We start from the raw sequence: 144,179 nt of genomic DNA on the forward strand, positions 1-144,179 counted from the left end.
TTCCACCAAGAACTTAACTGTTGTTAAGAGCTCTGCCAAGTTTCAGAAATTTCAAGCGTTCCCATCGCAATAAAGATATACACAAACGAAAGTTTTTTTTAACAACAGATGGCTACAAGAGCTGCCTCTTTTTTATGTAGGGAGGGTTATCTCCCAATGATGGAAATAAGTTTACGCGAAAACTAAAGTAGAAAATTTCTGTATGAAAAATGTGCCACACAAAGCTTAATAAATCCTTTTTTGCTGACATAACGATTTCTGTTAGGCCATGAGTAGTTCCGGTTCTGAAAGCGAGTTTACAAGCCTTGACATACCAAAAATGACATGGGAATTTAGGGATTTAAATGTGGGTCCAAGATTGGGCCCATCACAGAGGCGTGACGTCACCGGCAATTGGTTCTCAGCGAATTTAACACAATCAGCTGATAAGTTATGAATCGGTTTGTTTACGAAAAAAACTGAGATTGTGTTGGTGATATGCGAAAAAAATTATCATGGTCTTCGCTCATGTGTCTTCATTGCCGTCTGAACAACGACTGATTGCACGAGTATGTCAATACGTGTGAAGTGAGCGGACAGAATTCCCCGTTGACGTAGGAGTCGAATTTATTCTCACAACATTCTTTTTCATCATAGTTATTGACCAAACCCGGTAAATGTACCATTCTTGCCACGATCGGCGCCACCTTATTATTCTCTCCATTGTTGTTAGAATCAAAGTCATGAAGATAAAAATTTCATTAAACTACGTATTATAGAAAAAAAGTGCCTTTACATTCAATTTAATAAAAGAAATTCGATTTCAATGATCAGGAAACACAGAAGTACATAAAAAATAATACAATAATAATCTCGTGAATAACGGAAAATGCTTATTTCACCATTTGTATTGAATATCACTGTAATGAGAAAACCAAATTAAAATAAACAAAGTCTTAAAGTTTTCTATTTTTACAAATATATAATATATTATATAAATAAAAATGTCAGTAGAGCGGTTTTAGATGTCACTTGTTCTTGTTTTCTTCTTTACTTAACTTTCGTTAATTATAATTTATAATTATGTATAAAATGCTAATTATAATTAAGTTGTATGCAGTTAGAATGACGTAGTCTTACAAAAATTGTCTCAGTTTCTCTGTTAAATGTATGTTTCTTGTATGTATTTATTTGTTCTCATGTTAAAGTACTAACAACAATAATTAATCAAATAAAGAGTAATTAAAATAAAATAAAAACTTACTTAAAATGGCATTTACAACGCCTCTCTAAATTGTTTGGAGATGAAATCTTAAACGTATGAAAAATTAATTTCTTCCAATAAATTTACGCGAATTGAGTTATATTTCGATTGAAAATACATATGGTGCCTTGCGAAGTGTAAGAAATGTGTGAGAGTCGGCAATTGTATCAATTCAATTATTTTTCACTCTCAACAAAATGATCAAGTTTTGTATATGAAATTAAAAACAAAGATGGATTCCTGAAAATGTTCAACACTGGCACTTTGCCAGAGAAGCGTTAATTTTTGAAAAGTTTATTTAAGCTCTCTAACTGTGTTTTAAAACATTAAGCAATATTAAATGACAATAATAATTACGATTCCGCATATTTATAATTTTTAATCCTCCTCTTTCTTGTAACCCTTTTTTCCAATTTCGCTTTCGCATTTTCACCTTGCTTTTGTTTTTCATTTTTCTGTGTACCACTCGATCACTTTATGTTTAGATATAGGTATAGTATAATTTAATGGGCTTCCTGCTCTCTTTTCACGCCTTATAAAACGTTTAAATACATAATTAATATATATATGTATATAAATATAATATGTATGTATAAACTGCAGCTTTGCAAGTGTGTATGTGTTGGTCTACTCGTGTTGCCTTGTGTGTTTGTGTTTTGTGTATTACAATTTTTTTTCATTCCTAGTAGTAGTGGTTGTTTTTATATTTATATGTATATTATTATTTTTTATTCAAGTGTTTAAGTTCTAATTTCATCACTTTCGCGTAAATTAAATTAATTCTTCTTTAATCAGTTTCCTTTAGCGGCTTCTTTGGCAGCCATAATTAGAGGCGTTAGGCTAGCCAATGGACGTGCTAATTTCAGGAAAGGATGCTGTAGCGAAAGTAACAAAAATATATTTTTGATTAATGAAAGAGACAAGGAACAATTTAAGCACGCATTACCTTCAACAAATCGTGCGCACTCGCACGTCTCTCGACATCAACCTCCAAACACTGATCTAGAAAATCTTGAAATACTGTCGATAATTTCTCTTTCTCCTTAATTTCCGGCTTGCCATTTGTGGCAATGAGGTACAGGGCTTTCAATGGGTTCTCGTTCAAATAGGGCGGCTCACCCTCAACCATCTCAATTGCCATAATACCGAGTGACCACAAGTCAACCTGCGTAGAGAATAACACAAATTAGTTTTAAAAGTTTAAAAGCTTTAAAAGCTAACAAGTAGGCCAAAGTTATTCAGTACAAGTTTAACTGCTGTGACTTTTTATACTAAGGACATTTAAATGAAGCTTTCAAAAATGTACTGGAAAATGTGGTCCTTAATACGCATTGGGGAATATCTGAGGCTAAATATCAATCGTTTGCTGCAAGAATGTCATAATTCAAAAAACAATTTATTTGTTGAGAAAAATGGATACAAAACCTCATCTCTTCTTTTCTGTCGTGTGTGAAATTCTTAGCGATTTCTATTAAAATTGGGTATTTATTTTTATTCAGGCGCCAATAGTAAATTTAAAACTTTAAATCCGGCTTTCTCTATATTTTGGTTTTTTGGTTTACGACACTCTTCCAATAATGCTGGATGTATGCAATTCCGCGCCTAAAAGTATGCAATTTCACTTACCTTTGGGCCGTATTGTTTGCGTGTTACCACTTCTGGCGCCATCCAGTACGGTGTACCCACCATGGTTGTGCGTTTCGACTGTTCCGGCGAGATTTGCGCGCAGAAACCAAAATCAGTTAGCTTCACCGAACCGTCGAGGCCGAGCAGTATGTTATCACTTTTGATGTCACGGTGTATCACCTGGTTGGAGTGAAGAAACTCCAATGCCTGCAGCACTTCACGACATACTGCTGCTATTTGACCTTCATCCATGCACGTTTCCGTGACGACATCGGTCAATGAACCACCAGGCAGATATTCCATCACCACCCACAACTCCTCGGACACCAAATAGCTGTCCAAATAGTTCACCACATTCGGATGTTTATTCTCTCGCATCACAAGAATTTCGTTGATGATCAGTTCCTTCTTCGGCTGTTGCGATAAGTTCATCTGCTTGATGGCTACCTCCATGCCGGTTGAGGATTCAATCGCTGTATACACAGTGCCCGAAGCCCCCTGTCCAATCTTTTCCATTTTTGTGTATTTGCGATTCGGGTCGCCTACCGAAACGATGGTTCGCAGCTTCTCCAATATTTCCTCATCAGACATTTTCTTTTTCTTGGCGGTGCCGGAACGTGGCTGTGTGGCCGCCGCTGTGTTCGGTGCCACCGTGGATGGAGTCACCAATTGTGCCGTTGCCGTTGTGGTGCCTTGTTGCTGTTGCGCCACTGCTGCATTGATCGGTGCAGCTGGTGAAGCGGTCAAGCGTTTGGTTGTTGGGTCGGTAGAATATATGTCTGCAGTTGATGCGTCGCCATCCGCCGTAGCGAATGTGTGCACATTAGCGGCAGCAGCAGTAATATCACCAATGACGGGTGTGGCCGGTGTGATTGTAGTTGTTGTGACAGTTGTTGGCGTTGGAAGAGGTGGTGGTGGCGTTGGCATTGCCACAGATTCACAGATCGAGGAAGACACCGAGGGACAATAGATGGGTGGCAGCAGCAATGCATCGTCGTTAAATGATGGAAACGATGAAAAGGAGGAAGCAGAAGAATCGTGATTAGTCGTCGTTGCATTACAATCGATAAATTGCAAATGAGTGCTAGCAGTGGAGTTAGTACTTGTTGTATTTGTGTCAACTGTTGCAATGTTAGTAGTAGTAGTAGTAGTGGTAGAAGTAGAACAAGAACCAATGACACCAATAATACTCGTATTACTACTGAGATTACTGGCAATGGTCGTCGACGTAGTCAACGTTGTGGTTATAGTACAAATGCAAGTCGATGCATGCGTTGCGACAGGCTCAACATATTGCTGTGGCAGAGACGGCGCAGTCACAACGCACTCTGATGTTGCTGTTGCTGACTTTGCTGCTGCTGCTGCAAGCGAAACAGAAACAGAAAACAAAAACAAAACAGACGAAACAACGAACGAAACAGAAGCAGACGATATGCAACATTCAAGTCAGTTATTTGTTATTTGTTAATTTTTTGTTTTGTTAATTGGTTTGTAGTGATACAGAAAAATTACAAGTGTTAAAGCGTATGAAGTTATAAATGCATACAGCGACCACGAAAATATGCGAAAGGTGATTGAATTTATTGAAAATCAGCTTGACGCAGCCGATAATTCATCATTCTAAAACACCAACGCGCACATTTTCGCCGGCAATAATATTCCCGTATATATACATATGTATGTATGCTGGTGTTAAGCATGTGAAAACGAGGATGTGCGAGCTTGAGTATGCAGATTACACACGTGCCAACAAATGTGTAGTTATTTTCTAACAAATACAATTTTTAAGTAAATTTTTAATTGTAAATTTATGCAAAATATACCACTCTGCGTTCTGTTGGAAGGCGTGTAACTCGCTAAATGTAATGTTTACTACTAACTACTAACAATATTATTAACAAAAAAATCTTAATGTTATGCTGTAATTACTTTCGTTATTTTTGTTCTTATCCAATGTTGTTGTCACAGTTGTTACTGCTGTTGCGGCGGCGGCGGCTGCGGTGGCCGTAATTGCGTTATTCGGCGTGCGGTATTGTTGCTGTTGCGGTTGCGCCACATTATTCTGATGTTGGTGTTGATGCTGATGCTGCTGTATTTGTTGATGCAACGGTGTAGTTGGTGTGGCCGCTCGAAAATGGTCGATACCCTCCGACACTCCACTCACTCCCTCAATCGGACGCGTATAGATTGATTTCGTACGTTCAGGTCGCGACGCAATCGGCGGTGGCGCCGGTTGTGGTGCACCAAGTATGTCATCTTCATTGGCGGACGAATGTTGCGAAGATGAGGAGGCAGTATTGCCACCAAAGTTATACGAATGCGACTGACTCAAAACGCCGCCATGCGTCTGATGGTGATTCCCATGCACAGTCGGTACACCAATACCACCACCAACGCTGCCCCCCAATTGACCTATCAATCCCACCGTATTCGCATTAGAATTGGCATTTGGACCGCCAAGGCTTAGATTACTCAGGTTAACGCCAATCAAATTACCGCCACTGTTCGAGGCGTGCAACTCAGAGTCAGTTGGTGTGCTGCTGGGACTGCTGCTGCTAACACGACTTAACGAGGAGCCTGCAAAATAAACATTTACGATTAACAACGCTGAATTTATACAAATTATGTGTACATATCTACACATGTGCAGAAGTAAGTGCTGTATTCTTTTGTATTTCATTTACCTGAATGCGTCGTGATGGCATTTGTCATGTACTTGGAACTTGGCCGCTGCTTTGTTGTATTGTCAAACCACTTGAGCACATCCAGCACAGCTTGTGGATTATTCTTTTGTTCTTGCTTGCTGATGTTCGAGTTCATCAGCAGGCGTGCCCACGCCTCCGGCATGCCCTGTAAACATAGAGAAAAGTTTGAAATTAATAAGTAAGTAAATCCAGACCCGTAGCGATACTCGATATTTGCTGTGCTTCGGATATAGTAGTCAAATGAGCGTGCTAGCTAGCCAAACTAAATTCGGTTAATTTGAGTTGCTTGTGCATATGATTTACAGTAGCAATACAAAGATAGAGTGTAAGAAACGAAAGGTAGGTAGTAATTTGCGCAGAGGAATAAAAAACTATAATCACACAAAAAATTGGCTACTATGCGCGGGCCATTGTAGTATTGAGTATAAAGCGTATATGTATTTTGCTAGCCATTGCCAACTGCTAAGTAGCGCTGCAAAAAACAGTTTTTGGCAATTCGATAATGAATTGCGTTGCGAATATGAAATATTTAAACTTAATTTGCATCGAGGAGTCACAGATATGGCTAACGTGAAAATGTGAGGACGGGTTGAAAAATTTACAATTAAGCGGATATACCGTCGTGGTAAAAAAAATAGCAGTGTGCTTAATGAGTAGGCATTTAACAATTTTTTTTTTTTTTTTTTTCATTTTAATATGAGATCGTTACGAGAACAATTTAACATTAAATCAACTTCCAATAGTAAAAGTAAAGTAAAATGGTGCCAGGTCTACATTACCGGAATGAGCCGGATATGTCGTCGACCAAGGACGGTATTATTAGCAAGCAGCATTAAGGCGACGAGAAGTACACGCAATCGCCAAATCTTATTCCGATTGCCAATTTGTCGTGTGGCATTAAAAACAGCTACATATTACAAATTAACAAATTGTGGCTGGTAAAGGGTGTTTCAAATGCCGACCTTCGTTGATTTGTAATGACGGTATGGCAACTATCATTATCGAGTATTAGAAAATGTTAAAATACATTAAAGTATTTACACAGATTGTACCAATTTAGTTCACATTTTATTTCTGAATTAAATCAAACAACAATTCATAGATACTTTTTAACCCCTAATTGTTATAATTTTTTAGCTAAAAATGAGATACGTTACCAGAACGACCCGGATTTATATCGGGTCAAGGATTGTCACTCCAGCAGCATTCCCCGTTCTGGTATGGGGAATGTTTATGCTGTTACAACAACAAGTGACTCTGTTATGGTAGAAGTACGCATACGCCATGCTGGCTTTTGGCCAGCCAAGTTAAAGTGCTGCAAAAGAGAAGCTAACAGAAGACTCCCAATACTGTTTTGAAGAGTTGAGAATTCTCATGAAGAATTGAAGGAGTAGAGGAGGGTGAATATTGAAGATGACAATAAATTAACACGTTCCCTGTCCGCTGAGCCACATATGGTTCAGGAAACGTGCGCCTGATAAGCACTGATACGTTCCTGAGCCATATGTGTGTCAGCATAGAAAAAGTTCCCTGAACCACATGTGTTTCATGAACATGCAGAAGCAAAAATGTCCCTCTACGCTCATGGACCATATGTGTTTCAGGTAGAAATACCCTACATCCGTTTTTTTTAGTTATTATTATTACTAAAGCTATCCTATGACTACAAAAAAACAAATTTTTTAAAAAACCTTGTTGGACTTGTCGGTCAATTTTGCATTTTTGTATTGGGACAGGGAACGTGTTAAATAGATATGAAATCGAAATAAAATGTTTTATAGCGTCGTTTTTCATTATTTAATAGTCGCCCCTCATATATGGAAAGTATGTAGCAGCTAATGATAATTTTATTTCCACTAGGTAAAAATACTGTTATGCATTTGATCATGTATGGGAATTAAGAAAATATTTTAATGGGCTTTAACCCATTTTCCTGCTAAATATGCTTAACAAAAATTATAAACTGTGAATTAAGAAAAAAATATATACAGTTTGTCAAGAATATCTTTGCATAGTGAAGAGAAATTTAAAATTTTAGCTTTGATCGAGAATTCCAACAACACATAAAAAAGCAAACAAAAATGTATGTATGTACATATTCCATTACTGTATTTGTCTACGACTATTAGGCGCCAACAGTTATTAAGTAAAACACACATTATAAAAACAACAACAAAAAAGATGTTTACTTTATTTAAAAAGTGTCAAAAAAATCTTTGCATAACTGATGAAAACAACAAAAAATGCAGTCTTTCGGGGTTAATATTTTGTATGTCCTTCTAGGGCATCAATTACCGCTTGAAGACGACTTCGCATTGATTTAATTAGTTTCGGAATATCATATTCCAATGGTATTTTTTCTCACTCTTCTCTGATGAATCTTATTAATTCAGTTTTATTAGTTGGCGATTTTTATCCTACCTTTCTTTTTAAATGAACCCACAAATTTTCGATTGGGTTAATGTCGGAACTTTGGGCAGGAGTATCAATAACTTTGGTGCAGTTGTAGAGTAACCAGGACCTTCATAAATAACATTTATGTTTGGGATCATTATCTGGATAGTATTTGTATTTAAATTTGTTCGAATTTTTTCGGGTCAACAAAGCCGAATTTTCTAATACTGGAAGTAAATTCGTTTTTTAAAATATCAAGATATACTTCCTTGGTCAATATTTCATCCAAAATTTTAATTTCACCCACTCCCATTATTGATATACAACTCCAAACCATTACTGACAGTTTTCCAAACTTTACGGTAGGGATAATATTTTTGTTTTGTAGTGCTGTGAGAGGCTTACGCCAAACTTTCTGGGGTCCATCAAGGTAGTAGAGCATTATTTTCGTCTCATCTGAGAAAATAACGTCATCCCAGTACTCTGTGGGAAGTGCTCGGTGGCAAATCGCAACCTTTTATCAACGTTTTGTGCTGATAACAGGGTTTTTTTCCTAACCACTCTTGAAGAATATTTGTGTTTTTGCAACACTTTTCGAACAGTTTCATGAGAAACTCTTAACCCGTAGTCTTTTTCCACTTGAAGAGCTAATCCTCTTGTACTGCTTTGCGTCACTTTTTTTGGTCTGCCTGTAGATCCTTTCAACTCGAGTCTTTCTTCATTTTCAGCACGGTCTATTATAGGTATTATACACAGTTCTAATTTTGAGGGAAAACATATCGGCGATTTTTCTGGCTGATTTGCCTTTGTAGTGATTGAAATACACTAATTGAATAATATTTTTTGAAACTCGTTTGCCTGGCATTTTTTTATTCAAATCTGAGATCACTTGAAGACAATCACTTAATAACTAAATAATTTCTTACACCTTTCACATTCCATTTGCAAAAAAAACCCAAATGAATGAAATTGCATGAAATGAATGAATATGCAAAGATTTTTTTGACACTTTTTAAATAGAGTACACATCTTTTTTGTTGTTGTTTTTGTAATGTGTGTGTTTATTTAATGACTATTGGCCCTTAATAGTCGTAGACAAGTACAGTAATGGAATGTGTACATGTGAATTCTCGATCAAAGCTAAAATTTATAATTTTTCTTCACTATGCAAAGATATTCCTGACAAACTGTATATATTTGTTTGCCATTTCCGGTGCAAGCAAAATGAGTGACTATTGAAGAGACTATTTTGTCGATAAATTTTACAATCTCTAGTTACGTTACCTTATGATGGTAGTCGGTTTGTACGACCAACCCACTTAGACCTTATGGGACCGTTGTGATACCACTGTGCGATACGGTAACCTCATTAATTTTCCTTCGTGGAACCATTTCGTAGCTCTTATGAAGCGCAAGATTGGTCCCATATCCACGCCAGACAGTTCTCGAAGAGGTCTTATTAGTATATTGAATAAGAAGAAGTTATATGGGCGAATATACTTGATGAACTTGTAAATCTGACTAGACCAGATAATAACAGTATCTATATGTATATCGCGAAGTTAAAATTAGAAATTAACCTTTCAACTTGACCGTAAGGCTCCATGTGAAATTGCATTTGAATGAAAATATTATTTGCTTAAACCTTAGCTTACTTTAGGCCCGCATTTGTTTTAAAAACTTACATTATTTTTTATTATACAATTTTTATGTTACCGATTCAAACTTTTACCTACAGGTCTGACGAGCCTTAAAAACAATAAAGGCTTCTTCAGTTTAGAATCGGTCAATCAATAATTTTAGTTACGGGTGGTAACAAAGACAACTATAAATACCAAGGTTTAGTAAAATCTCTTTAAATATAGACAGTCTATTGAAGACGAAGTTGAAAAATTTGTTCTAGATACACGTTTGAAAATGAAATTAATCGCAGAAATCGTTGGAGTATGAACTATAAAGGTTTTAAACTTCTTTATATGTTCACGGTCAGCGCAAGTTGGAGGCAATGTTCAAGCGAGTTTTTGAATTTCAGTTAGAATTCTCTCTTCTGTCCCTCAATCCATCATGGGATATAGGGCATCAACCACGCCTAGGCGCCATCTTGTGCGATTCTTGGCAATGTACTTTAATTCTCTCCAGCTCTTCCCGATGCTTCTAGCTTCCTTTCCGACTTAAGATTCAAGAAATTACAATTAAACATTTATTTTTATTGGAGACGAGCCTTGGATTCATCACCAAGAATCTGAGTCAAAAACAGCAGTCGATGCAGTGGTACAAAATAGGTGCACCGCTGTTTAAGGAGTTATCGGTATCACAACGGGCTGGAGAAATGAGATCAACAGGTTTTCCGAATCAGATGGTATCTTATTGGTCGATTACATCGTGCGATAAAAATGAACTTATTTTGTTGCCCAGGAAAAATTTCATGTGTACGTGAAGCTATAGATTTTATATAGTAATACTGCAAAATTAGTAATTCATTTTCTCATCATTTTAAACGTAAATAAAGGCATCCATTGCATATATTTTCTTTCATAGAAGGGAGTTCAACTATTGTTTTGTTTTTGTTTAAGTCATTAGAAAATTTAAAAGATATTCAAGAACTCATGTTCTAAAGTGCGAAAAGTAAACAAACATTTCTTTAACAACTAGATTTGTCCTCTTTTATTTTAGTGTGTATAAATACTTCAAACAATTTTTTTTTTAATTTAATCTTTGGAAACTTTAAGGACCTTTAAATGAAAAACTGAGTATGCAGCGCTATTATATAAAATCAATAGCTTCACGTAATTATGAAATTTTTCCGGATACCTTTTTTTGTTGCACGGTGCTATAAAGAAAAAGGGAGAACGCTACGCTACATTAGACCAAAAAAGGAAAGGAAAGAGCACAGAAACAGAGGAATAAGAAGAGGAAAATGGATGCGAGGTGAGCTTCTTTTGCATGACAATGTGCTCGGTCGCAAGAGTCAGGAAGCGAAGAATGGTCCGCGCACAAGCATGGTTTCGAAACATTTAATCCTCCGCGGATTATGAAGTCTAGAGTGTGCTATAAATAGTGGGAAATAGGAAAAACTAAGATTTTTTAGTGACAAATGAGAGTGGTGGCGCGGCCTGGGGGCTGTGGGAAGGGAGTTCCATCATAAAAACATGTCTATAACCTTCATTGGGTGAAAATATGAATGTATAAAAATTTTTACGCCATTTGGTGTTGTCGTTTCGTACTGATGCGCGGACAACGTACAGACATTCACCTTTATAGTATAGATATACGTTTGACTTTCGCCCTTATTTTTTTTTACTATAAACTAATTTATAGTTCTTCTCACAAATATTTGTGCTTTAAAAATATTGATGCATTGATGCAGACAAACAGATGCTACTACACGCAATATCTAATATTATCAAGCGGCTGTCGTCAGAATACCGACATATTTGTAATACTAGAATTTCGAAACTAAATAATTTATAAATTAATAATTGTAGTATTTTAAATAATTGTCAATACTAAAATAAAACTAAATACAAATGTAAGCAAAGGTCGTATACCAACTTCAATATTTGCATAACGGTAAGTTGAGAGAGCTGGTTGTAGAAGCAATGGCTATAACTATTATTATAATGCATACATACATATGTATATATAAATACATTTAAATACACACTGAATGAAATAACAACTAACTGCAAGTAGAAAAAGCGGCAAAGCATTAATCAGAAAGGAAATTTCGTGTGAAAGTATGTATGGGTGTTGAACATGTATGGGTTAGTGTGGAAGTGAAAAAGTGTAAAGAACTTTTCTAAAAAAACATAAAAAACAATTGGCACAAAATTAAATGTAGCACTTTTCTGCGCGCATTTGGGATGCGAGGCGAGGTTTTTATAAAGGCCCTCAAGTGTGCATAGCTATTGCCATTTTCCTTGTGATTTTCTCTTACTGGCACTAATGTCATTTATATTGCATTCACTGTCCAAGTCGATACTTACTTTTATCGGCAGCTGGTATGTTAATGCAAACACGCACGCGCAAAGTTCCAAAAAAAATTATAACAATAAATATGAAGTAGTAAGGAAGAAAGAAAGAAAGAAGAAAAAGACCACAAATAAAGTAACCACCAAAAATACAACTAAACACAGCCTCAATTTGAATATTAATTTTTTTTGTTTATGTTTTTGAGATGCACATTTATTGTGTGTGAACTTTTTGTTGTTGTGGCTGTGCTGAAATTTGTTTAAAGTAATTTTTGCATTTGTTTAAATGAGTTTTGCTTGTTGCAGTTTGTTTTTGACATCGTATGCAACTGAAAAAAGCAGCGAAGAAGCAAGAAAGCAAAATTGTCTCGTACTACGTTTACACAGACGTTTTAAAATACATTCCTTCGAAGTTTTAGAAAAGCATTTTTCTTTTAATTTTAAATTCAAAGGGTAAGTAAAATAAATAGTGTTCGTATACCTTCTATTCAAACAAAAAAGTGGTAATTGTTTACCCCGTATGCGATATTACGAATGGCACAAGCGAATTTTTTCATGTAAAGAAACGCCCAGGCTCAGTTTTTCAAAGTTTGTTTAAGTGTGATGAATTTTTAAACTGAGTTTAACACCGTAAAACTGGAAAGCAAATTTAAACTTGCACTGCAGATTGGAGGGACCTATACTTTTATGCCGCCTCCGAACGATGAAAGGTTTTTATGAGAAGCAGAAATACACTCAGAAGTTTATCGTTGCCTGCTGAAGGGTGGGCACTATTTGAACTGATGTCTATAATTTGGTGGTTTCAAACTCGGGACAATGACGTGGTAGGCATGAAGAAATCTAATCGGTTGTGACGGTGGCATGATTTCATTAACAGCTTGATGATTTTGAACGTACAGCGTTTGAAAGGGGAAATGAGAATTATTGGCCGATAAGATTCCCCTTGGTTGACGGGTTTTCCAGGTTTCAGTAGTGTAACTACTCTCCCTACTTTCTACTTGTCAGGGATAATGAGAGTGGCTAAGGACAGATTGAAAACCCTACTCTCAATGGACCCAGGTGTTTCAGCATTAGCATATTTAGTCCGTCAAGGTCAATGGATTTTGATGACTTGGTTTTGTTGATGTCCGCCTGAACCTCATCACAAGAGAAAGTAAGTGGCGTACTGTTGTGCGTTAGTTTGTGCAGTCGTCTGATGGCACGACGCTTGGATCTGTCGGCCGGAGAATGCAGTATGAATTGCCGGCTAAAATAGCACGCGCATTTCTTCGAGTCTGACGAAGTGCAACCGTTGAAGGTGATGACCACCTTATCGTTGTGCTTCGTCAGGGACCTTACGGTGGACCAGAACTTACTCACACCAGTGGTGAAGTTACAGGTCTTCAGGGCTCAACCAGTTTGGTCCGATTGTTTTGAATTACCAGTTGCCGAATCTCCGAATTGAGATCCCTTATGCGGGTATAGCCGAGATCAACCTGGCACAGGTGGTCACGCTCATTTGCTAAAACGGCTGCTTCGGCTGAGAAATTAGGACGTATGTCCCTGATCCTTCCAGCAGGGATGAAGCGAGCCGCAGCAGCTGTGAATACCTTGGGGATGCGTGTTCGCCTACACGCACATCAGTGGGGATGGGAATAGCGGCGAAGGTGTCCTCAGTGAATTCCGCGAAGCCGGCCCAATTAGCTTTGTTGAAGTTAATATAGACCGATGATTCGCGGAAACGAAGTCGGCAGGTCTCTCAATCGAGACGACAATGGAAAAGTGGTCTGATGCAAGTTTGGCAGGCTTGATGGCAAATATCGTGATGCGCGATGGACTATGAACGCTAGGCCACCACCATTGTCTGTGGACGTTATAGCTATCCTGGTTATCAGGGAAGAGCTAGCATGCAGCTTGGTTTCTTGGACCGCAGCTATTGAGATTTCGTGTCGGCTCATAAAGTCGACTATCTCATCTATCTTGCTAGTTAGTCCGTTACAGTTGAATTGCAGAAGCTTGAAGCTTCTCGGTGGGACTGTTGTAACTCGGGGTGTGAGGGGCACGTGTGGCTGTCTACGGCGGGCTTGCTGTGCGTTCCGATGTTGTTGTTGCGGTCATAAGTTCATAAGGCAGGTACGAGAAGCATTCATGTACATGTGCATGTATTCTATTGTGACCAACGAGGTATTTTGATCTTTTGATGACCGTTTTCTCAACTAACCACTAACCCTACGTGCATTTTATAGTGGCGTTAACGTATTTTCGTTCTCTCAAGAGCTTATTAAACTCTCAAGCCGATATATTTTTAATTTCCTAGCTAGATTCAAAGTGTTTGAGTGCGAATTGTAACTTTCAAATAAATAACTCGTGAGCTGCCGTAGTTTCGACATTTTAAGACATTTGTTTGACGGATTGCTGAGCGAACAAAAATAGTCAAAAGGCACTTTAAAGTGAAGAACAGTTTATCGTTTCGCGTACTCTAGTTATTTATAAGATGAGAAAACGACTGATTAATCTTGGGACCTTTAAAGTAATTTTACTTTTACACTTTACAAAATACACTTTACCCATACTGTTCAATACTCTAAACTCGCTTTTCAGTCCACGTAGTGATTTACATTGGATATCTTCTATGAACTCGATCCGGTTTCCCCAAGAATACCCTTTGTTGTTGTAGCGCTATTAAACATTCCCCATAAATTCCTGGACTGTTATCCTTTCTTCGCAGAATATTTTAAGCTATTACAAAAACAATAATCGTTATTTGAATATTCTAAGCAGGCTCTCTATCCATTGACACGCTTAGGGTCACTAATTAAATAATTTGGACTTTATGTGGGCTGAAATTCTCATTGGTCTCTGAATGCGTAGATAAACTAAATGCCATAGCTACAAAAATAGTATCAAACTTCTTTAGACGTAAAGAAAAAAGTGGAAATTGATACATAACTTGTCAATGACAAATAGTAGCAAAAAAAAAAATCTATACATACTATATACCACATTCTAAATCCTCCTATGAAGTGGGGCTATACACTACCAAAGGGGCGCTCAAGAGAGAATATGGACTACTGAGAGATCTGCAATGGAAATAAAGAACAGGACCACAATCTACTGGCAGAGTACATTAGGAAAAGATTTTGAAAACTCATTAACTTCTCCATGAATAATTTAAGGTTTCTGACTGGTATTCACTGGTTTCAGAAAGTGCAACTTGAATACTGATCTTGAGACATGATGTATGTACAATATATCACCTCTTACTGTCAATCTCCCAACTTGAATCCTTCTAGCGGTGAAACTGTTAACCCCGACCATAGATTTGGTATCTCACAAAGTGGGAAACTCCAGTGGAAGGAAAGGGAACGTAGTAAATGGGTAATCTAACTCTCCTAGAGGGGCGAACCAACATTGTGGCAGCAATAGACTGCACCAGACTGTAGTGCTAATGATGATGATGCTGACTGGTATTCACTGTATAAACGATTCACATAGCCTCGCCATACGAGTATGGTCGAATAACTCATTCCGCTTGCTTCACATGATCCCGATTTCTGAGCGAGAAGTTTTCGAATCATCTTTTTTATTTGGTAAGATTTAGTTGAAATACTTTTAAGAGTAGAGTACGGAATTGAATCCTTTCCATCTATCTACCGTTGGTAACAAAGCTGTAATAAGCACAAAACAGCTGATGTTCATTCACTTTTTTGAAAGAGTGAAGTAGCTCATACGGGGTATAGTAAAGCGTCAATTGTTGGTTCAAAGCACATTTTACATAAGTTGCAATCTATACTCTAAAAGTACTTCTATTAATATATATTGGGCCCAAAAATATGCAACGTCAGTATTTCGGCTCGATTTAGCTATTGATGCATTCGAATTAGGTACTGACGCATTAATGATGTTTCACGCTGGCATGTGGAAAGAATACCTGCTACTAAAAACCGTTACCATATTTGGTAAATAAATCTGCTGGAAATAAAATATCCGTTAACGTGCAGAATGTACCTGCAAGAGGAATGTTATGTTACTCTCACAAAAGCGATCAGAGTTAGAAGTTTTTCAAGTACAGCATATGAAACTGTCAGTTTCGTAAGGAAGTTTCCAAAAAGTTTATTTTAACATTTCTAATAGTCTCACTCCGACAAAATATAAAAATATGGTCATTTATTGAAGAATTTTCACGATATTTCTAATTGAATAAAACACAAATCTATTTTGAATCTTTTTAATGCTTTTGCTTTCTTCTATTACTTTTACAATGGTGTTAAAATTTCCACACCGCCTAAATTTTTTGATAAGAAGATATGAAAAATTAGAAGTACTCGATTCGCTAACGAAAGTGACTCGCCTATGCATTCGGATTCACGAGCTATCGTCTCGATAGTTATATCAGAGAAAACGAGTTCGTCTCGAGTTTGAGCTAAAATCGCTGTGCTTATTAGGTATGGATATCAAGTGCTTTTGGGATGAGTAGCGTATGTAATTAGTTATGCCAGTCCAATAAATAAGACCATGAGAAATGAGAGAGTTTATTATTATATTACATTTGATGTATAGACATTTTTTCTTGAAATTACAGACTACTAACGAATACAGGAATCAATGTATTACATTCTACTATTACCTCAAACTTTCGTAACATATTCTTGTCATTGTTTTAATTAAAACCTTACAAGCGAATAGTTTATAGAAGTAATCCATAACACACATACATATTTAATGCATTTCCTCTGACTTACACTTTCATTTTCTTCTTCACGTTCTATTGCTCTCATTTTAATTTATGTTCATTTGTTTTTGCTTTTAGTTTTCTGCATAAACGCACGGTACTGCAATCTTAATGAATCTGCGCAATCATAGGCACTTTCGACTTAATTTTTCGCCAGTAATATGTTATTAAAAACGATACACTTACTAAATTATTACAGTTAGCGCAATTTAACTTCAGCAGACAAAATATATGCAACCAAATAAGATTGGCGGAAATTAGACAAGAACAATTTGAATTTGTGAATAAACACTGTTATCTATGTGTGTTTACCAGTTAACTTTATCGGAAAGAATGCTTATTCTGCTGCACTTGAAAGTGTGAGAGTCATGATTGCGGTGAGTCAGCAGAGCGCGCCCAGGCCCATAAATTCAGAACGCTACATATTTTCCATATTACAGAATTTTCAAGAATCTTTTTGCTTTTCTATTTTTGTTAAATTATTGAAATAAACGCTGTCACCAAGTGAATATGCAGATTGATTTTATAAGAGAGCATTTTGAAATGCTACGGTAAGGTGAGAATAAAAATAACGCATTTTCTATTTTTCTCGTTTTTACTGACACTTTGAGTATTAAACAAAAAGTAGAAACCAATAATGCAGGAAAAACTCAAATTTATAGTGGCGTTCACGATACGAACATGAAGTATGCATATAAGCAGCAGAAATATATATGCAAAATTGCAATGTGTGCATATTAAGAGGCGATTCGAAAAAACAAACAAAAAAGGAAAATAAAACCAAAATAACCACTGCTGTATAAGTCAACATGAATGAATATGGCAACTTACCGTAAATTCCCCGGTGACCGCATCGAAACCCACATGCACAGTATGCTCGAAATTCGTGGGATATGATATATTTGGCTTAGAGTCTGTATGCGAGGGCTTTGAGCCTTTTATCTTATTCTTCAATGTCTTTTTTTTGCGATCAGGATCATCGGGTTCTGCGCGAGCGAATGATTGAAAAGTAATTGAATATAAATCCATTTTTTCTACAAAACATTCACACTTACCTTTAGGCAATGGACGCATATCGACGGGTGGCCCATCGCCGCCACCACCACCGCCGCCTACACCACTACCCGTGTTTAGGGAACCACCACCGACTCGATCACCACCTCGGTTGCTCGTCAAACGTACAGGCGGAGCTGGCGGTTTGTCCTCTTCGCTGGACATTTTCCGTTGCTGTAGAGTGTGGTTGTCGAGGAGGTGATGATGTTGTTGTAGTTCAATTTGTAGCGCTTCAAATGGATATTGGTATACCGAACAGTTGCAAACGGTCGGGCGTGCGATAGCAAACTGAGGAGCGTCGGTGACCGGTAAGCGCTCAACTGCGGCGGCTGAAAAGAAGAACATATGGGTGAGAATGGGAATATATAAGAATTAGGAAGTAGAGCACGTTGTTTTTGTTGCTGTATAACGATTGTTTTTATTTACTACATTTAGGCTTTAAAATTTACCACCTATAAGCTTTCCGACTAAATGGCTTTTGTTTTGCTCCTTGCAGAATTTACTTCGGTTCTATTTATCTTTTTAGCATTTCGCGGCCAGCAATCGTCAAGCTTTGGTTAGGACGCTGATAGTAGTGACCGCATTGGTGATCGCGTCACGTCATTGAAATTCGCACTTAAAAGCATTTGTCATATTTTTTTGCAAACAAGGCAATCAAATGAGAGCAACAACAATGCGAAGTCACAAGTTAAAGAGAATGCCACAAGGCGAGGGCGAGCGCGCAAAACGATATTGAAGACGAATGAAAACGAAGAACGTTGACGAAAATATTAAATAATAACATATATGGCACTCATATTAGAGAATATGGGCACGACACACACACACATATGTACATATATACGAACACAACAGGAATATGATATTATACAATAATATTTTTTGTTATCTGCCTTCACAGTTTGTTTGCCAAGTTTGTTGCTTGCTTATTTATGTTTCTGTACCAACGTTGTTGTAAAAAAGTCTTGCTGGAAATTGGAGCAACTTCGTTTGGCCCATTCCTGGTATCAGCAAGTGATAAAGAACACAATGGCAACTAAATAGAACAGCAATAACAGCATCGAGTAAATGAAGATATGGAAAAAGTTTAGTACAATAGAAAGCTAGATTCGAATAAACTCGTAACCACCATGGACGCGTCAGCAACAAGAACAACAATAATAAAAAACGAACTAGAGTACTCGCAGTGGCGGCATCGACAGCAGCAAAAAATGTCAATAACTTTGCAGTCACAAGACATTCCTCGAAGTTACTCTTCCGGTTGGCTTTGAAAATCACGGGAAATGCACGACAGTGCAGTGTGGGCGGAATGAATAAAGTAAAATGTATGATATAAACACGCACTCAGGCACATAGATGCATATATATGTATGTAAGCACAAGTAAACAGCGACACACGCACGCGTGCATAAATAAATGCACAAACAAACGAGGAAAAAAAAACGAATAATAAGAAATTTGAATGCGCGCAACGCAATGACAAACAACTGCTGGGCTATGCAACCGGCGGGTGGCGTAGGCCAGAAGATCAACAGCGGCAACCGCGTAGGTGACAAGAGCGAGTGCCCCATAAATTCTTTGAGAAAATTGTATTTACTTGATAACTACAATATTTTGTGCGTACGCGCAGCATTCAAGCGCCTAGCGGATAGAGATGTAAGTAAGAGAACAGAAGTGTCAATGATTTTGCGGCGGTAGAAATTCAGCAGATTCGGCAGCCAAGAAAATCCAAAAATCAAAAACTCGACAACCCACACGGCTAAAAATAAGCGCGCGCAAAAAATAAAAAAAAATTCAACTACGACAGAAGTATAGAGTGATTGAAAACAGCGGCAGTGGCAGCAGAAATGGAAGAACATTGAGTTGGCTCGTAGCGGAGGTAGCGAAGGTAACGATGACGGTGACAGGAGCGAATAAGAAAAATAAATAAAAATCATAGTGTCGAAAATACAATCACAACATAGAAAACTGTCTGTAAATTGATGTGCTACAGAAAAACAAAAAAAAAAAAATAACACTCAAACATAGCGATTGTGTAGGCGTACAAATGCTGAATTGACTAAATATCAAATGAATTAGAATCTGTATTGTTTAATGTGTAGCTCAAGCATTTTCAATCTGAGAGGTCATTTGTAGATAATTATGTAATAAGATCACATTAACAGAGCTGAAATGGAATTCCAAAATTAGCTGTCTTTAAATTTTACCTGTTAAGAAACTCTTTATCTTTCTTACGTGTCTCTAATTGTACTATCGTTTGTTGACTGAGTGAAAGTAATATTCAGCGGTTCTTCTGTTTTTTGTAAAGTGTTCGCCGTGTTTGCCCTTGTTCCTACCCATTAAAAGCTTTATCTCCGTTTGAGTTAAAATTTTCAAAAGCTTTGGATTGTATAGAGAGGCAAAACCTACGCAATCGTCTTATTAGGACGATAAAATCTTAAAAGGTTTCAACCTATATACCAATAAATCTTTCTGAGAACAAACTGAGGATTCAGTCACTGCGCACCGCGAAGCTATTTGAATAGGCTCGGGATTTGATCGAATGGCTCTTGTAGAATGTGCGATTCATCTCCATCTTGCTTCTCGAATACAATGCCATATGTATGAAGAAACTGTAAGTATCTCGGCCTAGAGTTGCACTTATGTACGCTTATCTCAGCCTAGTATCATCTTAGATTTATTGAAAAAAACCGAGTCTAAATGAAACAAACCTGAAAATGACATCCTTAAGGTCGAGGTGCATATCTATATTTCAAATTTCTACCGGGGATGCATACAAATTATATGCATATGACAAGATCAGTCTTTGTATATTTGTTTCCCTCCCCATTAAACTTTCCCATGTTGTTCAACGTATTTTCGGCTTGATCTCTTGGCTTTCGGGGTGCGTGCCAGTTTCTAAGCAGATCAAGTTTTCACTAACTCGCAGTTATAAAAGTCAATATCTAAATTTTGCCACAAATAAATTTTCTACACCACAGGACTGGTTGTTGTTGTTGTTCAGTTCACTATGCCTCGTCAGTACGTCATACATCACCCTGATGTAAGCTAACAGACAGCGCGCTCAGAGTAGCATGAGCGTACTGAACAGTATCTGATGATGCCATCTGCGTTATAGCGAGTAAAGTTCCTTTCGATATACGAGCAGAGTAAAGCGGATGCGACGCCCAAAGAAGCCATTTTGTAACAGATCTCCCGTAGGGAGAACTAACGACAAGCATGAAAGCGTGAAAGTCTCAAGACGAACGCAAACAGAGGAAAAGTCGATATCGAGTAACGATGTTGCAATTTCCCGATGCCTCATTGGTATAAACCAATGGATGCTTTCGATAGCGTATAACCCCAATACGCAATTAAGAGAGCAACCTGAACGAAGGTACCTGGTGTGTCTAAAAGGCATAAGCACGGCTCCACAAAAAAAAATACATCACTCTGAGCTTTGGTCTAGAAAAAGTACACCGATTGACGTCCGCACAGATAGTTCGCGGATCACCTCTTCAGTCCCGGCGGGAGGGTCGACTGTTCAATATCATCTAGTAGCATTGCATGGTTAATTTTCGAAAGCCTTGAATGGACCCAACACTACTAGGACAGCTCTCTCGCAGGGGCGGTACAGGTTAAGCCCATGATTAATCTGTAAGTTTATGACATTAAGTGCTGTGGAGATACAGTTCACTTTACGGAAGACATGCTGATGTGTACCTGGGATCAGGTGTTTCGTAAAGAACGGGAGTACAAGGGTCTCAAGTGTCTTCACTATGGAGGAAAGGAGTTATCGGACGATAGGACTCTCCTTGGTTGGCGGGTTTCCCAGGTTTTCATGGTAAGACCATTCTCCCAGCTTTCCACTATTCAGAAATTATGAGAGTGGCCATGGACGAGTTGAAGATCTTTGTGAGATATCCTAGTCACATACTGGTCTATTACTACTACCGTTCTAATTTGAAGCTGGTTTCGCTAAAGCCCCTTTGATGAGTTCAACGAAAAAAATGTCGTTTAGGTGCCCAAAGGAATCAAATTTAAAGAATCGTACGAAATTTCTTTCGATTCGAACTGCTAGGAAAGATACCTCTTAGCCTTGATGAACTTGAATAGCAGTGCAATTTAATTGCGCTCTGCTTCTTCATTTTCGATATAGGAACCCCTTAGCACAGTTCAAAAGCTTTTCAGAAAATCTTTCGCTAATTTTATTAACAATTTAAACGCTTTTTTCTCGAAAATACTTTTAGAGGCTGTCGGAAACATACCCCATATAAACATTTACAGATTTTCTTAAAAATTAAACTGTACCTTCGAAATAGCATTATGAAGAAATTTATAAGCATTCCAAGACTTTTTCAAATGTTCACCATTTTTGTAAAACCTGATATAAAGTAATTTCCGTACGTCCCTCTTTCGTTTTTGTTCTAAGATGAAAATTTTATTACAGTGCTTTCCGGTGGCGGATCATTGGGTTCCCGAGAGCAAGGTTTCAAATGCAATCATAACATTTTCTTGGACTGCCATTCCTCGAATGTCGTTTGGCGACATTGATTTGTGAGAGATATTGGCGTAATTTCGTTTTGGATCTTTGATAACCCAGCACTTTCAGAGCAAGTGACTAGATAAACTCTAAAGCAAAATCACTATACTTGCAGACAAATCCGATAAATTATATTAAACAGAGCGTTAATTGAAAAAATTAAGGAAGTATTAGATTACCATATATGTCTGACAGATTGAAAAAACCTTCCGTTTACATGACGCCTATGAGAACCATCCGAATGTAATATTTGGCCAAGGATTGACACTCGAACATTATCATTCAAAGTGGCGGTTTTTTATGCAGTAACAGCAACAGCAACAACAAATACCGCCCTACAATTCTTACCGCCCGCGCTCGGACTAAAAAAAACTGTTGCTTTTGTGGTGACGATTGCCACTGTCATTCATTGTCGACAAAAGGCAATGCATGCATGCGCATATGTAGGTATGTATGTAACTATGTAGGTATGTGAGTATATATGTATGTAAGTATACATGGACGCATGCAGTGGCGTCTAGTTTGAATTTTCAACAATGACGCTGGCGGCAAAACTACACTGAAAAAACGAGAAAATACGATAAATGCTGGAATCAGGAATCGAAAACATAAAAAAAATAAAAACAACAGAAACTTGAATGTTGAAACTGTGGCGGCAAAACTAATCCAATGAGATGGGACTAAAAAGCAACAGGAACAGCGGCGTAGAGCAATGGCACCAACATCAACTACGGAAGGACATACGAACATTCATACTCTTTGCATACAGTAACAAAGGGCGTTTCAATAGGGTCATAACAATTTGTTTAGTTGTTTAGTTGTTAAGTATGTAAATAGTAGAATAATTACGATCTGGTTAAATCTTATTCTAGGTGTTGCATACATGTTAGATTAAATATGTAGGTCGATGCGTCGCGAGCAACTTTGTGGCGTGCGGTTCTTTGGCACCAATTTTGGTGTTGCTGGCTTGATGGCACAAAAATCGACCCAACGTAACTCCATAAAAACTAATGCGAGGTGTTAAATCGCTTGAGTGATTGACCATTCGACCGACAAATTTCTCGAAATTACACAACTACCGACCATCCATAACTAAACTGTGCATTTGGTATTATCTTGTAGGATTTTCAAATAATACTCCAAAATGGTATGATAACGTGCACCAGTCAAGGTAACATGGCGATCATTTTCATCGATGAAGATTGTTCAATTAAATTCAGAATTTCTTCAAACTTTTGCAGAGCCAAATTGGAGAAGTTCGACCAGAAGGTTTCATTTTTTGAGTTAATTTGATTTTGTAAGTGGATACAAGCTGTTCAATCCAAATTCGCTTAGAGAGCGAGGATAATTTTCAGTTGAAAAACGCAGAATTCTGATAATAATTGTTAAAAATTTCAAAATATAATTTGTTCGTAAATTTCACCAGAAAAAAATTAACCCCTGACTTACGATTGATAGAAGAAAAAAATAGTAACGAGTTTGAATTTATATACAAAATTCGTACGTTCCGATTGTGGAACCCGATACATACACTAGGTATATGTGTGTTTATTTGCATACCAACGGTCGGTGCGTGTGAGCCTCACCATATTTTGTCGGCCATAATTTCAATTTCAATAAATTTGCTGCGACGTTGATAAAAATAAAATCCACTGAAGCTATTCAAACGTGGAAGCCAAATCTACTCAAAATATTTGTTGCAGCAACACAAAAGCGTCAGAGACAATAACAAAAAATCCAAAGACCTAAAAATGAAAGAAACCCATTTTAACCGAGCATAGTGTGCTATCTTATAGGCAGTGCCGGCGGCAGGTTACAGAAGCCAGGAGACAGCTGCGCGCCCGATAAGAAGGGCAGATCACGAGTGAACAAGTATGAAATAGTGCTATAGTGCTCAGTCGCTTTGGATGTGGCTGCTTTGGAAAAAATACTTATATAGTACATAGAAGCTGTCACATTTGTGAGATGCCACTGAAAGGCGTGAAGCGAAAGGGGCAATGTACCATACATAAGAAATATAATCAAAATACTGATTAAAAATCCCTTGGGAATGAAATGTTTGTGTTTATAATGTTAATGATATACTTGCAGTAAATTAAATCAAGAATTCAATAACAAAATAAAATAAGTAAAATAAAATCAAAAAACAAGGAAACTACTCATATCAAACAGCATAAGAGTCATTCATGCAATCAAAGCAAGTGATGATTAATAATATTATAAATATATGGTGAGAACAGAAGCAAAGTGTCGCGCTTAAATTATCAGCGAAAATTACCAAGTATGGTAGTAAAATACACAAAAAAAAACAAAACTACACATAATATTATAGCGTGGTAAATGATATGTACTGATTATGAGCGACCGGCGACGGCAGTAACAACGAAAAACCCCCGCAGGAAGAATTTGAACTGCTGAAATAAATTTATGGTTCAGAGTTAGTTCTAATATTACTGTAAATGCAAACTAGTCTGGTAATGCTTAGATTTTCAGCAGTTGAAAAGAGAGATGGAAGAGAGATTCGTTGCTTGAAATTAAATGAAAGTTTAGTAACTTAAAGCATGTATTAGGATTTCGTTTGTAGTAGCCTATTCCTCATTAAAAACCCAATTACAGTTAAGGGCTCTGTTAAGTTTCAGAAATATTAATCATTTTCGCTACAATCGAGTTAACTCAAACAGCTGAATTTTGCTTAAATTTGAGATCCGCTGACAAGAGGTTGACTGTATTTTTATGTAAATAGAGCATTCGGCAAGTTTCATATTTTTGGGTCGCATTTAAGCATTCGGGATTATTTACTTCGTCTATTAGAGATATTATACATATTTAGGCTAAAAATAAATTACTAATAAATTTTCAGTATTAAAATTCTGTCTTATAAAACTTAATCAATGATCCCTTTTTGTTTGCAGATCTCTTTTCTAGCTGCGCCTGAACGTATGTTGCAAAAAAAATTTTTATTTGTAGTACGGGCAACACTTTTGGCATAAAATTAACTTGAGTTAAATTCGCCGTTAAAGATTTAACGAACTTTAATATAATAACAATTGCATGGGAATTAATGCTTTTAATCAGATGTTTAACTGTAGGTGAGCATAAACTGAAGTGGAAATGAAATTAATTATATTTTTTGTGAGAAGTATTCAAGTTTTGTCACATAATTTTCTGCTTCACCCAAGGATGATTTTATTGGCGTTGTTTTTGTTGTTGTAGCAGCATAAACATTCCCCTTACTACTAAGTCCTTGCAAAATTGACGATGTCGTTAATTGATGTTACCGAGCTCACCTAACAAAACGCCTAGAATCCACGCTGTTTTCAAGTTTTCTGACCTAAAAGAAAAGGGTTTCATATATAATTGGCATGCACATCCATTGTTGGATGTTTGGCCGAGCGTCCTACAAATGGGGATACCTACAGTTTTATGCCGCCCTATGGCGTGTTTCAAAGCCGAGGCAATTGAATGTTATCCATTGGTCTAGAACTTCCGTACAATGATCCTCATATGGCTTCCAAAAAGGGAATCGGACCTATAACAGGAAAGTCTGCAACAATGAAGGCTAGAAGATGGAGTGGGGAATTTGAGTGGGTCTTTATTAAGAGCACCTGAAGATCAGACAGTCACATTGTCTACAACATTGTTGCTGTGCCACAAACACGGCACTCTCTGCTGCGTTCCCGGATATAATAATACTAAAGATTAGATATTGAAAAAGCGAATGAGATGGTTGGGAGAGAAATGCCAATCCCTCAGGGAGACAACTTTTTACAACCTCCGTTTTGTCACGAAGCAAAATATGTTAAGGTAAGTAAGTGGAATTACCACCGATGCATACGCCTTCAGTCAAACGCTCCAAACTCAATATTAGGAGGTCTTTATTGTCTCCTGGTGTTCAAGTATGTCGTTTAAGGAATGTAAATATATACATACATATTGAGCATTTAAAACCATCAACTCCTTAAGCGAATTCTTTTTTAAGACTCAATTGACTCAAAACGTGTTCACATGTAACATGTTGATGATATGTAACATCCGACGAACGACACCAGTACAATGGCCCAACGCCTTATTCTGACTATGACTTGGTGATTGTTCGTTTCGTCTAAAATTTTTTCGAAAGAGAAATCCGATCGCAGACGATCATTTATGAGATTGTTCTTTAGTCATATAGAATTAGACCATGTATTTATTGGGCCCGTCTTTTCATAGCCAAAGTTACGAATTATTTAAACAATTAAATAATACATGATATTATGTGAAGTATGTGCCATTGGAAGCTACAACTTTACTTCATCTTTCAGGCAGCAAACGGATTCCTCTGACGAAAAAATCGAGTTCTTTTGACTTGATCCATTCATTGAACCAGTTTGCGATGCTGTCGTAAGAAGTGAACAGCTCTCCAATAAGGCCTGACTGCATTGATCAGAACAGATGGTAATCCGAAGATACAATGTCTGGGGAATACGGCGGGTGGGGCAAGATTTCCCAATTCAGCCCCTCTAAATATTTCTGGACCAATTTAGCAACGTGTGGCCTGGCGTTGTCATGCAGCAAAATCAGTTTATCGCGTCTACCGTCCCATTCCGGCCGCTTTTCTTTGAGAGCCCGATTTTAGGGAGGTCATAATAGATGACACTCTTCTGATCCCACCAGATGCACAACATAACCTTTGCAGCATGAATATATATATATATTTTTTTTTTGCTGTCGATGGACCTGGTTGACTTGGCAGGCTCCAACATTTTCGGCGCTTTTGGTTATCTTAATAGATCAAATTTTCATCGCCAGTGACGATGCGATGCAGAAAACCTTTTATTTTTGGCCGCTCAAGAAGCATCTCCCACGTCACCAAACGTCTCTTAAAATCCCTCTCCTTCAATTGATGTGGCACCCAGTTATCTGCTTTCTGGACCATTCCCATCGCGTGCAAACGTTTATCGTCGGTTGATCTGTCAACATCCAGCTCTTTAGATGTATCATCAACGGTTCGAGATGCGCCTTCATCCAATAATTGTTGTAGTTGAGTATCTTCGAATTTTTTCGGTGCCCCTTCGCGATCTTTATCACTCACGTCGAAATTGTCACTTTGGGAGCGTCGAAACCACTTTTTACTAGTTGTATTTGGTGGAGCGTGATTACCGTAAATATTGATAAATATACGACACGTTTCAGCTGCACTTTTCTATAAAAGGTAATAATGAAGCATGACTTCCCGCAAATGCTGTTCTTTTCGGGACGAACGTAGACATTTCTGACGTCAAATAAAAAAGGATCTTTACGCTTTAAACGAATGTCAACTTCTGCGATCGAGACCTCACCTTCAAATCACGAGTTTATTACTAGAGCAAACACAAAAATAGTATCAGAAGCGACACCTCTTTTACCAGGGCGAAAACTTATTCCCTTACTCAATATTAAAAAAGAAAACACACTGAAGGCCCTTGTATACCTTTCCCCCTGCGTATAATAAGAAGCTATTCACTGACGCTGACACAAAAGCCACATAAAAAGTGGGCCAAATCTCATATCAGTTTATGCAAATAAATAAAGCTCTTTGCGACTGTAAACTTTCGTAAATTGCAGGTGGGTATGCATTTAATAAATATTGTACAATAGCATACCCCCCAATGTTCAATTGTGATCTAGTTTATGTTCGTATTTATATTTATTTAGTTCAAAATCATATCGAATTTGAATTTGTACAAAATAAAAGGAATGGGAACTTCCATGGCCACGAAATCACTAGTTCACAAGTTTTCGAACTAGTAAATTTTCTTGCTGGTGAATGGTACTCGTACTATACAAATGTATGTACGACCAGCGATGACAACAAATGAATGGGGGAATGACTGAGTGCTGCTGCAGTGGAAATTCTCGATTAAAGTGTGGTAACAGGGACAGCGCAGTAGGGTTCAGCAACATATGTAAGTAAAACAGCAATAGCTCCGGCATGTTGACGCACGCAGCAGTAGCGACAGCGAGTGTGATTCATTTTTATCAGACTGTCGACGGCCGTTGGTCGACAGCAAAGGGCAGAAAGCAAGGCTGCAGCCAAGTGAGTCTAACTCACACTGACTCTGACTCTGGCTTTGGTCGAGACCAGCGTGTTGTTATGCCATGCCGCCAATATTTGACTAGAGATATCACTACAAAAGTGCGGGAGAGTTGCAGGGATAGCCACTTGTATAGCAAATGTGTGTGAAACTAAGAACATTGTCAGTAATGTAAGTATTACTATAGAATTGCTATAACAGGGGATTTTGCAATTTACTCGTGTGCCATGAGCAGCGAGAGTATTGCTGCAAATACACCAAACAACTTATGTTGGTACAGATTGAAAGGTGTGAACATGTAATTAATGCGTAAAAGAGGAAATTATGAGTAAATTTAAAACTTGACCGCAAATGTAAATTTGGTTCGCAATAAAACGGGTGTGAAAGCAAATTGGATTGAGACTTATTTTGTAGAAATGGTTCAAACATTCATTAATATGAAAACAGAATAAGACGGAATGAAATGGAAACCACTAGATGGTAGAGGAAAGCATTGGAGGACTTCTCGAGGCCTAGAAAGAAATTTCCTAGTTTCTCGACAACTTTATTAGTTGAATGATCACAAATACTATACACATGTTCCTGTTGTTTTAGCAGCAATGATCAGTCCATGTGGTTTCAAAAGCTTAAAGCATTTTTCATAAACTTTCGAAAAGGTATACTCGAGGGGTCCAATAAACCCCATGAGGAAAATCAATCATTACACCTTTTTGTAAAAGTGCAAGTAAAATGAAGTTCGTAATTATAAGCCAATTTCCAAGCTATCAATTATCTCTAAACTGTTTGAATGCATTGTAAAGGACAAAATTTATTTTGCGGTTAAGTCTTTAATTAACCCAAACCAACATGGTTTTGTAACTAGCAGTTCTACAGCTACTAATCTCGCTGTTTTTAGCGAGTTTTTTATTTCATCGTTTTATAAAGGGCTCCAAGTTGATTGCGTATATACTGACTTTTCTAAGGCATTTGACAAAGTGTCGCACGAGACACGAGTAAACAAGTTGGTTTGCTTGGGCTTTCACTCCACCTTTCTGCAATGGCTTAAATCATATTTGACGGACAGACGGTGTGTGGTAAAAATTGATGGAGTTTTATTGAACCACTTTGTTGCTACTGCAGGTGTCCCCCAAGGGAGCATCTTAGGGCCACTTCTTTTTGTGTGACACCAGTTTAAGGTTCTTGGAGCATTATTCGATACGAAGTTTTCCTTCAGTGCCAACATTAATTTTATTCTTTCAAGATTGTATTCGGTTCTAGGCTTCATCTGTCGCAATACAACTGAATTTTCTGATCCGTATACCTATAAACTTCTGTTTACGTCATTTGTTCGTTCTCACCTAGAGTACGCTGTTATCACCTGGAGACCTTACGACCAACTCTCGATTAATAGAATAGAACGCGTTCAAAAAAAATTTTTTAAGCAAGCATTACGTTCCCACCGATTTGAGTCCCCTGTTCCATCCTATAATTCTCAGCTAAAGCTAATTAATCTAGAATCTCCCTAAGAAGAGAAGGGCAGTCCTTTCACTTTCGTTTATTTTCAGTATTGTTAATGGCATTGTAGACTTCCCAAATATACTTGAGCGGATAATGTTCCCCAAAGAAGTCTTCACATTTTTTACCCCTTTTATGAATAACAATTTTAAGACTAAATTTGCGAGTAATGCACCCATTGCTCACTCACTTCGAGACTATAATTCATTATGTAATACCTGTCTGCTTGATTTTGCATTATCCAGATCTAATTTTGTAAAAAATTTAAATTTGGTTATTTAACATTATATTTATACTGATTGCTAATATTATAGTTGCTTTTTTTTGCATTTGTGTCTAGTCTGTATGGTAATTTGTACCGTAGATTATTAAAATAAATAAATAAAGATTCGAGAGCAGTAGAGGAGCAATAAACTGAATGTGAACGGCTACGATTTAAGACCTGAGACCAAGAAACCAATTTCGAGCGCTGTTCAAAGAGATGCCATTTGCAGGTTTCCAAGAACGTGAGCATTAACTGTGTGCGTGTTAGGTATAACTCCAATTTAATCCCAAAGCAATGTGTTTAATGAACTCATCACTCCGGCACGAACCCGCCATTACTTCTTCTAGCCAACCTCTGCCATACACTATTGGACCTCGCTGATCTTATAGCTAACATTGTTTATTTTTCACGTAAGAGTATTGCATTTCCGCTGCCCTTCGCCAGGGCTATACAATTTTCTACTTCTATGACACCGTGACGATGTTCCTATCAGTTTGGGGATGTGGAAATTGTATATCTTATTACAACAACAAAAACATGGAATATAAGAATTTTCCGAACTAAGTCAATAATGGAATTCTATTGGTAAGTAGCGAATTAGATAGTTCTTTTAATAACTAATAATTAATATGAATTTCTTTCAAAGATGGGTCGCCCGCAGCATGAGCGGAGGATTGTTGCCAATCTTCGAAAACAAAAAAAAATAGTACATATTTATCGTTGAGTCACTTGGACGGTCCAAAACTTTTGTTGTAAAGTCCAAAAAATCCACTGAACGACGTGGTGGTAGAAAGAAAACGACTTGCACTACTGATAATTTAATTACGACTCTTCAGAAATCTGCCGTAGGATCATCAATTCTATGCCAAATCAAGAATACAAAAAGTCAGTGACAATCATGATGGACATAGTGTTAAACTGGGATAATTTAAACAGCATGCATTTTTAATAAAATCACTAAGTGTTTTTGTATCGTATTTATTTCTATTTCGAACCTGTTTTAATGACCACATGAATATTTCTTGTTTGTTGTTATAGGTTTTAAAAGATTATTGAATTATTATTTACATTTGCTTTTGTAAACCAAGATATAGAAGCACATGCAATTTAAAATCTTATTTATTTTTCAATATATTTACTAATCAAAGTTTTAATTTCCGATTGTATTATTATAATAGTTGGAGAATGAAAATGCTCACACAGCAAAGCAGTAAAAACAAATATTAGCAAGGCCCGAAGTTATGAAAACACACGCAGATTTTTCTTCTTTACTCTTAGCACAAGCAGGTACGTATGTATGTTTGAAATATCAAACATCAAAATGAAGCATACACATACGCCCCTGCAAACCCCTTAACGATAGAAGCAGTCAGACGTTCGTTACTCGTATTAACCACCTAACATGCTTGAAAAATATGCACACGTGCACGGAATTCGCAAAAACATAGACAGTGGAAGAAATAGATAACATGGCAGCAAGCAGCGATAGCGGCAGCGAAGATGAGCCCAAGTCACAGGCGCAGTTAGAAAACAAAAGAGGCAAGAACGCAAGCACTTGCAGAATGAATGCACGAAAACATCGCACTTGTGCATTACCTACTGCCGCTTGCCACCAGTCACCATCTAGCAATAGTTGGCGAGCACGCCGAAGTAACTAAGTATAGGCTGGAAGAAGTGAATACGGAACAAAGGTGTCACACATACAAGGTTTGCCATATAGAAAAACAACAACAAAACATATTTAAAAAAAGTACAGCAGAACATCAAGAATAGTTAGTGGGCTGGCTGGCTATTCGGCTTCTTTAGCTTTTGGCTGACTGGCTATACGACTCGGTTGTTTGGATGTCTGGCTGACTGCCGGCCTGCTTAACGCAGTCAAGCGCAGTGGCATTACCGCATATGCAGATATTAATGCAGTTGCAACAAAGGTGCAACACACTAGAGCGATATGCTGCGGTTCCGTCGTCGTTGAGATACCAACAACACTATCTATGCAGTACTGTGAGTTATACTATTGGGGCCATTGCCTGGTAGGTGCATTCTTTGGTGTCCTCTCTACACCACTTCAAGGAACATCTTTAGCATGTAACGCTCAGTTGTATTTGGGGTTAGCCACTACTCTGCTGCTGCAACAGCAACCCACTTGGCGATGAGCTGGTGATTATGATATATTTATATGTATGTACAGATACATATGTATGTAGGTATATTGGAGTGGCAGAAGTGGCTAGAACGGTGCCGGTTGCGGTGTTGTGGTGGTATTAGCGATTTGTACAACTACGTACATGGAGTTTATGGCGCATTGCAAATGTAAAAATAACAGATATGAATATGCCTATAAATACACGTACCCAAGTTAATTTTTTTACAAATGCACATTTGCATAGGCACATACATACGTACATATGTATGTACATTTAGAGATATCCACATGTAAATATGTATGTATGCATCTGACAACATTTAGTTTTTCTTTTTCGTACACATTTTTATCACAAAAATAAATCTTTTTAATAATATAGCGAACGCAAAGACGAAAACAACAACAATCGAGTTTTAACTGCAAACAAGCGTGTAAAGCTGCTCCAAAATAAGCTAACCAACCAAGACAACACATTTTCCAATCCGTCACCGTCCGCCACCATCCTTCTATGCGCGGACTTTTAGGGCACACTTGAAGGCGGAAATGTTTTCATTTCAACTTTTTATTCAAATTTTTTCATTTTTCTACCTTTTCTCTCAACTACTATGTACAAATATAGCAAAAACAAACATGTCATGCGTAAATAATTTTGTATAGTTGGTTGTTTGCAAAATGCTGACGACAAAATCGTCGGTTTGTTATTGTCGTTGTTGCCGTGTGGTAGTGGCTGTATTGCGCTTCTTTAGGTGCCGCCGGAACTGTACAACGGAAATGTGAAACCCGCAAAAGGAAAACTAACACCAACAACCACAACTAATATATATCTATGTATGTATGTAAGAACATGCCAACAACTACTTATAGTTGTTAAATATTAACAATAGACCACAGTCGCTATAATAATAAAAACAACATCAGCTTACAGTGGCTGCAGTTAGAGCACATAAGCGAGTGTGACAAAGCCAGCATTTCAAAGTGTGTTCAAGTGAGTGGACGGGTTGCAACAACATTAGTAAGGTGAGTGCACATACAAACAAGCATGAAATATTGTATGTAAATCATAAGTGGCTGAACAACTAAGGGCCTAGAATAAGTAAGTGGCTAAACGTCTCAACTGAATGTCTAAACTTCCAATAACTCAAGCAACGTCCAAAACACTTCATCTTTATTCCGATAAATAGTCGAAGCGGGTGCTAAGTCATTAGGCGGAAGAGCCGTTGGACTTTGCAAATCTGATATGCCTATGCACATCCAGCGGAAGGTTGCCTTATTTACAAGGCGACATACATACCTACATACATAAGTATAAGGTATACATATGTATATACTTATGTATACATAAATAAACATTTATTTAAAAATGCGGTTAACACAAGAACCATTGATTAAGCGGGCCGAACCATAAGTGCGTTCATGAATTTGGTGTCACACTTTGTTTTTACTAAATGAGCAATCTTGCAGAGAAAATTGTCAAGCTTACAAATATGCACTGCTGGCACCATTATTCACCACAATTCATAGGGATATCACATGTATATAATAAAATAATTGTATGCCATATATATGTATGTATAAATAAAATTTGTATATAATAAAACGTTTTTATATGACAATGAAAAAGGTAATTTTGGGAGTTATCCTTCGGCTAAGTATATTTCGTGCACTTTTCCTATGCTGATTTGTTGTTATTTAAAAATTTCCTTAACAGATGTTTCAAGACTCAGTTTTTTATTTGTTTATTGTATGAGCACAAAATTGTAAACAGCTGTATCTCTTGCTGGCAAACTGACACAAGTAAAAATTCATTCACTAAAAATTTGTAACTGGTCCCCAAAATTAAAAAGTTTTTGGGATACCCGATCCGTAAGTAGAAAAAGGGTTAAAATTCAAAGCTTAAACAAAATGAATTAGAAAACTAACAAGTTCTGAAGTTTTTAATTTATTATACTTGTTGGAATGCCACAGAGCGAATCATTCCAAGATCAATATATTGAACAGAGCTACATAAACCATTGCACAACATAAGAGACTTCCGTCAAATGGAGGAAGAGATTGTGCTGTGAGGTTCAGCGAAGTAGAAAGGGCTAGTTTACTGGGATTAAGTTGTGAGCAATCCCGCTGAACCTATTTCGAGGGAATAAGAAATACTTAGCGCTGACACTTACGCCCGCTGTTGGTTGTTTGGTGAAAGTCCTCCTTGGAGGAATTCGTCTACATTATTAAAACGATTGAAACATTTTACAAAACTGTATGTGTGCCACTCCGACACCTATTATACTTTAAATACATGAAAAAACTGCCAATTTTCTCAAACTTAGATTGGAGGAATTAGGCGAGAGGACAATATTATTTTTCAGGCCTAACAATCGAGAAGATTCACTCAAAATATACTCATTTCAATTCAAACACAAAACTGTTCCGCTTATACCATATTCTATAATATTAATATTTTGATTAAAAATACGAATTATCACTGTTGTTAGATAAAAATCATTGTTTTCAATTACTACATCATTTTTTCCGATGCCCATCATGTCATGCATCATTGACATTTGTCTGCTGTATGCAGCATCACAGGTTTTCAACAATTTGTATAGGTAGTTATAAATAGCTTGAACATCATGTCCTTAACATGGAATTTGAATTAACAATGACCAAACATTCAAACAAATTAACACAAACAAATTAACATTAACAATGGATCTAATAGTTTAAGGTTGAAAAATCAATTTAAAAGTTTGACTTGCGATGTGGTCAGCAATTAGCGGCAGTTCGCTTTAGAGATTTAATTGTTTTTTATCCAAATAGGCAAAATTATGGAGGTATGGAGAAAGGTAAAGTTTAATATTGAATGCGACGTTTTAATTACACAATTTTACTCACCTATCAAAATTAATGCAGAGGTTGGGTAAAACACTTGATTCCGTACTTGTTGGGCTATATGTGGGTGTAGGAGGTAAACTTCAGCATGGCTTTAACGCTGGCGGCTTCAGAATCCGGAATGTCACCAACAAGGTGTCCCACAAGCGCTCCAGCACAAAGCACAAGCGGCAGAGCGAGCGCAGTTGGCGGAAGCAAATTTGTAACAACAGCAGCTGGTGACAATTGCAGTTCAACTCTCCGTTGCTCACTTTTACCCTTTTTTATGATACGCCGCTTTTAGCACTTCACAATTTTTTCCACATTTCAACCGAACTTCTTTTTCTCTTTTAAGAAAATAGTATTTTTTTTTCATTCAACTTTTTGTGGAGCTAGAAATGCGTCCACTTGCTTTTCGGTCGGTTGATTAGTAGTCAATTCTCGCTTATTCTTTTACTTCAGTTTCGTTTTCCACTATAATTTTTTCAGCTCTGCACTTTTGAACATACCATTATGGTAAAAAAATTAATAGGCGAATAAAGAATTGAAAAGGTAACGAAAAAATTAAGAATCGCACATTCACCGATGAACAGGATGGAAAGATGTTTAAAAGGACGTTAAATTTGTCTATAGTGAACGCGGCGTTTAAGTGATTTCATAAAAATTTTAAGAATTTTACATACATTTTACTTCTTCACTAGTATTAATAAAAAATTAATTTTGCTTATACATTCGCGGAGCAGTTTTTCAGCGAAGCTTAGACGTTTATTGGAGCACACAAACACACCGTGGAAAAAATGAAATGCAGTCAGTTGCCGTCACAATTGGAAAAGGTTGCATTTAGCGTGGGTGATAATGAAAGGAAATTTCTAATGTCCCCGAACGCTGCACACTCAAGTATTGGATGTAATGTCAACAAATCAAGGTTATTTGGTAATGTTAAAAACTAATTGTATCTGTTTCACAATCAAATTTAATGTAAAGAAATATTAGCTGCTTATTTGAGCAATTCACAAAGCAACACCGCAACCAGGCAACACTTGCTTAGGCCAATTTAGCGTTTTCCTTTTGATCACATATTTCGTAGCGATTGTCAAATTTTTATTTATGTGTTTATATCTCGCTCGCACCTTTCAAAAAATGTCGCTTGCAAGAATGAAATGCATGTATTGTTCCAATTGGATTGCTGCAGGGTTGCATAGCGATTCTGTCGCCACGTTCAGTGGCATTCAAACAGTAATACGAACAATAAGTTTATGATATGTAAAAGTACATTCACATATGCATTAATTACCAATAAAACCACAAAATTAATCTACCCGTTTGACCTGCAAAATTGATAATCAGCTGTCAATACTGTTGTGAAAGGTTTTTCTTCATAGAAATTATTTTGGTGGAATATTTCGGTGTTTTCGGTTTGTTTAATTATTAACGATATGAAGAAAAGACAAGGAGAAGTAATAGCTAATTTAATTGCGTAATTGGCAGCTAATAATAAACAGTTGGAGGAAATCCGTAAACGACGTTCACTGAAGTTTCGAAAATTATGGCAGCAATACGCATTCGAAATTCGATATTACATTTTTGTAATAAGTAATAAGAGGACACACGTTCTTTTTCTGTAATATGAATGCATAGTTAATAATAACTAACAAACATTTTATTAGAATTATGTCTACAAACCTTTTTTCTTTGCCGACATTCATCTTATTTAGTTTTTACTTTGACGTTCTTCTTTACCCTCGTAAAAATTATGATCTATTACACAGAAAACACAGGGTTGTATGGCAAAAAGTATGGTTATTATCTAGAATTATATTATAATCTAAGATTTTGGGAGAGAAATTATGTACGGGAAATCTCGCTTTTTAATTACGGATTTGGAGTTAAGCACGAAAAAGTAGATCATCATGAACGTATTATAAGGAAACCTTTTACCTGCTTTAACAATCACTATGGAACTTTTATAACTACGTGTGCAGCGAATATCTTTTAATGGAGAAGATTGAACAGACCCTAAGTGGAAGCAATTTTTTGCCTACCTTTAGGCGCACGTAAAATAAAAACTAGGAATATTAAGGATAGAGAACGTATGTATATTCTACGCCCTATTCTATTTTATTTAATAAGTGTTTAATATTGTTGTATAGTTAAAAATAACAAAAAATTTATTTGAAAAAATTAAAAATCAGCAGGCGCAATCGAAAAACTACTGACGCATACTAGCTAAGCTATTAAATTCAACTTTGAGTGTTTTCTTCAATTATATTTGCACAAAGTAAAATAAAATATTTTTTTACTTGCTACAGCCGAGCAATTATTGTTATTGCATGCATATTTTTTTCTTAAATGATATGTGAATTTTCAGTACCTCAAATCCGATAGTTTTGCTTGTTAGCATATCGGTTATCATCGTATATCTTACTTTATTTTTTTAAATTTATTTTATTCAAATAAATATACATATATACATATACACACATAAAGATATATGTATACTAGGGCGGGTCGATTTAAAAATCGCTCATTGCTCTGTGAAAATCGTATTCTAGGGATCAAAATAAGAAACTTTGCCAAAGGAGCCATACCTCTAAAACGAATTCTGATGTCCCCCAATTTGGGTCGAACGAAAACTCCCACTTTGACCCATTTAGAGTGCTCCAATCGAGTCCAAATGTATGACCGACCTCCACTAACTTTGGACGGCCGATCCACCCATGCCAGTGGCACACCCCCTGGAACTCCCTGGGGGGTTCCCCATACAATCATTTCAAAATATCACCATTTTTGGCCTTTACATGAGAAAAGAAACTAAAAAGTTCGACCCAAATTGGGGGACATCAGAATTCGTTTTAGAGGTATGGTTCCTTTGGCAAAGTTTCTTATTTTAATCCCTACAATATGATTTTCACAGAGCAATGGGCGATTTTTTTGCCTCCCCACAAATCGACCCGGCCTAATGTATACTCATACCTGCCATAATATTTTAATGCATGAAGGCTGAATTGTAATACACTATTACAAAGTATTAAATGTTCCTATTCAAACGATTTTAAATAATTTGGAAAATAGTATTTATTTCGTACGCAATTTCTTCTGGGTACTTCACCATAACTTAAAAATTCCTTAGCATCTTCGGCAGTTGAAGACCCATCAAAGTCCAAATTACTTTCATTAGCACATGAACGAACTATCAATAAGAGGTCATGACACTTTGGCGACCGAAATTTGTATACAAAAAACAGCTGACTGATGAGCAGAAAATCATATAATAAATGTTTGCTTTTGTTCGTGTTCTGTTGAATGCTGAGAAAAAATTGTGAAAAGTACCCAATTAAGTACTTTAAATTAATAAAATATGTACAATATATGTAATTCAGTGATCTATAATTAATTTAAATAATGTAAAACTTCCTCCGTATAAAAATTAAGTGCGTGCAGCCTCCGTGAAAACGGTATTTGCATGTCCCATACAAAACAAAAAAACCATTTAATATTATATGATTTATGAGTTGATTGAATCGTGTAAACTTATTATTAGTATTTTTCATTTCAATTAAAATTAATTATTTCGCTTTTGCGCGTTGTTTGCAGTTGCAATTCGTCATTCGGAGACTTTCGTTATGCCTGGAGTGGGTTTTGGTAAACCATCCTCCGTGAGATGATTTGTCCATCAAAATCGCTCCTCCTCACTTGTATCTTACCCCCTGATGTTGGGAATCCGAGAGTGCAACTTATGGCGGATATAATCTGCTAAGTTCCCCAAACCGTCGTGCTGCAGTAGAAAAAAATGAGACAACTAAATCAAATCTGAAAAAAGTTTTTTCTGGCTAAAACTTTCACAGCGCACTATTTCCTCGCAAATTTTTCGAGTAAAGGAAAGCGGTTTGATTAAATTTTGTGCTAACTTGTACTAGCTTGATCAGGCTTGCTTGCCGTGCGAACACTTTTAAGGGGTTAGGGGTAGTCAGAATTTTCAAAAAATCGATTTTTTTTTTGCATTTTCTTAAAGTATAATATTTTAAAAATATTGTGTAAAAATTTGAAGTGAATCCGACAAATAATTTTCAAGTTATTCAACAATTAACAAAGGGCGCTCGGCCGCTCTGGAGCCGATAGCAAAACTTTAAATGCGTTTTTCTCAAAACTATGTTTTTCAAACTGGTGAACACTGTAACTTAAAAACCGCTACGTAGATTTCAATAAAATTTATACAGCTTTTGAGAAACATAAAAAACTTGTGCCTGATCGAAGGATTTTTTTTTCAAAAATTTCGATTTTTTTTAACAATTAACTGTTGGTTTTTTTTTCTAAAATCTGGAAAAAATTTTCTGAGGCCGCCATTTTGTTCATTTTGAAAAAAAAGCTTCGATCAGGCACAAGATTATCTATTAATAAAACTAATTTTTCTTGTCCGATTGGTTTTAGATGAATCTGCAAGGACTTGTGATGTTCACCGCAAGGGACTTCTGGAGAAACGGGCTTCACACAAACAGCGATAACTTTTGCAATTATTAATTTTTTTTTTGAAATTTTGGTGAAGTCAAGTTAAAACATGATGTTTTTATGCTATGTTTTTATTTTTGTTAAATAAATTAATTAAGTAGCAAAAAAAAATTCGTGAAAATCATCATTCTTTCGGGCCTCTGACTACCCCTAACCCCTTAAGAAATTCTTTTCATAAAATATGCATTGGTATTTGTAAAATAGTTTATAAATATTTTTTAACTTTGCACTCTTTTTTTCAACAACAATAACATGTAGGGCGGGTGTATTTTGGTTATACCCCTTGGATGGGGTGATGAACACACATGTAATTTTCCATCCGAAAAAGTTTGTTTATATTCGTTTCAACCGAAAAAGTGAACTCTCGTTGTTTTAAAAAGCCGTGACAGAATCTCCTTGCGGACTGTAGTAATTTTTTGTGAATTCTTTTTAAGAAAGTAGAGGTTTCTTCTGAAACAAATTCCACTGATGGTGAGGCAGTGTTTTTGGAATTAAACGCCATTATTTAGTCTTCACCTGAGCGTATCTTAAAGAAGTGTAAATTTATACATTTTCAGAATGATTCCTCTCGATTCAGCCATGCTTGAGACTCGATACCTCGAGTGCAAGATCAAAATGAAACTTGGTACATATGTTGCCTTTCGTCCAAATAGGCTGTTATTAAAAAAGAGGTTGTCTGTAAAGTCGGTTTACTGACGATAGTTTAACGTGATAACGTCATAAGAAAATACTAATTGAATGGTTGCATTTTTCAAAAGAAAATTTTAATTTTATTTGTTTGATAGATATTTTGTATGGATTTAGAGAATGAGTTAACATTAACATAGCATAATATACTTTAACATAACATAACATAACATAACATAACATAACACAACATAACATAACATAACATAACATAACATAACATAACATAACATAACATAACATAACATAACATAACATAACATAACATAACATAACATAACATAACATAACATAACATAACATAACATAACATAACATAACATAACATAACATAACATAACATAACATAACATAACATAACATAACATAACATAACATAACATAACATAACATAACATAACATAACATAACATAACATAACATAACATAACATAACATAACAAAACATAACATAACATAACATAACATAACATAACATAACATAACATAACATAACATAACATAACATAACATAACATAACATAACATAACATAACATAACATAACATAACATAACATAACATAACATAACATAACATAACATAACATAACATAACATAACATAACATAACATAACATAACATAACATAACATAACATAACATAACATAACATAACATAACATAACATAACATAACATAACATAACATAACATAACATAACATAACATAACATAACATAACATAACATAACATAACATAACATAACATAACATAACATAACATAACATAACATAACATAACATAACATAACATAACATAACATAACATAACATAACATAACATAACATAACATAACATAACATAACATAACATAACATAACATAACATAACATAACATAACATAACATAACATAACATAACATAACATAACATAACATAACATAACATAACATAACATAACATAACATAACATAACATAACATAACATAACATAACATAACATAACATAACATAACATAACATAACATAACATAACATAACATAACATAACATAACATAACATAGCAAGGTAACGACGCATGAGCAAGATAACGACGCATGTTTTGGTGCGTGCAGCTGGCTACATAGAATTATAAGACGTTTTCACGTCAAAAAATAATAATAACATTAAAACAACAGATATTATTAACAAACTTGGTTTTATTTTAAATTCTTCAAGTAAATCAAATTAATAATAATCAATAAGAAGGCATATGCAAATACAAATAAGTGAATTTATATATGTACATATGCGCATATACATGCACATATACGCTCACTTAAGTAGGAGAGAGCAAGATGTCGAACGTTGCCGTTCGTTTGCTTTGTTTGCTTTGTCGTTCGTTCCGCGCTTTCGCTTGCAGTTCATTCAAGGTAACGGCAATGAGCAAGGTAACGACATATGAGCAAGGTAACGACACATTTTTTCGTGCGTGCAGCCTGTTAAATCGAATTATAAGACGTTATCACGTCAAAATTAATCCAATCGAGCATTAACCAAGTCCAATGAAATAAATATGAAAAATGTAGGATTATTCTTACGAATTTCATTAGTAATCGTCATATGAATGACAAAATAATATTTTTATCAGAGCAAGAATCTACCCATTTGGGCAAACCAGTAAGCCTACACTCTATTTCATTCCGCACATGTTAAAATGTGGTTTCGCCCGAACTTACACTCTTCTATACTTGTTTTGAATAGAGCGATCAAAGTACTTTGGACATGGTCTGAATTTTTTCTAAATATTTTTTTTTTTTGCACACTTGAGCATAATAAGAAGCAAACTGAAAAATGTTTCAAGCAAATTTATTAATTTAGAGATTTCCTCAATGTTGAAAATTTCAGTATGGAGTTTTTAAAATCACTTCATTTTAATATTTTTAAACAAATTTTGTTTGACAATTTTTGGATATAAAATGCAACTGAAAAAAAAAATTCGGGAATTAAAAAATTTATTGTTCAAAATTTTTGGAAAACAGTTTTTGTTTTTGTCAACATGGGCTTATGCCGGGTAGATCTATGTTAACTAATTTAGCTGCTTTTCAAATGTTCAAATCTTCTAAGGCTTTTGATAGGGTGTCTCACACAAAATGAAACCCTCAAGTTCAGCTATCACTATCAATTTCTAAAGTGGATAACTTCGTATCTTTATAGATATAATAGACACTGTGTCGTTCGACCATACATTGTATTCTTTTGTTGCTTCCTTTGGTGTCCTCCAGGGTAGAGTCCTAAGTCCGTTACTATTTGTCCTCTTCATTAACGATTCATCCATTCTCCAGCGTTAGTAAATGTTTAAGAAGAGGAAAGTCAAGAGGCGGAAGGCGGAAATGCCTGCATCCTCGACCCAATACAAGGCAGACAAACCTTTACCTCACAAGGCAAAGGCTAAGGGACCTCAAATGTCGAATGACACTCTTCCGTCAACGTCTGGCGAATCATTCGCGAGAATGGCAGCAAAGGCAATGACGGTAGAGATACATACTGACAAACAAGACGGTCTACTGTCCAAAGGGCAACAAGACTATCTTCACAGCTATCTTTCGAAAGCTATCGGTGAGTTGAAAGACGCGCCGACTTTCGAGGGTAAAAGCGTGGTGGACAGCATCGTAAAGGTGCACTGTTCCAATGCTTTTTCCCGAGAATGGCTGGAAAAAGAGATAGCAAAAATTCCAGCCCGCGAAAACAGCATGTTCATTCTTGTTGAGAGTGGCAAAGAAAGGCTGGTACGAGCGAGTGTTTGGATTCTGGGTCCTCCCTGTAGTTCAGCAGAACTTCTTATACGCATCTGTGTTCAGAACAGAGATCTTGACACGACTCTCTGGAGAGTATACTCGTGCACCAGTCAGAAATCCGCTACCACTTCGGAGGCGGGTTCCCACCTGGTACTGGGTATCGATCTTGGGTCTTTCAAGGGGCTGAAGTCGAAGTACATGTGCCGTCCTCTCCTACATCGAATCCATTTCCGTGTCCAGGATAAGGTGGAGGACAAAGCGTAAATATACTCAGTCTCTTGACTGAAGTAATATTTACACAGATAAATCTGCAGCATAGCAAAGCGTCTACGGCTCTCCTGTGCCGTAGGCATGCAAAACTGCAAACAAACCCACACATAATACTAATACAAGAACCATGGGTATGTCACAAGCGTATCTGTGGTCTAGGTGCTATGTCGTGGGGACAAATACTTCATTGTGAAGGGAATGTGAGTACGCGAGCATGTATTATCATGCCGAGGTTGATCGAACACACGATGTTAAAAGAGCTATGCTCCGGATATATCGATGTTGCAAAAATAAAGTACTGGAAGAGTGGCAACAGTGTCGAAGCTATCATAGTTTCGGCCTACCTACCCTACGACTCTTTACAGCCACCTCCTTCGAGGAAGCTAAGCGAAGTAGTCAAGTATGCAGCATCCAATAATCTGGTGCTAATAGTGAGCTGTGATGCAAATTCACAAAACATTGTATCGAAAAGCAGCAAATGCAACTCCAGAGGCCTCAAGTTACTGGATTTTATCCGGTCATCTGATTTGGCCATTCAAAACACTGGTAACAAACCAACTTTTGTGACCAAAAGTAGGCAAGAGGTGATTGATTTAACACTTACCAATATGTCAGTTGGAAATCCAATCAACCGACGGCGAGTTTTGGAAGAGGACTCTCTTTCTGATCATCGTCTTATCGAATTCCGACTGGGAATTGATATAATATCAATACCTTCCGGTAGGAATCCTCTAAATGTGGACTGGAACAGGTATAGTGAGCTTGTAATAGAGCGATTACCAAACCTGAAAAAACTCAAATCAATAGAAATAATTGAAGATGCTGCTGAGAAATTAGAAGGTACTTTAATCAATTGCTTTGATGAACTGTGCCCACTCAGGCAAAGTAGACAGAGAAAGCGGTTCCTTGGTGGAACCCTGAACTGTCGAAGCTTCGTGTACAGTCCAAAAAACTTCTTCATAAGGCCTTAAAAACCTAAACAGAAGAGGACTGGGCTAATCATCGACTTACACAGAGAGAATATAAAAAAAAGTACGGAAAGCCAAACTTCAATCCTAAAGAAATTTCTGCAGTCACGTTGAATAAATGAGGGAAACAGCGAGACTTTGTAAGATCCTTCATCTAGACCGCTCAGTAAGGCTAGATTCCATTCGAAAACCTGATGGTTCATACACTATTTCCATATCCGAAACGTTTAATGCTCTACTCGAAACCCATTTTTCGGGTAGTAGAACTCTATCTGAAGTAGAGAGTGGCACGAACAATAACGGAGCAAGGGTGGAACCTCTAGGTAGATCTGATATATTGCTAGTCGGATAGTGACAAAAGAATCGATAAGGTTTTCCTTGTCTTCCTTTCAGAACTTTAGGTCCCCTGGACCTGACGGAATATATCCAGCAATGCTTAAAAAAGAAGGAGACAGGCTGATTAAGGCCCTGAAAAGGATCTTCACAGCCTGTCCTGCACTTGGTTATATACCATCCCAATGGTGACGCGTGAGAGTAGTATTTATTCCGAAACCAGGAAAAGACAATTATTCACTAGCAAAAAGTTTTAGACTAATCAGTTTGACATCGCTCATGTTGAAAAGTCTGAAACGCGTGGCGGAGAAACATATTTGAGTGGGGGTATTGTCGAGAAGTCCACTTAGTAGAAATCGACACGCTTACCAGAGTGGAAAATCATGTGAATCAGCCTTAAACGATCTTGTTAGCAAGATTGAAGTCGGGCTGGAAGCTGACAAATACACAATGGGCGTGTTCGTGGACATTGGGGAGGCTTTTGATAATGCCACTTTCGGCTCAATATGTTCTTCTGCCGAACGACACGAAGTTAATCAAACCATTGTAAAATGACGAACTAATCACCGTCAGGGCCAAGCAAGGATGTCCCCAAGGGGATGTTCTTCCTCCGCTGCTGTGGTGCTTGGTCGTAGACTCTACTAGCGGAGATGCAGGAACTCGGTGTTCATGTCCAAGTATATGCTGACGATGTCTGTGCACTAACATCGGATAAATCCTTAAGGAGGCTTTGAACGAAAGTGCAGAGGATTCTTGACAAAATCGATGACTGGTGCATGAGACAAGGTCTTTCCGTTAATCCGAACAAAACAACCATAGTCTTGTTTACGAAAAAACGGAAATTGGATGGACTCAGTCTTCCAACACTGAAAGGTGTGACACTTGGTCTTTCCGATGAAGTTAAATATCTAGAAGTAATCTTGGATAAGAAGCTGACTTGGGAGACACACGTTTCACTGAAGGTGAATCGCGCATTAAGGATTTTTCAGCAATGCCGTAGAGCCTTTGGCAAAATCTATACACAGCACTTATCAGATCAATCATCACTTACGCGTCTGTGGTCTGGTGGCGGCGGAGCATGGTTAAGTCCACAATCTGGGAACTATACAGGCTGCAAAGAAGTGTATGTTTATGCATCACGGGTGCCATGTGTACAGAATGCATGCAGGGAAGTTTGATGGATATTTTCTTTACCGATGGGTCCAAGAATGAAATAGGGTCTGGAGCCGGATGGTACTTAAACGATAGTAATAAGTATCGTTTTGCTATGGGGGAAATGGCAACTGTTTTCCAAACAAAAGTTTTTGCCATCCTGAAAGTAGCCGAATGGATAATCGAGAGGAGATGAAGCGGGAAACAGATTGGAGTTTTCAGTGACAGTCAGGCTGCACTGTGACCCTGGAGAACGCGAAGCAAACCTCAAAGATTGTTCAAGAATGTAAGAAGAAGCTTAATTCTGTCGCAAAACAAAACAGGCTTGTACTTATATGGGTTCCAGGACACTTCGGTGTTCAAGAAAACGAAATTGCCGCTGAATTGGCCAACCGTGGATATGGCTCCCACAAGGGCCAAAGCCAATAATCGGAATAAGTTCCGCAAGAATCATGAATTGGATCAGCTATTATGTAGACAATCTACATAAAGAGCGATGGTCCGGTCTAGAAGGTTGCAGAACTGCAAAGTGTTTTGTGACAAGTCCGAACAGCAAACTATCATACTTTCTACTAAAACTTGGAAGGAAAGACGTTCGGTTGATTGTCCGTATTATTGCAGGACACAAACCATGGGGTCAGCATATGACCACCATTGGAATCATTGAGGACCCAATGTGCCTGTCGTGCTTGGAGGAGCTAGATAGCACTGAGCACTTTCTCTGTGAGTGTCCTGCCTTTGCTAGAGCACGGTTAAGAGTTTTGGGTTCCGATGTTGTGAGAATGAGTAATAGTCGTTCTCTAAAACTGGAGGATATTTACAGATTTGCCAAAGAATCTGGAAAATTCTCACAGGACTAACTATCTCTATGTCTGTCTTTATTCTTTCCCATCTCTTTCTCTGATACTTTTCTCCTTCCCTCCTTGACTATCTACCTTCTTTCCAGAGCTTTAAATACAATGGGCTTTTTAGCCTGAGTGTTTTAGGAGCCACCAAATCTCCTTTTGCTCCTTGGCTGGACCTTTTCAAATTTCAATTTATTCTGACTCTAAGCTCAACTTTAGCACTCACATAAATTATGTTCTTTCCTAATATTGTTCTTCGTTCTTCGTTCTTCATTTTCTGATCTCTATACTCTCAAACATTTGTACTCGTCTTTAGTTCGGTCTTGGTTAGAATACGCGGTATTCGTTTGAAGTCCGTTTCATGCAGTCTATACCTATTAATACTTGTAGATTAGAGTCTGTTCAGAGAGTTTTTGGGCGTTTTGCTTTGCGGTCGATGAAATTCGTTGATCCCATTACGTCGTATCGATCTCGTTGCTTACTATTAAGTCTCATGTCTTCAGAGTCTAGGCGTGTTCTGTTGTCGATGAGTGCAGGCTCAATAGATTGGCCGTATCTCCTCAATAAAATTTATTTTAAAGCTTCTTCACGCATTTTTCGTTGTAATGAATTGCTTTATATGGGTATGGCTGAAACTGTTTATACGATGAATGCTCCTTTTAGGTGGACATTACCCCAATTCCATGTCTACTCTGAGTCTACTTTTAAGGAGTTACTCATACGACTCTTGTCATAAGGTCCCTATTTGTATGTATCTGACACATCTGTCTGTAAGCATCTTGTTTGTTCAATAAGTTTTGCGGTTTGATAAAAAAATACAATTTTATGGTTTGAAATACACTTTATTTTTCAGTATAGTCTCCCTGAACATTAATCCACTTGTTCCAATTCATGAACGCCATCCCTGAAGTGAGAAAGTGGAAGGGCTACAAAATACGCTTCCGCAAATGTTATGACCTTATTATTTGATGAAAAACACTTTCCAAGCATGCATTTTTTAAGTCTGAAGCAGACGGAACTCACTAGGGGCCAAATCTGGCTAATACGGTTGATGCTCCAACAACTTGGACTTTAATTCAAGTATTTTAATCATTGTCAAAACGCTCTTGTGACACGCTCTACTGTACTAATTGATGGCGAAAAGTCCTTATATACTTTCTACGCCTTCCAAAAATAAAATTTAAATCGCAGCACGATATTTGATTTTTTCCCTTGTAGTGTGGCACGCTGATACTAATATTATAACGAAACACATTTAGGCTAGTAGCAACGCCCTCTCTTATCGCACCGCAAAACTTATTGAACAACGTAATATATGGTATGGTATTTTTCACTGGTCCGTCGTATTTGAATGTAAATTGAGTTGAACTTTCGTACGTAGTATCAGCTATTAATGAAAAAGATAAGAAAAAAATTGAGGCAGGCTGTTTTTCACAAGGTTAGGTTGGGAAGCGCCGGCTGATCTATAAAAAGATGTCACTTATACCTCTAGGGCACATTGTTTTGCAAGTGCTGTGTATTTGGAGTCGAAGATATTATTTTATGCAATTCTTAATGTACGCCTTCGAGAGTTTTAACAAGCCGTTCAGCCTTTTGTCAACAATACCCTTCAAGGATAAAAATATGTTGATCCTGGCACATAGCCCTACAAAGAGTAGGGTAGCGGTAAAGTAGAGATTCCATACACCCCAAGCATTCGCTTCGTTGCATATTTTACACCAATCGGTTTGGACTAATTCCATTTTGGCTGCATGATGTGGGGTGAGACAATGTTCCGTCAGTACTCCAACCAATATATTGCGGGTTTTCCAAGACAGCGATAAAAGAAAATTCGCAGTTTTCGTATTCCAAGTCCTTAGCATAATTTTGGCAGTTTTGTATGAGTGTCCCCATATCGGCTGCGTTTCCAGAGCTAGTTCCTCATTTAGTTCCATTTTCAGAAGAGTGATGGGTATATATCTGACGTACTCAATCTTGGCAAGCGAATACCTGCCTCAGCGAGCTCTTCCGCTCTCTCATTTCCTTCTATTCTTTTGTGTCTTGGTATTTAGTAAATTGTGACCTGCCAATTTCCGCAGAGTTCATACATTTTGCATCTGCACTCTTGAACACATTCCGAATTAGTGCAAGGAGCCATAATTGTTTAATAGCCGCATGGCTATCAAGGAAAATGTTTGTCCGAGTATTAAGAGAATTAAGAGCATAGATTTCATATGGAAGGGAGGCTGAAAGGCTGTTTGAGATCAAATTGCAGACAATAGACAGGCGCTCTTACTCCTTCCGCCATTTTGGACTCATTTGTAAAGAAATTTTATGAATGGTATGTGAATTCTAGACCTTTCTGCCTTCCATTTTGCTCTATAATGACTAGCGTCATTTGACTTTTTGCCAAATTTAACTCATGGAATTACGTAGCTTGACCTTCCGTTCGAATCCAGAATTTTGCTGTGACCAGAAAGCCTCTGTGAGAATTGTGATGCATCTTCAGTCTTAGAGCAGTTCTTTTGGCTGAGTTTCTTACTACTAAAGGGTTTTCCAATAAGAGGTGTTCTTTTGATGATCAAAGAAAAATCCTATTTTTTTAATATAAATGATCGGATGTTCATATCATTATAAAGAGGAATGTATGCCGTTAATAGTGGAAAATAACATCAGGGCAAATGACCTCCACGACCAAGCATACAGGACAATATATTTTTCATGAAATTTTCCATAACCGAAATGCAAAGTGTCGTCTATAGCCTCACGAACTCCATCTTTGAGGTCTTGAATCGACCCTGGGCTGTTGACGTAGACCTTCTCTTTCACGTGGCCCCAAAGAAAAAAGTCACAAGGTGTTAAATCACAAAATCTCAGTGGCTAATTGTGAACGCACTTTCGAGAGATAACACGGTCCGGAAACTTTTCCCGTAAAAGATGAATGGTTTCGTTGCTTGTGTGGCACGTAGCGCCATCTTGTTGAAAATAAACGTTGTCCAGATCAATACCACCCAATTTCGGCCATAAAAAATCGTTAATCATCTCTCGATAGCGCAATCCATTCATTCATAACACCTGTTATTGGAAAACCCCTTTTAACAAAAAATTAAAATTTTTTCCAAAAAAAGTTTTTAAAAAGTTTACTTCTTATTATACTCAAGTCTACAAAGATACAAATTTTCTGAAAACTTCAAGACTATGCCGAAAATATTTGGATCACTTAATGTGGAATCGCTCAATAAATTAAAAAAAAAAAAAACGTGTTATCTTTCCTCCGTGAAAAAGAGGGATTAGGTTGTCGTTAATAATTTGTTATAATTTTCATACATTTTTTTCGCATTTATTTTAGTACATTTTTAACCTTTGTTAATTTGTTTACTATAATAAAACGTAGTTATTTAACTGAACTAAATTCCAAGGCGCTTTCATGACTAAAAACGAAAAGATACCTACGCCTTTTAACGTCATATTTGCAGCACGTTACCTTCATTTGCATAGGTTTTATATTCACATTTCGCCAAATTTTTACACGCATACGCCCATTATAGAGCCATAAAATGTATTTAAAAAATCCACAAGAGCTCATTTGATTGTCATTAAAAACGCTGTGACGGAGTCATTAATTTCGTTATCTTATGGGCTTACTAGTATTTTTTTTAATTTGACTTATACGTTTTATTTTCGGCTTGAATGAAATTTATGCATTTATGGTAATTTAAAAATAATATTTACATTCAATTTAGGTGACCTGAGTAAATGTATACCTACATATCTATGCGTGCTTATGTCTGCGTGTATGTGTAAGTCCTAAATCGAGTTTATCATATGTAAATTCTGTCGATAGACCGCAGCAAGTATGAAACAACAATAAAATGTAATGGGAAGCAATGAAATTCAGATTCAAAATATTTTTATAAAATTAAACAACCCAGCCGCGATGTGTAAAACACGCACACACATAGACACTTGCATACATACCAACTTAAATTTAATATTCCTATGTGGAATACTTTACCATTAAATCTACAAAATTTTCATCTTCACTCCCCACAAACGATGCTGCACTTTTTCACCCTCAAAGCGGGCGTAAAAGCGGCTAAAAATAAGGTGCTGCATATACGTAAGTAGAATACATACATACATATATGTACATACATAAATAAGTTGGTCAGCGTGGTGACAGGAGAGGAAAGGATGGGGGGAGATTGCTGTCTTGAGTGGCAGCAGCCGCCTCAACTCGTTTGTCTGCTTACATCTACGCTGAATGCGCACGCACGATTCAACAAACATACACACACATTCATATATATGTACATATACAAGCCCAGACGCATAACCAACCAAGTCGAGATTGCGTCCCACTGACTCGACGCTGCTTCAATTCAGCGGCATTAGCATCAAAATTAACATCAACTACAGCTGCAGCTCCTCATACATACATACATGCATACATACATCAGCAACTGCAAGCTTCAGCTGCTCCGTAGCTCCACTGTCATGGCGTCAGTTTCAGTCTTAGTCGCAGCTTTGGCTTCGACATCTTTAGCCACAATAAGCAAAGCCAGCTACCAGCTAACAGCCAATAGCCAACAAAACGCCAGCCAAACCAGCAACTCGCTCACTATTCACAGCATAAGTTGACTTGTCTGCTTTACTGATTGTATTTTTTCTTGTTGTAATTACGTTGACCTACTTTTGCACGTTTCATTTCTTTTTCATTTCTTCGTCTTTCTTTTTCAAAAGCTACGTGTTTGTGTTGGTCATTCGTATATAATTGAGTATTTATAGTACGAATGTATTGGTAGATATTCCGACACAAGTATGTAAGTATGGGTGTGTTGTGAGTGTGTAATTGTTCAAGTTGCCGGTTGTGAGTCTGTTCACTTATACCCGCATTTCAAAGTGGCTTTTTGGCACGCACAGTGGGTTGAGTTGCACTACTCATAGCAAATTTATTACTTTGTTAGTAAATCTGGACTTTTACCATTTGCTCGGTTTTGTATGTAACAGCATGTCGCATACAAAAGTATTTCGGCATAGGAGTTGTGTGAAGTTAATACACATAGTTCTGCGATACAACAATGTTGTCTATACTTGTAATAAAATAGTTACAGGCAAAATTTATGGGCTAAACTCCATCACTTACCGAGTTATAGTAAATTACAGATGGACTTGTGAGGTAAGGCACACAATATCGATAGACAAGTTAATAGTGCTACATATCAATTCATACTACGAGGGTCGTTTGAAAAGTCCGTGCAAAGCCAGAGAGATGATTATGTATACTTAGTAGCATCTCTTACACTAAGACTATCTCAAAAAATAAAAAAAAATTTACCCCAAACAATTAAGTAGTTTTTATTTTTGCACGGGCTCTTCAAATACCCTCGTACACTTGAACGAAATGACCCAGAATCGATTACGAAGTATACAGTACATAGAGTACTCGTCTATGAAAAAAAATTATTTACATACGGCAAGCGTCAAGAGAAAGTGTACAATGTAAATATGCGATTGATAAGCCTTCAGTATTTTTAAATTTCCCGTATGACTTTTTTTTATTGAGCAGGCTGATAAGACCGCATACTTTGCGGAATTTTTTATTTCATGATGTTTTTTATTCCATGGAAATACAAAATTCGTAAAAATTCGCCACATAATTCCTCTTGGCATAGTTCGGGCTGTATATTATTTATTTCGAGTACGATTTCATTCATTACGAGGGGTGCCTTTCATACTTCGGGATTTGGCAACCCTGGTGTTGCAATCTAGCAACTGACAGCTGTATCGCCAAGTTTGACATTTTTTGGCTTTTACGTACTCAGAACGTGTTTTAAATACCAGCGCTATTTGTGTTGTTTACAGTAACTTAAAAGATTCATCTCGGTCCAAAAATGGAATTAAATCGTGAACATTTTCGTGCGATTATTTTTTACAACTTTCGACGTGGATTAACTCAGCAGCATTGCATGGATGAACTTAATTCATTTTTTGGCGATGAAGCTCCATCAAGGACCAGTGTTTATCGATGGTATGGTGAATTCAATCGCGGTCGTAGTTCACTCCAAGACGAATTTCGTGAAGGTCGTCCAAAATCAGTTGTTGTTCCGAAAACCATTGAAGCTGTGCGCGAACTGATATTGCAAGATCGTCATGTGACCTATCGTGAAATTGAGACAATCTTAGGCATTAGTGGAACCAGCATACATTCAATATTGCATAAACATTTGACTGTCAAAAAAATTTGTTCGCGTTGGATCCCACACAATTTGTCAATCGCTCAAAAAAAGGCTCGTGTCGATTGGTCGAAGGAAATGCTCAAAAAATACGATCGCGGGGCTTCGAAACACGTCTATGACATCGTGACAGGTGATGAATCATGGATTTACGCGTATGAGCCCGAAAGTAAACGGCAGTCGACTGTATGGGTGTTTCAAGATGAGTCAAATCCAACAAAAGTTGTTCGCGCACGAAGCACTTCCTAGCAAATGGTCACCTGTTTTTCAGAAAAACTGGACATGTCGCAACCGTACCACTAGAACAATGCAGAACAGTAAATTCTGAGTGGTACACAACCATTTTTTTGCCAGTTGCCTTCCAAGAAATTAGGAAAACCAATCGCTAAAGGCGGATCACTCTTCACCACGACAGTGCGAGCTCTTACACATCGGCTCAAACAACTGCATTTTTGAGCACCCAAAACATCGAATTAATGGGTCATCCGCCGTATAGTCCTGACTTGGCACCGAATGACTTCTTTTTATTCCCGTACGTAAAAAACAAACTGAGAGGTGAACGTTTTTCCACACCTGAAGAAGCGGTTGCGGCATTCAGAATGCATGTTTTGGAGGTATCTCATTCAGAGTGGCAAAAGTGCTTCGACAATTGGTTCAAACGCATGCAAAAGTGTATAGATCTTGATGGAGAATATTTTGAAAAACAATAAAGTGATTTTCGATGATTAAAATTTGTTTTTGTTTTCTAATCCCGAAATATAAAAGGCACCCCTCGTAGCTCTGAAATCATCTCGGGCTTATTGGCATAGGCCACAGTTTTCATATAGCCTTAGGCAAGATCTCGGCGCCCATTTGACCTCGTTGTTTCTTCTTCACAATATAGCCATTGTCCTATTGAAACCACATATTGCCCAAGCCCATGCCATCTAATATCTATTAGTCTAACAGTGCAACTTTTCCGCACTATTAGAATTCGATCCTAAAAAAATTTTTTTTCGGCCCACTCTAGTGAGCATGTTTGTTTTGGAAAAAAAGAAACAGCGGAGGATATGGCGGAACTACTTACAGATTGTTTCGCTTGAAACGCCAGACAGACTTCGGTTTAGATTTCATTTTTGATTCAATAATTCTGTAAAAAATATTCCTAAACAATAAAATTGCTTTTGAAATTTCTTATATTAACTAAGAAGATCTGCTTTCCTTTTTTTCTATATTTTTTATTTTTGTTTAATCGTAAACTATACCATGGAAGCTTATATGGTATTTTCGTAATAACAGGAATATTATTAACGCAAAACTCAAATAATAGCTTAAAGAATAAAGTAAGATCTACAGACATGAATAGGAACCAAAATTTGGTGGCAATCAATTTCAGAAATGAAGTAATTTAAGTTAGAAAAAAATTATTATTTCGGAGGTGGGAGAGTTTGATTGAATTAAAGAAATCAAATTTGAGAACTAAAGACACATGTTGCTTACTAGAAAGAGACATAGGAGAATAATATTCTTCAATTGATGTTATCATTTACAGAGACAAGTTCGAGAATTCCATTTAATTTATTATAATAATTACTAATTTGCATTAAGTTAAGACATGAAATACTATCAAGGAAATAAAACTCATGGTACGCCGTAATTTTAGTGGATATGTGGTCCAAATTTGAGAAATACCCGAAGACACGCTGCAAAGGTTAAAACCACCCAAAATGCGTAAAATATTACCTGCTAACCTCTTCGAAAACAAGGATCCAATATTATCAGCAAGCCGGCGATAAAGAAAAGAAATGCTTTAGAAGAGGACTAACCATATAAAGCAACATATATGAACGCAACTTCCTTCGAACTGCAATAAGAACTCCACCACCTCTTACACAGCCAGTTTTTTCACATTTCTATCCTTTCGGTACACGTCATGCAACTTAGAGTCGAAAACGTCATCCAGGAAATTATTATAGCTTTATACCAAAGCTCAACAATGACGAAAATGGCATAATCAAGTTTAGGGCTAAGAGTATGAACACGTTCAGACTTAGCTCAAAGACTGGAAATATTTAGCAAATATACCTATGGACTACGAATAAGGTACTTTTAAACTAATCCCTGTTGATTTTTTTTTCGAAAAAGCGAAAAGGGCGCAGATTAACGAGAGCAGGCCAAATATCAGGAGAAAGAAACTTTTCATAAAGTGCCACGACAAGATAACTTAAAATTAATCCTATTAGGTACAGGCGGATTCCGTTTTTTAACTACAGCGTAACAAGAAATATGTTCTTATGTGAAGCAATGGTTGCGGTGTTTGGCACAAGTGATAAAGAAGGCGAACAGAGGAGAGTTTAAATATGATGAATTATTGGCTGAGTTACTCTAACTTGGATAACTTTACAAACAACAATTTTTACAATTATGCCGAAAATTATGCTCAAACGAACCAATTTGCAAACGACATGAAGAAGTGACAACGTTCGTCCATAATTTGCGAAAGTAGTGAAAGAAACTCTCTTCAATGAGGTGTATGTCCTGCCCCAAGCTTTATTCTCTAGATATTACGCATTATATCATGGCTTGAGCGATCAGGACTCCAAAAATTATGTTGATGCTTGGATCGTCCCAAATGACGAAAAATATTTTCAGCGCAGGATGTGTAATCGCCAGAAAGATGGGTGATAGTCGTTGTTAAGCCAATGGACAACACTTTTAATAAAATAAATCCTGTACAAATTTCTCTCTAAGTTATGAATGGTTCTTATGCTATTTTTGAACACATAATTTGACATGAAATGCAAAATGATGTAATTTTAAAATTTTGCACGGTTTGAAATCGAAATTAGCCAAAAAGGCAAATGTTTTCACTAGAATGTCACTTTTTGTTATAAAAAAAGAGGTTGTCTGCAAAGTCGGTTTACTGACGATAGTTTAACGTGATAACGTCATAAGAAAATACTGATTGAATGGTTGCATTTTTCAAAAGAAAATTTTAATTTTATTTGTTTGATACATATTTTGTATGGATATAGAGAATGAGTTAACATTAACATAACATATACTTTAACATAACATAACATAACATAACATAACATAACATGACATAACACAACACAACACAACACAACACAACATAACATAACATAACATAACATAACATAACATAACATAACATAACATAACATAACATAACATAACATAACATAACATAACATAACATAACATAACATAACATAACATAACATAACATAACATAACATAACATAACATAACATAACATAACATAACATAACATAACATAACATAACATAACATAACATAACATAACATAACATAACATAACATAACATAACATAACATAACATAACATAACATAACATAACATAACATAACATAACATAACATAACATAACATAACATAACATAACATAACATAACATAACATAACATAACATAACATAACATAACATAACATAACATAACATAACATAACATAACATAACATAACATAACATAACATAACATAACATAACATAACATAACATAACATAACATAACATAACATAACATAACATAACATAACATAACATAACATAACATAACATAACATAACATAACATAACATAACATAACATAACATAACATAACATAACATAACATAACATAACATAACATAACATAACATAACATAACATAACATAACATAACATAACATAACATAACATAACATAACATAACATAACATAACATAACATAACATAACATAACATAACATAACATAACACAACATAACATAACATAACATAACGTAACATAACATAACAAATTACCCCGTATTAAAGCACTTATCAACAGCTTTCATTTGATACCCATATTGTACATACACAACCAAAGGTTACCCGGGTCCACGTTTTGACCTATATCTCGAGACCCCAGTCACGGAGCGGCATGAAAAATACTCTGTACTAAAGCATTCACCAACAGCTTCCATTTGATACCCATATTGTACATACACATCCGAAGGTTACCCGGGTCAACGTTTTGACCTATATCTCGAGACCCTATCTACCAATAGGTATTCAAACTATACGGAAATCATCTACAATACCTACTTAACAATGTGCGTAAGTTTGGTTTAATTCGGTTCAAAGACACGGCGGGTCCACGTTTTGGCATATATTTCGAGACCCTAGTCATCAATAGGTATGAAAATTACCCCGTATTAAAGCACTTATCAACAGCTTTCATTTGATATCCATATTGTATAAACACATTCTAGGGTCCACGTTTTGGTCTCTATCTCGAGACCCTAGTCACGGAACGGATGGAAATACTCTGAACTAAAGCATTCACCAACAGCTTCCATTTGATACCCATATTGTACATACACATCTGAAGGTTACCCGGGTCCACGTTTTGACCTATATCTCGAGACCATATCTACCAATATGTACCCAAACAATACGGAAACCATCTTCAATACCTCCTTAACAATGTGTGTAAGTTTGGTTTAATTCGGTGCAAAGACACGGCGGGTCCACGTTTTGGCATATATTTCCAGACCCTAGTCATCAATAGGTATGAAAATTACCCCCTATTAAAGCACTTATCAACAGCTTTCATTTGATATCCATATTGTACAAACACATTCTAGGGTCCACGTTTTGGTCTCTATCTCGAGACCCTAGTCACGGAGCGGATGGAAATACTCTGAACTAAAGCATTCACCAACAGCTTCCATTTGATACCCATATTGTACATACACATCCGAAGGTTACCCGGGTCCACGTTTTGACCTATATCTCGAGCCCTATTTCCAAAATAAAATATAATCCTTGTTACTCGTGATGTAGCTTTCGAATGGTGAAAGAATTTTTAAAATCGGTCCAGTAGTTTTTGAGCCTATTCATTACAACCAAACAAACAAAGTTTTCCTCTTTATAATATTAGTATAGATATGGTAAATATTACCATACATTTTTTCCTTCAGATATAATAAAAAAATAATAATAATAACATTAAAACAACAGGTATTATTAACAAACTTGGTTTTATTTGAAATTCTTCAAGTAAATCAAAATAATAATAATCAATAAGAAGGCATATGCCAATACAAATACGTGAATTTATATATGTACATATGCGCATATACATATAAACATATATACGCTCACTTAAGTAGGGGAGAGCAAGATGTCGAACGTTGCCGTTCGTTTGGTTTGTTTGCTTTGTCGTTCCTTCCGCTCTTTCGCTTGCAGTTCATTCAATGCAATGAGCAAGGTAACTACATATGAGCAAGGTAACACTAATATGAGCAAGGTAACACTAATATGAGCAAGGTAACTACATATGAACAGTAATGAGCAAGGTAACACTAATATGAGCAAGGTAACTACATATGAACAGTAATGAGCAAGGTAACGACACATTTTTTCGTGCGTGCAGCCTGTTAAATCGAATTATAAGACGTTATCACGTCAAAAACGTTATTATGAAAAGGAGGTATTACAAAAAACTTCGTAACGTTTATATGTCCACCTAAATATTATTATAAAATATCCCCGCATTTTCACAAGATGTGCCAGTTACGCCCACTGTGCAAGCAAGTAGACCTTTTATGTTTAAGCTATGAGAAGAAAAAACATCTCTTAAACTAAATTTCCAACAGGTTATACATATAAAGCCAGAACATACATACACAGATGTGGCGCAAATCACATTCACACTAATACACCTTCCGCCATAATGCGATCGCAGATCAGAAAATCGGTATTACACGAACAACACGAATACCGCCAATGTACGAAGGCTCGATCGTATATACCAGTACTTCGTGTTGGTATTGGATATCGGTGCCAACAAGAAGCACAATAACAACACGATAGACATAACAGCAATCGCCGAACTGTTCAAAGTCAATGCAGTGAAAAGGGCCATGACAGTGACACTTTAAGGCTAAAGTTGAAGTTTGAGGTTGCAGCTATCAAGTTAAATGTTGTTGGCTGTTGGCTGTTGCCTGTTGAATTTTGTTGCTATTGTTTGTTTACTTTGCATGCATTGTTAAGCAGCGCTTTTTTAAATGATTTCATACTTGAGGAAATAAATACAGTCCTACATGAATGTGTGGGTGTGCGCTCGCGCGTTTGTGAGCGATAATGCGTCGTTACTGCTTGCAGTGGTGTAACCGTTGATGTTGACGTTTGTTTTCGTTGTCCAACTATTCATTTATGTAGATACTTTGTTACAGCGGACTATTTATATGAACATAAGCTGTATAGTGGCTACCAAAAGCATTAAGGCGATTAAATGCAAAGTTAGTTTTGCATTTAAAGGTTACAGTTTTTGGGTGCCTATATTTTAAGTAGCTGTGTATGTGTGATTTATTTTTCTTCTTTTCATAAAAAGTTGCAGTCTATTTCTTCACTTTTTTGTATTTACTTCCTCCACTTTTACAGTCATTCAACTGTTCATTTCATACCTTTTATGCATTGCCAAAATTTTGTATGCTTTTTATGTGGTATGCATGAATTACATCCTATTAGCTTGCTTGATTAGCTAAATTTGATTCGGCATCATTCAACCAATGGTCATGACCATCGTCGAGGAACAAGGTCACTAAAACAATTTACCAATGTAATGGGATGGAGTTTTAAACTTTTTTCTTTTGAAGTCATTTAAAAATATAATTGAGCGGAAAAATTAAAGTGATTGTTTGGAAGTGCAGCATATACATATTAACAAACACATACACACATATGTGTATGCACAAAAAGCTTGCATTTATGGTTGATGATGGAAGGTGTAGTGAATAGCTCGCTTTAAGGGCATATTTACTAATTACTTTCTGGCTAATCTTAAGGAAAGCATTTAAGTAATTTAGTTGAACTAAGGCGGATTGATGACTGTGTAGAAATTTTATGTCATGAAGTTTTTCTGAAAGTTTTTATTCTGGGATAATATAATATGCAGCTGTGGTCGGAGAAATAGCGCACTTATAGTGTCCTCAATTTTTTTTTTGATGGGTGAGGTAAGGTGAAAAACCACAATTTAGTAGGACAAGGACTTCGTTCAAAAAAGTAAGGTAACCCTTTTAAGTCCTCTCGAGCAGTAACACCGAAAATAAATGAGGAATATAGCCTGGATATATCAAGAAGACTTGTGCGAATACACCTTCATGAAAATAAATTGTATGGGCGTGTCTGTCGATGAAACCATTACTGTCGAAAAAACGATAAATTCTGAAAAAATACTTTTTACGGACGAAACTATAATTAATGTGATTGGTCCTGCTGGGAAGGCTTTCGTTTATTATAAAAAAGCCCAGAGTTCAATTCGCGGTACAAAACAAAGACCGTAAAGTACAGTGAGCATACCTGGAAAGTTTTGAGATCATTTCATGGAATGCAGTTGGACTAATAGTGAGAAAAAATGGCAATATGGATTAGTTGGCTAATTTTGATAATCTCAAAAATACGATAGAGCCATATTCCTTCGAGTCCATGCCACTAAACTAAGTACTCATCCATGATAACGACATCACACCTGAAGCAAAAGTGTTGAAAAATTGGCTGGTGAAAAAGTGCTGGATTGGCCATCACAAAGCTCCAAACTTAGGTCCCATGAAGATCTGTGGAGCAATATTAAGGTTAAGGTGGAGCAAAAATATTTAAAAATAAAACTCCTCCATTGTGACATCATTTCCGGTGACCCCTCGAAAAAAAGGTGCGTCCGCGTTGTCAGCATAACTCCTGACAGACTCATCAAAAATGAAGAAACAAAAATAAGTGCTTTAGTTAAGACCATAAACTCGTGCTTGAACGAAGAAAAGAAAAAAAAAGTAAAAATTGGGATTTTGGCAGACATTTTTCCAAAAATATGAAAATTTCGGTAAAATTTGCTTAACATTTTGGTTTTTTTAAATAGTTTAAATTTCATCAAGATCGGTTGAGTAGTTTTCGAGAACATTTGACGACCGACTTTGAAAACACAGTTCCGAGAAAAACGCGTTTAAAGTTTTGAATAACAATAAAAGTGGCTTGGAGGGCACACATTCCAAAGGCTGTGTCTCCGAATTTATTATTCGAATCGACTTGAAAATTCAGGATAATATTCCTAAGATGTTGTAGAAATTAATAAGCCAAAAAAAAAATCGATTTTTTGAACCAACGAAAGCCATGTAACCCCTTAAATAAAACGTTCTTCAAAATTAACAAAATTGCGAGTGATATTGCCTTTTTGTAAACGAGAGTAAAACCAAGCGTTTATTGAAATGGAGGCGGCTTAGGCAGGTACCAAATTGTCACTTTTGAAGCAATGCTTCATTTGAAATATTTGGGAGTTATGTTCACCGTAGTTTTTTCAAGTTTCGGTTCTTAACTAAAAGTACAAAGTTAACAATGTACAAAAGCCTTATCCGACCAATTTTAATGTATGGATGTGATGTGTGGACTCTTAAGTTTGCTGGATGTGCATATGGAGGGAACACTTTTAAGAAAGATTTTTGGACCAATAAGAATGGAATCCCGTATAACTCGGAACTAAACGATTTTACTCAGAACGACACAGTTGTGCGATTTGTTAAAGCACATCGCATGAAATGGATAAGTCACGTTACTCGTATGTCTACTGACTGTGCCGTGAAGAAAGTCATGTGAAGGAAGCTAATAGGCGTGAAAGTCACAGGCCGACCATGGAACCAATGGATAAAGCAGTAGAAAATAATCTCAAATGTGATGCGAAGGCAGCTTTAACACAATCCGCGTTATTATGCTATGATAGATGATGATGCCACCAGGATGGATATATATCCAATTTACGGCAACACGAGCAAAAAATGTTCGGGAAAGATATGTGCGTAAGAGTATTAGAATAATATATGAAAACTTTTGCTTTTGCAAGCAAAGTAAATGAAAATTAAAAATAGCGAGTGCTATGAATTTGGATGACTGCTCGTATTGAAAATGGTGGCTACAAGTTCAAATCATTACCGGAGAGAAAGTATTATTAAATACCTTTCATATTACTTATATTGTTTTAATATATATATATTTTATCACCATTCCTAATTGAAGCATGGGGCCTAATTGTTTAAACTGAATTAAATTAATTCAAGTTTCAATAAAATGCAAATAACATTCAGTTGATAACAATATTATAATACCGACCTTTAACTCCTAAAACCGAATTTAAGAACTAAGTGGAAACACCGCTTTAAATTAATTGCGTGACGATGTGTTTTTTAAATACCTTTCGTTTGATACCCAAATTGTAGTACATGTCTGAGTTACATTCAATCGAAGTTCACCGAATTTAGACCTTTTAAGCCCACTATTTTGAAACAGGTTCCATTATCTACGATATTGTGCACCAAGAGCAACACTCTTTAAAATTAATTCGAGAATTATGTTCTTTTTTCATTTCATATCCATATTTTACATTGTAACCAGGATTTATCTGGTCATTTATGCCTCTAAGTGCCGTTATTTATGTTGGTAGTATTGTGGATTTTACTAAAATCACGTTCGCTTACAAATTTGATAATACTATTATTCTAAATGATTACATTTATCCGAATTCGCTTCACAAATTAACCGAAAACCCTTCTTTGCTCCGAAAGGCCTAACAATTTTTGACTTAGCTACCAATTATAAGTCGTTAGGTGCATGAGGAGGAGCGTAATAATTAGTTGAAATAGCACAAAAAGGTCCAAAAATACGTTCAACGTTATTTCAGCTGGTACTCAAAGTTGAATACTTCTGACCTAGAACTAGCTATAGTGCTTTTAAGATTGCACATTGCTTAATGTTGACCGTATGCGAGTTGTTGTTGTTTTAGCAGCATAAAATAATCCTGCCGAAGTGACAGTCTTTGAACGGGTCATTACAGTAATGTAGCACCACCGACTGACTTGAGGTATATTTGGTTTAGTCGAACGCTATGCTCGCGCAACCTAAAATATTAGTATTTTTCAGAAATGGCAATGGTGGCGGTGGTGACTTATCCAGAATCCAACTAGCGCTTCTGCAAGTATTTGTTACCACATCCTCGCTAGCAACTTGTTTAAGGGTTCCCCCCTGGTCTAGAATTTTGAAAAAATCGAAAAATTTTTTTTTGTCTTAAAAGGTGCTTTAGGGTCTTAGAAATAATATACCAAATGAGGGATGCCAGCAAAAATGTCTAAATGCCCAAATTTTTCATTCGACGGCAGTGCCTCGCAGGTATGCCCCGAACGCTACTTACAACTTTAAACGCGTTTTTCTCGAAATCACTTTTTTTAAACTGGCCGAAGACATAACTCGAACAAATCTTTACCGATTCTTACGAAATTTTGACAATACATTCGAAATACCTTTCTCCGGAGACGTACGTAGGATTTTTTATTTATATTACATAGCTTTTTTTTTAATCAACAACTTTATGTCGTTTTTATAGTGAAAATTGTAACTTTTTGTTCAAACGTGCACCATTTCGCGAAAAAACAAAATATCGAAAAAATCCTACGTACGTCTCTTTCTGTTGCTATATAGAAAAAAAAATTTTATTTTTTGATCCAGGACAAAAATTAAGGAGTTTACGTCTTCGGCAATGGACCCACTAGAAAAAAAAGCGCCTTAGGAGAACTGCTGGACAGCGGCCATTTTGAAATTAATTCAGACGAAAAATTTTGTATTTGTACCATGAAAGCTATATTATTAAACCTATTTCACAGATTTTCGATTGATTCCTTTGTTGAGTCAAAATAAATTCATAAAATATGCCCATTTTTTGCGCTTTAGACCAGCTTCCCCCCTTAATGGTTATTTACAGTGCGGCTATATCCAGTTTGTGCAGTTTAAAAACCTTTTTAGGTTGTAGGCGTCTAAGCCAGACACTTGTTCGAAACTGCCGATCAGTGGTTTGCCAAGCGCTGATATTCTCTCCTTTCATAAGGCAAGCATTCACAGAGGAAATGAAAAGTCGTTTCCTTTTTCTCTGGTTGCTTACAACTGTGATAGTGTGTGTTGTGAGCCCAGTTTCAGCAGGCATCCCTTCTTTTCAAGGGAAATTCCTATTGAATGTCACCGTTTAGGTGATGTAATCAGTCCTCTCCGAAGTGAACTGAGTTTATCGCAATAATAGACTGACATGACCATACGGTTTTTTCCCCTCAAGCGCCCGTTTAATTTAACGTAAATGCACTCATGGTAGCCATCTTCGTGACATAGATACCTACTGGAGTAACATGTGCCAGTGCATTAAGAGTCTCCCTAAGGCATTATCTAGATGCGTCGACCGTAATTGTACAGGCTAATCTTTGAATCCTACTAAGTAGTTTTATATTGTAATCTCCTCCAAGAGCTCTCCATCAAACTACCGATTATGGATCATAAAGTATACTAGGTTGAAAACCCCATCTTCTTTCAAGCATACGTATGCAGACATACAGAGCAATTTCTTCTTTCTGTACCTGTTCTTCAATGTTTAATTTCCAGTTAGGCTTGGAGTCAAAGAGTAGTCCTAACTTCTTTGCGCTGGATGAAATTGGGTGAGTTTGTCCATTAATTGGTGGCTATAGTATGCCATGATTTCCACTTAACCACGGAGAGGTAACAGTGAGTCCGGTACATTTTTATGAGAAAATCACTTCGACAGACGGTAAAATTGCAAATCGTTTTCAAAGTTTGCTGATTTGGCACAAGAAATGTAGAAAATGTAATAATTTAATAAAAATAATAATAATGAAATTTTTCTCAGCAATATGTACATGTATGTAAAGTATTATATATATCGACATTTCGTGTATAATTTCCAAAATTGGGTATTTTTTTTTGGCCCATTTCGTTAGGTTATTAAGTTTCATTTACATCCAGGACAATAACCGCCGCTAATATCTAGAACACGCTGGTCAAACGACTACTCAATTTAATGGCCTTTTATATCTACAAAAAATTCAGATGACTGTAAAGCAAAAATACCAATGTATGGTCCTACAAATACATAGACACAATGACAGCACGTCCAACCTTAGAAACTTGAACTTGAATAGCCATCAAGCATCCGTCAGTCGAGCGGTCTATTGTTGGTTGAAGAAATAAATAAACGCGAAAGAAGGCTTTATTTAGCGAAGTGGGGGACGGCATTTTAGTGTGGAGTAATGAAATTGGCGGCCGCCGTAGTCGAATGGGTTGGTGCGTGACTACCATTCGGAATTCACAGAGAGAACGTAGGTTCGAATCTCGGTGAAACACCAAAATTAAGAAAAACATTTTTCTAATAACGGTGGCCCCTCAGCAGGCAAGGGCAAACCTCCGAGTGTATTTCTGCCATGAAAAAGCTCATCATAAAAATATCTGCCGTTCGGAGTCGGCTTGAAACTGTAGGTCTCTCTATTTGTGGAACAACATCAAGACGCACACCACAAATAGGAGGAGGAGCTCGGCCAAACACCCAAAAAGGGTGTACGCGCCAATTACATATATATATAATATTATATTATATATATGTATATACAATGAAATAGAAAATTGCTGACGAGGTTTGACAGAGTTTTTCTGATTTAAATTTTTTTTGTACTATTAAAAAATTTACCCAGAAACGAGTTGTGTATAAAAATGCAAAGCATTGTCTATTCATCATTGCATGCAATTGTTGATCCATGACTATCACGTTGGAGACCCAAATTAAAAGTGTCGGCGTGTTTATGAATTTTAATAATGCAATAACAAAAGCAAAAAAGTGAGTAATTCCAATATTCAGTAGCATTTGAAATTCGCTGCCTCTAGTAAATATTTACTACAAACGAGTAAACGAATAAATGGACTTAGCCAACACAAAAAGCCGTGTTCAATATGCAAGTAGCCAATTCAATTGGCATGTATGACGGGGGGCGGAGAAAAAACGTAGGGGGCAAAATGAGTACAATTGGCAATTTGCATTCGTAATAGCAGCCGAGCAACAAACACTAAACCAGTAAACAGTAAAACAACCACAAGGACAGATAGAGAGAGGTAGAGAGAGTAAGATGGGGGCATGCAGGTGGACAAGGGGAATTGTGTGGCACGTGCATTAAAATAGAACAAATTACGAACGACAATGCGGTTGCAAGTAGTTGTTTGTGTTAATTTTGAAAATATGTGAGTACGTAGAAGTGCCCGCAGTGGTGTTAACTGATTTCGTATGGACAGCGCATGCGCAACAATTGCCAAGAAACGTGGTCTTCGCACAGTGGGTATAGCTTTTGCTTTGGCTTTGACTTTGGTTTAGGCTTTGGCCTGCCAGTGACTGTTGTGTGCCAACGCTTTTTTTATTGTTGTTGACAACGTCGACAATGTCGTCTCATCGCGATAAAAGCTAAGCGCGCAAACGCAAAAGAAAGTGCAATTTTGACGAAAATACAGCTACTCGCGCCGGTGTGCCGAAGCTAGAAGGTACCAGAAGTGCGAGAAGGCAAGCAAAAGGGCAGAAGAAAGCGAAAATTTGCTGACGTGCAGACCAGCAAAGAAAAAGATTGAAGTAGAATGCGAAGAAGAGGAAGGAAAAATAAAAAGGTATAGTAAAAATGCACAAACAGTTAATGACAGAATAATAAGCAAGAAGAAGATAATGCATACTTTAAATGCATACTTATCCATAGAGGAATGTGTATGTGTAGGTTCATGGTAATACTTGACCACGCTAAGTAGAATAACTTGTAAAAGCTAAAATTTTAAACACGAAAATTTAAATGCTGAAGTGAATAAGGTAGGAAAGCGAAAGAAGACGAGATAATCAGTTATTTTATGGTATGATTGTATACTAGACATCCGCGGTAGACCAAGACTACGTGGCAGATGATGAAAAAAATGTGGAAAAAATATGCACGAAACTTAACCTTAACCTTTCATTATTATTATTATTATAGAGTTACTCCATCTCGGTACGGTTTGCAACTACCGGAGATAACATGTGTCCCGGATATCGGTATCAAGGGACAATGCTCTGTTGTTTTGTGTTATAATGTAGAAATGTTGTAAGAATGTAAAATTTTAATAGTTCTGGTTTAGAAAGGACCTTACTATATTACAAGTTTTTCGTATAACAGCTTTTTGTATTTGTGCGTGTGTTTTTTCGTTTATATTTATTAATTTTAGGTTTTGTATGAAAGTGTTGTGTAATATTCATGTTGCTGAAATAATAATTGGTACTATTTTCACTTCATTTTGTTTCCATATGTTTTTGATTTCTTGCGCAAGCTCTATGTATTTTTCAATTTTTTCTGTATATTTGCTGTGCATATTAACGTCATAAGGGACACTTATTTCAATTAACTGTGCGGTTTTTTCTTTCTTATCTATTATTGTTATATCTGGTCTATTGCATATTATTGTCTTATCAGTGTATATGGTTCTGTCCCAGTATAGTTTAAAGTCTTCGTTTTCTAGTATGGTTTCAGGTGTATATTCATAATATGGTGCTGTGTCATTGGTTAAGTTGAGAATTGTGGATGATTTTGGCTACTGTATTGTGTCTTTGTGTGTATTTTGTCCCAGCAAGCATTGGGCATCCTGCTGTTATATGGCCTATAGTTTCTGTGTGTATGTTACATTTACGGCATCTGTAGGATGTGATGGTTGAATCTTTGATTATGTATTTTCTGTAGTTGTTTGTGGCTATGATTTGGTCCTGTATTCCAATGATGAATCCTTCTGTTTCTGCTTGTAGATCTCCTTTTCTTAGCCACTTATATGTGTTTTGCTGATCGATGTTTTCCGTATATTTGTTTTTGTTTCCATGCTGCTGGGGTTTCTTCTATTGTATGTTTTGATAGAAGTATGTTCTTAAGTTATTTATTTGGTTATTGTGCAACTGATGGATATCAATAAGTCCCCTTCCTCCATTTTTTCTGGGTATTGTTATACGCTCTTTATATTAATGTGGCTGATGTTTATTATGTTTTGTTAATTTCGTTCTTGTGGCTATCTTTAGATTTTCGATATCTGTATCACTCCACTTGATTACTCCAAAAGAATATGTTAACAACGGTATCGCATATGTATTCATGGCTTTAAAAAGGTTTTTCGAGCTCAAGTAGCTTTTCAGGATCTTATTTATACGCGCTAGATACTCAGCGGTTAATTCTTTTTTAGTTGTTGTATGGTCTATTTTTATATTTTGTTTAAAACCTAGGTATTTATAAAACTCATTTTCTTCCATGTTTAGGAGAGCTTCATTATTTAGTGTTTCTATTGTGTTTCTGTTCGTCCATTGTCCGCGTTCTACATGTTGGATTTTGCATTTATCTATTCCAAATTCCATTTTTATATCTATAGTAAATTTCTCAGTTATTGACGTGATAACGTCTTATAATTCGATTTAACAGGCTGCACGCACGAAAAAATGTGTCGTTACCTTGCTCATTAGTGTTACCTTGCTCTTTTGTCGTTACCTTGCTTATTTGTCGTTACCTTGCTCATTGCCGTTACCTTGAATGAACTGCAAGCGAAAGCGCGGAACGAACAAAGCAAACGAACGGCAACGTTCGACATCTTGCTCTCTCCTACTTAAGTGAGCGTATATATGTATGTATATGCGCATATGTACATATATAAATTCGTGTATTTGTATTTGCATATGCCTTCTTATTGATTATTATTAATTTTAATTTAAATTTACTTGAAGAATTTAAAATAAAACCAAGTTTGTTAATTATACCTGTTGTTTTAATGTTATTATTAATTTTTTTATTATATATGAAGGAAAACATGTATGGTAATATTTACCATATACCTTATAAGATATGTTGTATACTAATATATGTATATAAACATGCATATACATATACAATTTCGCGCAATTTTTAAAACGAACAAATCTATATGTAAAGATGCATACAAGTCATATGGACATATCAAATATACGAATCTCTTCCGTACGCAAGCAAATGTAAGCTAATGTGCTTGAACTGCAAGCGAGAGCGCGGAACGAACGACAAAGAGCACAATCGGCCCCCGCGTTCGGCAAGGTTCGACATCTGGCTCTGTCCTACTTGAGTGAGCATATATATGTATATGCGTATATGTAGGTATATAAATTCACATAGTTGTATTTGCATATGCCTTCTTCCTGTGTGCATGCTAATGAACCATTTCTCTGTTGAGAATAGGACGATGATAGAAAAAGTAGGAAATGAAAGGGAGTGTTTCGAGTGTAAAGTGTCTTGAAAAAGGCAAATCGATGATGGTGCCTCTTAGTGTTGTTGACTTATTAACGTCTGATGCACAATCGAAATTGAAGATATCTTTCATGAATTTGATAAATGTTTCTTCATTTTTCACGTTTGTGTAAATGTAACTTGACCTATTGCATTGCAATTCCATTTACCTCCTCCTCTATATCCATACAAAATATCTATCAAACAAATAAAATTAAAATTTTGTTTTGAAAATTGCAACCATTCCATCAATATTTTCTTATGACGTTGTCACGTTAAACTATCGTCAGTAAACCGACTTTACAGACAACCCCTTTTTTTTATTAATCTTTGTGGTTCTTGTTGATTTTTCGCATATAACTTTATATCGTCCATGTATAATAGGTGATTTATTTTGTGAATATTTTGTTTTTGACTTTTTATATCAAATCCATATTTTTTTTTTATTGAGTATGTTTGAGAGTGGATTCAGACATATGCAAAACCATAGCGCACTTAGTGCATTTCCTTGAAATGTTCCGGTTTTTATTTTAATTGCATCTATTGCTATATTTATGGATGGTGTTTGTAAATGTATTTTTGTTGTATATATTTTGGGTGTATTTTATATATATTTAGAATATGTAACAGCCAGCTATGTGGTATCTTGGTAGTCGATATAACATGTATGTAGATTTCGTTGTTCTTTAATGGCTTGTTGTGTGATTGTTTGGTCTATTATTATTATTATTATTTATTAGATATATCAAAATGCTTATATCTAAATATAGAGGAGTATATAATACCTGTGTTGATTTAGTTCTAATATGGAGTTTAAATAATCTTTATTGACTTACATTGTTTCAGAAAGTTATATATTTTGTGAATGTTTTCAGAAGAAGATTTTTCAAGAAGTGCGGAGGGTTTAATGTCGCCAAATATTTTGATCCTGTGGCTTCGGATTTTGGGGCATTCATCTAGTAAGTGGTCGACCGTGGAAAGTGATCCACACCAAGGACATGTTTTTGGGTTTGGTCTATTATTATTTGTTCTTTACAGCCTTGGCTTTGTTTTCTACATCCTTTTTGTTCATTTGTTAAAATGTTATTGTTTATTAGGTGTGTGTATATTTTTTGTGACATTAATGATGTGATAATTTTGTAAAGACTGGGTAAGTGATTGATCTGTAATTTGCTGGATTATTGGTATGATCATTCTTTGGTTTAATAAATGTTATTCCTTGAGTAAGAAAAGCTGGTAAAGTGTTTGATTGGTTTATTGTATCGCTTATTAATTTTAGTAGTCTAATGTGTGTCGATGTTATTGTTTTGTACGAAGTTGTGGATGTGGTCTATTCCGGGATATTTCCAATTGTGTGTGTTTTTGATAGTTGTTGTAAGTTCTGCTAGGGTTATTGTGATGCTTTCTTGTGTTGGTATAGTACTGTGTGTTTTTTCTTCCTGTTTTATCCATGTGTTATTGTTATTATGTTCTTCATATTTTGACCATATATCTTGCCAGTATGTTTGTATTTGCTGTTTTGTTGGAGGACTTATGTTTAATTGATGATTGTTTTCAGTTAGAGTTTTATAAAAGGTTTTTTCGTTGTACTTAAATATTCTATTTTGATTCTTCCGTTCATTTTATTCTTTATATTTACGTAGCCTATATGCGTATACTTTTAATTTTTGTTTCAAGGTATCCAGCGTGATTGGAAGGGATTCGCTCTTCCCTGTCAACCGCTTCAGGTGTTTGGTGACTTCCTTCGATGTATTTCCTCTATTGTGTTGTGTGATTATTGCTATGTCTTTTCTTAATTTATTAATTTTTGTATTTAAGCGAGTTTGACATTTTGGGGCTCGTTTTCTGGTTATTGTGTGCTTATTGTTGGATATTTTTTGTTAATTTAGTTCTATTACTGTTGTTGCGACTGTGTATATCAATGTTTGGTATTCTTCCAGGTTCTGTGTTTCTTCTAAATATGTTTGGTTGTCCGATTGGTATCGATTTATATAATATATATATGTGTTTGTATATTCTTTAAAAATTAATTTTGGAAGTGAAGGTCTGGTTGTTGGGTCCGTATTTTTCCATTTTATTGTGTTTGTCATTAGTTTGTTTTCTATTTCTTCTATTGTGTGGTGTGTGTTTGGGACCGGGATAGTACACTGTGTGGGACCGGCCATTGATGTGTTGTTATTATTAAATGTTACTTCGATTGCTTCGTGTTGCTCTGTTGATATTACACGTGTTTGCCTTGGTTGTGTGTTGTTGCCTGTGGTTCATCTAATAAAGACTGAGTTTGTGTTGATGTTGGCTTAAAGTGGGCTACTACTATTTGTTTGATGTTTTCAATTTCAATATCTGATAAACGGTTGTTTACAATAATGGTCCTTTTCTGATCTACTAGTCTCTGTGCGTATATTTGAAGAAATAAGTTTCGCATTTCGTCTTTGTACCCTATTATTTTTGATTCCATGTTTGTTGCTTGATAGTATTATTATTATTATTATTATTACTATTACAATGTGCGAAAAAAAATTAAACTTTTTCCAAAATAACAAGATTCCAGCAATGGATTCTGGTAGAGAGGACAAAACAAAAAAAAAATGGTCGTGTACCGATGATTGGAAGGTATGCGTCTAAATTTGATTTTAAGGTATGTCAAAGTGTTCACCCTTTCGCACATTTTTAAGGGAAATCGGCATAGGAAACTATGTGGTCCTTCCATTTTTTGACATATTATATGATATTTTCAGGTGAATTCAATGGCTGTTAAATACCCTGTTTCGTCCTTGGTTAAACATTCACGGATAATGATCGCATTCTCCGAGGTGCGCTATCATAGCGCAAAATCCATGAGTTGTTTTCCCGTAAATATTTCCTGTTTTGGCGAATTGCTTCATGTAAATGTCTCATAATGTCCAAATAATAGGCCTTATTAACTGTCAGACCTTCTGGCGAAAATTCGTGATGCACAATACCGCCGCAATCCACAAAAACCGTGAGTATTGCTCTCTATTTTGACTGAAATCGACGTGGTTTTTTTTATCTTGATTCATTCTTATCTCTCCACTCATTCGCCTGATTCTGAATTGCGTGTCACACTCATAAACCCACGTTCCGTCTCCAGTAATGATGCATTTGATTAATGTGGGATCGAATTCAGTCTTGGAAATCATGTCTATGGCGAAGCAATGCGGCTCCTTTTTTGCATGAAATTCAACTCTTTTGGGACCATCTTTGCAGCAACACAACGCAAACTCAAATCATTGACTTTTACAATATCCTGAATAGATCCATAAGCAATGTTCGACTCCTCCGCCAACTTTCTGATGGTTAATTTGCGGTTGTTGATCAACTATTCGTTTCACTTTATTGATGTTTTCATCAGTTTTCGATGACGATGACCTGCCACTTTGTTCGTCATCCTCGGTGAACTACGATCTCTTCTGAAGCGTTCATGCCACTCGTAAATGGCTGTTTTCGTTAAAGTATCATTACCGAAACAGGGGTGGCATTTGGGGAATATTATTTCATAAACTTCAGTTCTTCTACTACAAATGCCGATAAACAGATAATGAGTTGTCATTCAAAATATCTTTTTAATTTAAAGAAACCCAAAAGAGACGAGAGCAACACAAGGGAATTGGCTGTACCTTATAGGTTCCTACATGGTGTGTAAATATAATTTTGTAATGAGAAAAATATGCATAAATCTTAGCTGGGAAATTTCAATCGAATTACTGTGAAATAGTATTTACAGTGTAATGAAAGAAAAAATGGTGAATATTAGGAGTATGGAGATGAATAACCGGTGTATATGTTTGAAAAATAGTGTATATGTATAGATAAAAATTTAGGCAATAAAATCTATTTCATTTTGAAATTTGCTATGTACTCAATAAAAATATTTTTTTTCGATTCAGTTCAGTTTGTGAATTGGAGAAATAAAATTTACAATAAAATAAATTAGAAAGACCCGGTATATGCAGTAGCGTAAAGAGCCTACGAAAAGCCATTAAGTTTCTTTATGACTTCCGGAATGTCGATTTAGAAAAACTTCCAATAAAGTATATATGCCTAATTAAAAAAATTTTATTTTCTTGCGTGTGACTTCCATTCGGTTGATCCCGAATATGATGGCTTCTCTGTTGTTTCCTAATATCCGTTGCCTCTCGTCGGATAATGCCGAACAGTTTGTGCGTTTCTACCATTAAAAAACTTGTCATAAAACCATCTGCCCTTCGAAATCCATATAAACTGTACCCTCCCCAATTTGTAGCAAATCACAAGAACACCACGTATTGTTGAAGAAGCTTGGCCAGACTCCTCAAACTCGCAAATTTCGAAATAATACAAATTTCGTTACCGCTACTGTCTTGAGATCACAATCTGCAAAGGCGATACCTTTAATATAACTCTTGTTTCAGCAACTTGTTTCCACCATCTTTTTACGACATTTCTCCTTCTTCTCTCCTGCTTTTGTAGTTTTATTCATAATTTTTCTCAGCGCTTTCTTTTCGCTTTTTCGCCTGCTGCTGTTGTTTGCTGTTTTTGTTTTTCTTATACGAACTACGCGCGACCTCATTTCATTTTGTATGGCAAACAACAGCAACACGTTGGCAGTCGTGAGTGGTAATCGCTGCGGCAGCAGCAGCCAAAGCCACAACAACAACAAAAATAATAAAATAACGATATTCACCACAGTTACAAGCAAAGCAGCAATAACACCAACAACACTAGGTAGCGTTTATACCAGTACACATGACAACAAGCCCCAACACATAAAAAATCACAGCAACATTCAAATACGCAGTCAGCAACAACAAAACCGACAACCAGCAACAATCAGTTACTTTGGTCAGCCAGCCAGTCAGCCAGTCAGCTAGTCAGCCAGCATTGTTGTTCTACTTTGAATTTCACTTTTAAAAATGTGCACACGCGACTTGCCGCGCTGCACTCTTTGCCACACCTGCCTCGCATGCGTCCCCCTTTCTCCTTTTCGACTACCCACCTCGACTACATCATTGCGGCACTTGCTGATGGCATGTTCTGGTTATTTTATAACTCGATTGCCGTTGCTTTTGCGGCTGGTATATTGTTGCCGGTGTTGTTGTAACACCATCACGTTCAAGTGCACCGTTTGCCAAGCTTCATACTCCACGCGCTCCTCCACTCCGGACTCCGCTCGCTTCATTCACACTCTTTGCGTTTGACGTCGTTACATCGTGATTGAATGTGTGCGCACACAAAATTCAAACTGAACGCGAAGGCAGCACGCAATTTAGGTTAAACTGCCAATTGACTGAAAGACTGAATGACTGCGCCGCTGGTAGTTAGTTGGCTGGTTAGCTGGTTAGCTGGCTTACTGACTAACTGGCTATTTGGCTGGTTTTACAAAATGATTACAATTGATTGTCTGCCGCTTGCTGTAACTCTTTCCACCCCAAAAAAGGCACAACCAGGCAATTCACTCCTTTGACCAGGAATCGACGTTCATCGTTCAACAAGTTTGTCGCTTAAGTCTTTCGTTTGCCAATTGAACTTTGCTGATATGCTGTTACTGTGTACATGTGTATATATGTATGTACATATCTTGCATTGCTGTCGGCACGGATCTTGTATTTTCCGTTGAAAATCTCAAGCAAATAATTATAGACTCTGCATATTTTGTTTCCAGATCTTGAGGCATGAATCACCAAGCAAAATCCAGTAGATTATTATTTATTTCATGAAAGGTATGCAAGGGTAATCATTCAACAACGTAGCCCTTTTGCGGGATATGCAGAGTTTTTTTTTTTTTTGGTATCAGTATCAATAAATCTGAATTTTTTTCACTTAAAGTATAAATAACGAAATTATAAAATTGTAATAATCAGCCTGAACTGTAATTTCACTGAAAATTATGTTTTTTCTGGTAATACATTTCAATTTTCGAAATCGGTTGTAACAGGGAGAAATTTTCTTAGTTTTTAAGGATTCAGTGTTTTGTTAAAAATATAATTATTGTAACTGTTGACTAATAAAACTATGAACATGAATGTTGCATGTTCACATAGCCGCTGAAAATTTTTAATCTTAAATATAAAAATTAAAGTAATTGTGTCGAACGCTTTTCGGCTTTATTATGGCGATTAAATTGTAAGTAAAAACTATATAACTGTCTATTTTTCACAAAATTTCACAACTCCGCGTTTGAAGAAATCCTCCTCTCATTGTCAAGACTCTTAACATACTCATTTTCATAAGCCTCTCTCGAGGCTCATTTTGCACGATCAATCAAATTTTGCAAAAGCTTAAAAAGTTAACAATCGCTTGGTGCCAGGTTTCGATTATAATGCGAATGCGTTAAAACTCCCATCTAAGTTCTCCGGGCTTTTCACTCGTCCTAGCCACCAATTCTGGTCGTTTCTGTTTGAACGCCTATCTTAATTAACCAACTGTGGGCAGTAGATGTTTGATTTGGGTGTTTTCCACGATGGAAGTAGTCCATTGTAAATAATTGCTTTCCTTTTTGGCCATTTATTTTCGCTTAGCTATTTCTTGGGCCGGCTCACTGTGAATTGACTACGATATTTTTGGGATGTTGTTGCCATAAGGGAATCATTTTTTTATCGCCAGTTATCATTCATTTCAAAAATCGATAAAGAGTTGACACTATTCGGTCTGAAAGATTTTTTTTTCGGCAATTGATGTGACACCCAAGCTTCTTCTTTAGGTTAGTCTTCAGCAATGGAATAAATACTTGAATTTCGCCTCGATTCCATGACTTCTATGCTTTTATAGACATTTTCGACAATTGATTAATCAAAGCGTGCCTCGTCTTCGACATTCAGAACGAAATCAATGAATCCACTTTTTTGCTGTTGAATTCAATACTGTATTGAGTCCATAAACAGCTAATTATTTTGTCCACCTGTTCTAATTTTATTCTTAGCCGTAATATCACTGATGAATTCATCGAATTTTCTCTGTTTTTATTTCAGGTTTGTGTTTTGAAAACTACTGTGTGATACAGCGTTCAAAAATGGTAGCGAAAACAGAGAAAATTCGATACATTCCTCAGTGCCCGTATTTCCCAATATAATATAATATTTCACCTCGAAAGCTCTGCAAATCAAAAAAGATGGTTCACCGGCAAGCATAGCACTCAGACAATGTCTTGTTAGGGCACCCACAAAACTCGAGAATGAGGTGGCCAGAGCAAGATATTTTCTTCCTGTACAGTAATTACACAAGTATACCGCCAACCTGCTACTTATTTCATTGCGGAACCTCCACTTGGAACATACTGCAGATATCCGGTAGTCGGAACTTGAGTTTTATAGGAAGCTTTTCGCAAAATAGTCCTCTGCAAACCCTTCCATTAAACTTCGACCCACCTTGAATAGGGTGGATTAACAAGAGTCGACATTAGGGTCACCAGCAGTATTATGCTCTTAAAAATTAATTTTTTCTAAACTATTTCTAAACTAAGCGTAATCGGTTTCTCTTAATTAGTTCCCAAGCACTTCGTCGTGGAGATTGAATTTTGTAGCATTTGTACCAAAGGTTTCTTGCAGGGAGGCAAAGCTGGAATGTGTGCTTTAGGTGTGAGAGTTCTAAATACATTTGAGACACATTTTAGCGATCTGCTACTAAGATTATAATATTTTGAATAGATGCAAATGCTGGACCAATTAATGAAATAAACTGAAAGACTTGATGGTGGCTTGAGAAAGGGGCAATTGCTTCTGTGCTGGAGAGAAAAAGAAGACTCCGCTTGAAATTCCCATGTGGTATCATACCAAGATAAATGATATGATGTTGTGTAGGGTCGAAGCAATCATTTTTGTCATCCCACCAGTTTTACTTTTCAACTGAGCAGCTGTGATAGTCATAAGATTTTAATTCGGATTTTTATCAAAAAGTAATACGAATCTAACGCCATTTCCACCTGAAATTTCGTCCATACCGAATGGTAGCAGTGTGTTTATTTTTTTACTACTACAGGGTCCGGCGCTCGAAGTGTAACCAACTTCAGACCGCTCGCGCAGCTGTCTGTTAGTTGGCTAAATGACAGTCCGGAGTATTGTTTATAAGCGCGAGGAAGCATTTTGCTGAGAATAAACGCATGGATTCAAACGTAATAGTGTGATTGCATTATATATATTTGGCTGGAAAATCACAACCAGCGATTATTCGTGAGCTCGAGTACCTTAAAGTAAATAAAGTGTTTGCTTATCGCACCATTACTCGTTTCAATGATACTGGTAGCATTGCGAAACGTCATGGAGGTGGTCATCAAAATACTTCAAATCTTGAATTTGAGCCATTGATTGGCCACCAGGAGGCAGCACCCGCCACAGGTAATGGTTTGGGCCGCTGCAACCGCAAATGGGCGCTCTCCAAGCATTTTCATTGAGTGTGGCGTCAAGGTAAATGCGAAATATTATCGGGAAAGTATTATGGAGGTTGCTTTGAAGCCGTGAGCAGACAATCATTTCGGTGGCAGACCATGGACGTTTCAACAGGACTCGGCACCATCTAACAAAGCTCAAGTGAACCAAGAATGGCTAAAAACAACGTTCCGAACTTTATAACGTCTACACAATGGCTCTCAAATTTACTAGACGTGAATCCGATGGATTATTCTCTTTGGGTAATTATGGAGAGCAAGGCCCGAACTGAATAGTCAATGCCATAGTCAAGGCAAAGGGCTGTAATATCGCGCAAAAGTAAATTGATTCTTAATTTTGTATTATTTTCACACATTTTTTACTGTGAATTGAATAAAAGTAATTTTCCAAACTAATTGGTTACATTTGTCCTTTTTAATTGGTTACACTTTGAGTGCCGGACCCTGTACTATGACCAAAAACTCAGAAGAGACTTAACCGTCACTGGAAACTCAGAAATGCTGTTCAATGATTGCCAAATGTTTTTGTAGTCATCTTTTGACTTTTGAAAAATAAGAATTATTTAGTTCTCACTTTTCATTTTGGTATTCCGAATTTTATGAGAACTGGTCACTTGTACACATACCTACATATTATATTATCATAATGAACTAACATGTTGGTTGGTGACAGAAAGACAGGTTTGACAAGGATCCAGCATAACAAACAATAAAGGAAAAATAGTTGAAAATTTATTGCTTGACAAATAGTAGACATCCATAGAGCTATAATTTTATTTATCATGGGAAAGCAATCCTGTTAGGCCCATTCATATTTGTTCAAGTATGTAACCTCTCATTATACTCTTCAGTCTTCAGTCACTTGCCGGTCTCATATCATCGATATTTTTGATATCAGAGCGTGTCTCATATTTGAATTCTCTATCACTATAACCAACGCTTTGCTGCTACAGTCAAAATCTTCAAAATATTAGTCTGCATCGCCAGAATGTCCATGTCCCATGTCCTTGAATGGGATTTTCGTTCCTTTCTTGGAAATGAATTCAAATGTAGTGTCTCGAAAACTGCGACTATTGACTTTCCGCAGAAAAACTGAAAATCGGCGCGCCGCCTTAAAGAAAACTGTCAATTGACTTCATTTAATTTTTACGCAAGATGGGCCAAATACATGTACATTTTTAAAAGTGAAATGAAATTAGCAGTGCATTATGGCTTTAGTAAAAAAGTCGACAATTCTGATTGGAAACCATTGAGCACATGTCAAGAAGCTATGAATAAATGAATTCTTTAAATATCAGCAATTTTTGGAGTGCGATGCGAAGAGCGTAGAGAATAATTGTTTACAATTCAAATATTTCAAAACCCTATACTTACTTATCAGGCTTGTATGATTGAATGGCTGCTAACTTGGCTGGGTAGTGCACTTATGATCCCTTGGGGCAAAGAGAGTTTGGAGGTAACTTTGTTTACCTGTATTCTACTATTCGATAGGTGGCCCTCAAGTCAGGTTGCCGGAACAATGACATGCAAGGTCACGGTGTTTCTCTGGCCACAGGTGAATCGGAGGTTGTCGAGGGAGCATCTAAGACTACCAAAGACGTAACTCTCCAAAGTGATGCGACGAGAGTCCCTTCTCGTTTAATTGACAAATTTTGCGTTCCTTTTATGAGAGAAATAAATATGTAATAGGGTCGTTTGAAAGTCCCATCCAAAGTCAGAGAGATGGTACTACCGGTGCGTATCAAGGCTATGCATAGTAAGTTGCATCTCCTCGAAGAACACATACCAAGTTTAAGCCAGATCGTTTTATTTCTTTGTGTTTGGCATTCATTTGAACCCAGCGATTTTGCTTTTTTATCACGACAACGCGCCAGCTCACGCCTCAGCAGTTATGGTCGCTAAATTAATAGAAATAGAGTTCCAACTCGTTTCATATCCACCTTATTCTCCTGACTTGGCTGCCTCGGATCCCTCAGACTACTATTTTTTCTACAATTTGAAGAAATGGTAGGCAGGAAAAGATTTTTTTCAAAGGAGGAGGTGATTGCGAACGAATGGCTATTTTTCAGACTTGGACAAATCTTATTATTCAGAAGGGATCAACAAACTAGAATAGCGATGGACGAAGTATATAAGCCTAAAAAGAGACTAAGTCGGAAAATAAAAACGTGCATCCTAAGCAACTAAGTAGTGTATATTTTTGCACGAACTTTTCAAACGACCCCCATATATACATTAGGGTGTTTCACAAAAGAAATATGCAGATTTTACATCAGAATTATAAAATTTGTTTCATTTGAAGGCTTCTGCCAAAATATTTGAACAAATAATAAGATCTACGTGCTTTAAAGGGATTTGAAAATACAACCAAAAAGTGTGTTTTTTTAAATAAAATTAATTTAACAAACTATTTTAACATCAGATAATAAGTAAAAGTGGTAAAAAATGTATCAACTGAATTAAAATAAAATTTTTTAGAAGAAAAGTTTGTATTTCATCTAACTTTTTACTGATTTAGATTTCTAAGATATTAGAAAGGTAGACTCTAGAAAGGTATTTTCTCACCTTTTTCACCTCTTTTCATCCTATTTTTTTGTTTATAAAAAACACGATTTTTTTGGGGTGTTTGGTTCAGCTCTCCTAAATCTCTCTTATATCTTAATATATCTTCGTAATATTTTAGAGAAACTCTTAAAATATAATAATTTTTATAATTTCGATGAAAAAATAGTACTGATTCTGTTTTTCTTCAGACTTATGTTATGTTCCTATACGCATCGCATTCCACATCGCGTTGCTGATGTCGAATAAACCAGACGAAGTAACAACGAGCTACATATATGATCTTTACGGCGATTTACATACAGTACAAAGAATGAAAATCCTGCTACTCCGTGGCTAAGTTATGTCGTCCAAATAGATACACATGCTCCAGCTCTAAAAATACTCGATGCGATATCTGCTGGTGGTAGCAGAGAGAGAGAAAAGCCTCCTTTGCGTTGAATAGATCAGGTGAAGAGGCACCAGCTTCACTTGGTGCAATCAACTGACACCGGTTAGCACGAGGAAGAAACGGCTGGCGCGAATTTAACAAATTTAACATACGCATTTAATACCTTGGCTGTGGTCCATTATTGACCACAATTGTTTCATTTAAACAGAGGAAGGTTTGCCTAACATTTTTTGCATAGTTACTAGCCACCAAGATCTGCCGATAATAAATGGAAACAGAATGAACAAACATTGTCATTACTACCTTAATTGTTATTGTGATTGCAACACATTTATTAGCGATTGTGGCATGCAACATAGTATGCATATGCTGGCAATTGCTAAAATAATAAGAGCGTTAGCGATACAGCGGCGATACAGAAAAAAGTGGCGGTTGTTATTATTGCAAATGGAAAAGTGGCGAATGAAAATCGAAATGAGAAATACCAGCGTAAACAGAATTACAATTACATTCAGAGCAAACAATATTAGAAAAGCAGCAGCAAGAAAGTAAGTACAAAATAGTTAAATAAATAGATATACGTGTGTGTATATATATATTATCTATGCATATGCATATGTATATGTATATGTATTTACATATTGATATATGGGTGTATGTGTGAGAAAATATTGAGGTTGCAATAATAACAGAAAAGTCATTACAAACAGCAAATGACAACGGCAAATGTAAATAAAACTATCAACAACAACACCAATAATAGCATGAATAACAATACCAATTGGTATATCAACAGTAATCACAACTAAAGCAAACAAACTACCGCCACAAATAGTCACATTGGTCATCGTGGCATAGTAATGCGGGGGCAAATGCTGGAGGCACGGAACGAGTGAAAATCGAACCAAAGAAAATTGATATAATGAAAAGAAAAAACGAAACAAAAAGTAAGACACGTACAAATGACAACAAAATCACAAAATCACAATATCGTAAAATGGCAAGAGGAAAAAAGTGGCAAAATGGAGAGCAGTCGTTGCTGCTACTTTCACCCAAGGTCATTGTGTTTTGAGCAGCGCTGCGGCAGTAGCTGTAGCTACCACTAAACAGTAAGGCCACCACTGGTGATTTAAGCCAGCAGTAGCAGCAAACAATCAACAGTGAACCGCCATGGTCATAATGCTGTTGGCTCGAATGTTTGCGACTGTGTGGTCGTCGATGTGACCAACTGAATGACTAACCGTCTGATTAAAATGAAAATAGCAAAACAAGAACAACAACAACTGTATTGTGAGCGCTTCAATTCGGTCTAGCGCTTGCAATATGCGCATGCGCTTTGACTGTCGTTTGTGGTGAACAAGCGCCTTTGTGATTGACGTCGTGTTGCTTTGACACTGAATTGCCAGTACTTTTATGCAGCAGCATTTACTATATTATTGTTGTGGCAATGCGGCTGTTGAAATGAGTACTTCTCATTTCAATTAGCAATTTGGAAACACGGATATACGAGCAGGCGGATGTTTTTACGTTGGACTATGAATATTTCAGTTGATCTAAGTATGTATGAAAAAGCTGCAAGAAAGAATGCGATCGATGGGCGAATGGCAAAACAGATGGGATGATGATGGGATGTGCACAGACAAACTCATACCTAATTTTGTAGGGTGGGTGTGTAGGAAGCATTGCGATATCGACTACTACCTAACTCAGATACTCACCGGACACAGCTGCTTCTTAGAATACCTACACCGTTTCCAGCTGGCTCGAATATAGTTGAGAGCGCGGAGCATGTGGCCCTCCACTGCAAACGTTTCAGTGAAGAACGAGCAGTGCTGGAGTAGGCATTCTAACTTTCGCCGTCTCACACAAGATTTGTCCGGGACATGTTCCTTTACTATCAGCTTGGCAGTGGAGATGAGCTGTTCTAGACAAACCGACGATAGATACTGGCGATTGAGTCAAACTCTCATTACAGTATTAAACAGAAGACAAGACAATTGTTTATGAGAATCAGACTATTGCATATACTTCGACGTTTAATTTCCTTTACAACCGCTTTTGAACTCAGTGGGATGGTTACCATCGATGGCGGAAAGTCTCCATGCGGCCACAGGACGCACGAACCTGTTGTGTCAATAGACATAAATGGGTGTGTAAAAATACTTGATAGGCTTAGGACTTGGAAAATCATATTAGGTAAAGTAAAAAGTTCCGGCTATTTCCCGTTACCCACCTGCATAGTCTCCGAGCAAATATGTCGACTCTTAATATTAAACGCACAGAATCTCTCTGAAGGAAAATTAGTACAGCTTTAGCACGCTGAGAAGGTAGCCGCGCAAAAAATGAACGTAGACTTGCCCTATCCAGAAAAATGTCACCACGTTAGAGAGAGAATTTTTAAATGAGCTGGAAGATCTCAGCTCTGTAGAAGTCAGGAAGCTTCGAAATCTTTTGAACAGTTCTCATGGATTTTAGAAGAGATCGGCACAAGTTCTCCATGCGACGTAGCAATGGTCTATACTACTGAATGTGTCCCATAGGGGATAACCGCTACAACCCAATCCAATACCATGTACCTAATGCTATATGATTCCACTCTGGTAATAAGGACTTCGAAGATGAGGCTCGCTCGCTGATAGAAATCGCGGAATTGGAAAAAAGTATATTCACAGTTATTCTATTTTTCATATAAATGGTCTCAAGAAGAAGCTCGAATTGACGAATAACCATTTTTGGACCCAATTGACGCATGGGACTCTATGCTGACGCGAAATTTTTGAGCCGGGCTAAGTGATCGCCGAACGCGAGTTGAAAGCCAAGAAGGTTTTGCGATAAGTTTGGTGGGATTGTAAAAAATTATTTATCTAGCATTTTAGGGCCAATCAGAATAATCCCTAAAATAACAGCAAATTGGGAACGATCAGAAGATATAGGGAAGATAAACGTGTTTTTCAATTGATAAATATTTTCGATTTATTGAACCATTGTCAACGGATCTAGCCTCATCTCACTAATGTATGTAACAAGTAAATTGTTAATCAGCATAGTCCATTAAAACAAATGCAAAACAAACGACGGTCCCATCGCTTAAATTCCTGCACCAGTTACATTCCATATAGATATGTAATTGTAATAGGACTATGAATAAGTTCGTGCGGTTTTACAACAGATGGCGTAACTTGATTATTATTCCATCGATCCACATTTCCAAACATTCATTGGAGAGCTACTGTCGTAAGGCACAAACGTCAGTATAAGTTTTTTATTTGAAGCGTAAACAACAATATTTTTACCACACTTGAAAATGTCGAATTTCGTGCCAAATAATGTGTTTTTGCGGGGAATTCTTCTTCATTATTTTAATATGAAGAAAAAAGCAGCCGAAAGTCATCGTATCTTGGTGGAAGTTTATGGTGAGCATGCTCTAGCTGAGCGAACGTGCCAGAAGTGGTTTGCACGCTTTAAAAGTGGTGATTTTGGCTTGGAAGACGAAGAACGCGAGGGTGCGCCGCCAAAGTTCATGGATACCGAATTGGAGGAATTGCTCGATCAAGATCTGGCTCAAACGCAAGAAGAGGTTGCAAAAACTTTGGGAGTTGATCAATCAACCATTTCCAAACGTTTAAAAGCCATGGGAATGATGCGAAAGGTAGGCCATTGGGTGCCGTATGAATTGAAGCCAAGAGACGTTGAACGCCGTTTTATGGCATGCGAACAACTGCTTCAACGGCACAAAAGAAAGGGTTTTTTGCATCGAATTGTGACTGGCGATGAAAAGTGGGTCCATTACGACAATCCAAAACGTCGGGCAACGTATGGATACCCTGGCCATGCTTCAACATCGACGTCGGCGCAGAATATTCATGGCCTGAAGGTTATGCTGTGTATCTGGTGGGACCAGCTGGGTGTTGTGTATTATGAGCTACTGAAACCGAATGAAACGATTACGGGGGATGTCTACCGACGACAATTGATGCGTTTGAGCCGAGCACTGCGAGAAAAACGGCCGCAATACGCCGATAGACACGACAAAGTTATTTTGCAACATGACAATGCTCGGCCACATGTTGCACAAGTGGTCAAAACATACTTAGAAACGCTCAAATGGGATGTCCTACCCCACCCGCCGTATAGTCCAGACCTTGCGCCATCCGATTACTATCTCTTCCGATCGATGCAACATGGCCTGGCTGACCAGCACTTCCGTAATTACGATGAAGTCAAAAAATGGATCGATTCGTGGATTGCGGCAAAACCGACCGAATTTTTCACAAAGGGAATCCGTGAATTGCCAGAAAGATGGGAAAAAGTAGTAGTAAGCGATGGACAATACTTTGAATATTAAATTTGTAACCATTTTACGTCAATAAAGTTTCAAATTTCGAAAAAACCGCACGAACTTATTCATAGTCCAACATTTTTTCTCAAAATGGGCTGAGTTACTCATAACAGCGACGGATAGAACAATTTGGCTGCTCTGTCCCACACGCGCTACAGCGCTGATGGCTTATTTCACACTTACAGTGAAGACGTATTGGTTGAAAATTAGTTTTAAAAGTGATGGTTGACCGTGGGTGTTTGGTATGTTCCACAAATCGAGGGACCTACAGTTTGAAGTCGACTCCGAACTGCAGAAGATTTTTGTTTTTATGAGGCAGAAATACACTCGGAGATTTGTTATTGCCTGCCGAGCGGCAATCGCTATTAGAAATTATTTTGGTGTTTCAAACACGAAGATTCGAATTTATGTATGTACTACGTGGTAGTCATGCACGAACCCTTTTGGCGACGGCGGCTACGAATATCCGGTACAGAAATTTGAATAATACGAGTTTACCTAGACTTTGACATAAATACCTATCGAAAGCTAAAAAAACTATTACATGAAAGTTGGAGTGCTACATTTTGTGCCGGAAAAACCTTCTTCGTATTTTTTCAATGAAGCATTAATATACTTAAGGATCAGTACAAAACATCAACTCGCCATTGGCTTGAATGCGATGTGAATGAGAACAATCGGATCCTCTGGTCAACTTATGCCAAATTAGAGAAAAATTTTATTATCGATCTTGCATTGGTAACTTTAACTTTTAATTTTACGCAATGAATTCAACGTTGTTCGCATGATTGAAGTACTCTTGGAAATAGTTTGTTCAGCACCGCGTTTTATCTTCATGACAAGCTTTCTTTAGGTGCAACTTCACTTTAGTGATTCAACATTTTCAGGCGACGGTATCGAGGCTATAAGACAAGTACGTCAAAAATCGAGAAATGGGCCGGTGCAACACTATCTGTCATCTTATTCAAGATGTAGATGAACTATTAACATTACTTTGACTTGGACTTCCTCATTTTCTGTGACCGCTTACCATACATTTCCATCCTCTGCTGACTATGTTTACTCAACTATCGAGGTTATGACGTTCTTTGCCAACTTTATTTACGGAGCTCGGGGTTATGTCCATATTTTTAGCTCCCATCTTCAGTGATTATCCGATCAAATCTCTGCCGCCACTCTGATTGCGTGACAACAAAGCCTAGCAGATCGATTTCATGAACTTCTTTGACGTTTTCGTAAGTCACAGAAGTAGATGGACGACCGAACGGAGCCAAACCATCATCACAATACCATCCATTTTATATTCTTTGTACCGCATGTAAGATAAAATTTTCGGCATTATTGAGTCTCTGAAATCACCGTTAAGATTTTCAGCTTAAAGTTTCAGACATTTTACCGATTATGCATTCCTAAATATTAAGCAGTATAAGATTTATCAAGGCCCATTAAGAATATTACTAAAACTTTTAATATTCATATTTGGTTTAATAATATGTATGCACATAGAATTTGCATTAGCGCTACTTTCATTTTCTTGTAAACATACATAATTTCAAGGCTAAACACATTTACTTGTGCTTACAATTATTATACTCATGTTTACCCTTAAGCTGCAAAAACATTTGCAATTAATATCCATAAAACCCAATACTTTTTTCGTCTACACATTTATTTCATAATCTTTCGATGAGCTCTAATTATTTGCTGCTATAATTACTCATACGATTTAGTGATTTACTGACTGAGTGCGCGCTTGTTTTTACGCTCTTAGAATTTAATTACAAGCACCGTTTAAAAAAAAACAAAAATAAAACACTTCAAATGCATTTTGGTTCTTCTGGCTGCAAGCGCCGAATCAAAAATATTTGCTTATTCACTTCTTTGACTTCGTTGCCGTCAAACTTTTTGTTATTAATTTATTTTTCACTCTCTAAGTTGGCCTTAAACTGCTTTTGTTTCTTGTTTGCGTTGTTTTTTGTGTGTGTTGTTTTTGTCATATTATGCAACAAATTGCATGGCAGCTACTATTTTGGTGCTACGACTAATAACAAATTAATGATTTTTATAAATTTTTGCCAAGCTCAATTAAATTCATTGACCCAGTGCACAATTGGTGTTGTTTGCTCGGCTACTCGGCTACTCGGTTGGTTGGTTGGTTGGCTATTCAGTTGCCGCGTAGCCAAGTTAATTAACCAAGTGTAAAATTATGTAAGACACAATTGCAATAAACGTTCTTCAAAAGTTCTGGGCTACGAAGGCCGCTGCCAAAAACACAACAAATATGCGAGATTACAACACTTCCCGTTCCAAGTGCATGTAATGTTATATTTTGACTATAATAAATGTTTATTTTTGTGAGTGCATTTAGAGAAATACATTGTTGCTGTTTTATTTTAGGACTGCCCTTATTTGATTGATTTACGAAATTTTATACACGTTTTCTTTAATTTCATTCCGCTAATACAACTATAATGCTCGTGCTAAAAGACATTTTCAATGGGTGCGCTCGAGCTTTGACAATATAAAGCTATAGCTATAAAATTTGGTGAAAATACTTTCTGTGTTTCGAAATTTAATAAAGGAATGATGCACGACCCAACAACGCTTTGACAGTTTTTTTTTAATTTTTTATCAGTGTCTCGAAATGTTCGTGAAGCAAATCATCCCCAGTGATTAAGCTCATTTTTGGTTAAGTGACTTCGTAAACAAAAAAATTTGCCAGATTTATAGCGACGAAATTCCGCGAGAGATTCATCAAGCTCTACACCTGAAAAAACTCACCAAATACAGAGGCATTATTATATAATATCTACTTATATATTATAAGGACATACAGCACTGCGCTCTGAAAGATCTATTATGCTGCATTCGGAGCTATCATTGGTCCTCATTTTTTGGAAGGTCCCCAAGGAGTTGCACTCACTGTTGATGACGACCGATATCAAAAGGGAATAATACCTCGGAAATCGGTTAAATTTCGCCCGTTTGCAGAGTTCTCAGGGAGTTCGCTTCTATAAACAAATGAAAAAAATGATCTAAAGATTATTGCCTTTCCTTGTCCATTACATATTTTTTATGACACTCATTATTTCTTTTAAATCTATTTTATCACCTTCAAAATACTTTTCTCGGTTACAAAACGTTCTTGCCATAGGTTTTTCCAACCCACGTAATGGTGCTTTAAGTCGATTTCCAGAATGACTCGAAACAGCCTCTTGTGGCAACAACCTGAGGTCACAAAGTGCTTTGTTAAGCAAATGTGGTGGTTATGGAACGATATTTGTTGAGTTTTTATCGAAATGCCCTTGAAAAACTGAGTCCAATGGACTGGATGAGGGTTTCCTTTGATATTTTACACCCAATAATGAAAACATTGTAAAAAATTCATAAAAATAGTTTTATTGTTTTTCAAAATATTCTCCTTGGAAGTCAATATACTTTTTCATTCGCTTTAATCAATTTTAAAAACACTTTTGCCACTTGGAAGTGGATACCTCCAAAACTTCTTTTCTAAGCTTTCTAAAAGCTTGAAGTCTTTTGAAGCATTGAAAAACGTTGACCTTGCATTTTATTTTACATGTTCGAGAAAAAAAGAAATCAGTAGATGCCAAAACAAAAGTGCTCACAAACGCTCATGTGTGAACCGATATGTGAGAGCCCGCATTGACTTGGCTAAGGATGATTTCGTCTTCGGCGGTTGGTTTTGAATAATTCTCCGAAAACTCATGGCAAACAAATGACAGTTGCAACATGACCAGATTTTCCGAAAAAACAGCAGTCCACGTTTGTGTTTCTTGTGTGAGCAACTTACGCTCACCTTGTGATACCCATACTGTCGATTGATTTTTTGTTTGTTGTCAGCTCCAAGATTTGTCACCTGTTACGATATCGAGCATGTAATTCGAAGCAACGCGGCTGAATTTCTCGCACATTTCCTTACCCAAACCGATAATAGTCCTTTTTTTGATCAATTGTCACATTATGCGACTTTGTGACTTTGCGCTATCAACTGATGCACAGCATCTGTTTTTAGACGGTCTTCTCGAAATTCATCTAGCCGCCGCCATGTCATAGTGGGTAGGTGTGGTACTTCGTGTCTATAATTCACGTCAAAAATCATAATAAATCACAGCACGTAAATTTTCGCGAGTTAATTCCATATATTGGGCCAGATAAATTTTACAGGAAATATATAATAATAAGAGCTCTGTTGCTTTTTCTGAAAAATGAACAAATAAAGCTCGTACATAAGTGAAAACTTTATATGCTAAAAAATACCATATAATAAAATCGGAATGAAAAATGATTTGTCTATGAGTAATCTAATTCTTTCTGGGGTAAAATATTGAACATATCAAAGCGCTCAAAGTATCCCATAATCTTTACATACGATATTATTTAAGTGATTGCTCCATATGAGAGTTCCATTAAGTTCCAAGGCTTCTTGCAGAGTCAACATAATTAATTTAATGAAAGGGGCGACTAAGATACAACTGGATGTCATCGGAATCGACATGAATATAACAGTAATTAAGTATCTCATTAAGTTCATAAATAAATAATACAAGTTACAGAGAAAAATGGACAGACACCTTTAACTATGGACATGAAATTGGGCAAAGAGTTATTAAAAAAAACTGCTTGTGAACGCTTAAAAAGATACTGCCTGACTGAGTTTACCGCTGAAGACGACAAATTAATTCTGTAGAATCTAAGCCCAGTTTGACAGTCGATTATTAAAAAAATTGTCCCTTTTTTTATTTTTTTCTAACAGGTTGAAAAGTCTGATGTGACGAAGAAGGGTTTCAGGTTTGCTTAGACCTGAGCTTCTTATATTCAGGGTATAAGACATTATTTATAAAGCGTTTCCGTTTACGAAATGCGTCATTCTTATGAGCAATTACATTTTTTATCTTTACATTTAACCAAGATCGGTACCCGTTTGGTTGGGAATTACTAAGCCAGTTGGTGATCAAAAAGATTGTTGATGCTTTCTCGGAGAAAGTTAATTTGGTCATCTGCCGGTGCCATATTACTCACAAATTCCCAATTCATAGAATTAACAGCTTGTTCAAGTGGATCGTAATAGATAAGCATAAAATCGCAGTACTAAAAGCAGTGTTTGATGATATTTGTTTTTTTTTTGTATTTATTATTATAATTTAAAAGGGAACTAATTATACCCAGGTTTTGGGTTCACAACAATAAAGTTAAAATAAACAAAATTTAATTTTTGATCTCAGTACATATTTCGAAAATTCCAATATATATATTCCGAAAATTCCAATACAGGTTTATTCCTCAAAAGCGATATCATTGTCTTCAAAGTACTCCCCATCAACTACTACGCACTTGATCTAGCATTTGATACAGTTCTCGAAATATTTCTGGAACTCTATTTTCCATTAGTTCCATTCGGTTGCTAAAACGCGTTCTTCGTAGTGGTTTTTTGACTCGATTAAACAGAAAAAAATTGCAGGTGAATTTGATAGCTGTTGGATGGTATTCGTTTCGTTCTTGGTCACACATTCTCGGATAATGATGGCACTGTGTGACAGTGCGTTACCATGGTGCAAAATTCTCGAGTGGTTTTCCCACAAATCTTGTCTTTTTTGGTGATTTCCTTCCTGAAAATTAAAGATGAAATTGACTCCGCTATTGTATATTTCAATGATTGCGTAATACAAGCAGTTGCTTCCTCTACACCAACACCGAAAATTACATTAAAGAGAAACTCGGCGAAAAAAGAAAACTCCGCAAAACATGGCAAATCACCAGACATCCAGCAGATAAAACCAAACTTAATAAGACGACAAATGAGCTAAAAGTATTACTTACAAAACGCGAGGAGATTAAACTTCGAAATGATATGGCAACCCTGGGAACAGCAGCATCTACAAATTACTCCTTATGGAAAGCAACAAAACACATTAATGGCGCTATAATACATAAACCTCCCATCAAAACAGAAGCCGGCAAGCAAAGAAAAAGCCGATACCCTAGCCAAACACTTCTTAGACACATTTATAAGCGAAATGGATAATCAAAACATTAACATTAAATGAGTTTTATAAATACCTAGGTTTTAAACAAAATATAAAATTAGACCATACAACAACTAAAAAAGAATTAAGCGCTGCGTATCTAGCGCGTATAAATAAGATCCTGAAAAGCTACTTGAGCTCGAAAAACCTTTTTAAAGCCATGAATACATATGCGATACCGTTGTTAGCATATTCTTTTGGAGTAATCAAGTGGAGTGGTACAGACATCGAAAATCTAAAGATAGCCACAAGAACGAAATTAACAAAACATAATAAACATCAGCCACATTAATATAAAGAGCGTATAACAATACCCAGAAAAAATGGAGGAAGGGGACTTATTGATATCCATCAGCTGCACAATAACCAAATAAATAACTTAAGAACATATTTCTACCAAAACATACAATAGAAGAAACCCCAGCAGCATGGAAACAAAAAAAATATACGGAAAGCATCGATCAGCAAAACACATATACGTGGCTAAGAAAAGGATATCTACAAGCAGAAATAGAAGGATTCATCATTGGAATACAGGACCAAATCATAGCCACAAAAAACTTCAGAAAATACATAATAAAAGATTCAACCATCACATCCGACAGATGCCGTAAATGTAACATACACACAGAAACTATAGACCACATAACAGCAGGATTCCCAATGCTCGCTGGGACAAAATACAAACAAAAACACAATACAGTAACCAAAATCATCCACAAGGAAATAGCCACATTTCTCAACTTAACCAATGACACAGCACCATATTATGAATATACACCTGAAACCATACTAGAAAACGAAGACTTTAAACAATACTGGGGCAGAACCATATACACTGATAAGACAATAATACGCAATACACCAGATATAACAATAATAGATAAGTTTTTTCTCCACACAATTAATTGAAATAAGTGTCCCTTATGATATGCACAGCAAATATACAGAAAAAATTGAAAAATACATAGAGCTTGCGCAAGAAATCAAAAACATATGGAAACAAAATGAAGTGAAAATAGTACCAATTATTATTTCAGCAACAGGAATATTACACAACACTTTCATACAAAACCTAAAATCAATAAATATAAAAAAAAAACACACGCACAAATACAAAAAGCTGTTATACTGAAAACTTGTAATATAGTAAGGTCTTTTTTAAACCAGAACTATTAAAATTTTACATTCTTACAACATTACTACATTGTAACACAAAACAACAGAGCATTGTCCCTTGATACCGATATCCGGGACACATGTTATCTCCGGTAGTTGCAAACCCTACCGAGTAACTCTATAATAATAATAATAATAATAATAATAACAGATTCTTCTTACATTGGTATTACAAAAATTACATATTGTTAATATATAGCAGACTGTAATAAATAAAGGGGATATAAAAAAAATAATAATAATAATTGAAATCTGAAAGAATTTAAAATTTTCAGCTTTTATTTTAAAACAACATCTTCTTATTTTAAAATAACGTGCTTCTTTTGAAGGACCCTTTACTTTACTCTAATGACCAGCGCATGCCTAGTATGTGCTAGTTTATTAATAAATTTGGAGAAATTATTAAAATGGTCAAAAAATAGTCCCATTATTTTTTGAATAATTTGGTTATTATTGATAATTTCTAACGGAAGTAATAATGATTTTTTGTTATTATTTCCAATTACAATCTTTAATAACCCGTAGGCTACTAAAAGAAATGAATTAGTCATTCTTTGATTTTCCTTATTTCAATATAATTTTTTATCGATTGTAATTAAATCTTATGGCTCTGCTTGGTAAAACAATCCTCAAAAATATTTTAAACGATTATAGGAAGAGTTTACCCCTGCCCAAGTTTTGGTTTTGTCTATTTCACTTTGCCTCCATATTCATCACTCTCTATTTATTATATTTCGTTCTCCATTCAACGTTAGCTTTTACTGTCGGCTTTTATTTATTTTAATTAAATATTTTTCTAATAACTTTTCCTTCGGCTTGCTTAATTATATCATTTCCATTAAAAGTCTATTACGTTTATTCTTTCACGGCAGCTTTATGTTGTCTTATATTTTATTGTTGATTTTATCCAATTATGAACAAATGTGATTTCAATTTTTCTATAGCAACAAAAGCAAAAATAAAAGAAATCAATTTTATCACTTAGCATTTAAGACAAGCCACGACCGTTCCAACTTCAATTTTTACTTCTACCCGAACAAGTTCACCATCACCAGTGTCATACAATTTTCGTATTACTTTTTCTGTTTATAAAGTAGAGCTTTGTTGTGGTATTATACTTCACTACGTTTATTGTTTGATTCTCTTTCTTCTTAAGCTTCTTTTCTACTCTTTTCTATACTCGCATGAATTGTATTTTATAAATTAATTAAAATTGTTCGTTATATTACGATAATTGTTCACTTTCCCTTGTGATACTTAAGAGTATTTTCTTCATTAATAAGGTTGCGGGGGAATACTTATACTCGTACATACATATATGTCAATAGAGATTGGTGTTTAATTTATTGTAATTGCAACAATTCTTCTCATATGAGAGCTTGAAATTTCTAATAATGAGTATTTGTATGTGTGTGATTTGTATTTGTGTGTAAAGGAAGCTAGCAAAGTAATTAAAACTTGAATGTGTCAGGGAAATGCCAGTCTGACTATCGGCTTCATATCTGTGACAATCTTACAAAGTTTTCAAATGCCCTTCAACCTACTTTAATTCTGCATTGCTTCTTTTAGAGATCGGAGAAGGTGCTTAGCGTAAAAAGTATATCGCTGCCTCCGTATCCTTCGAGGAATGCCGTTTATGAAGTGTGAAATCAATCCGAATAAGCCGCACGGGTGTCCGGGTGTTTTTTGGATACGCAAAATATTACTCTTATATATAAATAATATGTTGGTTAGATTAAAATAAAAATACATGTATTTATATTTTATAGCTTTCCCTAGTCATTACCAATCTAAGAACTCTGATCGCAGCTTTGATTGTGAATAGCAAGGCCGGTCATGCTTACCTATTTTGCCTATAATACACCTCGGTCGAAGTTGTAGTTCAACTCGATTTCGGCGATCTGAGCTCGGTATCTCTTTTTTAAAGTTTTTTAAGCAGATTTTCATGAAGAATTCGGTTCATTTCAAATCGACATAATTGAATTGATTCCTTCAGGTGCGTACGGAGCGCAAAATTCAGAAAAATGCATGAAATTTTTATTTAAATCGATAGTACAGTCCATATAATTTAATGTTTGAAGATTATTTCATGCAAATGTTGACCGCGAGTCAAGCTCTTGCATTTTGGGCAAAAAAAAGTTGGATATCATTTCACGGTAGCGCTCACCATTCACAGTTACGTTACGATTCGCAGCATCTTTGAAGAAGTAAGGTCCAATGATACCTCCAGCCCATAAACCGTACCAAACTGTGACCTTTTCTGGATACATTGGTAGCTCTTGCAATTCTTCTGGCTGATCTTCACTCCAAAATCGACAATTATGCTTATTTATGTCCCCACACCTAAGTCCTTTCGCAAAAAATTTTCCACATTGTTGAGTAAAAGAGGCCCAATTGCTGCGAACGGCGACGAATCGATAATTAATGGTCATCATTAAGGGGGGAGCCTCATGTAGAAGTCTCAAAAAATCGATTTTTTTGTTTTTCGATAACTTGAAAATATAGTATCTTAGGAATATACTGTGAAATTTTCATCTCGAAATTCTCAATATTATAGCTTCTACAGCCCACTAACTAGGTAGAGAGCGGTCCGCGCGCTCCTGTACCTCAAACTTTAAACTCAATTATTTCGAAACGACTTTTTTAAAAACTGCTCGTGTTGTAACTCAAAAAGTTATCGACCGATTTGTTTGAAATTTGGTGAGGCCTTTTTGTATGTTACTACCGGAAGGATGAACCAAAAACTTTAGACATTTCGAGTTGATAAATTACTTTTTGGGGGTTAAAAATGTCAATAAAATAGCCCTAAATTCTGACATTTTTTTGAAAGGCTTATTTCATAATTAATTTTATACTTTTTTTTTAATTTTAAAGGTTCATCCTTTACGTTAATATTTCATAAAAAGAAATCACTTTTATTTTTTTGTTTCAGATCGATAGATTAAGAGTGATAAATGGAGCAGTTTGGGACCTCGCGCCGTAGGCAGCCGACAAAAAATGATGCTGAGCCGCCATTTTGAAAAAAAAAAATAAAAAAAAAATTTTTTTTGTACTCTTAAAAGGTTAAATAAAGTTGTGTTAAAGTTTCTAATTAATATAATTATTTTATCATCTTTAAAAATATGTTTAAAAAATGACCGATTTTGAGGCTTCTACATCGACTTCCCCCCTTAACACTGGCCGATACAGCTGCGATATTTCCTTCAGTTCGCACTCTACGTAAGCGTGTCGGTGGTTTGATGTCTAATAATGTAAATTTGGTTCTAAATTTAGTCACAATAGCTCGCATAGCCGCTTCAGTGGGTCGATTAAACTGACCATAAAATGGAAGAAGTATACATAAACATCAATACAAGGTATACAAATATATCTTTTTTCTTTCGGTTCTATTTCCAGTGTTTTAACCTAACTAATTATTTTTGTTTACTAAGGCTGACTACTTTATCAGTATTTTCTTAGTTCTCTCGCAACTCATCTAAGATTATTTCTCGGCAGAGTTATTCTCATTTTTCCACTTCGATGGGGTAATATTGTTTTCGACGTATCTTTCTGGTCTCAGCATGGCTTGATTTTGAAAGAATTTTTAAGCATATTTTGTTTGTTTCGGCTTTAATTCAAAATGCCATATTTAAAACAAGATACTTTAGACATGGAATGATTATTAAATGGAATGAATATGGATTAGACTCTAGGTGATCACCGTGAATTCTATTTGGCTACGCTTTCATTATCTGGATATGATCGTTGAGTACGTTGGGGTGAAACTGAGCCGAAATGGCTGGTGGTTCAATGCCGTGACTGACCCCGTCCCGTTAAAAGCCTGACAGGCCTCGGAGTACTTCCAAATTCGTCGCCATTGGGTTGGTGGTGTAGGTGCGGTTGAGATAACTCCCGCTTTACATCCGGTCTGCCTCTGAACGCATTCATCATAAGGGTATGCGTCAACTCTAGCACCGCCTCCCTGGCTTGACGCAGATAACCGTGGGATCACTTAGAGACGACTATATGTTCGAGTATTGGATAGTGGCTCCGAGTGGGGACCCTTATAAATTATTAATACCAAAAACAAAAACAAAAATAAAAATCCAAACTTTAAAACAAACCCAAAATTTTAGGCGACAGCGGGGATTCGCAGCCGAACCCCAAAGCTTCCTCACTTATGGAAAGACGGCGGAATCGCCATTTCTAATCAACTCGAACCGAGGGGAAGCCTCGAAGGGCAACACGAGTAGGGACGGAAGAGTGTCGGAGTCGACGCTCAAGGTAGGTAGACAGTCACATGCGGAACCGCTTGCGGCTCGTGGTGAAATAGGATTGGAGGGGATGGCCAGCGCCAGCAAGGGGCTCTCCCCAATCTTTCCGGAGGATTGGGGGACTTCTCCTCAGGAGTCCTCTGTTAGGCCTAAACGGCAGCTAGAACAGAGCAGGAGAGCCTTCTCTGATCAACGCGTAGCCACTAAAATCCTGGATCGCTACGGCGGCCAAAATGCTTCACAGGTACCTGTGAAGGATGGTACTCAGTGGGGCAGAGAAATTTTGCGCGGAAAAGGGAAAGCTGGAAGCTCTGGATAAAAAGGGCCTTCCTCTTTGTCGGCGTGCCCGGGTCTGGCTCCCCTCTGAACCTTCTGTTCCAGAGGATATGGGGAAAATCCTCCTTTATTGCAACCCCAAACTTCCCACGCACACCTCCGGTTAAGGTGGTGAAGTCTGAGGGACCGAAGAGAAGGGGCTTCTGACCTCAGATAGTGAGGACGCTGACCGCAGGATGTTGAAGAACATTATCGAAGATGAAGATTCTTCAGATAAATCTCCAGCACTCTAAGGCAGCATCTGCTAACTTATTAATCCACCTTGAGCAAGGAGTTGACGTAGTCCTGATCAAAGATCCGTGCCTGAGCAGTACCGGTATTTCTGAAATTAGGACGAAAAATTATTTACTGATGGTTCAAAGTGATGCAGGTAAACCAATATCCTGTATACTCATCAGGAAAGAATTAAAAGCATTTATTTTGCCAAAATTCAGCAATGAGGACATTGCCACTATCAGCACTACCGGGAGACTCCGGCTGATCTCAGCCTATATGGCGCACAATAACGAGTTGGAGCCACCGTAGAGGTGTCCCTCTATCACAAGAAGTTCACTGTTGGTGCCTTCCTCGACATTGAGGGGGCTTTTAATAAAGTCCTCCCGGAGGTAATCACCAGGTCTCTGCTTAAACTAGGAGTCGTAATCGAACTTATTAAGCTTATCCACAAGATGCTTAGCGATAGAATGGTCGCGGCAGAGTGGGACGGTACCTCTCTCCGCCTGAAAGTGAACGGAGGTGGTGTTCCCTCGCCACTACTCTGGATGACGAGGCACTAATTGTCAGAGGGAAGTTTTTAGGTACTCTGATGGAATTGATGCAAGGATATCTGAATCTAGTTGTGAATTGGACCGCAAATTGCTCGTCTTATTTACGAGGAAATATAAAATACCAAGAGTTTTTCTTCCCTCAATAGAGGGTGTTCGGTTGGTGCTGTTTGAAAGTGTGAAGTACCTGGGAATTATCCTTGATAGAGGTCAAACGTGGAAGCCAAACATTGAGGAAAGAATTAGGAAGGCAACAGTCGCCTTGTATGCAGGGGCGTTATCGGCAAAATATGAGGCCTCTCGCCTAAAGACACTTTTTGGCTTTATAACATGATTATAAAACCAATCTTGCTGTACAGAGTCCTGGTCTGGTGGAACTCGCTTGAAAGGATAGCATCAGTTAAGAAGCTGGAGAGGGTTTAAAGGTCTGTCCTCATTGGAGTTAGTGGGGCGCTCGGTACCACTCCTACTCTATCGCTTAACGCTATGATGAATGTGGCACTCGTGGGCAACGTAGGAAAAACTATCGCTGCACGCGTCGCAATCAAGCCTGTGGTCTGCTCCTGGAAAGATGGGCCTCCAGTAAGTTCAGCGAGCGCTGGGCTAGTGCACAAACGTGCAAGGTCCCGAGATCCTTCTGGGCACGGGGAGATCGGGACGCTCGAGGGAGCTCCCAAGGCTAACAAAGCCGCAGCTCTCGAGTTTGGTGGGTATCCTTATCGGACATTGTCTGTTAGGGGTCCATGCGGTGAGACTTGGCATTGCCTCAAGTTCGTTCTGTAGAAGCTGTCTTGAGGACGAGGTGAAATCATCTCAACACCTCCTTCTCAGCTGTTTTGCTCCCGTCTGTCAAAGATTTAGACATGTGGGCTCTCGCTTTTTCGCTCCACCTGCGGATATAGCGGGTTTAAATATCATACATCTGGTGAATTTCATCAGTACGTAAATCAGCCACTGTCGGCGTCGACGTAAGTACATGGTTCTCATCCCCTAATCCCAATTCTTCTTCTTCCTTTCCTTCTCCTTTCTCCTTTCCCCTGTATAGTATCACAACGGACGAATTTTGAATATTTGTTCAATTGAGCTCCAAACCTAACCTGACTCCAGGCTAAATGACAGCCAGCGTAAATTCCGACAACGGATTTCATTTTTGTTTCCGAGGTATAACAGGTGCACTTACATCCTATCTCTCCGATACAATTAACGTCATTAGGAACTTGAAAGTACTTCAGCGTCCTTAGTAGTAAGTTTCAGAGGCTCAGAACTGCGGGTAGTGCGCCTTCATTGCGCCTACATTAAAAAAAAAGAAAAAAAAGTTATTGAAAAAATGTTACATAAAATTGATGCGGTCGTTATTTTTTTATCGAGTAGTGCTATTTATGGTATATGGAGGTGTAAACTAGTGGACAAGACTTCATCTAAATTTTAACAAAGAAAATCGGGAATATTTTCTAACCAGAGATATTGAGTTCTGCATCGACAGCACCAAGCTTTACTGGGCCGTGTTGGGGCAGGAGTTATATACGAAGAATTTGGTGCCATATATTTCCAGTTGTCAGTCATTGAACTCTGATCTATTTAATGCGAGGGAAGTCAGTTTGCCGAAAATACTAAGTGACTTAAAGCTTTAAAATTGCAACAACGATTACGGAACATTGGCTGAGAGGACAACATGCAGCGCTAACCGGGAACCTCTGCAACAGAATCTGTCTGTCCTATGAATTTCCGCACCTTGTGCGTCCATAAGAACACATAAGAGGGCGGAGAAGTATGTGGTAGGAAACATAATTTATGAGCTGTGGCATAATGTCCGTAGCTTTATAAAGGAGTCGAAAAGCTTGACTTCTTAGCTTCAATAGGGATGAAGCGTTGTGAAATACAGAAAACACTATATTTTCCTTTTCCGAAGCTTCTTGTAAAGGTAAAGTATTTCAACTATCCAACCAGCTAGTGATTAGTAAAACACTTGCTATTTCGAGGGATAGGCAACAGAAATTATCTCAAATACCAAATCTCAGTTGTTTCTTCTCTTAAATTTTTTTTTTTTTTGCGATCATTTTTGTTCTGCTATGCACATGCGCAACGCTGGCGATAGTAATTACTTGGTTAAGAAATGCAGATTTTTTCCTCTACTTGTATCAACATGGATATGGAAGTATTTTACCTAAGCACACCAATATACTTGCATTTTTATTAAAATTTAGGTATTGGTTTTGTAGAAATGCAAATTTCATTATAAAGCGTGAATTACCGAGACAAACTGGCAAATGTGTATTGCTTGCAAGTTAGTCGCATTTTTCGCTATTCTGTTTTCCAATTCACTATATACTTGTACACGTACACATCCATATGCATAGCCTTTGTATGATAGTTGTTTTTTCGCTATTGTATTTAAGTAATTTTGCCATCGAAAGCTTCAACGAAACTTTTTTGTTTTCTACTTTTTGCTTGCTTTTTTGTTGCCTTTTGCTTTTAGCACTTCTACTAATACTACCCTCGCCGGCTGCTGCCCCGCTTTCTTCTGCATTCTCAGCAAAGTTATTGCGAGTGTGTGTATCCGATACTGCTTTTGTAGTGGTAATTGTTAGCTGCTGCTGCTGCTGCCGTTGTTGCTGTTGCTGCTTTTTATTTGCATTGTTGTTTGCGAGCGACGAGCAGCGAAACTAGGTCAGTGGCACACATTAAACTCAAATACATTCATAAAACTGGAAATAAAAAGTCACATACTCGTATCCACTCACACAAGCTGTGCGGCTTTTACATCTAACTACTGCTTCTTTCTATTCGTGTGTGTGTGTGTGACGATGTGCTTTTGTGAATATTTGTATTCTGTTCACTGCCAACAACTACAACTATGGGTACCAATTTAAATAGTTGTTGGCTATTATCGCCGCTATTACCATTATTGTTCTTGTTATTACTATTATTTATTGCTGTTGTTATTGTAATTTCTCCACACTTACCAACGTGTTTTGTTTTATTTTTCTAGTGGAATTTTACTGCATACCTTCTTCCGTACAACTCACAAATAGTTGGTGGAAGTTGCTGTGAGAAATCTCCACAAGTTACAAAGCAATGTTGAGACGGATGGAGTGCGAGCTGAGTAGAGAATTCTCCAACAGCGAAGAAAAACGTTGAGGAGGCTGTTTGTCATGGTTGTTGGAAAAGGCAAATACTACACTCTTATTGACGATTTATTGCGGCCGTTGACAAGTGTGCATTAATTTTGATTGCCCAAAAAGTTGATTATTTTGAATAAAATTAATGAGGCGATTTTTGTAATTTTTCCGGAAAACTAACAAAAATTGAATGCTTGATTTGCTGAGTTCTCAAATGCCATGATTCAATAATAAAAGACTTTGCAAAGTTAGACAACTGATTTCGGATGCTACTCAATCCATTGATGCAATTGGAAGTAAGGGAAAAAGGGGCATACGTTTATGCCTTTTCTGAAGAGGTTGTAAAGAATTGAAAAAATGTCGATGTAAACCATAGACTAATTTTATGTTATCTTATGAATGGTACTTGATTATTTATATTTTTAACTTAGCCGTTCCCGTAGATTTGCACATACATATTTCAGAATACATTTTGACAATGCATGTAATAGGCATATACGGGCCTAGTTAGCGGGTTCTTTATGCATTATATTTCATAGTATTTTTGTTTGTAAAGCTTATCATTTAGTAATGTTTCTCAAATTTTGTATTTTTTTTCAGGTTTTAGAAAGATGAATATCCGAAATCCAATCCTAAAGTTTTTAGTTTGACAAACAAATGTGATAGCCAAAACCATACAGAAACAAAATACAACTTAACTTATTATTTTCAACTTAATTGTTGAATTTTAAAAATTTTTTCAACTAACGTTTCACAAAAGTTTTGACAACCTATATCTTAAAAACTATAAGTTTCCCACAAAAACAAAAGATTCTTCCCATTATCAGAAGACCTATATAAGGGTGATTTTTTAAGAGCCATAGGAAAATTTTTCAAAAAAACACACGTAAAATTCAGAAAAATGCATGAAATTTTTATTTAAATCGATAGTACAGTCCATATAATTTACTGATTGAAGATTATTTCATGCAAATGTTGACCGCGACTGCGCTTCAAATGGTCCATCCGCTTAGTGCAATTTTGGCATACTCTTTCCAATGTTTCGGCCGGTATCTCACATATAAATGCTTTAATGTTGTCTTCCAATGCTTTAATTGAAGCAGGCTTGTCTGAATAGACATAAGCTTTAACATAGCCCCACAAAAAATAACATCTAATCTAAAGGCGTTATATCGCACGATCTGGGTGGCCAATTGTCAAGTCCCGAACGTGAAATAAAATGTTCACCGAACTTGCTTCTCAACAAGTCCATTGTTACGCGCGCTGTGTGGCATGTGGCACCGTCTTGCTGAAGCCACATGTCTTGCTAGTCAACCTCTTGCATTTTGGGCAAAAAGAAGTTGGATATCATTTCACGGTAGGGCTCACGATTCACAGTTACGTTACGATTCGCAGCATCTTTGAAGAAGTAAGGTCCAATGATACCTCCAGCCCATAAACCGTACCAAACTGTGACCTTTTCTGGATACATTGGTAGCTCTTGCAATTCTTCTGGCTGATCTTCACTCCAAAATCGACAATTATGCTTATTTATGTACCCACACCTAAATCCTTTCGCAAAAAATGTTCCAAGTTGTTGAGTAAAAGATGCCCAATTGCTGCGAACGGCGACGAATCGATAATTAATGGTCATCATTAACACTGGCCGATACAGCTGCGATATTTCCTTCAGTTCGCACTCTACGTAAGCGTGTTGGTGGTTTGATGTCCAATAATGTAAATTTGGTTCTAAATTTAGTCACAATAGCTCGAATAACCGCTTTAGTGGGTCGATTAAACTGACCATAAAATGGAAGAAGCGCGCGATAAACTTTCTTAACAGAAGACATATTTTTTTAATAAAATTCAATGATTTGCAAGCGTTTTTCGTTTGTAAGGCGATTCATGGTTAAATTATAGGTCAAGCTGAAGATGTTTGACAGTGAAACAAAACACGAAACGTGCGTCAGCTGTTTAAACCAACTGTTTAAAATTATAATAGCTAAAAAATCACCCGTTATTTTAAACCATGCACGAATTTTTTATATGTGCCTGTGCCAAATCGTCCCAAGCCCTATGCATTTGTTTGGTTGGGTCTTCCAGCTTTTTAATCTGCCCCTGAGAAAGTGGACTTATCCAGTTTCACAAGTCGCTCCTTAAGATGGGCCAATTCCTTTTCCAGGTGAAACATATGCCAATCAGTATTTGACCTAAATCAAAGCTCGTTTAAATAAAAACACAATCTTAAATAAAAAAGATTCACTCTGCTTGCCTTAAGGCGTCAGCCAAATGATGGGCTGTCTCGGGCTCATTCCTGGCACGTAGAGTTTAGATAGACATCGGAAGAGCATCACTAGACAATTTCCGATCTGCTCCAATATCAAAATCGGTTGCTGAAAAGTGAGATACACGCAAATTCTTTTGCCTGATTACAAAGAAGTGTCGCATGGTTTTATCTAAAATTTTATTTTCATTTTGTCTTTTGCGACATGAACAAATTTAACACCGTCTTTTGTCCACGTTTTGTGGCACAACAAAAACAGTATAGCTTTTTCAAGAGGATACCTCTGTTTTATTAAGTATGTAGCTCAAGATGGTTGACATAGGGTGAAATGTAGAAAAAAAAAACACCGTAATTGCATTTGGGCTTTTGAGCAAATTTCGGGGCGAGGTAACTCACTCGCAAATGAAGAACCTCAACTTGTGTAAAAGGCTAACGTACAAAAACAAAGTATTAATCTTTCATTTTTATTGACTTCAATATTGATTTGATGAAATTGCTTTGCTAATTGAACCAAGCGCAGTCAAAAGTCCCTGCAGATAACATATAATTGAGGTCGAAATATCGACAAATAAATAATAGTAGTAATTTAATGTGTTGTTAAACTGGGCTTAAGCTCCCAAAATAAAAATACGAAAACCAAAAAAAATAGTAAATATCCCCCTCTTTATTTTAGGCCACTTGAGTTTACGGATTTTTTATGTGTTAGGTAATGCACCTATGTAAATATATTTGGTAAATTTTTGTTAATATTATATTTCTGACTTACCTTTCCACTTAATAACTCCGAAATTACTTTACAGCAGCAGAGTTTTTTAGGCAAAAAATATTTATATTTCTAAATTTTTCAGAAACAATTTGCGACGCAATTAAAAATAATTTCATTTAATTTAAAACTAAACTAAAAATAATAAACTATTTACATTTGTATGGGTCCAAAAGAGATATATAATTTATGGGGGAATAAATAAGAGAAATATCTTTTGATTTTAATGGAAAGGAGTGGTGGGAGTATACACATTTAAATAAATAATTGCACAAGCGTGTTTGATTACAAATAAATAATAAATATTTTACATTAATTTAGGTTACATAAAATTCTTTTTTGTTTTGTTTGTTTTTGTTAATTAGCTACTACTAAGTTTTGATTATTTAATTGAAGTTTCAGTGGTTGCTTATTTTTGTTTTTTGATGTTTGTTTGGATAGAACGCATACTTATAGTACGAAATTAATGTTGAATGTTATTTTTTGTTATTAAATTACAATTTCTAGTTTAGATCTAATACAATTTAATGCATAAAACTTAAAAGACAAGCATCATAGATTCAGCAAAACATCGCTTTTTGTGTTTGTTTACATTTAAAATTTTATACATAATATAAGGGGTTTTTTCTAATAACAGTAAAATAGTGGCCATACAATTTTCAAAACTTTTAACGAACAGTTCAAAAGCACATTTTGAGCGCATTTATAGCATTTTTTTATTTTATTTGTAGTTGCGTTTTCTTGAATATTAAGAACGCTAAATTAACGCGAAATTTCAATACACCGCCAGGGTGCTAGCCAAAATTTATATACTACTACACCCAATTACTTTCTTTACACTGCACTTTTCCACATTATTGCATATTTGTTTGTACATTATTGCTTAGTACTTAATTTTATTAGATTTTTATTTAATATTTACACACACGTATGTATATGTTTTGTTAAAAAGTTAAACAAAATTTTATATTGCTTAATTACTTGTATGAAATATTTTTCCACTTTGAGGTACAATTTCTCTGCTTCTTCTACAGCCTTTGCACATTCATATTTTACAAATTCTTTGCGCACAGTTTTAATTTAAATTAAATTTAACTTTTTATACACTGTTCCACGAACTTACACTTACACAGATATATGTTTGTATAATTTTACATAGCTATTCTAAATTACAAAAAAAATGAAAATTATTATATTTTAATCCATTTTGTTACTCATACGCCCCAGCTGTTTATTTTTTCGATGGTAGAGCGCACACTTGCATCAAAACGGAACAACAGTTGCAAAAAGACAATTGGACGCTCCGTTGTTCTTACATTGCTTGTGCTCCCTTTAAATTTGTACCCAACTAAGTTAAATTCACTTAAATGCACTTTTCTTTTCGTTTTCACCTACTCTCTTTCTCAAAGAAGAACTAAATATTTATAGCTGACATAAATGGAATGCTACTGTCGATCGTTTAACGCATTCGGATTTGTGGTTTTCTCATTTCAATGCAACCCAGACATTTTAGCACTAACAGCTGATTTCATTACTTTCTAAAAGTTGCCTAGCCCTTCGAATTTATGAATTTTTATTCACGCACACGAGGCGAATGCTAAACTCTAAATATTTACCATATTTTGATATTTGTACCCTAAACATTCAATATTCGATAGTTAGTATTTGCAAAATGTTTGGTAGTAGGTGTCGATGACGATGGCAACACGCACTCGCTTTAAACAACTGACATCGTCAGAATTGAAGAAGCGTGCTCGCTCAATAGTTATTAATGCATATAATGCGTTCTGTGGTGCAGATTTTAAAATAGTTAGTGACTCGTAAGCGCTTTGCGTGTGAGCCAGTTATGGCATGCAAGAGAAGAGAGTTTATTTTATGTTCCAAAACCATGTTCCATGTTACATAACCAAGGCAGTTCAAATAAATATTTATGATAAAAGCTTTATTAGCTTTGTTGCAAGGAGAAAGAAACAAAATATTTATTTAAAATGTTCTATGAAATTTTGGTTAAGGGTAAAAAACAGGAATGTGAGTATTTTGGAAACTAAAATGTTGGCATGTTTGAGGTTAGTAATAAAGATGAGCTAAGGAATAGTTTTTCAGTGAGTTTGAGGCTTTAGAATTGGGCGTTTACACTTAGTTTAGCCAGAAAGCAGAATTAAATTTGCACTGAAGACTCCCTCCAAGAAACAGGAAGTGAAAAAAATCAAAGCTCACTTTGCACGATTTGAAAGCTCTGCTTTTTTTCAAAATATTAAAAATGCTCCCATTTTCGGATGTGACATTTTCGCTCTAAGTACTTTTGCAACTAATGAGATATCGATAGGCAGTTACAACCAGACGTGGCTTAGCATTTATGACCGACATTTCAATGCTGTTTTAGGTTTAAGGCTCTAAAATTAGGCATATGCAGGTTAAACTGTAAAGTATAATTAAACTAGCGCTGGAAAACTGGCCTTATAGTAGGTGATCAGAACGGCTGAGTTCAACTTCCAACTATGGAAGAGGTCAAGTTATCGAGGTTTTTGCAATTTCTAAAAAGTTTACTGGATGTTATTGAAAGCGATAAGCTTAGAGAATGGCGGCGGAGTGGGAATTCAAATATTTTCCTCCCCTACTCCGCCTCGGCCGCTTCGGCACTTGATTTTTGATTGGCGGAGCTGTGTTGAGTTGTGTCTTAAACGAAAGAGCTGTTTATACTTTAGTAACTAACAAATTGAACGGATTCTTATTAGAATTTTAATTAGTTATGGAAAGTTGCAAGTGTCTCGGTCAGTTTACATACGTAAATGTAACTTATGCCAGTGAAACTTTTGCATTTAGAATTTACCCATAACTACTTCACTTCTTATATACTTATAACTTTGTGTGCTAAACCAACATTTTCACTAATTTCACTAATTTTGCTATGCATCCAAATATTATATAATACATAAATTTTTCTAGACTCAATTGTATCAAGAACCTTCGTTTTAAACCTTGATTACTCACTCACATTATATATTTATACCCCCGCCTACAATTCTGTGACAAAATATATTAGATTCAACTAACAAGTGAGTAAAACTAAAGAGATCAAAAGCAACCAACAACAACGAATAACAAATAATGACTGCGTGCAACGTATTCCAAAATAGTAACTTAATATATGAAAAGCAATAAGTATTTTCGTTACCAACTAAACTACAAAAGATTATACTCTCATCTCATGGAATATTAAGTGTTTGTCAAATGTAGTCGAATCAATATACAGAAAATACTCACCTCATTCTGTTGAATGCCTCACATTAAGGAATTCGTTACACGCACTCGCTCATTGAAGGCCATTGAAGTAGGAAACATTCACACGAGTTGAGTGACTGCGAGTTAACTTGTAGCCTCCTCAGCAGCCTCTTTCGCTCTCTAGTAGTGTTACCATTCCATCGCCTTCAATGAACACTACGCTGCCTCTGGGAGTGTTGATGTGTGGTGGTTGAGGGTGCAGCTCCAGCAAGGCTACTTTTTGGTAAAGCCACGCTACAGCTACCCCTTTTCTTTCTCGCTTACGAGCACGTGAATATATTAGATTATTCATAAACTCGTTTTTTACGCAATTGGGCGCACACTCACACACTCAGGCCACTCTCAGTCGCAACGATTTTGTAGATTTGGGCTTGAACGCTCGCATATGGGCGTGCATCACGACGACATTATTGTGTTGTTCGTGATCCTCGCGCGCATCGTGTCAGTCACGCCCAATTCTCTTATGTATCTGTTGATGTTTGAGCAAGTGCGCCTTCTGTCGAAACGCTTTGGCGCAGACATCACAACGGAATGGTTTCTCGCCTGTATGCGTTCGCAGGTGTACTTTGATGTTGCTTTTGTTGAGAAAACCTCGATTGCAGATACTACACCGATGTACGGGCTTCTCTTTGCCTAACAGTCCGGAGAGGTCATTGGAGCTGAAGCTAACGGAGGATGGTGAAATTGCGTTGAGTTGTTGCGGCCCGAGTCCGCTACTACTAGACTGTGCGTTCGCTTGCGCCTGCTGCTGTTGACTGGATTTCTTTTGAGTGCGTGGACGTTTCGTCTTCGGCGTACCGGTGGGTGTGATTGTTGTCGTATGTGGATAATTACCTAGCATGTCAGGACTACAGAGACCGTCTGACTTCATCGATGACATGGAGACTTGGTACTGTTGTGGATTGGTGAGATAACGTGGGTTGATCATCAGATTGTCCGTGGTCGATACCACAGAACCAGGTGGACTCGAGGTGGACGTCGCTGTCGGCAGCTCGTTGCAGTATGAGGTAGAACTGGGCGCTTCACTCTTCAACGCCGATGTATTGGCTTGTGTTTGTTGCTGCTGTGGCGGACCATTTTGCAGTCGATTATGCAGTAATGGCATATAGCCGTGCGTCAACAAGCTCTGTAGCGTTGAGCTGCTTGGATGCACGGGAGAATGTGGCAAGATGAATTCGCTAAGCGCATCCTGTTGCGACACAAGTAGTTTACCATCCTGTTGTATACAATTTCCATCTATCCACGCATCGAGATCCATCCAGGAATCTCGCGTATCATTTCCGTCATCCTTATCTAGTTGATTGGGCACTGTTGTGTCGGCTATCGCAGAGCCAATTATGGCCGCAATATCGTCAATCGAGTTCATATCCACGTACTCAGATAGATCTTTGGCGTCGGTGTAAATGCGTACGCCACTGTGCAATGAATCTGGTCCATGATCACCTCCGCCCACCATGCCATTTCCATTATTGCCACCGCCGCCACCAACACCACCTCCACCAATCCCACCCGTACCACTTGCCGACATAACACAGCTGTCGGCCATCGAGTACAACTTATTATCTAATTGACTATCCGCAAACAGTTTCACGTCGCTCAGGCAGGCGTCCGTATCCGGACTTAACACGCTCTCAGGCAGGCAAGTTGACGAGGAAACGATATTGTGATCGGCTGAAGACCCATGACTGTTGGCTCCACCGCCTCCGCCATTGCCCGGTAGCGGTGACGTACCCGACGTCGCCGCCGCCAACTGTATACTTGTGGAGGCGTTTCCCGTCGTCGTCGCATGATTCGTCTGGTAGGCGCTTTGTATGTAATTATTGTTGCTCTCATCGGGTAGCCTCTGTGCAATTGCATGGTAATGATGTCCGGAGATGCCATTGATGGACAAATGTCCCGTATAGCCGGTGAACGGTGGTAGTGGTTTCAGATCAGAAAGCGCATTCAATGAGGACGAATTCAATAATAGGTTATCGAGTACATCTAAGGAGTTTTTCTGTTCCGAATCGCTAGGCAGCGAATCAAGGTCATGATCGAGCAGCAATTTATGGCCATCAAGCAGATATTGATCCTGGCTACCGTTTTGTGTGGGACCCCAGCATGGACTCATAAGTAGGCTTTCAACTTCAGATTCACTTGGGCCGTTCATGCTGCAAAACTTCATTGTATTCCACGGCACATACGACTGAATTTTTCTGGTTCTTGTGTACACAAGATATAAACTTAAATACAATTTTCTTCAGGATGGAAATTAAAACCAAAACTGGGTAAATTTGGTGTGGTAGAAGGCTTGAATGGAGTATAAATCTCCTTTGCTGAAGATGAGATATTTACGGCTAACTGCAAATAGACAAGAAAACGCAATCATTAAATAATTTACGTTTCACAATGTTATTGTGGAATTGTGAATAAGAATTACAATACTTAAACAGAACCAAATGTGTATACTTATATATTTTACTTTAGGATGTGTTTATTAGCCAGAAATAAATTATAATGTTGTTTGATATTTGCATTCATTGATTTATCGATTCGATAGCAAGGCTTTTGTCTTTTTTGACATTGAAAATGAAATTCTATGATCCTTACTTAAAGCCCTTATCCGAATTTCCCTACAACAACGTTGTTCAGTTTAAACAAAATTTCTTCTCCTCAAACCTCAAAAGTGGCGAAAGTATCAGGCCAGTAGTCAAATTTAATGAAATTTCAAATAACAGAAGTTTTAAGGGCTCCAATCACGAATCTGAAGTTAATGAAAATTCAAAAATTCAAATGGTGAACGACTTAAAGAATAAGCATCTGTTTTAATTAAACTTCATATAGGGCTTATGTTTTTGGCTAGTTTGAGGTCTTAGTTCTGACTCTGAGGACAATTCTGTTTCCGATTCTAAAGGTCAATCAGAATTTGAATTAACTGATTTAAAGGTTACCAATAGAGTAATAAGTTAAAACGAAAATAAAAATTTATAAAAAAAACAAATTGTTTTTTAAATATTTAAACAAAAAACAAAAATTTTTTACAATAAATAATAAAGAAAGCATCAAAAATTCTCCATCCTCGCAATCTCATAATAGACCTTGGAAACTAAAGGGTTTTCGAATAACAGGTGTAATTTTGAATAGCCCGCTATTTCGGTAGATGTCACTTTTGAAGCTGTCATTTTTTTATATTTGACAAGTAGAAACTACGCCATTCATAAAAATGGAACGATATACGCTTAAAAGATGCATTAAAATTATTTAAAATTCACTATAAAAATGGTGAAAATTTGCCATAGCCGGTTTGTAAAACGCCAACATTTTTGGGTCATCGTGAAGCACCTTGTCGGACGGCAATACAGAAATTGGTGAAAAAATTCGAGTTGTAGGGACAAGTTAGTGATGGAAAGAATAAAACCCGTGCACGTCGTTCCTCGTCGTTCTTTGGAATTAAGCATTCCACAAATGTCATTACATCGTATTTTGGATAAAGATTTGATCTTAAGACTTATAAAGTCCAGTTAACACAAGAACAACGTCGTGCCTTGCCGATTGGGTTGTTGAAATGCATGAACATGATCCGGTATTTCATCGAAAAATCATCTTGAGTGATGAGGCCCATTTCCACCTCGGTGGCTTTGTCAACAAGCAAAATTGTTGGATCTGGATGGTGGGACTAACACCTCTTATGTATATGATGATTGTCATTACTTACACGAGCGATTTCATGTAGAAACAATTGCAAAAAAGTAGTTGAAAATTTTTTATTTTGCAAAAAACAAAAAGTGCAAAACAGGTTTTTTACTCAAAAATTCATTACTCAATAACAACTCATTTTAGCTACTGGGCCTTCAGCTTAATTGAAGTTTGAGGTGTCCTCTTGATTTGGAAAAAGTTATAAAAAAAAAAAATACACTTTTTGAAATATTGAATTTCGAAAAAATTTCAATTTTTTTCTTTTTTGCTAAATAAAAAATTTTCAACTACTTTTTTGCAATTGTTTCTACATGAAGTCGCTCGTGTAAGTAATTACGATCATTTTGAACCCAAAATTATTAAAATCGGTTCATATTTGACTAAGTTATGGGCGTTTACAAAAAAAAAATTTTCTTATACAATTAAAAAAAATCGAGTTTGAGCCGAACAACAAAATTGCCGATAACTCTTGAAAAAATTTTTTTTCGGGCGAACAAAAAAATACGGGTCTCATTATTTTGACCAGAGAGTAACATATTTAAGTTTCATCGAAATCGAAGAACATGACCCGAATAGCCCGGTTGAATTGAAATGGAGAGCATCGTATGTGAAATGAAAATGGTTGACATTGTGTTAGACACACCAAGTGATTATAAAGTGAGCCAATGGACTGAGTCACAAAATTGGGCCAGAAATTAGCCAATAGAGATACTTTAGGGAGTTACAAAGAAAATATTATAAAAAGCTTTATTTTTCGCGGGAAAAAACCAAACCAAAAATCTTTAGTTTAATAAAGCTGTTGTTGCTTGCTAAACATTTGCTGGACACTTCGATCCCTACGATTTGAGTCGCCTGCTCCATCCTATAATTCTCAGCTAAAGCTAATCAATCTAGAATCTCTACTAAAGGGATGGGCAGTCTTTTCACTTGGGTTTATTTACAATGTTGTAAATGTCATCGTCGACTGCCCAGATCTACTTGAGCGGATAAGCTGTAATATTCCCCAAAAAAGTCTTTGCATTTTACACACTTTTTAGGGGGAACTTTAAGGCTACATTTGCGAGTAATACCAGTCTGCTTGATTTTTATGTATCTAGATCTAATTTTGTTACTTAATATTGTATTTAAATAGGTATATTGATTGCTAATAATATATTATAGTTGCTAAGTTTGGCTTGCTTTTCTTTACATCTGTGTCTAGTCTGTAAGGTAATTTATACAGTAGATTATTAAATTAAATAATTAAATATTAAATATTAAGGGCAATGCAAATATTGAGTTACATTTCTTTGTGGTGGAAATTACTCAAAATAAGCTTTGAATAAGGGAATATTTATAACTACGTAGACTTGGTGAATGACACACTTAAGTGCTTTAAAGATTTGCCCTGTAATATGAGGCAGATTACCTTCCCAGCCATATAGATCATTTCCCATATAACCTGTGAGACTTAAGCCAAGAGTGAGCCAAGTTCACAGACTATAATGGAGTACAATAGGTACCAAGAGAGATATGACACCATGGCTAGGCTCACATTATGCGTGGTTATCTAAACCGTAATCAACGAAGAAAAAAATCACTGAAAAGCAGTTTCTTAGAGTAGATAAAGAAAATAATATTTTTTTCGTAATCAGTGATCTCGATAACGCCGGAGTAGCAAATTTCAGCAGAATTCGATACTTTTCAGTTACACTGATTTCATTATCATATTCTCAAGTCAATTCTGAGCTACTTTGGAATGCGCATGAAAAAAAATTAATTAAGCCACAAGTCCATTTTGTTGAAAGGAGCGAATCATTCTGTATCACAACCGCTAAAAAAGTGAAGATAGCTTTCTTCGGACGATAGGCCTCTTTTTAACTGTCCAAGGTACGCATGTTGCACTATTTATAAATTAAAAGAATTCATATCAGTTGTGATATTTTAATATTATGGCACTAGTGGTCTGACAAGAGCTGTGAAAGTTAAAAACTACAAAAACTACAAGGTGGCACAAAGTTAATTATACAATTTTTTTTATGGATAACATAAAAAAAAAATATATTTTGAGTGATGTAAACGGCAAAGTCTGCAAATATTATAAATGTTCTTATTAGTTTTTTTTTAATTTTACGCTACCTTGTAGAATGTTACATGTTACGAACTGCAAGGGTGGAAAATTTCATGCATTGTAAACAGTGAATAACTCGAATGAGGGTATTCAATTTGAAAAAACTTTGAATGTTTTGAAAAATTCGTTTCATGCATATTTAAATTGAAAAGCACTAACAGCTGGCACCGTTGCCTATAAGCACCCAGTTCGCAGTTATAATTTTGAACCAGCACTAACACCGATAATAATGCCAGTTGAGGAATCTAACGAAGAGTCTCTTTTGCTAACGCATGCTACTTTGGTTTGTGTAGGCAAATGAGTAGTAAACTCTTTTCTCGATGAACAAAAATAACACTTTATAAGTCTCACAGAATGCCTGTCTTATGCTATTGCATAATATCAGACCGCGAATTGGCTTTAAATTAATTTGAAAGAATCAGATTGGCTAGCCTAACCGGCGGTTTATTTACGAAACAACTGAGAATGTATAGGTGATATAGGAAAAAATTAACATTATCTCTGTGTGCCAGTCGAAGTTACTCGCTCAATTTCGGTTTTCTTTATAGCTGAAGGCTAAACCTGGTAGTCTATCATCCTTGGGCGATGACCACACCCGTTGAGGTGGGCCGCGGAGAGTTATATGAGCTATACGGTGACATTGATATAGTGAAGCGAATAAATTTCCAGCAACTTCGTCCGAATAAGGACCAACGCCCCGGCTATGAAAGCATTCAATGAGGTACATGCAGATGGTAGTAGAGGAAGAGAAAGGTCTCCTTCGCAGTAGAAAAATCAGGTGAAGAAGGAACTGGCTTCACTTGCTGCGTCCCCTGCGCCAGTTAGCAAGAAGAGGAAACGACTTGTGCGTTTTGTTTAACTCGTCCAAATTTGCCTGCACGGTTATCGCGTTAATCAAGAAGAAGAAGAATTGATCAGCAACTAATTTCTGACAAACTTCCACATTATCGATATTTATACAATAACTCTTAAACAGAAGTTAATTTATTTCTATTTAATGTCAATGATTTAGTTCTATTTAACTTTTAATTCCAGCTGGTTCCCCTCTTCTTTGGACCTGAATAAAAAATGTTAAATTTATGAAAAAAGTCATGCATAAAAAAAATTGAAACCCAGATAAATTCAAACCTATGCAGACATGATGTAAATACTTATGTATGTATGTAGATGTGTGTGTTCGTACCAGCATATAAATATTTCAGTGCCTGTTTATGGAGGACAGCTTCAAAAGCTACAGCAGTGGCAACTGCGACGAAAACCAAGTCCAATAATTTTCAGGCGGTATTTGGGTCAAAACATTCATAATCTCTAGAATTAGCATACAAATGACAGAAAAGTTTCTTGAAATGCGCACACACACATATGCAGATGCATAGGTATTTGAGATTATATTTTCGTAGAGGTATACCATATATGTAAATCTATACATATGTATGTCAGATAAGTTAAGTACAGCACAAATACACACACAGCAACCGGTGCACCTATTAATGAAAGCAAGAAGTTGCTTAAGTAGGAACATCTAAAATTATAATTTTTAAATAATCGAAATTAAAACAACAACAGCAGCTTAGTTTGAGATCAAAAGAATTAACAGCTAAGCAAAAGGCAAGAGACTTATTTTTATTTTATACACACACATATACACATATGTGCTCAAGTATAGTGTATGGCTAAGCTTTAATTTTGGTAACAAGTTTTCTAGTTGTAAAATAAGCAACAAAAAGTATTAATGACACCGACAGCGATGGCGTGAGGAAAGGCAAAAGAAAAACGCCGAAATAACGGGAACTATAGTAAATTTGAAGCGCTCAGCAGCAGTTGCAAACGAATATCAATGCGGACTTGCGCCTTGCAAAGGGCTTAGCTAAAATATTATATATTTAATGAATGATACTGGAAAAGAAGCTGGGAACGTTTATTTATATATATATATATTTTTTTTGTTTTGGAAATTAGTTGCGGTTTGAGCTTCAGGTGTTGCTAAAGAATTTGTAATAATTTATGGGCATGTGTGCATGTAAATTTCAAGCTGCGCCTTTACACGAAAACACTTGGTAACAATTCTGTAGGCACTCAGCTGCATGCTAGGAATAAATAAAAAAACTTTAGCGAAATGAAGGAAATGCTCATAGCATGCCATGCCCATAGCTCCGCAACTCTCTTTAATCTATTCATCAATCCGACAATATTCGACAGATTAACAATAAAACAGTACATCAAAATTTGGCAGGTGGTTGGTTGGGCAAGTTGTAGTTGATCATATCGGCTTTAAAAAAGTAAAACGTAAAGAAATGCTAAAGAGCACTAGGAGAAGATGAACAAGAAGAAGAAAAAACAATACTTTCAACTGACCGGTCGAAAGCGAAGTGCTGTTGGACAGGTAGAAAAAAAAGTTTAGCTTCGTGTAAACTTGCACGTTTACAGTTATGTACTCGTATGAAGCTATGCACAAGTATTTAAGTGGGCTTGGTGTATAGCGGCTGTTGAAAAGGTAGGTGTGCTTAATTTCGTATTTGTTAGTAACTGCGCTGGTAAGTGGTTTTTATATATGCGTTTGTTAGATTTTTGGTGCGCCCAAAAATGTTCTCATACCGTCTGCGTGGTCAAATGAGATGGAAAAGTCATGCCACTTTCTGCAATTCTCGTATTCAAAATGCCTACACATATGCACACAATTCAGAGGCACAAGTATATCTCTTGAACTGATAAAAACAAGATACTACACTGGTGTAAATTATATAAGGTTTTCCAATGAGGGCAGGTGGAAAAGAAACCAAACAATCTGTGTGTGAGTCAATAATTTATTATGAATATTATATAAATTTATTAGGAATGTGACCACCACGGTTTCGCATGTTGGCACGACTACGAAATAATGAGCGTTCTACCGCGACAGTTCGTGTATTTTCCCCTCACCATAGTAAACTTTCTCCCGTGGCTGGTTCGAATACAAGTGTGGACAGCTCATTGAAACATGAAAGCCTTGCAGTAGTTAGTGAGAGTGTTGACTAGAATTATTCCAACTTGATCTCTCAACAATCTTGGCAATTGTGGCTGTCGAGAAGCGTCCAAAAATTTTACGCCGCCTCCAAATGGCAAAGTATGTTTTTTATAAGGAGGTTTTCCATGACAAAAAAGCCATTGCCTACCGAGGGGTGGCAGCTATTGGAAAAAACGTGTTTTGTCATTTGCTGTTTCATGCCCTCGAACCATTCGAATATTATCGGGCCATTGTGCAATTCAACCAACCTCTGCACGTGAGTCTATGACTGGCTTTTATGTCTATAAAGCTTTTAATGAATTTTGGAATTTACTAAACACGTAGCTCAATACCATAAATAGATTTAACTCGCCAATGTTAAAATAGAGTCGACACTTTGTTATATTGTCATAAAAAATTTCATATAAATATTAATGCGTGCCAGCACTACGTCTACTTACCAGAATGGCGTAGAAAATTTCGACAAGGAACAAATTTTAGCATGCAGTCATTTATTGAATATTGTTTTCTATAAATAACCTCCTCATCCACACATTTTATTTCAATTAAGTATCACAACCACCTACAAAGCTTTTGAACGGTATTAATGAGACACCCTATACTAAAATAGAACGCAGAATAAAGCGGTAGTGGAACTGCGGTATTTTCCACCACCTTACACTTCAAATGTTTTATCAAGTAGATATCAAGTTTTTTTCCCTCAAATTCAAAATAATCAGCCTTGAAGAGGCACTTTATATTAAAAAAAATTCTGGAAAATATCGTGAACAAAATTCTTAAAATGTCAATTTTTTAATTACATAACACGTAAAATTTAATAGTTGTAGCTTCAAAATTTAAAGTATTCGCTCTTAATTGGACACTCTGTGTATAGAAAATACGCAGAAAAAAATGCACAACAAAACTATGGCGGAAATGCCGATTTTTGAGCTATCCCTTGAGTGACAAGTTTGCGCCTTAAGTCTTTTGTTGTGGAATAGACCAGTTTGTTCTCGGACTATGTTGCTATCCTCGATGTAGTTAGTTATTTGCGCGATATTTAACATCTAACAACACGTTATGAAAATAAATATTACATTTTTGCCATTGAATTGCTTCGCTTATATCCTTTGTTGGTGGTTTTCCGAGCTCCTCCTCCAATTTATGGTGTGCGTCTTGTTTTTGCTTTCCCGCAAATGGAAGGACCTACAGTTTTATGCCGTCTCCGATGATTATTTATCAGGACCATTTCATACCAGAAACACACACGGAGGTTTGCATTTGCCTGACGAAGGCCGACCGTTATTAGAAAAACCTTTTTTCTATTATTTGGCGTTTCATGCACGCACCACCACATTCGAGTACGGCGGCCAGCTTTGATAGTCTTTGGCCTGATATAAATCCAATTTTGCTCAGTTAGCTTCAAACATATTTACTATTGTATGAACAAGAAACATTAATTTATCAAAATATTTATTTTCGTGTAGCTAACATATAATTTGAATTCCAATTAAGTCCAAGTACCAACTGCTGGAAAAGCCTGCGATTTTTTTCTAACTGGCTTGATAATAAACTTATTCTGTGAGTTTGAACTCAGTTGGTTACTTTTTCACTTTACAAGTATACCTACACCGAAAAAAGACAACACTGTTTTATACTTGTATATAAAAATGACAGCCTTCGAAAACATACCCGAAATGCAGTACTTCCCAGCTATCAACCCGTCAAAAAAATACCACATACAAAAATATTAGTTGCTTGCATGCGGACATCCAGCCAAAATTGCTATACCAAAACCTTTACATATTTACTTATTTTATACATAGATGTAATTATAAATATGAGAAGATTTTATGCACCTGTACGCCAATTATCACTATTCACGTGACTCATGCACATATCTTTATAGTGAACCAAATTGGTCTGTAAATATGGTATTTCCAAATATTTTGGAGCGTCACTTGCTCATGTGACCAATACATATATGTATATTTTGAGTCAGGGCGAATCAGAAGGGGTAACGGCTTCAGCGCCATTTGGTCGAAACTCACAATAACTCGTCTAAATTACATGGCATTCGCAAGAGTGATTTAGAAGTACGTATCGGACATATATAGGTACTATACATACACAAATATGTATGTGCAGGTATAACAACAAGACTTTAGGTGGACTGGCACAACCTATAAATCAATAAATATTTTCTTTTATAGCGCATAGTTTCTAAAAACTTATCTATGGACATTCGCATAAATTCGTACATAAATAAGTATAAGTACATCCCATGTATAGTGGTATGTAAGTAAATTACTTGTGTGTAGTTTTTTCATGTATACAGGTTGTATAGAAATTTACAGTCGGTTGCAACTGAACAATGCATCACCAGCAACAACACTACACACAAAGAGTAAAAAACGAAAACGCGAATTGCGCACAAAAACAAAACGCTAGCATCAGCAACATCATAATAAATTTCGCTTTCAACAAGTTCGCGGACATAAGCGGACCCCGGATGGTCGGCCGATTTGCCTTGGCTACATGGAAATCAAGCACAAGAATGAGAACGGGCCACATACTAAAAAAACACTAACAAGTAAGGTAATACCACAACTTTGACACGTAAATGGCACACAAAAAAACAACATCAACAACAACTGTTGCAAGTATAATCAGCAATAGGGGAACAAGAAAAACACGTTGCCGGAAAAGTGGGTAAAGCTGCAGCAACATGTTGCGACACACTGAAGCCATCAAATTGCTTATTATATGCGGAGATAGAGAGTGAGAGAAAAAAAATCAAATAATCGAGTAACATGTTGCTGGTAATAGTGAAAATGTTGCAACACAACACAGATACACGAAGAAAATTGCCAATTACAGAGTGGGAGCGAGAACAAGCTGGAAAGAGTGATAGTTGGAGAGCGTAAGTGATTGATTGAGAAAGAGCGAACGAGGTAAGTAACAGCAGCAGCAACACCAATAATAAAAAAAAAACTCTAAAAAGAAATGAACGCAGGGGCAGCATACCTGCACGACGCTGACTGCCATTACCAACACGATAGCAATAACAACAGCAACAGCAGCCAGCATAATGGAAAAAAGTCAGACATCAGCAGTAACAGCAGCGAGCACACCAGCATTAAGGCAACGACGCGCCGGCAACAATAACACATATAGCCAATGTACCGTTATTCAAAAGACCTGCTGACATACTTCCGCATTCGGCAAAAGCCGATGAATACCGATTACTACTAAAGCCGATGCTGAAGCTTTATGTATGTGGTTGAGCTGAGACGTTGCAAGCCAGTGTGAGTTGGAATACATAAACATAGCTGAGCTGAAACTGAAGCCGAAGCCGAAGCTGTTGAGGCGATTGAGCTACCGACTGGTTTGAAACACACCTCTTGCTGGAAAATATGTACTTGCAAGTATGAAGCTGTAATTTTGTGTTCATTGAAAGGTGATGAGTGTGTGTTTATATGGGGGTGTGTGTGTGCGTGGTTATGAGTGCTTGGCACGAACTTAACATTGGCCACTATACCAGCAGTATTGTGAATGTAGTTGTGTGACAAACTCGCAGTTGGTTACTATTACGGTTGTTGGGCTTTGATTTTGCTCACTGCGATGCTCTATTCGGCACATTAAGCATATGGCCGCACAGTGGGTGAATTTCGGTAGTAAATATTTCTCGAATTAAAGTCAATGGAATGCAATAATTTTGCGTTTCTGCGTGGGTTGCCATTATATATGATTGGTGTGCGCATCCTTTGTGTGGTGTGTGGCTGAGACCCTTCAATTTCTGTCATGTTAGCTGACATTGTTATATAAATGGAGATTTTATGCCCTTCCGAACGACAAAAAGTAGTCGAGTCCTTTTGTGTCAACTGTATGGAGGATGAGGTGGAATCATCTAAGCCCCTTCTCTTTAGCTGCCCTGCTCTCGCGGAGCTAAGGCACCTAAGATAGTCACAGACCCACTAGGCTACTGCGATTGCTCAAATATAGGATTTTTTTCGCTGAAAACTATATAAATGGACAGCTGAGGATGACAAACTATGTTGACATTTCTGTTCAGTAAAGTTTGACAAGTCATTATGATTCATTTAAGGCCAGAACAACGCTTTCAAATTGCGGAAACTCACTTAAAACAATATGTTCTTAAAGTTCATTTCACTCTATAAAGAAGACGCCAAAATATCTATTCGTCGTCGTTCTCAACTTGTTGGCCTATGCCCTTCGATTATGTGGAACCCTTTGCGTGAGAATCTTGGTTAACGTGCCTATAAAATACAGCACATGCAAAAATTGAAGCCAAGTGGCCATCGTTTACGTCGCACGCTTGCTGATTGGGCTCACTTAGATTTATTAGGAAAAGTAACCGAAAATTGGAGTGATCGACACTCGTTACCGCGGCGGACATACGTCGGATATCATATTCAAAAAGTAAATGCCATAAAATTATGTACTAAATTATAATGAAAAACGCCATTCCAACAAAATTTTTATTTTGCACTATCATTTTAAGTTCCAAAGTTCATAAAAATAGACCCGATATATATAAATCAATCGGATCCACGGCAAATTATTCCCAACAGTTAAACGTTCTACTGAATTTAAAGTTCTTACAAAAATGGTGAAATTACTAAAATAGAAGTGATATGCGCATATCCAATTTCGAATCCTGAAAGTTTTTAATATTAACAACAATAGCAAACATGTGTTTAAACGTCATAACTTCCGGTTCTATATACTTCAAAAATATTTTTATTACGTTAATAAAAAAAGTATATCCCATAGGTGAGGAATGTATTTGAGTCTTAATGGAGCCATAAAAATATTCTGTTTGTAACCGCTCTTATTATAAATAAACCATTCATTTTAGTTTGGTGTTATATTGTAGTTGAGAAAACGAAAAAAAAAATCACTTTGGAATTAGAAATAGTTTATTGGCTCATTTAGTAAATACACTTTATAGGCAGGATGTCAAAATGGTTTCATATTCTTAGAAATACTGTTTGTCGGGCTAGCCACAACCTTTTGATCACCTTTTTGGTATGTAGAATACGGATCTTGCATCGTATCCACATCATCGTCGGTGCATTATAGTTCAGGGTGAGCCATTGCTTCCGCTATCATTCGCCTCTAAGTCACTCGTTCTTCAGCTTTTCTTTTGCCATCAGATATGCTCATAGTTCGTATGTCTTCTTCTATGTCATGTCTCCAACTTTTTGTCGTATCCACAAAGCGTCTCAATATTTACGCCCTTTGTAGGAATGACCAATTGTCATCTAGGGGAATAGGTGGGAGTTGGAACTAAAAATTCTAGTCTATACAGCAGGGAGGTAAGAATTTCCATAGCAGTGTTGTCAATTCGACTGTAAAGATTTATATGGGTAACATATTTTCGAGTATTATAGTGCAAAAAATCACTTTTTCTAAAAATCTTCCATTATTGCGGCGGTTGTCCTTCAGTGCTCTTTGGAAATGCTGTAGTTGTGCTCGAAAGCGAAATCCTGTGTGTCTAAGGTTCACTACTCATATTCTGAAGAGCCAATCTAATTCTGAGCTAGTCCCACTGCATAGCATAAATCCCGAGGCATGAATGTTTAGTTCATCAGTCAATATTAGTGGAAGTATGTCAGAGCGTCCCCCACGCATTTCTCTCACCTTAGATTGTCGTAAAGGATCCAGTTTTCCTTACCAATCACAACAAGATGTACATTTTTTTCCATTTTTCTATCGGAATTATTTGATGCAATATTTATTTAAATTTGTCCAAAAATGTTTTTAAACATTTATTTTTGTAGTTTTAATATGTATGCATATACAAATGACTAAAGAATTCGTAAAGTATCATTTTTTTGAATTCTTACTTTTTACGAGTTCTAAGCTCACACTACATGCGCCTATAAATATAAATATATTTAAAAAAATTATAACTGATAAATTATAAAGCTAGCCCATTTTTCAGCTCTAAAACATTTTATTATTGTATTTTATTTATTAGCGCTTTCAGCTCTTAGTAGACATTTTTTCTAGCAACGCTGAATACTCGTATTCTAAACTATTATCTGCAGGGAAAATGCTTAGATTGTTCTTTTAAAAGCAACTTTAGTTTAATTTCAAATGCCAGTATTAAATAGTGAAAAAAATATTTTTGTTGAAAATTGTTATTATGTATGATATATATATACTTTGAATTCATTATTACACACTTTGATACGAAACACTGTGCGAATGGAAAATTTGCGCACTCCACCATCGAAATCAGCACAGTGTAGTAGGTATATTTTTGGTTCTTCCGTATGTGGGTATCTAAATTGTAATGTTTCAACATTATTGCTGAGCGTTTTTTCGCTGCCACTTTTTTTGCCTTCGACGTTATTTCTGTGCTATTTTGTGCTAGTTTAGTCATTACTTCAGTGATTGGCACGTTTAGACTCTTTTTCTCTCTATCTCTCTATCTCTCTCTCTCCCTCACGTATATTGAAGACCCCATTTTTATCTCTTTCCATTTCTTTAATGTCTTGCATAAAAGAGTGCCTCATACCTACTCATTTCACCTAACACTCTTCTTTAACTCAGTTTGCATTGTGCTGCTTTTTCTGAACTTTTTTACACAAGAAATTGAAAAGGCCTATGATACATTAATTGAAAATGCCATTGGCGTATTTTTATTTAAATGATTTTGTTGTTGCTGCTATTGAGGGATCCAATATTTTGTTTCACCTCTTACGTTTGTCCACTATTTATTAGATCATTGCTGTTGCCGAGTGCCAGAATATTGCCAGGTGTTGGGTGAGTGTGAAATGAAGTTTTGTTGTAAAAAATGGTGATTGGATGGATATTGATGCTCGTCATTTTAGACGTTGAAATCTAAATCGATTTGTATGCTTCTATTCCACGAAAATCGCATGCTTTATTCACACTTACTTATACAAACGTACTTTTTACATAAACATATTTATATATGTATGTGTGCATTATGATATGATATCGTACATATGTACATAGAAATATACAAATTATAGCAGCCGTATGACATTAATTGACGTTTATTGACAATTTATTGCCAAAAGATGAGACTATAAAATTCCTTGAAGAAGTCTGTGCATTCGGAGCTTTTAAAAAACAGGAATATGAATAATAAGCAATCAAAGTAAAGTGCTGTTTACGAATATTTGTAACTTTTTGCATAAGTAATAAAAGTGAATTACATAGTTTAAGGTTTAATTAATTAAATTTTACGATTGTTATAGAAAATGTTTCGTAATGAGTGCTTCGGTCGGCAAATTTAAATAAACCGGATTATTTTTTTATTTTAATATCTACTTAATCAAGCTTTTCGTGAAAATGAGAAAATCCATTACCACGTATTATGTATATAGGATGACCAGATAAGAATGATAGGAAATGAAATTTAAATAAAACAACAACGCTATGAGTTATTAAATTGATTTTCATTTTATTTTAAAGCTGCATTGAGGACATGTCCAGCTCTAGAGAAATTAATCGAGCTGTGTAAATTACATGAATGTGGCGGCCCATAGATGATCATTCACCGGGAGATGACCCAGCTGTCGAATTCTCCCTTCACAGCTTTGAGCATGTAGCGCCATCTTGTTGGATCGAATTACACGGTTTTTAAATCATATAAAACATTTTTTTTTTTGTGTTATTCTGATTAAGCCATGTATTAGTTTCATATTGCTGGACGTATTCTTTTAAAAACACTTTTAAAGTTACGAAACACACCTATTTCCAAAACATAAATTGGAAATATTAAGGATGGTGTGTGAAGAAGAAGAAACTTCAAATTTTTATTCCGATTACATTTATTCCGATTAAATTCTTTTCACTTTATTAGAGCCCTATAATGTCAACAAAAAGAAAACCCAAGGAAAGGAAAACAATTCGTTTGGGAAAAAAGACAAAATTAAAATCTGGAAGAGGCTCAACATCCGTCCGGTAATGAAGCTGAAACATTTGCTGGAAAAGTAATTGCTGAAGGGCTTCGACTAGTTAGAGGAGAGCACATTTTTTGAACAGAGATCCTTTTACTGAGAGAGCTTTGAATTTGCAAAGAACAATAAGTAATGCACCCATTCAATATGAATATATATATAAGAATAGCCTCTAAATGCTAAATAAGGGTGGGGTTAAGATAGTAGCATACGTCGATGTCTTGGTCCTGATGGTATCGGGACCGTTTCCGTCAGTCATGGCTGTACTCATTCGCTGGGCTGCCACTTGCGCCCTCCGAGTCAACTCAGACAAAACGGAGCTAGTGCTATTTACCAGAAAATATAAACCTCCACCCTTTCGACTTCCCAAACTAAACAACCACGTTCTCCCACTCTCATCGGAAGTTAGGTATCTTGGAGTGTTACTTGACTCCAAGCTCCATTGGAAGCTACATATTGAAATTCGGGTAAAGAAGGCCAGTATAGCCTTCTACTCCTGCAAATCTATATTCAGTAAAAAATGGGGACTTAAGCCACAGGTCGTGCTGTGGATGTAGAACGCAGTGGCTTTGCCAATTTTAACGTATGGATGTTTAGTTTGATGGGAAGCTCTTCGAAAAGGCTATAATAACACTAGACTGGGGAGGGTGCAAAGGACTGTATGCATTGGCTTCACCGGAGCATGTAAAACTTGCTCTAGTGCTGCCGTGAATGTCCTTTTGCGCTTACTGCTCAAAGTGCAATCAGGGTAAAAGAGATTTTCCTATGGAAATAATCTCTCAAGGGACATGGTAGCTTATTCGGGCAGTTAACACCGTATTTCTTCGAACTTCGAAACTAGAGTTTGAGGGTCGTGCTAGGGCAATCTTTCCAAATAGGCCGAACACTGTTAGTGTTTTTTAATCAGAAGTCTTTGCGATCCTGCTGGCATGCAAAATGCTTAGGGAACGCGGGATCAAGGGAGATATTAAAATTTTCTCCGATAGTCAAGCCGCGATTAAGGCTCTGAAGACGCCATGGTGTAGAACGAAATTAGTAAACTCCTGTAAGGAGGAGATCAAATCTGTAGGGTGTGCAGGTAACATTTCTCTGATCTGTGTTCCGGGTCATAGGAACATAGAGGGAAATGAAATTGCTGATGAGCTTGCCAAGAAGGGAACTGACTTGGCCTCAGAGACTTCCTACCCGGTCATCGGCATCCCCCTGATAGTTGTTAAAGGGGAACTGCACAAATTCTTTCTCAGGAAAACGCAGAAAAGATGGAGCTCCATTTCTTCAATGAAATCCAACAAAAAGAAATTTCGGTGCATTTTACAGTTTTTCTTTAATAAAGGCGAAAGTGCAGGCCACGCCGCTGAAATTGTGAATGGTGTTTATGGTACCGGTACTGTAACAGATAATTACGAGCAATTTTGGTTTCGTCAATTCTATTGAGGCATTTTTGATGTTAAAGAAAATGTCGAAAATATCGAACATATTACAGAAATAGTGAAATATAAAATAAAAGATTGCTTTTACCCCAAACTATTATAATATTTATAAATAAATACGCCATACTAAAATATTTAAATCCCTTTTTTGAGTGCACCTATTTGAAAGAAATAAGTTAAAATTAATTTAATTTAGAAATATTAACCCCTACATGGGGGGCGTGGCTTCTGACATCTAGACCAAAATGGGAGTATATCTCTAAAACAAGTTATGCTAGGGAACTGAAATTCGACATGAATACGTAAATTCTACATGTCGCACATATGGTGAAAAGTGGTAGGCATTGGAAATACCCATACACACTGAAATTTCCAAATCGCTTTCTCCTGAAACCCCAAAAGCTAAAATAATGAAATTTGACGCACACCACAAATACGAGGAGGAGCTCGGCCAAACACCCAAAAAGGGTGTACGCGCCAATTATAAATACAGCTGTTGTCAGCTAATTAGAAACGCTCTCTTTTGATAAACGCTTGATGAGTATAATATTAAACTGTTTAAATTTGCCGTTATTTTTTCTCTTAAAATCATTTGCATTGCTTTTGTTACTCTATTTACTACCCAATGCGCCTAGTTTTGTAGTTGTGTAATTGAAGTACCGTTAATATTATCCAACGCAGTGCATGGGTTACTTAGTTCAAGGTAAATAAACTGAGACAAGTAATTAGAAACAGTTGTTCAATGGAAGCATATTCGGCAAGTTGTGCTATTTTAATAGTAATATAATCGACTTTTTGGTATGTATATATTTTAAATTGGTTGTTTAGAAGCAACTAAAATATTCGTCTTCAAGATGTGTAATGGGAAAAAGCAGCAGCTGTACACCTGCCCTGCGCAGCTTCATTTTTGACCTTCGTAAGGCTGGAAAGTCGTACAGTGAAATTTCTAAGCACGTCAAATGCTCAAAAAAATGGTTTTTAACGCCTTAAAGCATATCTAACTTTTTAAGACTGTTGACAATGTTCCACTTAAGAAAAGGCCCCGGAAAAATTCAGCAGAAATTAACCGCAAGATAGCAATCATCTCCAAAAGAGACCCAAAAACGACTTCCACTGACATCCAACGGGAAATTCAGCATCAATATAATCTCGAAATATCCAAGAGGACAATTGCTCGGTGTCTGGTCGAATCTGGACTCCATGGCAGAGCAGCATGCAAGAAGCCCCTTCTAACCAAGATACAAAGGAGACGGCGAGTAGTCTTTGCGAGATTCCATTGGTCATGGACTCCAAATCAATGGAAATATATCGTTTGGAGCGATGAAACCAAGATAAATCGCATAGGCCCAGATGGTAGAAGGTATGTTCGATGGCCAATCAACCAAGAATTCAATCCTCGCTACGTTTCGTGGGTAGTGAAGCATTGTGGAGGATCAATCATGGTGTGGGGATGTTTCTGGTGGAATGGTGTTGGCCCAATCCATAGGATTGATGGAATTTTAAATAAGGAGAAATACGTCGATATACTAAAAAATGTAATGTTGCCGTGGACTGAGGAAAATTTGCCTGTTATATGGAAGTTTCAACAGGATAATGATCCAAAGCACACGGCAAAGTTGACGAAATAGTTTTTCGACGAAAATTCGATCACTGTTTTGGAATGGCCATCATCCAGTCCGGACTTAAACCCAATAGAGCATCTCTGGGATGACGTTAAAAAAGCCGTGAGTGCCAAAAATATCCCAAATATGGATGTCCTTTTTGCCGAAGTAAAAACGGCATGGCAAGCAATATCTGTGGCGCGCTGTCAGAATCTCATTACATCAATGCGCAATCAATGTGAGGCAGTGTTGAAGCAAAAGGGTTATGGAACCAAATACTAACATAATCTTTATGTAGATCTGATAATACATTACTGTTTCTAATTAGTTGCCCTATCCAAATCGTGCATTCACATGCCTTAAAAAAAATATATATATATTATATTTAATAAAGAATTGGGATTAAATTGTTTTCCACTAGTTTTTAAGTTTATCATATGTTCAAATAAAATTGGCAACAAGTTATGAAAATACGTGTTTAAAAGGAAAATGGAAAATTTATTTTGAAATAAGTGTCGTTTCTAATTAGCTGTCAACAGCTGTATATATAAGATATATATATGTACATATACTCAAATTTTAAATGTTTCCAATTTTATCAAACTGTTGCTGCCTAATATACCAAAAAAACATGTTGTTACATATTTTAGTTGCGTTGGTAATAACATTCGCGCAAAGTATTAAAAGAAGATACAAATATCATTCAAAGCTAAGTATTCCTCTCTGCACTATGTTCAGAGCGGCAACCACCGTAACCTAGCTTAACGTAGCTGAATAAATCATTTAGAAATATCAGCTGGCGTGCATATTTTCTCGCTTCTTTCTTATTAATTCACCCACAATATCGAATTGTAGAAGTAATAAAATTGTACCAGTGCAGTTATAGCATTTTTAAAATTAAACAAATTTATTGGAAAAAGAAAAGAATGAAAAATTATAACAACAGGCAATGCTGTTTCCCCATTCAATTACAAATATACATAATGTGCAACAAAAAACATAAATGACTTTGACAATGGCATGTCATGTTGGCCGTTAGTTTTTCAGTTCTTTTGTATTTATTGTCATTCGCCGTTTTTATTTTCGTTCTTTTTTTTGTGCTTTATTATTGCGCTGTCTTTGTTTATTGTTATTATTTATAGAGAGTGAGAGAATTAAAAATGAGGTTAATTTCATTTGTAACGGAGCATCGCATGTTGCGCGCGTTGGCGTTTCTCAACCGCAGCACCAAAATATAAAATATTTGCATGAACTCACCCACATATATGTAGATAAAGTCATAGGATGAGTCTGCAGGAATGTACACTAGTACGCAACTGGTGCTCTTTTAGAGGATTGAGAATTATAAGTAGCTCGCGTTCTTTTCTTTTCTATAAACATAAGTAATTTGGGGAATTTCGAACGGCGTTCCTTGGAAGTGTCAATTGACATCCGGTGGCACTCCTTTTCCAATAGTTCAGAACTAGCAATATTGGAATTAATTTGTATATAAGAAGCAAGCGGCCGTCGTAGCCAAATGGGTTGGTGCGTGACTACCACTCGGAATTCAGAAAGAACGTAGGTTCGAATCTCGGTGAAATACCCAAATTAAAAAAAAAACATTTTTCTAATAACGGTGGCCCCTCGGTAGGAATGGCAAACCTCCGAGCGCATTTCTGAAATGAAAAGGCTCCTCATAAAAAATATCTGCTGTTCGGAGTGGGCTTAAAACTGTAGGTCCCTCCATTTGTGGAACAACATCAAGACGCACACCACAAATAGAAGGAGGTACTCGGCCAAACACCCAGAAAGAAATCTTCAACCTAGTGCGTGCTGCAGCTAATGTCGCAGCAGTGAGTGCATAGGTGCGCTATTCAGGACGTTCTAAACTCGGTTCCTGGAAAAGTTTGCAAACATTTTTTTCTGTTTTTCCCTAAATCATTATATTATACTTAGCAAGATGTGATTCTTTTGTAGTTTTATAGCCCATTCAATTTTAGTATAACAAAGTGCAATTTCCACGCTGCTCAAAATTAATGTTGATTTTTGAACATTTCGTTTCGCTGTGGTGTTGCGCATTCTCTACCATATAAAATATATCATGCATTCGGTGTTCCGAGAACTCTGACTCGTAAGATTCTCGATGATTTCATGTATGCTTTCCCTATACAAAAATATTTTAGACTTATTAAATTCAATAAGTTTTTACTTAATAGGTCTATGAATAAGTTCGTGCGTTTTTTTTTCGAAATTTGAATTTCGGATCATTCCCATGGCTTTTAAACGTTTGGAAATGGTTGATTGATCAACTCCCAAAGTTTTTGCAACCTCTTCTTGCGTTTGAGCCGGATCTTGATCGAGCAATTCCTCCAATTCGGTATCCATGAACTTTGGCGGCGCACCCTCGCGTTCTTCGTCTTCCAAGCCAAAATCACCACTTTTAAAGCGTGCAAACCACTTCTGGCACGTTCGCTCAGCTAGAGCATGCTCACCATAAACTTCCACCAAGATACGATGACTTTCGGCTGCTTTTTTCTTCATATTAAAATAATGAAGAAGAATTCCCCGCAAAAACACATTATTTGGCACGAAATTCGACATTTTCAAGTGTGGTAAAAATATTGTTGTTTACGCTTCAAATAAAAAACTTATACTGACGTTTGTGCCTTACGACAGTAGCTCTCCAATGAATGTTTGGAAATGTGGATCGATGGAATAATAATCAAGTTACGCCATCTGTTGTAAAACCGCACGAACTTATCCAAATTACATATTAACTGCATAAAACGGAATATTTTACTTTTTAATCAACCGATTTTTTTAGATACCTGTGTATCTTAAAACGTCCCATCGTATCATTGCAGTTTATCTGAAGTTTTACAAGACAATAACGTTTATATCGGTGAAGAACGAATTTAACGTCATACAATTGGCATTTTTTATATTAATGGATATGTAGGAAAATCAAACTATGGTCCAAATGGCTTAAATTACTCTCGGACGAATGCAAAATGTTTCAATTTATTTATTGAGTTATGCACAAACGCAACAATAATTTATTAACTCACATTTAAATTAAATAAAATCACAAGAAATGTGTATAAAAATATGTTGACTGCCGCTGTAATATTTAATACAACCCACACTTAATACATTTACTGGGCCTTTCATTTACTTTCTTTAATATTAAACTTTTAAAGTATTAAAAAAATGTTGAGAAACAAATGTGGTTAGCAAAGGGATCATCGTCATCATCATCATTTAGCGTCACAACCCAGGGTGGGCTTTAGTATTCTCTACAATATTCCTCCAGGCCTCTCTGTCACTTGCTAAATATTTCCAGTTGGTTACTTCGAGCGTTCGTGGATTCTCTTCTATGCTGTCCACAAGTCGCCTACGCGAGCGACCTTTACTTCTCGTTCTCATAGGTTTGCACGTAAATCTTCCATTCTTAGAACATGCCTTTGCGCTTCGATGAGTTTAACAATGTCCCCGCCAGGCAGAAATTGAAGTAACTCTTCGTTGATTGGTATTATGTAATCACCTCCTTCGTTAAGTATGTGTCCATATATCCTCCTCACTATCTTTCTGTCAAAGGCTCTGAGAGTTTTTTCTTCGGGTGCTGTCATGGACCTCATTTCCGGGCCATATATAGCAATGGGTCTCATTATTGGTTAACAAAAAGGTAATCGCCGAAACGAACAATAAAGTTTCCATCAAACTTTATAACTTAATAAAACTGCCACGGGCAATTCTAAGAGTCTATCGCCTCAAAAAAATTCTACCCATGCAAACATTTTTACTGAATGGGTATTCTACCGTAATACAAAATATAATACAATTTGCATATTTGCTAAAACATATATATACATACATAAATATATAAGTATACTTCAATTTAGAAGTTGACTAACTTACGTTTTATTAAAATTCAAGATTGATCTTACAAAGACCAGAACCGCCTGAGATCCTACTTAAAATACTTTATTTCACGAATGTTGATCCCCTGATTCGCAATATCTTTCAATGAGGCGAAGAACCCAGGTACAAGATAACTACAACGTAATCTGCAAAATATTATTCAATTGCAGATTAGGAGCTCCAGGGTACTTTCAGCATTGGCTCATTCATTGACATTCATTGAATTTGGTAAACTTTATACCAAATCTACTATCCTGATTTGAACCACCAATACGTTGCAACAGAATCCGCAGTCATGAAGAAGTAACACTGTGAACACAGATGCACCTGAGAAATAACTCTTAATAACTCATACCAGTCCTAGTATTGTTTTATTAGTAAAAGTTTTTCCTGCAGGGGCATAGAGGGGCACTACACACACATTCTTAGTATTTATGTGTATGTATATAGTATTACAATCATACATATAAGTATACGCAATAAAATTGTAAAATTCTTTATACGAGTACGTGGGTTGACGCAGGTGCTTTGTGCGTCAGGTCAGTTTGCATATGAATTGTGTGGGCACACAATAAAAAAACAAGAACAACGAAAATCATAATTACAGTCAAATTTACAACAACAACAACTAGTAACTATTTGTATTGTGACTGGCAATGCAATAAGTGAGTTAGTCGCTACAGTTGAACTACTCTGCTTTGCATAAATTCTACACTACTTTGTATTTAACTTATTTTTTACATAAAATATTCTATTCTAAAAAGTATTGTTTTTATGGTGTGAGTCCACTTAACAAACGGTAGACTTGCATAGAGTATTTAATGGATGAGAATATATAAAAATGTAAGAAGTAAAAATAATTTCTAATAAATTTTAATTACAAAATTAGAATATTTAAAGAATCACGGGATGTGTTCGGGGCTTAAAATGAACAAATACTAGTTTACCGTCAAACAAACCCAAAAATTCAGCTGCTTTTTCCAATAACTACACCATGCGATTCCTGTGTAAAATTGACCGCTGACCATGAAAATCCACATAATCATTTTTTCTGCCATGTACTTCTCGAGATATCGCCAACTAACCGAATTGAAAAAAGAAAAGGTAGATCACACAAATTTTTAACACTTGGATAATCCGTTAGCCTATATGAACAAATGATAGGTATATCAAATTAAAGGTAATGAAATTTACTATCTTCCACTTGGGCTTTATGTTTCTTTAACGTTTGCTTAATTCTGGGAGCAACGTTATCAAAGCTTCTCGGACGAAGTATTGATGAGTGATTAGTGCTGGTTCTTCATGAGAGATAGAAATTCTGTTTCTAACCAAAGATAAGGTAAAATAAATCACCGATCTTGAATTTAAAGCATTTAACCAGAACAATTTTGGTATTTATGTATTTGTTTGATAGTCACGCACCAACCCATTCGGCTACGGCGGTCGCCGATTATTAATTATCCTATCAACCTCAGGGTTGTCCGCTCAAGAGAAAATTTTTTTTTAATGCTTAAGGATTTATAATATGTACTCAAGGGTTCGCTTATGGGAAGTGTCTGATTAAAAGAAGTGTCCGTCAGTGTACTTTCAGTACTTAATTTGGGGCCAGGAAAACCAACTCAAGATAATAAAAAAATGTATTCCGTGTTGGTCACTCGTTAAACTTTAACGAAGTACGTTGACTAAAAAAATTTTATATTTTTATTCTCTTGCGAATAACTTTTTATCTATTGGAGGATTTTTTCACTTCTATCTTAACATTTTTCCAGATAAATTATGTTTAAGAAAAGAGTAAAAAAATTTCACAAATTTGTTTCTTATATATTTCTACAAACATAAAACGAAAATTTTGATATTATTGCAAAAAAAACTTTTTTTTAACTTTGTAAATGTCTTGGAAATGTTGAATATTAATAGAAAAATTAAATAAGAATAAATTATTTTACTTTTCATTTATTTTGATCGGTTAATGGATTCTCCAGATATCTGTAATTTGTATAATCTGCTCATTTCTTCAATTACACCACAGAAAATTATGTGGATATTCGGATAGAGAAATCGATTTTGCATAGGGCTTGGATAGTCTGGTTTCTGGGAAAAAGGATTACTAGTTATTTGTAAATCTGTCTTATTTAAATAAAATATTTTAATAATTTCAAATTGTGAGGAATAAGATACCATCACTGATAGGATTAGTTACGAGACATATTCCATAGGGACGAAATATGGCTAACATAGTCATCATCGACTAAACACTGCGCACACCATGTTTGGAGTACGGGAATGTTACGGAGCATTTTCTTTGGCGCTGTCCGGCTAGTTTATTGCTTGGTAGTACTGTGAATGGACGAGCTACATTAGCATTTTCTCGATAAACTGTTAAAATTTAAAAAAATCTGGAAGTGTGGAAGCAGGGCATACCTGTCCCTCATGGCTCTTCCTAACCTTTAAATCCTTTCCCAGGCCTTAAGTGCAATGCGCAATACTGCCAGAGCGCTTAGAATATTTCCTACCATACACAATTCCATTTCATTCTATTCCATTCCATGCTTCTGTAAGTTCATTCAGAGCAGTTTTTTTTGCTTTTTTAGCTTCTTTTAACTATTTTTTTTTTGTAGCTGTTTTTAAGCTCAACCAAAAGGAAATAGATAGAAGTCTCACGGCACAAGATCTGGCAAATAAAACGAATGGTCAAAGAGCGACAATGTGGCATGCGACAGCGCATTGCCCTGGTGACGACCCTGTATAGTTTTTTGTTTGTTATTTTTCCGTAAAATGCAGCATGACCGTGAAGGTTGAATTATAGTTTAATCATCAATACTTTGAATTTAGATTTGCTAATTCGGGATTTTTTGGCTCATCTGGTGTTTGGACTGGATTTTGTTTTAGGATCATAAGTAAAAACTAACGATAAGTTATTCTTCATAATAAACGTGGAAATTTCCATGGCATGCAATGGGTCCGTGAAAACATTTTTGTGAACTTGTTGTTGTTCAAGTGTTCGTTGGTCTTTTGACGCACTTAACATATTTCTAGCGTAACAATATGAAGAACCCTTATATGAGCGAAAGCTGCGGCTATACTGATTTGCTTACTAAAGCGAGAAGTTCTGCATTCGAAAGCGAAAGGTGTCCGCTGAACAACTGACGTTTACCGTTTATGTAATTCTTCTATAGCAATCTTGAAATTTCATTGCACCACCTCATAGGTAGTTAGCTTCAGAACGTTTTTTTATTTACTCGTATACTCCAAATGGAAACAACTACAGATTGTTGTCAAAGCGACGCACGCTGAGTATAAAGTAGCCAATGATAAAATAAAACGAAGAAAATTTATAAAAAAAAGCATTTCCGCTGGAAGCACAAAATGTAATGACAATCTTAAGTACTCATAATACATACTTACATACTGCCGGGAACGGAAATTTTGAACTAGTACTTAAAATTAGTGACATATGTATTTACATATGCTCAGAACATAACATACATACATACATACATACATCTATTTGCACTTGAATTGTTGTGAGAAGTGGAGTAAAAAGCGAAACCAGGTCGAGTTCAAGACAAATGCAGTCGAACACCAAGTGCAATGAAAAGCAGCTAAAAGCCAGCAAAGAAGACACAGCAAACGGAGAAACAATGGTACGAATAACAACAACAATTCGATTGCCATGTAACTGAGGTAAGTGTTGATGCAACAACACCAGCAACTAATGGCTATAAAACCAAAAATAGTGTCATATATGCAAATGAATTGAGCTTGAAAATAGAAAAACCGATATAAAAAGTAATGATAGTGCAGAAGTCGAGCTAGAAGGAGTATGAGAAGGCTGGGAAAACTCTGTTGTTGTATGACCAAAATTGTAAGCAAATCAAGGGAAAGAAAAGAGCGCAGTCAAGGCTGAAATTATGGCGTGCATGAGCACACGTACATGAATATTTATACGTTTGTGGAAATGCACACCCATTGCGAGTATAAAAAAGCGAAGCAAAGCAAGGCAAGTACAAGTGCATGCATATCTATGTGATTATGAATGTGAGCAGTTACAAGTAATTGCAGTTGGGGAACATAAATATTGTTTGTTTTTGTCATTTTCCGTGAGCTACTGTTTTTATTGTTTTTTGTTTTTTTGTTTTTTTTTTTTTTTGGTTTCTAAGCAAACGCTTGACCCCGACCGCAAACTTTTTGATGATGTGTGGCGATAGAGACGTGAGGAAAATCTTCTTTGGGAAGAATTCCATGCAAAAACAGTATTAAGGACAGCCATCAGCCAATAGCCGAATGGCTAAGTAGCCATGGATTGGCCCCAACACAGATGGCACTGCTTGTGGTGGTTGCTGAGCAAAATGCGAAAATAGTAAAACAACAATAGTAAAAGCAATTGGCTACAAGCGCACGTGAGAAGATGCAACGACTAATGCTGTTACTGCTGCTGCAAAAAAAAAAAACAAGCACAACAACAGGAAAAATGCCAACAAAAGCAAAGTGTTTCAGAAGAAAACAAATGAATATACTCGTATGCAACCACATTGAGGTCGGTGTGGCGTGCGGCAGCAATAAAAATAAACGATAACAACAACAACTATAGTTTAAGCAAACTTGACAAGGTTGTGCAGCTGTTGCAAGTAGCCAGCCTAACAATTGAGGCTAAAGTTGTTTGTCTGCAGCCAACAGTAAATTGGCTAGTGGCGGCAGCGAATCTACCTGCCACATACCCAAAAGGCCCTGGCACATGCGCGTGCGCACGCTCCCCAGCTTGTCAATGACACACGTGCCACACCACGGCGAAAACTTGGTTTTTTGATTTTATTGCTAACGGTGCCATAAAAAACCAGCAATATAAGCACACACATACACATGTAAACACATTTGTATGCTTTTGTGTCCAATGGGATTTTGGTGGCGCGTATGCACTCGTATATGTGTGAATATGTGTGGCTGAGGGTTTTTCTCTCAGCGAATCTCTTTGCGGTTTCATGTGAAAACTCGGCCAAGTTAGTGGAAAACGAAAAGTAACTATTGGCGGCGCTTGCAGCAGCAACAACAGGGTCATTAATAAGTGATTTTTTGTTTGTTTCAGAAAAACTCGTAAAACTATGCATTCGCACACACAAACAAGCACGAGTTTACTCACACAATACACGCATGCAAATGTGTTTTCCTTAAGTATTTTCAGTGCTTATGGGCTCGCTTATCGCCTTGCGTTTGCTTGTGCATTTGCGCCACTGTTTTGTCGCGTGACATGCGCCTGCGCGCATTCCCTCATAACAATGTATGTGGCATTTACATATATATGTATGTGTGCTTGTTTTTTTATGTTCATTGATAAGCCTCCGGCAGCGTCAGAAATGGGGGTAATGGGTGTGAAAGAATTAGACACACATTTTTAACTTTTCTGCACTTTTTGCTTACACGCCATTAGTTTTATTAGCTGACGAGCTTCAGTCTTAATATCTTGCAGTACTATACGAATAGTCAGCTTGAAGCATTACCTTAGCAAACTAGAGACAGCTACGCAGTTATGCATCCTTAGAAGAAGTTTACTTACATACTTACATGCATATGTATGAAAAATGAATATTAATTAAACAACGTGGACATTCAAGATGCGATAGATACGCGAAAATACTACAATTAAGCTATGCTGCGGCAAATTGAATTTATAGTTACTCTATAAAAGGATAAATATTCGCACACCTTTCAACAAGCTCTCCGATTACTGCAGTACTTTCCAAACCGACCTCTACGCTGCAACTAAATGGCTGAACTGGCCACTCTCAGCTCTAATGTGCATATATTCACTGGCAGCCAGGTAGACATCAACACAGAATTCGCTTTGTGAGCGACAGTGCAGTAACGAGATGCTAGAAGAATGTTATGTAGTAGAAGAGACACCGTCTATTGGGTACCGGGGTGCAAAGGAATAGAAGTAGATGAGCGGACCCAGAGGCTAATTCAAATTCGCGCAAGCCTTTCAACAGAACTGCGCATGGCTATGATTGCGAAGACATTTTAAAGGGCTGCCAGAACCAAGTTTCCCCCAAGCAATGAAAACCAACAACTGCATATCAGAAAACTGTATGTTAAATACAATGACGGATGTTCATACATTGAAGCCATGGACGCAGGAATTCCCCAAGGCAGTGTATTGGGACCCACTCTGTATCTCATCTCTACCGCTGATTTACCGGAACCATTTTCAGAAAACAGCATGATTGCGACGTTTGCAGATGACACTGTACTAATGGCATCTCATAGAGTCGCGAATATATGATAGCACAACAAAATTTCCAAAACGAGCTAAATAAAACACTGGATTGGTTCGAGAAATGGAATACAGAAATTAATGGCCACAAAAACCACTTCCATTCAATTACACGAACAGAAAGGTAACCATAGACTCATTAAAGATTGGAAACTCTGACGTGGCTACTGATACAAAAGCTAAATACTTAGACTTACAATTGATGCAAAACTCAAAACATATAAAAAGCACGAAATGAAATTAAAAATCGCCTTCGGTAACTATACTGGCTGCTGGGACTTCAGTCAAAGCTCTCATTGCAAAATAAAACCTTAATCTACGAAACGACAATTGCACCAATTTCTAATTACGGTATAGAAGTTTGGGGCACAGCTTCTAAATCCAATTTGGTAATACTGCAACGTGCCCAGTCGAAGCTACTTAGCACAATAACCAATGCACCATGGTGTATACCAAATGCTGACAGTCACCGGGACTTAAACGTCGACTCAGTTGACGAAGAAATACAAGCCGCGAGCACAAGGCACATAAGCAGACTTCTGACGCACGCAAATCCGACGGTGAGGGAGCTTCCTGCTGAAGAAAAATTCAATAAGAAGAACCTTAAACAAAGATCATCAACTGAAAAATAAAAAATATATGTTTTACTTATCTAAATTATTACAATAAATATTTCAAAAATGAATTACATACTCCTAAATGATCCTGAAGAGCAACGGCCTAGCACTTAGGATTCTAAAGATCTGTAAAGCAATACAAAAACCATACGAGTATATCTTGGTGATTCTACGTGTGGTGACCAAAGTATTTTGGACATTGGCGTCAGTTCTTCTAAAAATATGTTTATTTGTATTTTTGAGTATAAAAACTGTACAGCTAATTTATTTTAAATTTCAGATTTATTCAATGCCAAAAATTATAGTACCTATAAAATTCTTTAAGTAAAACACGTTTCATTCTTTGTATCGTTTTTATAAATTTGTTTGTAAATTTTAGGATAAAATTTAATTAAAAAAAAAATTATTTGGGAAAGAACGAATAGCAACTATAGTTTGTAAGTGTGTTGAAGTGTTTTTAAAATTTTCGTAAATTGTTTTTATTTTGTTTTATAAATTTAGAAGATGATGTGTGAATAAACGCAAACATTATTTAAAAAAACATACACACAGATTTCTTTTAAATATAGTTCAGATATCAACTCCCTTATTTTGTGGTGTATCAACAATGGATTATCGCCTAACTAAACTAAATGTACAATAACATCATAACATTTTCACGGCCCATCTGCCCCAATATGTATAATTACACTTATGATGCCCATGTTGATTTAACCGCGCTAGTACGGCTACAGACTTTGAAGTTTACTTGCTACGAAGTTAAATTTCCATTGCCATAGGGAATATGTCATTTCTGCTGGCAATTTTAAGCTCGGATTTATCAAATAAAATTCCTAAGAATTTATTGGCCCGCTGACAGTAAAAAGCATCGTTTCGTTCCTAGTAAGATCTATTCTCGAGTACGCAAGCTTTATTTAGGATTCTGAGTTCACCATACATTCTGATCGGTTGGGGGTATTAAACGAAATTGCTCTACATTTGCTTTTCGCCAAATGTTTATGCATGATTCGATGCCAACATATGTATAATCTCCGCTGTCCAATTTAGAATTTACTAAACTCTTCAATCAGAAGAAAAATGCATGGTGCAATTTTCGTAAAGGGCATTATGAATAATAGAAAGGATTCACCTGAATTACTATCTCTTGTGTGTTTTAACAGACCTCTAAGACATAAGTCCATACTTACATAAAACATCAAACAGCAAATAGATGTTGAGCCAACCAGAGAATATTTCAAAAAATTACTTTGTGAATATTTCAAGAAATAAACTCTAATATAGGGTGGGCCATGTAAAATTTGGTTTTTGAATCGGCTATAAAAAAAAACTAATCAATATTTTTTCAAACTTTTTTTTTATTTTGAAGATTTAACATTGTCATTTATGAATGAAAAATAATATCGTTCAAATGACTGCCACGATTGGCTTTACAGTAGGCCATTCGATCAACCCAATTTTTAAGCACATTTTCGATTGTTTGGGCTCCAATTTCATGAATGGCAACTTCGATTTCGTGTTTTAGAGCACCAATCGTCAAAACCGGCTCCCCACAAAAAATAATCCAAGGGGCTTAAATCACAGCTCCGAGGCGGCCAATTGATATCGGAATTTCGGCTGATTATTCGGTTTTCAAAAACCGTAGCCAAAATTCCGAGTGTAACTTTGGCAGTGTGACAAGTTGTACCGTCCTGTTGAAACCAAATGTCGTCCATGTCATCCTGTTCAATTTTTGGAAACAACTCGTTGAGCATGTCAGGGTAACGCTCGCCATTTAAAATTAAAAATGTCCCGATAATGCCGCCAGACCAAAAACCGCACCAAACAGTGACTCGTTGTGGATGCATTTGCTTCTCTAAAGAAACGTGTGGATTTTCTGAGCTCCAAATCCGACAATTTTGCTTATTGACGTAGCCACCGATGTGAAAATTTTTGGAATTTTTTCTTGTTAACAAACTAGAAAATACCTAGGAGAAGACGGAGATTCGCCACAATCGGAATTGCCACATGGAAACACCTTCCAGTGAAAATAAGATGACGCGAACGATTATATTTGAATGACATACTATTGTGTCATCCTCTTTTCTATAGATGAAATATATTCTAGTTTTGAAAATAAACGACAATGACCATAGCAACAGCGACTCCAAAGAGTATAATGTTGAAAATTAAAGAAAAAAAATACACTCTATTAAACAATTCAACAAATTGCTAAATCATTCAACAACTCATTTCCGATTTTTTGCGGAAGCGTGCGATTCCTATTAGCATTTGCAACTGACATGAAAAAAAGGCTGGCAACAATAATAAAAACACAGCCATGCAGTGGTTCAATAAACTCACAAAGTGTGGATAGTATTCTAAGTAGTAACCGCAAAGTAATTTGAATAGAGCGACACAGATTTTATGCATGAAGCGATGGCGTATGCGCACGCCTCCAGGAGCACAACCATACCCACAAACATCATTCACTGCTCGGAAAGTCTATAAATGTATGTATGTATACTATGTAATTCATGTGAGTGCTTTTGCTCAAAGCTTATTCAATATACAAATTGCGATTGTATGAAATGACTTTTTTAAGCTAAAGTAGATGCATATACAGTATTGTGCAAAATAAAATTAAATATTTTTGCTTTAACGGCTAAAAAGTGCAATTAATCGAAAAAAAAATCTGCTAAACGTGAACAACTTTCGCGTAATAGCTTCTAAGCATTAATAGTATTTACTCTCGATTGGAGGGGTACTAACGAAGTCGGAGTAACAAAGCCAAATTGTATCTTTATATTGCATAACACAACTGCAGCGACTAAGAAACGAAGTTAATCAATACAAAAAACAAACCCGAACCAAACAATGTTTTGGTTTTGGTCATCAACTTAGAAGATTAACTAAGTCCACCAATTTTGATACGTGGCAATTGTGGATGTGATTCAAGTAGTTTTAGATGGCTGAAAAACATTCAAAAATTATATGGGGAATGCTACTAAAGTGGCATCATTTAGCCGGATATAAATTCGAGTCGTTTCGTTAACGTAGAACTGATTGTCATGGGAACGGCACTCTTTAAAATCGCTGCCCCAGACAACAACGAAGTGAAAGGTAAACAAAGGGGGTCAATTAAATTAGAGAACAATCATTGTAGAGAGCAAGAAATTATAAAAAGTCGAATCTGCTGCTCTACTACTACCGCATTGCTGATGTGCTGTGGATACGACCATATTACGGCCTATAAAGCTCAGTTTCCCAGTATTTGAGGCAGACCACGCTTGCCAGTTGCACGTATGTTTTGATCCAGTAACTGCTAAGAAAACTTTTACCATAAATTGAATATTGAATTCGCTCTCGTCCGAGAACAAACCGTGTTTCAAGTAGTCGACATTTTTATTTCCAAAACTCTTTCCGAAGTTTTTCTTAATTTTTGGTTTTGTTTTGATGTATCGGAAAGTTTTTTGCTGTTAAATATGACGATGATATATCTTTAGTTGTTTATTCAGTCGATGAATTTTTTGATATCGACGCTTGAGAAAATCCTGCCTTTCTTGGGTAGACGGAAAAACCGAAAATTATATACACCAACACATGCATATGATTGGCTCACACATCCTTTCTTAGCTGACGTTTGTTTTTTTATTTACTTCTTTTAAAAGCGGTTATGCTTAAAATAGGAACAAAATAAACATTAACGCCACTTCTTTGAGATTTTTTTCTGCCCAATCGATGCTCGTCAATTTATTTATTTCTATATTTTTGTCATTCTTCTCATTTTTATTCACTTTAAATTTTAAAGAAGATATGAATTTTTAAAATTATATAATATTTCAATTATATAACAAAGGTGACGTTAAAATACCGAGAAAATCGAATATTTCGAAATCATGAATTTTTATATGAAATCCCAATAGATTTCGAAATATTTTGTCAAATGTCATATTTCATTACGGTGGAAACGCACTATTAGGAATAAATTTACTTCTATCATATGATGATTTATGCCCATAATAGGCACCAAGTTCAGAATCAACCGAATGAAAATCACGTACACATCCACTCGTTTATCTCTACCTGTAGCAAATTTAATTAGATTTTGCTCAATACTGTACATACCACATGTACATATAAACTTACATACAAATGCTTTCGGCTACTTCAGCAATCCAGCAAGAAAAAAGCTATCAAAACGTCACAACCACAATTATTTTTCTGGCTGTACTGTTTTGTTGTTCTTTTTGGCAAATATTACGCGATGTGTTATAATTGTTTTCCGCTCTTTTTTTACTCATTCATGTCGTCACTCATAACAAAAGTATGCAAATTTTGATCAGTTAACTTGTCTATGCCTCCCAAGCGCACATACTTATCCGGTCCGACAGCGTTAAGTTCTCTAAAGTAATTGCTTTATGTGTTTTTGCGATTGGCTTGGATTGCTTTAGGAATTTTCAATTTTTTTTATTATTTGTGCTAACGAACTCTTTCGTTATTTTTTCTGCTTTCTTTGCATGCCTATGCTTTTTATGTATATTTAAATAAAAATTCATCAGCATTTAATTTTTTTGATGCAGAAAATGTAGGGAAATAAATACCTACAATTTATTTTGGTCAACTTGTGGCGGCACAACTCAACTCAAACGCCTTCGCATGCGCACAGCTGCACAAGGCAAGCGGTCATCAGCCGCTACTATGACTTTTTTAATACAATAGTATTACTGTTGTTGTACATACCCGTATACTTTTTGTGTTGGGCACTACGCGAATTTAGTCATATTTCAAGCTTTTAATACCTTTGTTTCGCTATTTGTATTTTTAATAAGTTTTTGGTCACTCCATTCGTCGGTACAACAAAAAACCTAATAGCAAAAATTCGTTAGACAACAAAATAAGCGCCGACAGCCAGCAGGTCAGCGAACTCCAACGTTCGACTGGACTTCGTGAATTTATAATGCATGATTTTTTGGTGCTCTGTTTGTTTGTTTTTGTTTTGGTACATTTTCTTCCCAACACAGCTGCTCCTCTGGCGAACTTTTGGTGTTTTTGTTTTAAGCAACGTAGGGTAAAATATGTATTTTATTGTGTCTAACCGCTGCTGCCTCTTAAATTTCGTACTCTTGACTGATTTTGCGCGCCTCTTTACTACACCTCAGCGTCTCACTCTTCACCGGCCACTCGCACAATTTCAACAAGCAACTTTTTCGCTGGAGTAAAACTTACTAGCTAATTTAGGTACTGTTACTTTTAGTTGCTGTTTTGTATTGTTTCGTTTTAGTTAGTCTGCAGCTACTTGAATTTCGTGTGAGCTTATGAATAAAGCAGCAGCAGTAGCAGTGGCAGCTCTAACATACAACAACAACTATTACATACAATATGAACGTCAAATTAACTAATGAAAGAAATAATATTTTTCGCCATTTCTTTCACTTACTTCATGTAGGTATGGATGTGTTTTCCTTCGTTTTATTTAATTTAATTATTTCTGCTTTTATTTCAGTGTCTGCCTGCCTATCGCTTTGGATTCACCCATTTTGGAGTAACTAACGCTTTTTTACTGCTCACTCGTTGCTTTAGTTTGCGGTACTGATATTGTTGTTGTTTTTATTTCTATTTTTGTTTTTTGAGTTATTAGACCTGCATTCACAATCGCATGATGAAGCATATTTCTGCGCCAGTTAACGGTTTCTGAACTTTTTTTTGGATTTCTTTTATATTTTTCTTATGGTTATTGTAGAATTTTCGTAAAATCTCTTTATTTATTAGAAAACAAGTGATCTTTAAAAGAATTTATTGAATGAAAAATGGACAAGTTACTTTAACTCTTAAACGTCTTTAACGGTGCAATCGTTTTGAGCTGGTAATGCATTTTCGTGCAGCATTTTGTGGGATTCTGAATTATTTGTGACTGAGCATTGAAGCTAAACTGTGAAGTCTTGTTATGAGAATCTGATAGTAAATATACGTACATATGTATGTGGGTAACAAGTTTACACTTTCAAAGCAATTAAATACTTTAATTTTTGGAAATACACTTTATGAAAAATCTAAAAGCTATTGTGTTAACTGATAGCTACTTTTTATTACTAATCGTTTAATTTCATTTAATTCCCTAACTTTATTTACACAAAAGGAGCTAAATCAGGTCGGATTAGTGTAAACGTATTTAATTAATTCTATGCCTTACTTAAATTTACCGAAGTTTTTTCACATTTAATCCCGAAAAATATAGTCCCGAAATCTCGGGATACCAAATTATTTGTTATTCAAAATATATAAAATTTTTTTAAATTCAACTTAATTCCTTCTAATATCTGGTAATAATTTCAATTCAATTTTCAACGACGTGCCAACAAACTTCATTATAATATTTTTAAATATTTAACGCTAAGTAAAAATAAGAACCGAAAATAGAAGTATTTTATAATGGAATTAATTCCATGCCGCTTTACAAAACTACGAAGTGTGCTGACATCTTAATTTATTTCTCGCCTGTTGTTTAATACTGTGCACGAGGCTCACTGGGTGGTGCTGGAATCGAAGTACTTTGAACCATATTTATGACCTGCTTTACTTAAATTGCCAGAGTACATGCCTTCCATCTATGATCTGCGTGACCTAAGGTTGTCTCACCACTGGAGGTATATATAATTTTATGTCACCTTCCAATGATAGACGGTTTTCATTTGTAACTTTTTCAAGTCGCAAATGCGCACATGCGCCCGCATTTAGAAAATTGTTTCCTGTCATTTGATGTTTCTTGTCACAATGTGCAATATTTGTCAAAAACCAAAGAATTACGTCAGCGCCACATACCATGAATAACTGAGGTATTTCGATAAAGTATATAATCACTTTAAAAAGTTGGTTTAGATAGAATCTTATTTTTCAAGACCTTAAATATGAAATATTCCACCTTTGATGTTCATGCCAAAAGAAACCTAGTAGAAATAAGTTGGCGAGATCAAGGAATTCGGCTAGCCCAACAGAAACTCTATGGGTTTAAACCAAATAAAATTTATATTTCTTGTTCCGATCTGAATGAAATTTC

The 144,179-nt window shown here is 36.4% G+C and overlaps 2 protein-coding genes and 2 long non-coding RNA genes across 9 annotated transcripts; 2 read left to right on the forward strand and 2 right to left on the reverse strand.

Annotated features, from left to right (window-relative positions):
* Window positions 1-965: 965 nt before the first annotated feature.
* On the reverse strand, window positions 966-36,092 carry LOC129245096 (serine/threonine-protein kinase Pak). Of its 5 annotated transcripts, none has more exons than XM_054883098.1 (9): window positions 35,827-36,092; window positions 35,064-35,530; window positions 17,706-18,032; window positions 17,482-17,636; window positions 5,554-5,719; window positions 4,799-5,446; window positions 2,870-3,648; window positions 2,190-2,408; window positions 966-2,118 (listed from the first exon to the last, which is right to left on the reverse strand). In XM_054883098.1, the coding sequence occupies exons 3-9, from the start codon at window positions 17,866-17,868 to the stop codon at window positions 2,035-2,037; spliced, it is 2,214 nt and encodes a 737-aa protein (XP_054739073.1). In that variant the 5' UTR covers window positions 17,869-18,032; window positions 35,064-35,530; window positions 35,827-36,092; the 3' UTR covers window positions 966-2,034. The 5 variants fall into 5 exon arrangements, with proteins under 5 accessions (XP_054739073.1, XP_054739065.1, XP_054739056.1 ...); XM_054883090.1 differs by having other exon boundaries at window positions 35,064-35,535; XM_054883081.1 differs by having other exon boundaries at window positions 35,064-35,535; window positions 35,723-36,092.
* LOC129245121 (uncharacterized) lies at window positions 35,873-100,551 on the forward strand. Its single transcript, XR_008582399.1, has 2 exons — window positions 35,873-35,972; window positions 100,161-100,551. It is a non-coding gene; the product is annotated as an uncharacterized LOC129245121 (long non-coding RNA).
* Window positions 100,552-107,040: 6,489 nt separating this feature from the next.
* Window positions 107,041-108,762, reverse strand: LOC129253535 (ichor). 2 transcript variants are annotated; one of them, XM_054891958.1, is made up of 2 exons: window positions 108,357-108,762; window positions 107,041-108,299 (listed from the first exon to the last, which is right to left on the reverse strand). In XM_054891958.1, the coding sequence occupies exons 1-2, from the start codon at window positions 108,760-108,762 to the stop codon at window positions 107,041-107,043; spliced, it is 1,665 nt and encodes a 554-aa protein (XP_054747933.1). The 2 variants fall into 2 exon arrangements, with proteins under 2 accessions (XP_054747933.1, XP_054747932.1); XM_054891957.1 differs by having other exon boundaries at window positions 107,041-108,762.
* A 33,417-nt stretch (window positions 108,763-142,179) lies between these two features.
* Window positions 142,180-143,131, forward strand: LOC129253210 (uncharacterized). The gene is made up of 2 exons (XR_008583701.1): window positions 142,180-142,571; window positions 142,629-143,131. It is a non-coding gene; the product is annotated as an uncharacterized LOC129253210 (long non-coding RNA).
* The last annotated feature ends 1,048 nt before the right edge of the window (window positions 143,132-144,179 follow it).

This window comes from Anastrepha obliqua, chromosome 1 (genome assembly GCF_027943255.1).
Source record: "Anastrepha obliqua isolate idAnaObli1 chromosome 1, idAnaObli1_1.0, whole genome shotgun sequence".
Lineage (NCBI taxonomy): Eukaryota > Metazoa > Arthropoda > Insecta > Diptera > Tephritidae > Anastrepha > Anastrepha obliqua.

Coding starts and splice junctions, on each gene's coding strand:
- LOC129245096 (XM_054883098.1), bottom strand. CDS start 17,868: ATGTCCAGCGAAGAGGACAAACCGCCAGCTCCGCCTGTACGTTTGACG. Junction 5,447..5,553: donor TGCCATCACGACGCATTCAG/GTAAATGAAATA, acceptor TTTATTTTGCAG/GCTCCTCGTTAAGTCGTGTT. Junction 2,409..2,869: donor GCAAACAATACGGCCCAAAG/GTAAGTGAAATT, acceptor TTCTCTACGCAG/GTTGACTTGTGGTCACTCGG.
- LOC129253535 (XM_054891957.1), bottom strand. CDS start 108,762: ATGAAGTTTTGCAGCATGAACGGCCCAAGTGAATCTGAAGTTGAAAGC.